The sequence below is a fragment of the Bufo gargarizans genome, chromosome 9 (genome assembly GCF_014858855.1).
Source record: "Bufo gargarizans isolate SCDJY-AF-19 chromosome 9, ASM1485885v1, whole genome shotgun sequence".
In the NCBI taxonomy this organism is placed as follows: domain Eukaryota; kingdom Metazoa; phylum Chordata; class Amphibia; order Anura; family Bufonidae; genus Bufo; species Bufo gargarizans.
The window spans coordinates 158,932,462-159,076,640 of NC_058088.1; the positions used below are offsets into that span (position 1 = coordinate 158,932,462).

At 43.2% G+C, this 144,179-nt stretch overlaps 2 protein-coding genes across 2 annotated transcripts in view; one reads left to right on the forward strand and one right to left on the reverse strand.

Moving 5' to 3' along the window:
* The first annotated feature begins 23,397 nt into the window (after positions 1 to 23,397).
* On the forward strand, positions 23,398 to 107,768 carry PTGS1 (prostaglandin-endoperoxide synthase 1). Its single transcript, XM_044268555.1, has 11 exons — positions 23,398 to 23,496; positions 23,582 to 23,650; positions 72,935 to 73,051; positions 75,140 to 75,280; positions 75,918 to 76,061; positions 90,470 to 90,651; positions 93,298 to 93,381; positions 95,632 to 95,878; positions 96,263 to 96,549; positions 103,379 to 103,526; positions 107,118 to 107,768. The coding sequence occupies exons 1-11, from the start codon at positions 23,490 to 23,492 to the stop codon at positions 107,474 to 107,476; spliced, it is 1,785 nt and encodes a 594-aa protein (XP_044124490.1). The 5' UTR covers positions 23,398 to 23,489; the 3' UTR covers positions 107,477 to 107,768.
* A 24,524-nt stretch (positions 107,769 to 132,292) lies between these two features.
* PDCL (phosducin like) overlaps positions 132,293 to 144,179 on the reverse strand; it is a 14,972-nt gene continuing 3,085 nt past the window's right edge. The window contains exons 2-4 of the mRNA XM_044306530.1: positions 140,971 to 141,159; positions 134,643 to 134,824; positions 132,293 to 132,990 (exon numbers count right to left, since the gene is read on the reverse strand). Of these exons, the coding sequence (XP_044162465.1) occupies positions 132,442 to 132,990; positions 134,643 to 134,824; positions 140,971 to 141,124 (885 nt within the window). The 5' untranslated portion in view covers positions 141,125 to 141,159 and the 3' untranslated portion in view covers positions 132,293 to 132,441. The remainder of the gene's footprint in view (positions 132,991 to 134,642; positions 134,825 to 140,970; positions 141,160 to 144,179) is intronic.

Consider the following 144,179-nt stretch of genomic DNA (forward strand, 5'->3'; position numbering starts at 1 on the left):
CCAAGAACTCTGCTTCAGCTATGGCGGCTGCCGTTTCTTTCTCTACGGCGAGTTTCTCTAGCTTTGCATCTAAGAGGACCTTTTGCATGTCTATTGAAGCCTGTTGCTTTGCTTTCTCAGCCTCTAGCTGTGCCTTTTCTTCTTTCATCTTCATTTCTTGTTCGGCAAAGGCTGCTTTGACCTTCGCGGCTTCTGCCTTTGCGCGGGCAATGGCAGCCGCATTGCTAACGGAAGACGACTTAGTGGAACCATCCTTCCCTGATCTTGTCTTGTAGCTTGATACTGTGCTACGCGACATGGTGTTGATGAAGACACTTAACCGCGTGGAGACTACTGTGCGGTGGAATGCTGGTCGCTGTGCTTAGCGAGCGGTCACAGTATGCAATCAAATGTGTCTACATTGCTTGAAGCGGCTATCTCCTTGCAGCACTGGACTGTATAGAAGTCGCTGTGGTGTCCGTTTGCAGATATTGCGTGGACCGTAACAGACTTCTGTGTAGTCAGGTGTGCTTCTCTTGCTAGAAGTCGTCGTTTACTGTCCTGTTCTCACAACATGTACCCCCGGGGTCTGTATGCAGTTCAACAGGCAGATATCACCATTCTACTAGTTAATAATATGAGACTTTTTTCTGTAGTCTGTGGTTTTTATTAACCGGCAGTAGATAAGGTAAACTATAGGAAAATGAACATACAATAACTGAGTATACAACACAATGTACACAAAACCAATACAAAAACATAAATAAATCCCTTACCGACGATGCTTTAGTAAGAGACACACAATGTGCAGCTGCTCCTTCCATGAGGTGAGGAGAAAAGGAAGCAGGAGCTTGTCTCTTTCCCAGAAAGCACTGTGAGCAGGAAGTCAGGTGACCTAATGAATATGCATAACTTAAAAAGGCAGAAGATGCACTTACAGCTAAAGGTCACTAGATGGTGCTGAAGGCACACACATGAGCGCTCATATTAACAAACTATGCAGAGAAGACAGTACAGTCAGCTCGACAGCAGGCCCACACCCACAACATTTTTTAGATGGTCAGCTTGGCAGCAGGCCCTCGTCCACAAAATATTTTAGATGGTCAGCTCGGCAGCAGGCCCTCGCCCACAAAATTCTTTAGATCGTCAGCTTTGCAGCAGGGCCCTTGGCCATAACATTTTTAACATGGTCAGCTCGACAGCAGGCCCACACCCACAAAAATTTTTAGATGGTCAGCTCGGCAGCAGGCCCTCGCCCACAAAATTCTTTAGATGGTCAGCTCGGCAGCAGGCCCTCGCCCACAAAATATTTTAGATGGTCAGCTCAGCAGCAGGCCCTCGTCCACAAAATTCTTTAGATGGTCAGCTGAGCAGCAGGCCCTCGCCCATAAAATTATTTAGATGGTCAGCTCAGCAGCAGGCCCTCGCCCACAAAATTTTTTAGATGGTCAGTTTGGCAGCAGGCCCTCGTCCACAAAAGTCTTTAGATGGTCAGCTCAGCAGCAGGCCCTCGCCCACAAAATTCTTTAGATGGTCAGCTCAGCAGCAGGCCCTCGCCCACAAAATTCGTTAGATGCTCAGCTCAGCAGCAGGCACTCGTCCACAAAATATTTTAGATGGTCAGCCAGGCAGCAGAATTCTTTAGATGGTCAGATCAGCAGCAGGCCCTCGCCCCTAATGTTTTAGAGGGTCACCAGCAGGCTCTTGCTCCTAATATTTTTGAGGGTCAACAGCAGGCCATCAATTGTAATTTTTCAAGGGTGTGTATGATGCCCTCATTTATGTGTAATAAAGGGTGTATTGGAGTGCCGTTTCTTTGTAATTTTTGGCAGCCCTTTCTCTTAGTGCATAGGCTTTATGAGTGTAGGAGTCCCACTACCTGAACAATTGTACCACAACGTGAATGATGCCCTCCTTTATGTGATATACAGGTTGCATCGGAGTGCCTTTTCCTTGTAATTTTGGGCAGCATTTGCACTTTATAAGTAAATATACAGGAAAGAATGTTTCCTAATAGTTTTTCCTCTAAAATCGATTTTATCTTCAGTTTTGTGCGTATTATTGTCAGTCTGTAAAAGTGGCGTACTCGGACAACATCGTTCCCAGCAGCGACCTGGGAGTCCAAGATGCATCCAGACATCCTCCCCATGCTGTTCCCGAACCATTTCAGTGGTGTTTCCATCAATTTCTGACCTTTTCCTATGTACTAGACACCCTCCCCTTTTCAGAGCAGGGGGTGCCTGGTTTAATACTCGGGTTCTCTCATTGACTCCCATTGTGCTCGGGTGCTCGTTAAAGCACCCGAGGTGTTCTACTCGTGCACCTCAGCACTTTGGTGCTCGACCAACACTATTAAACATGTTAAATGTAGTAGGAGAAAAAGTGAATGAATTCTGCTCTTTGAGGTTTTCTTACATGCTAAAATTTAGCATTAATAACCATGTGTCAAATGTTTGAGGCTGGTCATACGAAAATAATACCTACAAAATGACAAAGTGAGAAATATACATGCACACATCTGACACTGAATCCTAAAAGGCAAAGCTACCCATAAGTACCATGTTTAATGGGAGGAAGCAATAACCGTCACCTTGCTTCTTGTTTTACTTACTATTCTTTAAACAGGAAATCCTTTCTAACAGAAGAACCAGCCGGAAATCACTGAGATGATAGATCTGATGGGAGGTGCAGTAAAATGTCACAAATCCACTGAAAAAGTACTGCCATACAACTTTAAAAAGCAAGAAGTACAAAGAAGATATATGAAGCATTCTTGAAAATTGGTCCAAATACCAGAAAGATTCTCATGATAGGATGCGGTGGCATACACATACACTACCTGAAAATGAAAAAAGAACACCTGGAAAATGTAATGCAATTGATGTGAGATCGACAGCCATAATTAGTACCAAGGCAGAACCTGCTTTCATCACTGAACACTATTGTTTTTCCATTGTTGGCCACATCAGATTTTGCAGGAGGGCTCGATATCGCCTACTGCCTTTATGCATAGTGCAGCGACACAAGACCAACACCAGGTGTCATGGTGTGCGGCTGTCACGGTGGGGAGTGGGGAAAACTCCCCACCATATATCGTAGAAAAATGGGGATGCAGCTAGGCCTAGACACAAGGAAAAGGGAGCAGGTCACCTCCAATGCCGCCCTAATCGTGGCCCTGACTCCTAACTGTATATGAAGAGAAGTACGCTGAACCTTAAATGGAGCGTGTGGACTGCTGGGGGCGCACGAAACAACCGATCAAAGACAGTGTTTTAGTTTCAGTAATGTTCCATTTATTCGTAAGACAACGCGTTTCGGGGTGCTAAAGTCCCCTTTATCAAGTCTGAGCCAGGAAGGCTAGGAGAGTTCCACTGCTCGTCTGGAGAGGTGCGTGTGAGACGCTGACAGACGAGCAGTGGAACTCTCCTAGCCTTCCTGGCTCAGACTTGATAAAGGGGACTTTAGCACCCCGAAACGCGTTGTCTTACGAATAAATGGAACATTACTGAAACTAAAACACTGTCTTTGATCGGTTGTTTCGTGCGCCCCCAGCAGTCCACACGCTCCATTTAAGGTTCAGCGTACTTCTCTTCATTTCCATTACCCTAGTGGTAAGGTGGCTCTTGCCCAAGGTGTTAGGACGAATCTTGGCTGCACCAACCATCTCTTATTTACACTCGATCTCCATTGCAATTGCATCCAATTGATGCAACCGCAATAGGTGAGCAAACTATTTATTTTATTAGAGATTTGTTTTGTTGAATTTACTTACCCTATGAGCGCCTTCTCTATCCCATTGGCCATTATCTCCTAACTGTATAAGCAGACCCAGATGGTAGGTGGGCTCATACACAGGAATGTCGGACCCTGAGTCGCCCTAAATATATCCCTGCAATGAGGTTTGGAGCAGGAGACTACCTATTCATCCAAGACGCAGATGAACAGGAGTCTTCACTGACCTAGCTACAAGGAAAGAGACAGCCAGTGAACAGCCATTGGATCAGCAGGTAAGAGCCCAGAAACAACATGCACTTACCTGCCGCGGCCACAACAACCACCGGACCCCCATGCAGAATGGAAGCATGGCGGCCCCAAGCATAGCTGCTCCCCGACTTGTGAAACCCCCTTCCGGAGAGTATGCGACTCAGAGGAGAAAATGTCTAGCAAACATGCTGGAAGACAGACATCACATGCCAGACATGTAATGACAACTATACATACAACAGACCCCCCACATAATCCACACCAAACATAGATACAAGGGAAGGTAAAGAAATAGGGAACATAAGGGAGACATCAAGGTGACATTGATGTCTAGCTAGGAGGCCCTCCCACTGGACAGATGGTATATCCAGGATAGGTGCAGCACTCCAGCTCTCCCAAAGGCTGAAGGGCCACTGACCTGCAGCTCACAACACAACATATAAAGAGCCAAGAGGTCACACCCAAGACACACCCAAATCCACACCAGCCAGAAAATTAACCCCTCCGGCACCAGACAGGGAAGGACCCAGGGGAAAGAAGTAGCCACCTACATGCTGCAACGACAACACGTTGCCGCAGGCAACAGCATGCATGGCAGTCGTTTCACGGCGCACACAACAGAGGCCGTGACAGTGTCACCATTAGCTACCATAGCTATTCCCATCTGTTATTGACCAGCCTTTGGTATGTATAATGCCCTGAAGTAAGGGTACTTTGAACTATGAACATTTGTGGACATTTGCTCCTATTTCTACTACACAAAGCCATCAACTTGCTACTTTAGTTACTATGTGGCATTGCCACGATCCATCAGCGCTACTATGTGTCAGCAATGCAGCAGTGTCCCAGGCAGCTCCGTATCTCCGCTGCAACAGTGAGTAAAAAAAACCTTCAAATTGGGTATGGGGGCACCGCGCACATATATAAATTTAGTAAGAGGAGAATGATTGGGGTGGATAAGAATTCAGATGTTTTTACCTTGTTATATGGATATTCTTTATAGGTCCTCCTTGCAGCTAAGGATAGCTCAGCTAATGGAGTGGTTCGAGGTACGGCAGTTGAACACTTGCTTGGCGGGCTTCAGGGGTTCTCTCCGCTATTGATAACATGCAGAATTCTACTGAAGTTTGTTTCCAAAAAAGTGATTTCCAAGGCTGGCCCCGGCTTCCCAGACGAAGAGCACCGTAGTGCTAGAAACGCGTTGGATGAACTCCCTCTCTTTTGGTGTCTGTGAGGAATTGTAGCTCAGGTGACGTCACCCACTCTCCTCAGTGAGCACGAGAAAAAATTCCAATTTGAAAGTACAGCCGTGCCACCGGCCAGGGCCAGCCTTGGAAATCACTTTTTTGGAAACAAACTTCAGTAGAATTCTGCATGTTATCAATAGCGGAGAGAACCCCTGAAGCCCGCCAAGCAAGTGTTCAACTGCCGTACCTCGAACCACTCCATTAGCTGAGCTATCCTTAGCTGCAAGGAGGACCTATAAAGAATATCCATATAACAAGGTAAAAACATCTGAATTCTTATCCACCCCAATCATTCTCCTCTTACTAAATTTATATATGTGCGCGGTGCCCCCATACCCAATTTGAAACTTGCTACTTTAGTGCACTTGGAAGGGTTAACTTGCACTGCAATTTATGCTGTTGTTTGCATTTATATTGTTTCTTATTGTTGAACTACATTTATATGTTAAATGTAATATATCCTGTTCATTTGCACAGTTTTTGCACTATTTCTGCACTGCACTGTGGAAAGGGTTAGTTCACAGCCAGCTAATACTGAGAGACTTTGAGATTTTTGTATCTATGCACTGATAAGTTAGAAATCTTCCAAAGTTACTATAAGGGTCTAGGCAAAGTTTTGGAGGGAAAAAGACACACTGACCTTTGGACTGTTTGGTTTGGCTCTATTGTTTACATTTGAAGATTTCTTTCTGTCGGAGAAAAGTTTTTCACATAGACTTGTATTGAAGTCCTATGGCAGACTGAAATTGCAACAATGTTTCTGTTTAGGCTGTGCTTCTCCACTTCACCTCTCCTACTAGAAGATTCTAATTTAGCTAGAAACTGTATATTATGGTAAGCAGTTAGAGCCCCTAATCTGAAGATAGGCACCAGTGTTTAGTAGAAGAGACACTGCCAGACTGCACAAGTGACCAAAAGAAGACACTGCGATGGGGATACTCTGCCACAGTCAATGGGTCACTAGCCCTTTGACCAGAGGGTCAGCCGGATCAAAAAGCCACAGGCCACAGGGTACCAGCCTTCTAAAAGAGAGGGACAGCTAGCTCAGGCCTTTCCTCAGCACAGGACCTTCTACCTGGAAGGAGACTGAAGAAGTCATCTCAGTTTCTTGCCTGTATTGTTCTGCGCCTGAGTTCCTCTAGTAAAGAAGCAAACTGATTTACTGCAAATCCTAACTCTCTGGATTGAGGTGTACCATGCCTTACCTTCCCCTCTGGAGAGCAGCAACACATGGTGGTACCTCAAAGGTGTTTGGGGGGACCCAGCATAGAATTTGGACCATCCCAAACCTGGCCACTGCAATTCTCCAAGATTTCGTGAAACCAGTCCTACAGCCTTTGATTAACTCAGTTAGGAGACGTGGTGTTCCAATAAGGTAAGTCTGCCCACACACTGTCTACGCTACACAACATGCTTTTCAGGGTATCCAGAAATTCCCATTGCCAGCTCAACAGCCAGATATCTCCCCTTGAAGAATGTCTGGGACTGGATGGGGCTAGGGATCTCCCATTCACAGCCACCAAAACCACCTTGGCTGGACTATGGGTCCAAGTGGAGGATATCCAGCATCTGTATGACCATTACCATGCCAGAGTGACAGCCTACATTGGAGCAGGGGGAAATAACACTCAGTATTAATGTGCCCCTGCCTCAACACAACCCCAAAAATAAAGGGTAGAGCACCTTGGTTGTGTGATCATTGACCAAGCACCACTAACAGGTTATACTTTGCCAATCTTAGCTCAGTCGCATTACGTTTTCCAGGTATTCTTTTTTTTATTTTCCGGTAGTGTACTTTGCAACTTTTTCTATGAGGGCTGCATCACAGGTTTTGGACACACCACCTCACCTCTCCCATGGTCCCCATTTACAAGCTACTCCCCTTTGAAGGAAAGGTGCCGTCCCCGCTCTGTGTATTTAGTCTCTGAGTCTGATGAAACAGCCTCCAGGTTAGGGCTGATTCACAGGAGGTGTCAGAAGTCACAGGATAGGAGGGGGCTCCTAAAGCCTAATTAAAGTTTTTTTTTTAACTGCCTCGCTGCCGTTTGCCTATAAAAACTCAGACAACCCCTTTAGGGCTAAGACTTAAGACATAGTAAAATCATTACCAAGGAGAAACTGCAACTTCTTAGACATGACTTAGAAGCTGTATGGTGGCACATGTGCTGATCTTCATACATTTAGCATCTAATGAATCATGCCAAATTATTGTCCGTCACCTTTATATGTAATCCAACATATATACAACAAAAAACTCTGCATGCCTCTGTATGAAATCTGAATACAGAAAAGGTCCTATGCACTTTATAGCTTGCTATAAAACAGAACCATAGTATGGCCATGTGCATCAGGCACAAGGGTAAGAATGTTGCACATAAAGTCCAACAGTCAGAAGCATCAATACAAGTTCTAATTATCCACTATAGAAGCGTATTACTATAAAACTGTTGCAAAATGTAACTGTACAGGACCCATGGCTCCCATGGGTAACAAGGGAAATTCAGAAATTACCATTTTACAGCTAGTGCTGTGTGCAGTAAAATACTTTAGGGAATTTCTTTGGGAGCAATTCCCTAGGTCCCTAATCTAGGATTATTATTGCATCACTTGATGACATTAGTACCAGGAGAACTACGGTCATTACACATACATGGTTTGTTCCTGGGGCTGTGGGCACCTTACTACAGTCCATGGACTCCGGCTTTTAGTACAGTTGACATGTCTACATTGCAGCTGCAGGTAAATCTGACATTCCCCAGGCAGTTCTGTATCTTATTACCAAGACGTACCACTGTTGGCTGGGTTTCCATAATAACAATATCTACGATTAGATAGGGAATTGTATAAATTAAGTAGATAAATCTCTAAAGGGTGAAGAAATGCATAGAGAAGCTGACCCTGTAGAGCTCACAGTCCTGACTCAGCCCTTGTATAAAGAATTTATATTTACAGCGCTCCAACACCAAAACTATCAGTTATCTGGTAAAGTCACTGGGAGTGCAGGGCTTATTACAGACAAAGGGGGGAATTTATGAAGTTCTATATAGTGGTTTGCTGGCGCCATTAAAGTCTGAAATATTTGCACACACCATTTTGGTGAAAAAGTGTGATTTTTTTTAGTGATTTGCCATGGCTCTTGCCACTTCTAAAAAGAATACGCCAGATTTATCTAATGTAACTTTTTAAAAAGTTGCAAAAAATTTGCTAAACTTCACTTCATTATAGTATAATACTGGGTATAATACTTGAGGCACAGGCAGGAGCCCACTCCGCTCAGCTAATCTTGCATAGCACATGCTTAAATGGCACTGATGTGCTATGCCAGCATTTAGTAAACCTCCGGGGGGCACAAGCAGGAGCAGCAATGTGTGCTCCTGCCCATACTCCATGTACTGCGGCCACATTGAGAAACTGTCAACTCCGATTTTAAACGCACAGGGAAACTGCCATATTTGTGTCATCCACAGATCCCCCTCATAACAGTGTCCCCCAATACACCGGCCCTCTGCTCACCGCAGTATTTCTAGACATTAATCCTTAACCTGTCTATAAGTTTAACTAAAGCTGCGCTCTCCCCAGTTCCCCTGTATCAGTACAGCACTTACTAACAAGCTTCCATAGCAGGCAGAATGGACGGCAGCAGTAACGTCACTCACTGACGTCGCGCGCCTGCTCCGCCTGCTTCATTCATAAAGTGGGAGGAGCAGGTGCGCGACGTTAGTGAGTGACGTTACTGCTGCCGTCCACTCTGCCTGCTATGCAAGCTTGTTAGTAAGTGCGGTACTGATACAGGGGAACAGGAGAGCGCAGCTTTAGTTAAACTTATTAACAGGTTAAGGTTATTGTCTATAAATACTGCGGTGAGCAGCGGGGCCGGTGTAAGAGTACAGTGACTGCATCGGGCCCCACCCCTAGTTCCGGACTCCAGCCCCTCCTCTCTCCCCGCTCATACATCGCAGACTGCAATGTAAAATGGAAGCATTCGCCCCATAAGACGCAGGGGCATTTTCCCCCCACTTTTGGGGGGAAAAAAGTGTGTCTTATGGGGCAAAAAATACAAAAAGTATTATTACGGCATTAGGGACATTTTAACAAAAATGTACTCAAAAGTTTAGTTACTCTTTAATGGCTAGAGCACTACAAGGGGGGAGAATTATAGGCTAGAACACTAGAGGGGGATTAAGGGGTGGAGCACTACTGAGGGGAGTTAGAGACTGGAGCATAAGATGGGGGGCATTAGTGGCTGGAGCTCTACAGGGTGAGCACTGAGCACTGCAGGCTGGAGCAATACGGGGAGGCATTACGGGCTTAAGCACTACAGGGAGAATTACAGGTTGGAGATCTACAATGGGGGGCATTACAGGCTGGAGCACTACAAGGGCTCATTACAGGCTGGAGCACTACAGAGAGGGCGTTACAGGGTGTACCACTATGGGAGGAGCATTATAGACTGGAGCACTGCATGAGTGGGTACATTATAGGCAGAAACACGACAAGGGGGTATTGCAGGCTGGAGAATTATAGGGGAGCAGTACACGCTGGAGAAGTGCAGGGGGGTGGGCATTACCCGGCGGTCGTTTCGCAGTGAACTTTGCTCATTCGCGGTTCGCCGAACGGGCGAACATATGGTGATGTCCGCTGGCGCCATATTCTTTTACATTGTGAAGAACTTTGACCCATGAGACATCCATCAGGTGGTACAGGACAGCCAATTGAGAAGTTTCAGCACATGGACAAACCCCTACCTTATAAATAAACCTGATCTGGCCGCCATTTTACATTCATTCTTTTGCCAGTGTAGGGAGAGGTTGCTGTGTGGAGCACGAACAGACTGTTAGGGACACAAATCGCTTGCTAATAGGGCCACAAAAGTCCTTTTAAGGACTGGTATAGGCTTTCTATCGATAGAACAAAAATGAAATCATTGTGTAAAACTAACATAAATAAAAAAAAAGTATACATATCAGGTATCGTGTCTGTAATAATTTGCTCTAAAAAAATATCACCCCTCAGGTGAATACCGTAAAAAAATAAAAATAAAAATGGTGTAAACATTTTTTGGGTCACCTTACATCACAAAAAGTGAAATAGCAAGCGATCAAAAAGTCATTCGCACCCTAAAATAGTGCCAATCAAACCGTCATCTCATCTTGCAAAAATCATACCCTAATCACCAAAAAACGGAAAAAACTATGGCTCTCAGACTATGGAAACTTACATAAATAAAAAAAGTATACATATTAGGTATCGCCGTGTCCGTGACAACCTGGTCTATAAAAATACCACATGATCTAACCTGTCAGATGAATGTTGTAAATAACAAAAAATAACAGCTATTTCTTGTTACCTTGCCTCACATAAAGTGTAATATAGAGCAACCAAAAATCATATGTACCCTAAACTAGTACCAACAATACTGCCACCATATCCTGTAGTTTCTAATGGGGTCACTTTTTTGGAGTTCCTACTCTAGTGGTGCATCAGGGGGGCTTCAAATGGGACATGGTGTCAAAAAACCAGTCCAGCAAAATCTGCCTTCCAAAAACCGTATGGCATTCCTTTCCTTCTGCGCCCTGCCGTGTGCCCGTACAGCAGTTTACGACCACATATGGGGTGTTTCTGTAAACTACAGAATCAGGGCCATAAATATTGAGTTTTGTTTGGCTGTTAACCCTTGCTTTGTAACTGGAAAAAAAATATTAAAATGGAAAATTTTGTGAAAGTGAAATTTTGAAATTGTATCTCTATTTTCCATTAATTCTTGTGGAACACCTAAAGGGTTAACAAAGTTTGTAAAATCAGTTTTGAATACCCTAAGGGGTGTAGTTTCTAAAATGGGTTAACTTTTTTGGAGTTTCTACTCTAGGGGTGCATCAGGGGGGCTTCAAATGGGACATGGTGTCAAAAAACCAGTCCCGCAAAAATCTGCCTTCCAAATCAGTTTTAAATACCTTGAGGGGTGAAGTTTCTAGAATGGGGTAATTTTTGGGTGGTTTCTATTATGTAAGCCTCACAATCACAAAGTGACTTCAGACCTGAACTGGTCCTTGAAAAGTGGGTTTTTGAAAATTTCCTAAAAATTTCAAGATTTGATTCTAAACTTCTAAGCCTTGTTACATCCCCCAAAAATAAAATGTCATTCCCAAAATGATCCAAACACGAAGTTGACATTTTTACCGTTTTTTTTTTACAATTTTTACAGTTTTATTACCTAAAATTTAGACAAAATTCCCACCTTGTTCAGTTCTCAGTATGACTCCCAATCCCTTATCTTCACTGACCATGTCCACTTGTTGTTCGGCTTTATCTTTATTATGCCTCCTCCCATATACATGTTTTGCTTTAACATCCTATAAGTGTTTCTCAGTCTTTGTAATCTGGCCTGAAGAAGGAGCCTTTGAGCTCTGAAAGCTTGCAGTATGTTGACTTTCTGGTTAGCCTATAAAGGTATTATTCCCTTAACCCCTTTAGGACCTAACCATTTTACACTTTCGTGGCAAAGCCTAATTTTGCAAATCACTTTTACTTATCCAGGCAATTCTGAGACTGTTTTCTCATGACAGTACTTCATGTTTGAGGTAAATTTAACCCTTTAAGGACCAGGCTCATTTTCACCTTCGGAACCAGGCAATTTTTTTGCAAATCTGACCAGTGTCACTTTATGTGGTGATAACTTTAAAACGCTTTGAAATATCCAGGCCATTCTGAGATTGTTTTTTCGTCACATATTGTACTTCATGACACTGGTAAAATGGAGTAAAAAAAATAATCATTTTTATTTATAAAAAAATACCAAATTTGCCCAAAATTTGGAAAATTTTGCAAATTTCCAAGTTTCAATTTCTCTACTTCTATAATATATATTAAAACCTACAAAAATTGTTATTACTTTACATTTCCCATATGTCTACTTCATGTTAGTATCATTTTGGGAATGACTTTTTATTTTTGGGGGACGTTACAAGGCTTAGAAGTAAATCTTGAAATTTCAGGTCTGAAGTCACTTTGTGAAGCTTACATAATAGAAACCATCCAAAAATGACCCAATTCTAGAAACTACACCCCTCAAGGTATTTAACACCACATATGTGGTCGTAAACAGCTGTACGGGCACACGGCAGGGCGCAGAAGGAAAGGAATGCCATACGATTTTTTAAAGGCAGATTTCACTTTTTTGGCAGATTTTCCATTTTAATATTTTTTTTCCAGTTACAAAGCAAGGGTTAACAGCCAAACAAAACTCAATATTTATGGCCCTGATTCTGTAGTTTACAGAAACACCCCATATGTGGTCGTAAACTGCTGTACGGGCACACGGCAGGGTGCAGAAGGAAAGGAATGCCATACGGTTTTTGGAAGGCAGATTTTGCTGGACTGTTTTTTTTTACACCATGTCCCATTTGAAGCCCCCCTGATGCACCCCTAGAGTAGAAACTCCATAAAAGTGACCCCATCTAAGAAACTACACCACTCAAGGTATTCAAAACTGATTTTACAAACGTTGTTAACCCTTTAGGTGTTCCACAAGAATTAATGGAAAATAGAGATACAATTTCAAAATTTCACATTTTGGCAGATTTTCCATTAAAACATTTTTTTTCCAGTTACAAAGCAAGGGTTACCAGCCAAACAAAACTCAATATTTATGGCCCTAATTCTGTAGTTTACAGAAACACCCCATATGTGGTCGTAAACTGCTGTACGGGCACACGGCAGGGCGCAGAAGGAAAGAAATGCCATACGGTTTCTGGAAGGCAGATTTTGCTAGACATTTTTTTTTTTTTACACCATGTCCCATTTGAAGCTCCCCTGATGCACCCCTAGAGTAGAAACTCCCAAAAAGTGACCCCATTTTAGAAACTATTGGATAGGTTAGAAGTTTTTTTGGTACTAGTTTAGGGTACATATGATTTTTGGTTGCTCTATATTACACTTTTTGTGAGGCAAGGTAACAAGAAATAGCTGTTTTGGCACAGTTTTTTTTTGTTATTTGCAACATTCATCTGACAGGTTAGATCATGTGGTATTTTATTAGAGCAGGTTGTCACAGACGCAGCGATACCTAATATGTATACAATTTTTTTTATTTATGTAAGTTTTACATAATGATTTCATTTTCGAAACAAAAGAAAATATGTTTTAGTGTCTCCATAGTCTGAGAGCCATAGTTTTTTTAGTTTTTGGGAGATTATCTTAGGTAGGGTCTCATTTTTTTGCAGGATGAGATGACGGTTTGATTCGCACTATTTTGGGGTGCATATGATTTTTTTGATCGCTTGCTATTACACTTTTTGTGATGTAAGATGACCAAAAATTGCTTTTTTTACACAGTTTTTTTTTTTTTACGGAGTTCACCAAAGGTGATATTTTTATAGAGCCGGTTGATACGGACGCGGCGATACCTAATATGTATACTTTTTATTTATTTATGTAAGGTTTACACAATGATTTCATTTTTGAAACAAAAAAAATCATGTTTTAGTGTTTCCTTAATTTAAGAGCCATTGTTTTTTCAGTTTTTGGGCGATTATCTTGGGTAAGGTATGATTTTTGCGGGATGAGATGACGGTTTGATTGAAACTATTTTGTGGTGCATATGACTTTTTGATCGCTTGCTATTACACTTTTTGTGATGTAAGGTGACCAAATTTTTTTATTTAGCACAGTTTTTATTTTTTATTTTTTACGGTGTTCATCTGAGGGTGATATTTTTTGATAGAGATGGTCGATACGGATGCGGCGATACTTAATATGTAAACTTTTTTTTATTTATGTGAGTTTTACAGAATAATATCATTTTTGAAAAAAATAAAATCATGTTTTAGTGTCTCCATATTCTGAGATACATAGTTTTTTCAGTTTTTGGGCGATTATCTTGGGTAGGGTATGATTTTTGCGGGATGAGATAACGGTTTGATTGGAACTATTTTGGGGTGCATATGACATTTTCTGATCGCTTGCTATTACACTTTTTGTGATTTAAGGTGACAAAAAATGGTTTATTTAGCACAGTTTTTTTTTTTTTTTTATGGTGTTCACCTAAGGGGGTAGGTCATGTAATATTTTTATAGAGCCGGTCGATATGGACGCGGCGATACCTAATATGTATACTTTTTTTTATTTAAGTTTTACAGAATAATATCATTTTTGAAAAAAAATAATAATCATGTTTTAGTGTCTCCATATTCTGAGCCATAGTCTCAGGTAGGGGCTAATTTTTTGCGAGATGAGGTGACGGTTAGATTGGTACTATTTTGGTGGGCTTAAGCCTTTTTGATCGCTTGCTGCTGTACTTTTTGTGATGTAAGGTGACAAAAAAATTGAGAAGGACGCTTTGTTTTTTTTTTTACTTGAAAAAGTTTAATTTTTTTGTAAAACTTTATTAACTTTTTTTTTTTCACTTTATTATTTGTCCCACTCTGGGACTTCAACATTACAGGGTCTGATCCCTGTTTCAATGCAGCACAATACATCTAAGACGCTAACAGTTAACTAGGAGACCCAGCCTGGGGGCTGGGCCTTTTAGGCCTCCGTACATGCCAGGCCCAAAGCCTTGGAATGGCTTGGGGCTGCCATGGCAACCATCAAGTCCCCGCCACAGCAGCGCGGGGACCGATGGATGAGGTGAGGGAGCGAAAAACCTCCCATATGCCGCGGTCAGCGCTGACCGTGGCATATGAGGGGTTAATCCACCAACATCATTACCGATGCTGGTGGATGCAGCAGGGATCCGGCTGTCAGTAACGGGGGGGTGCTAAGTGCCGGCGATTTATGACGAGCATTCTCGTCCTGGGTCATTTAGGGGTTAAGTCAATAAGCTTGACCTTTATTTTATAAAAAAAAAAATCTAAATTGACAGAAAATGTGGAAAAAATTTACATTTTCTAAATTTGAATTTGTACGCATTAAAGACAGATAGTGACTGACACCTCATAAAATAGTTTTAATTAACATTCACTATATGTCTACTTTATGTTGGCATCATTTTGTAAAAGCCATTTTATTTTTTAGGAAGTTAGAAAGTTTAGAATTTTAGAAGAAATTTTTTAATTTTTCTATAACATTTTCAAAACTGACTTTTTTAAGGACCAGTTCAGTTCTGAAGTCACTTTGAAGGCCTTACATTATAGAAACCAGCCATAAATGACCCCATTTTAGAAACGACATCCCTTAATTTATTAAAAACTTTTTTTGTTAAGATTTTTTTGCATTTTTTTCCTATAACACAGCAAGGGTTAACAGCAAAATAAACCTCAATATTTATTACCCTGATTCTGCTGTTTACAGAAACACCCCATATGTGGTCATAAACCTCTACATAGGCACACGGCAGGGTTCAGAAGGGAAAGAGCGCCATGTGATTTTTGGATGGCAGATTTTGCTGTAATGGTTGTCGGGAGCCATGTCACATTTGAAGCGACCCGAGGTACCCCTAGAAAGGAAACCAACAAAAAGTGATCCCATTTTGGAAACTACACCCCCTAAAGGAATTTATCGAGGGGTGCAGTAATCGCTTTGACCCAACAAGCGTTTCATGGAAGTTAGAAACACTTGGCTGTGAAAGTGAAAACTTTAATTTTTACAAGAAAATGTTGCTTTAGCCCCAAGTTTTTCATTTTCACAAGGGGTAACCGGAGAAAATGCACACCCCAGTTTGTTTAAAAGGAATGGAGCGGAATCTACATTTTCTAACATCTGTGTGTCGATACAGTTATGGTGATACCAATTATTTTTTCATGTTTTACCACTTTCAGATTATTAAATCACTTATTAAAAATCAGTTTTTTTTGCATCGCCATATCTAAGACCCATAACTTTTTTATTTTTCCATCAACATATCTGTGTGAGGACGTTTTTTTGTGGGACTAGCTGTAGTTTTTATTCAAACCATTTTGTGGTACATGTGACTTTTGATTGCATTTTATTCAAATCCCAAAAGGGACATTTTTGAATGAGAGGGTAATTAGACTTAAATACACAGGGTGTCCCCAAGCATACTGACAATACTTGGGGATACCCCCTTCATGGTCATAGCACTGATTCCATATACAGTATGGACATATCCATATATGGAGTCAAAGCAGGGACTCCTAAGCCAGGAAGAGTCCCGACTCTTCGATTGGGTGTGCTGGTATGTATCTGCACAATCTTATTAACAGTCTGGTAAACAACAGTACACCCTAGTCACCACTAGATGGTGCAGGTACATCCATATAAAAAAGGGACAGGCTGTGAGTTGGAGTTGGAGTCTAGACAAGTTATGAAGAGAGTCAAATATGTCCACCATGTAGCTGTCATTTTAGCCCCCTTGGCTCTGACCAGGCTGAAGGAGTTTGGAGGAGAAGATATCAGAAGCTAGACCAGAGTGACCGTGAATCTAGAGTAAGTCTAGTGGAGAGATCAGCAGTCTTAGCTTATGGACTCCACAGCACAAGTGACTGGGAGAAGCCTCCAGCACTTGGACACAGCCTGACAACTAGGTGCAAAGTTGTGTGTCACCACATACCTTTATGGACCGTGTGGATCTATTTCTGATGGCAACCAGTACAAACAGGGGCGGACTGGGAACTTAAAGTGGCCCTGGAAAAAATCTGAAAAGTGGCCCGTTTTGTAGTTGGGTCCAAATTGATGGAAGGCAGGGCCAACACAAGTAGGCAGGGCCATCAGAACCATATTGTGGCACATTATACCACCCAACAGAGCCAAATACCACAGTCCATCCTAAAATACTGCCAGCAGCACAAAATGCATCCCCAAAAACTTCCATTGGCCAGCCCCCTGGGCATCGGCCCACCTGGAAATTTCCGTGTAAGGTCTATGGCCGATCCTCCTCTGAGTACAAAGAATGGAGCAGATGATGGATGCCTGCCACTAGGGAGGACCGCCCTGTAGGTTGCAGAAAACAAGTAAGAATTATATTATATCCAGTACCGGGCTGTTAGCAGTGGATCAGTGACCCAGTGAGCACAGACAGAGGACTCTGATCCCAGCATGCCTGAGCGTGTTAGTACCACAACTGAGCCTGTTACCAGGAATTACAGCAAAAGTAAGATCTGAAGTGTAATGTGCTTTATATAGATTACAGCCACCTCTGCCATGTCCATGAACCTGTACATCTACCTCAAGGCAAGTAATTAACATTTATATGAAATCTATATGGTTCTGAATATTTTTAGATCATGAGAATCTATTTGAGAATAGGTATGCTATCTGACGTTATAACTTAGAGAGTTAGGGTGGCGGCTCGTGCACCCTGCATGCGCCGATTTGGCTATGAATCCATCCTTGCAGATCACATACACTAATACATGCTGATTGTCTTCCATGGGGCCAATAGGATCTTCCAGCAAGACAGTGTGACACAAAATGTCCATCATTGGTTATAAGAGCATCGCCAAGACTTACAAGTACTACCCTGGCCCCCTATTTCCTCAGACTTGAACCCAATTGAGCATCTGTAGGACCACCTTGATTGTCAGGTTTGCTCTATGGATCTCCCCCCACGCACCCTCCAGCAGCTGTGGGATGCTCTACAGTCAGTATGGCTCCAGGCACCTGTGACAACCTACCAGGACCTTTTGGAGTCACTCCCAGCCCGTCTACCTCCGGTCCATGCTACACACGATGGTTACTCTGGATATTAGCTGGTGGACGTAATAATATGACTCAAGAGTGTATTTTGAGCCATATACCTGTCCATAGAGGCTCTGGAGGAGCTTTTAACAGCAAGTGAGTCACTGGAAAATTACAAGTCAAATATGAATAAAAATGTCAAATAATCAGTAAGTAAATGCAATACATAAAAGATGAAGCTTGGCTCCCCTCAGGGCAACATTCAGTTTCGTGCTCTTCTCCCACAAGACAAGGTATTTTTCTTTGAATGACCCTGCAATACCAAGAGCCCAGCAGGCCTGGCAGTTACCAGTCACATAGTCCTGCTGCCCCACCACGTAAACCCATCTGGTGCCAAGATAGTTTGTAACCCTATTATTATGTATTATCATTTACTATTGCTGCTGGTGCCAGTTGTGCCCTCCCACTCAGATGAGACATGCCCTGCCACCTTATCCTGCATTCAGAATCATATTTTGTGTAAATTATGGAGATGAATGTGGGGGCAGTGCCCATTTTTTGCATGGATTCCATATAAAATCAAAGGCACGCAGAGGTATAGTACAGGCCTATAGCTGTGATGATGTTATCCAGACAAACAATAGGAAACTTGTCCGGATGGAAAATTTGGATAAGGGCTCATTCACACGACTGTATGAATAGGTACACATCCATTCCGCAAGTTTCTGCAATGGCTGTGGACCTATACATTTCAATAGAGCCACAAAAGATGCGAGCAGCACACCGTCCGTATCTGTTACTCCATTCCGTGGACTCGCAAAAAAAGATAGAACATGTCCTATTTTTATCCGTTTTTCAGACACGATTACGCATTTCTATAATGGGCCACTGTTCCGCAAATTGTGAAACGCACACGGCGACATCGGTATTTTACGGATCCGCAATTTGCGGACTGCAAAGCAGGGCGCGGTCATCTGAATGAGACCTAAAGGCGGGCATTTATTATTAGTTTTACGCCACTTTGTGGCATATTAAGGAAGCAGATTTTGTTGCATAGGTGTTTTGCAACAAAATCTCTGCCTTTACCCTGCTCACATGGCGTCAGCGGGCAAGGCATTCATCATTTTCCTTGCCAGTGTATGGTGTGGAAAATGGCCTTAAACTACGCCAGCAAAGGAGCTGGAGTAGTTTATATCATGTTACATGGCCGGCAGCAGTAGGATCTGAAGTCAGCGGCGCTGAGAGATTAAGACCGACGTGTAAATCGCCGGTCTTAATAAATGTCCCCCACAGTTTTCAAATGGACCCCACATGAATGGCTTTTATGTCCTGTCTGTTTCACCTAGGAGAATGAGTCTTGTGGGGAAATTGGAGCTGAATGGTGTATGCTGCCATTTTTTTTCTCTCAGATGAATTGACCCACTGGGAGAGATTTATCAAACTGATGTAAAGTAGAACTGGCTGGGTTGCCCATAGCAACCAATCAGATTCCACCTTTCATTTTCCAAAAGAGCTCTGAAAAAAGAAAGGTGGAATCTGATTGGTTACTATGGGCAACTAAGCCAATTTCCTTTACACCCATTTTTTTTTAAAACCTACCCCGTTGAGTTTACTGAATCAGTGTTCAGTCCAGGTGCTGTCCGTTCTATGCTGAGACAGACAACGGATCCCCATAATACGGATAGCTTCTGTGTGCTTTCTGACATTTTCTCACTGGGCTATTCATAACAGCCATGCAGATCTGCAAAAAACCCAGATGTGTGCATGGCCTCCTAGTAATGAATGGGTAAATATAAAAAATACGGCCATGTGTACGAGTCTTTAATGAGGTGGATTTATGTCTGATATTACTAAGGCCTCTTTTATACTACAGTAAATCACAGACCTGCTCTGTCTGTGGTCTCCAGGGAGAACACCAGGGGCGTAGCTACCGGGGAAGCAGGGGAAGTGGCTACTTTGGGGCCCGAACAGTATAATAAAATGACTTTATATACAGAGACACTGTAGGAAACGAATGAAGCAACTGTCGGACCTCGTCTGAGAGGACGATCTTGACTAGCTACAGGAGTGGGGGTTGCATAGAAGTGTCTGGGAATTTTTATTCAAGAGCCGGCTTAGGCTACTTTCACACTAGTGTTCGGGGGTCCGCTTGTGAGCTCCGTTTGAAGGGGCTCACAAGCAGACCCGAACGCATCCGTACTGCCCTAATGCATTCTGAGTGGATGCGGATCCGCTCAGAATGCATCAGTCTGGCAGCGTTCAGCCACCGCTCCGCTCAGCAGGCGGACACCTGAACGCTGCTTGCAGCGTTCGGGTGTCCGCCTGGCCATGCGGAGGCGTGCGGATCCGTCCAGACTTACAATGTAAGTCAATGGGGACGGATCCGTTTGAAGATGACACACTATGGCTCAATCTTCAAACGGATCCGTCCCCCATTGACTTTACATTGAAAGTCTGGACGGATCCGTCTGAGGCTACTTTCACACTTAGAACTTTTTTAAAGCAAGTGTGAAAGTAGCCTTATTTGCAACTTTTTGCATTAAAAGTAGCACTTTCCAGGAGACATGCGACTTTTCTCCGCACAGATGCAACTATTTTTTATGTGCAAATGAATTAGTCTAAGTAAATATGAACCTGTGTAAAATCTCATTCACACGTGTTCTCCACGGATAGCACACATCCCTATTCATTTTAATGGGTGTATTCACACATCAGTGTTTTAGTGCGGTCTGTGGGTCCGTTTTTTTAGCTCGGATGCATGCTCTATTTTGTCCGCTTTCAGGGATCCATCACGCCCATTATAGTCTGAGGGCTTTCACGTCATCCGTGTTGCATCCGTGTTTCATTGATCATAAAGAAGACATTCTTTGAAAAAAAAATTTCAGCTGTTTAGTGTCAGTGAAACACAGATGCAACATGGACAGCAAAAAACGGACACACGGATGCAACACAGATCCTTCACGGACAGCTTCACGGATGAATCACTGACCACCTGCTCACAGATTTGAGTACGGACACGGACGTGTGAATGAGGCTTAACTGAAAAACAACCACCAGAGGTCAGACTAAGGCCTCTTTCACACAACCGTATGTATTTTGCAGTCCACAAAAAACGGACCATCGAAAAATACGGATGCCGTCCGGGTACATTCTGTATTTTGCGGAACGGAACAGCTGGCCCCTAATAGAATATTGTCCGTTATGCGGACAATAATAAGGCGTTCTATTTTTTTTGCGGAACGGATATACAGAAATACGGAAACGGAATGCACACGGAGTACCTTCTGTTTTGATTTGCGGACCCATTGAAATGAATGGTTCTGCATACGGTCCGCAAAAAACCCCGGAACTGACACGGAAAGAAAATATGTTCGTGTGTTTTCTTCCATTTCCATTTTGTTTTATGTTTTACAGGTCCGTATACGGAACCATTTATTTCAATGGAGCTTGAAAAAAAACTAAAATTACTCTGTGTGCATTCCGTGACCGTATGTCTGCTTGTCCGTTCCGCACAAAAAATAGAACGTTCTTAGAACTTGTTCATTTTGCGGACAAGGCATTGTTACAATGGATCCGCAAAATACACACGGTCGTTTGTATGATCCCTAAGAACAATACACCTAATCTAATTCATCAACTGCTGTGCAACTTTTAATAAATACTTGGCAAAAGACTAATTTTACACCTAAAAACAGGCAAGCTTGATAAATGTGCCCCACTGACTTTAATGTGTGTATTCACGTATCAGTGGTTTTCCACGAACCATGGGTCAGTGGTGACAACATGGAAACATGCCCTATTTTGTCCATATTTATGGATCCCTCAGGTACATTCAAGTCTTGGGTCTGTGAAAACCACAGACACAACACGTATGCCATCTAGGGTTGCCACCTTTCCCAACAAAATATACCAGCCAAGTTAAGTCACACCCCAAAGAGGGTGTGGTTATGGGGGCTGGCTTAACACAGGGTGTCAAGTTGCTGTGATACTGTGGCTCCCAATAATATTAATGCCTCCATTAATGCCCCCCAGAAATATTAATGCCTTCATTAGTGTCCCCCAGTAATATTAATGCCCCCATTAGTGTTCCCAGTGATAAAAATGCCCCCATTAGCTCCCCCAGAATTAATATTGCCCCCATTAGTGCCCCCCAGTCAGAATAATGCCCCCATTAGTGCCCCCCAGTAAGATTAATGTCCCCATTAGTGCCCCGCAAAATTAATACTGCCCCCAGTAGTGCCCCCAGTAAGAATAATGCCCCCATTAGTACCCCACAAAATTAATACTGCCCCCAGTAATAGTAATGCCCCCATTAGTGTGCCCCAGAATTAATGCCCCCCATTAGTTACCCCTCAGTAAGAGTAATGGCCTTATTAGTGCGCCCCAGAATGAATAATGGCACATTAATGCACCACAGAATGAATGCCCCCATTAGTGCGCCCCAGAATTAATGCCCCCCATTAGTGCGCCCCAGAATTAATGCCCCCATTAGTGCGCCCTAGAATTAATGCCCCCCATTTGTGTGCCCCAGAATTAATGCCCCCCCAAGTAATAGTAATGCCCCCATTAGTGCCCCCCAGTCAGAATAATGCCTACATTAGTGCCCCCAGTAGGAATAATGCTCCATTAGTACCCCCCAGTAATAGTAATGCCCCCATTAGTGCACCACAGTAGGAATAATGCCCTAATTAGTGCCTCCTTCTATGCTTCTGCAAAAAAAAAAAAAAAAAACTCACCTCCTCCATTTGATTGCGCCGCTGTGAACACTCTCTGGTGACTGGAAGCTGAGGACAGGACCTGCGCTCCACTGTGATGATGTCAGCAGCGAGTGTTCCCCGCAGTGCAAGCAAATGGAGGACGTGAGATCTTTAGTTTTTTTCTTAACACAAGTGTGGGAGGTAAAGGCTGCACTAATGAGCAGTGATGGCCAGTTCGCATTGTTCGCCCGTGAACACATGCGGGCTGCTATCTTTTCTCACAAGTCCAGCGATGCACAGGTAAGTCCTTACCTGTGCCTGTGTGCGAGCCGATCTGAAATCAAATGCGGTCACCGGGAGCAGGCAGTTCCGAGAACAGCCGCCGGGGGCCTTCATCGGGCTGTTCTGTGAACTGCCTGCTCCCGCTGACCGCACTTGTTTCAGACCGGCTCGCGGCACAGGCACAGGTAAGGGCTTACCTGTGCCTCGCCGGACTTGTGAGAAAAGATGGCAGCCCGCATGTGTTCGCGGGCGAACAATGTGAACTGGCCATCACTGCTAATGAGTGCTCCACAGTAATAGTCCTTGTAGGAAAATAGCGGCATTATACTGCCGGTAGAAAAAAAACTACCAGCACCGGCAGGGCCACCAAAATACCATCTGTGTTGAGTCCATTGTTTTCATGGACCATAGGTAGGAGATACTCTGGAAATTAATTTTCAGCTTAGCAATGTCTGTAGAATATGGATGACACACAGAAGGCAAAAAAATTGACACACGGACCAAACACGGATTCTTCATGAACTGATCCCAACATAAAAATATGTGTCATTTAACCAGCAGTCCAGACGGCAGTGCAGGAGATCATTTCACTATGCCAGTCCTACTCATTGCAGGAGGAAGGTCTGGGAGCTGGGTGGAGGAGGGGTTAAACCAGTTTGCTGCTGCCTTAAGTGGGAAGCCTTCCCCAGTACATGTTCTTTATGAAGGATATAACATAACTGTGGAGATGGCTGGTAGGTCTCTCCAGCTTCGCTGTACAGCTGGCTATACTGGAGACACGTGTAAAACTGCTTCATGTGGACTCTTTCTGTATTCTAGGAGGATGGTGGTTTCTGCTGGTGGTGATCATTCTGAATATCTCCTCTTCTTTCCAAACTTCTGACACAGGTTAGTAAAGTTTCTTCTCTTCTCTGGATTCTGGAAGGTTAATTGGCTTCTCTAGGAATTGGCCCCTGGCTGGGTAAATGCTTGATTAGATTATAGGGGTGCGTACTCTGTCCATGGCTGAGGAATAGGTTGGTGCTATCTAAATATCAGGTAATAACACCTCCACACAGTGCATTCCATAGGGGGGTAGAAGCGTTCTAACTTGCACAGTACTGCAATCAGCTCTCACTGAGATGAACTGGTCGTAAGCGGAATTTTTAAAGTCCATTTTTCTTCATTCTGCATTGCTGTAATGTTCACCAAATGTATTAAACGTTTCACATTATTCGATAAATTTGTCGTATTTTTAAACCTAATAATTTTGTCTAGAGGTATTTTTTTTACACCACCCTCTACTGCAGTAAGACTGTGGCTTATTTTGCAACTTCGCAGTTGATAAATCTGGCATACGCCTAATTAAACCTAGCTAACCGTACTCTGTTTTCAAAAGTGTTGAAAATGTAAAAAATTCTAAAAAAGTTGCACATTTTTGTTCAAAAATTGATGTGCTGCACAGATTGCGATATTTGTTTTTCTGCAATTATTTTCTGATGCAAATGGAATGATAAATCGCCGTCAAAGTCTGTAATAGGTCACGGTGCATGTTACGTAACTTCATTATGGCTTGGGTCTTTATGATAACTGGATTATGAGCACCACATAATGAGTTTCCCGTTATGTAACTGCACATTCCTTCAATGTGTTCCCATAGTTTGTCTCATGGGAAAAATAACGTATATTATGCAGTAGATTTTTATTTATTTTTTTGTATTGGCTATGCTACATTTTTCCATACAGTTGAGACAAAGGTACTGTATATTGATGTACGCGTGCCATACTTTTGACTAATGGTATTCTGTGGATACATTAGACATGTTGGTAAAAATTTTCCGGTGTACACAAAGTGTGGTCTTTGCCTTATTTGCATGCATGTGTTGGTGCTTTGCACATATAACCACAGTGCTGCAACTCGTTAAAGGGGCTTTCCCATCTCAGACGTTGGGGGAATATTGCTAGGATATGCCCCCATTGTCTGATAGGTGCGGGTCCCCCCACTGGGACCCACACCTACACTGAGAACGGAGGCCTGAAAGTTGCGGAGGACGCACTGTGCATGCGCAGCCACCGTCCATTCATTTCTATAAGGCCACCGAGAATAGCTCGGCTATTTCCGTCGACCCCCATAGAAATTAATGGGAGCCATGGCCGTGCAAGCGCAGTGTGCTCCCATTCAGTACTATGCGGAGAGCGCTTGGTGGTGGCCAGACCCCAGGAAACTCAAGCCACCACCTTCCTGGCTCCATTCTCGGTGCAGGTGCGGTCCCAGAGGTGGGGGTCCTATCGATATGCCGCCATTATCGCAGATGGGAATATCCCTTTAAGACCCCCTTTCACACAAGTGATTTTTCCGCGCGGGTGCAATGTGTGACGTGAACGCATAGCACCCGCACTGAATCCTGACTCAATGGGTCTGTGCACATCACTTCTGCGTTGTGTGAGAATCGCAGCATGTTCTATATTCTGAGTTTTTTTTCGCAGCCCTGGCCCCATAGAAGTGATTGGGGCTTCAGTGAAAAATGCATTGTATCCAGATGCAATGCGTTTTTTTTTACTGATGGTTGCTAGGAAATGTTTGTAAATCTTCTGTGTTTTTTTTTTTTTTTTTCACACGCGTGAAAAACTCATCAAAAAACGAATTGTACCCCTTTTGGAAAAAACTGAAACACTGAACGCAATTATAGACAAAACTGACTGAACTTGCTTGCGAAATTTGCGTGCGAGTTTCACTGAATGTATCCGGACACAATTCGTAAAGTTTGTGTGAAGAGTGTTGTTCCATTACAACAGCTTATCCTCTATCCTGCAGGGATATCTGATCGGGGAGTCCAACAACTGGGGCCCTTGCCAATCACTAGAATTGAGCCCTGTCTTCCCTCTTTTGAATGGAACAACAGATACGCACGTGTGCCTGCTGCTCCATTCAACTCCATGGTATTGCAGGGGATAGCCGAGTACAAGCGCTTGGGTATCTCTGGCAGCCCCAAAGAGCTGAATGGAGCAGCAGCGCGCATGCATGTCCACTTGACGTCGGACCCCCACCGATCAGGCACCTCTACCCTATGTGAATGCATTGTTGTTGTAATGGGACACCCTCTTTTACAACACCGAACCCACAATACATCAGTTTTTGGTGAATCAATAATTTTTACCTATTTGTATAGCCATCCATATGACATTTACTACTACTATTGTGATTTTAATTTTTTTGCATTATTTATAAATTGGTAATTATGGCTGGGACTTACTAATTAGAATGAAATTGTAAATTGCATGAAAGTGTAATTCTTATATGTGTTTGTTCTTATTTATTTCTTCATCATATATATGGAGTGGACAGTTATTTGCCACTAGTGTTGTTCACTTTACTTTATTTGTACAGAGTTAGTACATGATTACACAAGTTATGGATGACACAAAATGTTGACATGCTGTCACAAGAAAGTGAATGTGGTTTTCAAACAATTACCCAATATATCATCAATGGGATTTGCAACTAAAGGAGGAATTATGGCCCATGTGCACAGCAATATTACACATCCCTGCGCTGGATCTCTTACTGTTCTAGGTGGAGCCAAGACCAAGGTGTGCTGTATTAGGGTGTATACAAACGCAGCACATAAACATTTCTGTAGCTGAAAAGAATCTGAATGGGATGTAATCGCCAAATACCACACCTAGATCACATATAACTCCCAAAAAGACCAAGATTACCATTAATACCACCATAGTGACCATAACATGCTCTCATACCAGAACAATACAATACAATCCAGTGACTCAAAGCGATGTCTCTTCTGATCAGTATTTGCCTTTCTTTTTCTATCTATCCAACCCAGTCCACCATGACAAATTATCCTGGCCACAACTTGCCTGTGTAGAGTTTGCTGTCCACAAGTCTTTGACTCTTCATTTTTCCAGCACTCTCCCAACTCTTTACACAAACTTTCCATACTGCTGCCTTCTTTAAAGGTGTCCTTCTGCTGCAAATTATAGGTATTGCCCCCACAATAACAGTGGCAAGCAGATAGTGCCCCAAACAGTAAAAGGGTCATAAACGGTACTACTGTCCCTACAATGTAATACTACCCCTTAGGCAGACCTCCCAAGTGTCCCTCTTTTGGAAGGATGGTCCCTACTTTTGATCCATGTCCTTGTCCCTCTTTGAGCCTTAAAGGGGTTGTCCAGGTTCAGAGCTGAACCTGGACATCCCTCCATTTTCACCCCGGCAGCCCCCCTGACATGAGCATCGGAGCAGTTCATGCTCCGATGCTCTCCTTTGCCCTGCGCTAAATCGCGCAGGGCAAAGGCATTTTTCTGAGTTCCGGTGACGTACCGGGGCTCTCTATGGGGCTGACAGGAACCCCGGTGAAGTCATCGGCACTGATGGGCGGGATTTGGCTCTGCCCTAGCCAGTAAAACGGCTAGGGCAGAGCTAAAGCCCGCCCCTCAGAGCCGGGGACGTCACCGAACACACTGCTGGGCGGAAGTTACCGCCCGGCAGTGTGTTATTGTAAACACAAGAGCCCGTGCCCTGCGCGATCTAGCGCAGGGCACGGGAGCGCATCGGAGCATGAGATGCTCCGATGCCAGGCTCAGGAGGGCTGCCGGGGTGAAAATAAGGGTATGTCCGGGTTCAGCTCTGAACCCGGACAACCCCTTTAAATGTCCCTCTTTTTGATCTGAGGTATAGATTTAAATTATTACATTTATAATATTGACCCAGAAAGTGTTTGTCCTGTTCCAATTCTGTATATTAGAGCTTGGCATGTATATTATTTCTTCTTTTTTTTTTTTTTTTTTCTATTTTGCAGAAAATGTTTGCACTATTGTGTAAAAGAAAACGATTGAAGTGTATAGATATTAAGGAAAAATGGATCTTTCACACAATGAACTATAAATGTCCCTCTTTGACCGTCCAAAAAGTTGGGAGGTATGAGGCACTCTAACAATGATGCTCCTTTAGTGCCTTCCCACACTTTTTCCTCTTATCCTCCTCTTCATATCATTTTTGGGGAAACTGGAGCTATGATTTTGTCACATACAGTAGTCTCACAAGCTTCTTAGAAATGAATAGTCCTTTCTCTCTCAATATGACCTCTCCAGGTAGTGCATTGAATTCCATGTAATAAAACAACAGTATTTGGGCTCGTTCACACGTCCGTTGCCGTATTGCGGCCCGCATAAGGAGGGTCCGCAATACACGGGGCACAGGCCGTATGCATTCCGCATCACGGATGCGGACCCATTGACTTGAATGGGTCCGCAAATCTAGAGATGCGGTATGGAACCCCACGGAAGCACTACGGAGTGCTTCCTGGGGTTCCGTTCCGTGCCTCCTCACCGCAAAAAGATAGAACTTTCTCTATCTTTTTGCGGAACGGACGAATCGCGGACCCATTCAAGTGAATGGGACCGCGATCCGCATGCGGCTGGCCCACAGTCGGTGCCCGTGCATTGCGGACCTCAATTTGCGGTCCACAGCACGGGCACGGAGGGGCAACGGTCGTGTGAACGAGCCATTTTGTAAACTCATCCTGAAGGCAAATTCACATTTTAACATTACCATTTTATAGGATAAAATTAGAGGTCAACTTTAGGCCAGAGACAAATTCACACAGGAAGCATAATAAAATATTATAAGTGAGCATAAAAAATAAAAAATCATGGAAGGCGTTCTGTCCCTCTGCATCTAAAGAGTTCCAGATAAACAATGCTGCAAGGCACGGTTTAATTACGACTCTTGAGTTAATTGAGTTACGGGATGCTTGAGGCCTCAGGCGTTGCAATTCCATTGAATTGTCTGGCTTCTGTCCTGTTTACATACAGGTTCCCCCTCCAAGGCTTGTAAACAGATTCCAAAAAGATTTTGTGTATCAGCCACAGAAGTCTGAATCAAAAGTCTGACACAGAAGCAGTCAACCATCACTAGAAGATAAGGAGAGAAGAATGTCCCTTTTTCAATGAATAATAAGAGGAGTGTTGTGGCCCTCACAAATCAGCATGAAAAAAGCCCAATACTGGTCTTAAAAATTTGAGAAGATTCAGGGACTGAAGACTTAGCAAGCCCTCTGAATTTACGCTATGAACTGTGCAACAAAATCTGCACCATTTGGTAAAAGTCCAGTAGATACACTATGGAAAATACAGAGTATACTGTATATCAAGATGTACCCTTAGGCCCCTTTCACACGGGCGAGTATTCCGCGCGGATGCGATGCGCGAGTTGAACGCATTGCACCCGCACTGAATTCGGACCCGTTCATTTCTATGGGGCTGTTCACATGAGCGGTGATTTTCACGCATCACTTGTGCGTTGCGTGAAAATCGCAGCATGCTCTATTTTGTGCGTTTTTCACGTAACGCAGGCCCCATAGAAATAAATAGGGTTGCGTGAAAATCGCAAGCATCCGCAAGCAAGTGCAGATGCGGTGCGATTTTCACGCACGGTTGCTAGGAGACGATCGGGATGGAGACCCGATCATTATTATTTTCCCTTATAACATAGTTATAAGGGAAAATAATAGCATTCTGAATACAGAATGCATAGTAAAATAGCGCTGGAGGGGTTAAAAAAAAATAATAATAATAATTTAACTCTCCTTAATCCACTTGATCACGCAGCCGGCATCTCTTCTGTCTGTCTTCTGTGCTGTGTGCAGGAACAGGACCTGTGGTGACGTCACTCCAGTCATCACATGATCCATCACACGATCTTTTACCATGGTAATGGATCATGTGATGGACCATGTGATGACTGGAGTGACGTCACCAAAGGTCCTGTTCAGCAAAGGAGACAGAAGAGATGCCGGCTGCGCGATCAAGTGGATTAAGGTGAGTTAAATTATCTTTTATTTTTTTTAACCCCTCCAGCGCTATTTTACTAGGCATTCTATATTCAGAATGCAATTTTTTTCCCCCTTATAACCATGTTCTAAGGGAGAATAATACAATCTACAGAACACCGATCCCAAGCCCAAACGGGTTTGGGTACCAAACATGCAGATTTTTCTCACGCGAGTGCAAAACGCATTACAATGTTTTGCACTTGCGCGGAAAATCGCACATGTTCCCTCTATGCACCCGCACATTTTCCAGCAACGCCCATGTGAAAGAGGCCTTAGGCTCCATTCAGATGGACAATAGGAAACTAGGTGCTCTCCATTTGTCCGCAGACCCATTTATTTGAGTGAATGAGTCTTGTGGCAAAACCGGACCAAGAAAGAAGATGTTGTTATACTCTCTGCACGGGCTGATGGTTTGTGAGGAAAATAGTCCATGTGAGTTATTCCCACTGTACCCCACGCCCATAGCGGCAGACCATGCAGTTGCTATGGGGCCCGGGAGTTTGAGGGGCCCGGGCAGGCTGATTGTCCCCGCCCCCTTTCCAATCGAAATACGTCTCCCTTCCTCCTTGGCCCTGCAGCCAGCCACCAAATCCTTTTGTCTGCTGTGCTCTGCTGCTTCCCCTGCCTAGTATCCTTACAGCAGCAGAGCACTGTGTGAGAGAGAGGGCCCGGCAAGGTGCTTCACTGCTCTAACCTCCTGACCACGGACCTGCAAGGTAGTACAAACTCCATGAGCTGTTGGTATTCCCATATCCCACAGGGACACAAGCAGCAGACTGCACACTCTATATGACCGTTATCTAATCGCTCATACGTAGAGGGGGAGGGGACACACTAGGGTGCTGACGGCTGGTTAAACCTATGTGTATTAGGCCGAATGCACACGGCCGTGTTCCGCCGGCCGAGAGCGGTCCGTGGTATGCCGGGCTGGATTTCTGTTCAGAGCAGGAGCGCACGGCGTCATTGGTTGCTATGACACCGTGCGCTTCATGCTGCCACTGCACTACAGTATTACACTATTCGAGTGTATTACTGTAGTGCAGCGGCGGCATGAAGCGCACGGCGTCTTAGCAACCAATGACGCCGTGCGCTCCTGCTCTGAACAGGAATCCAGCCCGGCATACCACGGACCGCTCTCGGCCGCGGAACACGGCCGTGTGTATTCGGCCTTATGTAGGTGTAGTTAGTAGGGACTTAGCAGTTGTGCTGGTCTATGTGTGTGAATGTATACATACACACAGACCTGTTCACAGCTTATTCACCTCACAGCAGCTTCCCATAGACTTCAGACCCCATAAGTTATGGTCTGTGGTAGCGGAATCCATAACAGAATTCTTAGATAACCCGAACCTTGTACGCCGAACTTCAAAACTCAAGTTCGCTCATCCCTAATTATTATGTGTGTGTATATATAATATAGACACACACACATAGTACTAATGACAACATCTGCATGTATTTGTTATGGGGGGGGGGCAATTTGGAGTTTTGCTATGGGGCCCCATGATTTCTATGTACACTCCTGGTTATTCCCATTGAATGTAATGGGTCAGAGTTGAGTCTGAGTACTGTCCGTTCTAGACTTGGGAAGCATCTGGACAGATAAATCTCTCATGTGAAACCAGACTTGCGGTGCAGAAACACCCAGGCTCTTGAGACTGAGGCAGCCCGAAAGGTAGAGAGGGCTTAAAGGCAGGAGACTAGATGTATGGTATTATGTGTCCCCAACTGAATGGAGCAGGCTGCTGCGGTGAGCACTCTATCTACCACGGGTGCGGGTTGTTTAACACAGCAGAGATCACACCAAACCCCTTCATTTAACCCCTTAGATGCTGCGATCAACAGCGATTGCGTCCTCTGTGAAGTAAGGCAGAGGATGCAGCTCCCTAAGCCTTCCAATCGGAGCCAATGTGCAGTACGTGGCCCTGCAGGGTGAGGCGTATGATGAAGTCACAGGGGTAGTTACTAACCAAGGGGGGTTATAGTACTCAGTCTTTTATATACCCTGGGCAGACGTACAGCAGTGATGGAGAGGCTGGCACAGGGGTCCTCTGGGGCACTCTCTGTGTATAGGGACCAGGCCTGATGGTAGGTGAGGTGCCCTGGATGTTGCAGGTTTTTAATGTGCCAGTGGCAAGATCCCTTTAAGTTCGTGACGCCAGTGCCGGTAATGGTGGCACACCGATTTATGGTAGGAATAATTGAGGAACACGATGTTGTGGTGAACCAAAACTTCTGTTTACTGAAACAGTTAACTATATACAGTCTTTGGTCAAAGTTCCATATGTAAGAGGTAGTATCATGCAGGCTTTACATCAATTGGCAGGCACAATGTTCTTGCAAGATACTCAGAGGGTTAAACATTTACAGATCAGGCTGCACTTTCCTCAGAATCCTGTCTGGCTTTATCCCAAGACACGTATGCCCTATTGCTGGCTTTATCCTTGGTTAGGGAAAACTTCCTCAGGTATATGTCTCCTTGCTTTAAATAGATCCTTCTGCCCTTCAGCTCTCTGGAATCACTTTTGCTCTGCACTGTACTTTGTAGGAACTTAGTTTCTCTCAGGACTCTTCCCCTGGATGCAACTTCTGAGCTTCTCCTGCTCAGGAACCTCAGGCAGGCTAGACTGCACTCACTAGCCTCCTGGATTGAACTGCCCCCCCCCCCCTTCCTGTCTGGGGCTAACTATATATACTAGGGGTTCCCTAGCTCCCTCTACTGTCTAGGAGGAGGAACTACTCCTAACAGGCCTGATACAGGGAAAAATCACATACAACATCATATAAAATACAATGACCATGTTCTACAGGAGGTGGAGAATAACGTGGCCATATTGACCCTTGTGCAGTGCCCACATTAACCTAGTGGGACACTACAAATGCAGTGAAATCGTGGACCACCGATCAGTTACCATGACAGCCTGGGGCCTGCTGAGGCTTCCCAGGGCTGTCATAACCTACCTGTTAAGCTGTGCAGGGAGCGAATCAAAATCCTATTCACCCTAATAGATCTCTATTAGGGTGAATAAGACAAGGGATCAAAAGATCCCATGTACTAGCCCCCTGAGGGGGCTAATAGTTACTAAGTAAAGTAAGAAAAGTTTAAAAAAAAATAAAAAATAAAAATTGATAGTTAAGATCACCCCCTTTTCCCAATTTTATATATAAAAGATATCAGGTATCACTGTGTTCAAAAATATCTGAACTATTAAAATATTTTAAAAATTTGCTGTGTGGTGAATGCCAGAACAGAAAAAAAAATTAAAAACAATTCGCCATCTTCTTTCCTGTTTTCCAATTCTATGGTGCCATTAAAAAATACATCTTGTCCCGCACAAAATGGAAAAATAAAAAAAGTTATGGCTATTGGAACGTGGGGAGGAAAAATTTTAAAATGCTAAAATGAAAATAGGGGTAAAAAAGATGCCAGATGATACAGGACATTGAGGGTTATAAATAGTTTAGCACTGAATGATGTATAATTTATCTGAAAAAGGTTAAAGGGGTATTCTCATCACAGACAATGGGGGTATACCGCTAGGATATGCCCCCATTGTATGATATGTGCGGGTCCCCCCGCTGGGACCCCCACCTACACTGAGAACGGAGGCCCAAAATTTGCGGAGGGCGCACTGCGTATGCGCAGCCACCGTCCATTGCTGGCTCGGCTATTTCCGTTGACCCAGTAGAAATGAATGGGAGCCGCACCTACAACAAGAACGGAGCGGGGAGAGCTGTGGCTGGAGGACTCTGGATTTTCCAGGGTCTGTCCACCACCAAGCGCTGCTCCTATAGAAGTGAATGGGAGCGCACCGCGCACGAGCGGCCCCTGCTCCCATTCATTTCTATGGGGCAGACGGAAATAGCCAGCACTCGGCTATTTTCGGCGGCCCCATAGAAAAGAATGGAGGGTGGCTGTGCATGGGCAGTGCGCCCTCCATTCATTTCCCTGCTCCATTCTCATTGTAGGTGGGACCCGCACCTATTAGACAATGGGGGCATATCCTAGCGATATGCCCCATTGTCTGTAATGGGAATACACCTTTAATACACGTTTACCCTGCATGGCGGCACACTTATTTACCTTAGAAACCTTGCTACTAGGCGAATTGGAATCTCTAGATGTTATATGGATGCACAGGCTTTTATGAAGCACACAGATGTACGGCATGGGCTGATGGTGTGGGATGGTTGGGTATGATATAGGCTGATAGTGTGCCATGTTATTTACCCATACAACACAGTATTTGAGGCCTTAAGCTGAAAAAACATAGGATTAGTAGAGTGTTGTTCAATGCTTAGATCCTTTCATTCTCTGTATTGTATTTTAACTGCTAGACAAACAGTCAGGAACTAAAAGTCAAAACAATGCACTAAACAATGACTTGTAAACCTTCATTTCTCTACGGAAGTTACTTCTACCATACATAATCTATATCATGAGACAGTTGTCATATCTCAAGCATTTTTGATACCTGCAGAACTATTATTTTGTGACTGTAGATTGCGCAGAAAGTATGATCTGAAACAGCTTTTGTGGTGGCCAAATATTATCTCTGTGGGTAGTCCAGATGAGTTTGACCACCCATATCTTTAAGGGACAATAAAAGCAGATACTACTCTCAAACACATGCCTCTTCTGTCCTGTAAGTGGATAACTGTACCACATAAAAGTTATTAGCACACACAGAGTTTGGTCAGAAAAGGTAAAAAAATGTCATGCATCGACGCAGGGGCCTAGTAGTCACAACTGGTTTCTATAAGGGTAAATACACATGCTGCTGATTTTTTGCAGAAATTGCCGTCCCATTCATCTAACTAGGTCTTTCAGAAAATCTCTTTTCAGATGAACGTGCAAAGGGGCATCTCCAAGAGAAAGAGAAATGTCTCTGTAGTGGACAGGTGTGTAGCTAAGGGCTCATGGGCCCTGGTGCAAGAGTTCAGCCTGGGCCCCACTTTCCTTGTGCTTTGTGGCCAGGGGCAGGGATTGTGAAGTAATTACAATTGACTGGGCCCCACAGTATATTTTTGAACAGCTTCCCCCCAGCAATGTCTTCGCAACCCCCAACTCATTTGCAACCTCCACTCCTTTGGCTAGTCACGATCACTCTCTCAGACGAGTCCTGGCAGCCACTCTGTCAAGTTCCTACATTGTCACTGTATATAATGTCATTGTATAATACTGTTGAGGGGGCCCCAAAAATAAAATATTTGTCTTCCTCTTGAGGGGGCCCCTTGTAGGTCAGGTACCCAAAGCAACCGTTTCCCCTGCTTCTGTTTATAGCTTTTGTCAACAAATCTGCTACATGGAAATATACCCTAAATGCTACATAGTAGGTGAAGGACCCTGCTGCAGATTTTGCACTGGAACAAAAGAACTTGAAATTATGCATCTGCATCCAGGCTGCTATTCAGAGTCACACTTATAAATAGGAAATCCACCGGTGCTTCTTGTATTGGTCATCAAAGGGATTGGTTGGAAGTTCTACTCCTATTGCGTCTGACTGACTCAAAGTCTGCTTTGTTCTTGAGAACACATACTTTTTTAGTAAAAGTGAAGAAGATCCTACTTTAGAACTGTAAAAGTCAGCCGAATATTCCAGGAAACTATTTCAACAGAGGGAATTCAGAAAGCAGAATATGAGGAGCCCAAAGCAGCTGGGGCAACATAAACAAGTGGAGTTGTGGAATGACCATACATTCATGAACACAGAAGATTCCTTCTCTACTCTCTTGACTGTAATGAAAAATACAGTCTGATCATCTTCTGCTCTATTGATAAGGTACTCTCTAGGACAGGGACCATCAGTATTTCATCCATTGACTGGAATCTGTCATGATTGGATCCAGTGAGCTCTATAAGATTTATTTTTCGGTGCTCATACATTGGAATTTTGGGGTACCGTGGTTATCAGTCCATTCCATGGTAACGCACGTTCTATCATCGGGCATTAACCAAAACCAATAGAAACATTAATAAATAACGACAAACACTTATATGGATGAATAATGGCCACAATATTTATTAAGGGGTTACACAATGATTATAATAAAACATTTTATTCAATAAATAAATACCAAAACGGTTAAAATTGAAACCATTAATAAACCATCAAGCTGAACCATGTCCACCCAGATTGAGCTGGGAGACTAAACCCCCACTAATAAACACCATGATGGTTCCAAAAGTTAAAGCAAAAGGGTGGGAGGGCGGAGCGCTGGTCTTCTTTCTTCTCAGACTGGCACCGAACCTCAGATGGTGCAGTCTTATAAAGGGCAAATCTTCCCGCCACAAGCTTAAATAACCAAATAGCTGTTGTCCAAGATGTCCCAGCTGAAGTGACCAGAACCAGCTCATACCAGATGTACAGCTTGACCTAAAAATAGACACTCGGTAAGTCCACTGTAAAACAAGAGGGAAAGCAGGGGGAGAGCAAGTGGATCGTACCAATAACATGTACGGAGACAGCATTAAAACTGAAGTTTTTGAATCAATCGACTTCGGATCAATTCGCTCAACCTTAATTGTGAGTCACAACGGTGACAGGTACTGATGTGAGTCATGGATGTCTGTGCCATCTAAATGAATGAAAATAAATTCTGCTAATCCGTGAGTGTCTCTGGAGGGGATCTCCACTAATCAAGCATTACTAGCTTATCCTAAGGGTAGATTATCAGTTTAAAATGTCTTTCCTAGAGACCGAGATAATGGGGCACATTTACTAAAGTGTTTGCGCCTGTTCTAAAAAAAAAATGCTGATTTAGACAGTCATATTTACTACTGATATTGCACCTGTTTTTGAGGTTTTTGCGCCTTGTTCACCTATTTTGATTTTTGAGTTTTTATTTATCTTTTGCACCTGAATTTTTCGCAAAACCATTCTAATTTCTACTCCACTCCAGGACTAGCATACATTTCTTTGTCTGTTTTGAGTGTTGAAGTGCGACCCTTTTTTGCATTGCACTTTCAGGGAGACATCTGACTGTTCTCCGCAAAGATGCACATTTTCTTTCAAATAAATTAGACCAGTGGAAGTGAAAATGAACCCGTCTAACTAAAAAACAACCACCAGAGGTCAGACTAATAACAATACGCGTAGTCTAATTCATCAACAGCTCTACAACCTTTAACCCCTTGAGGACACAGCCATTTTTCACCCTAAGGACCAGGCCATTTTTTTCAAATCTGACATGTCACATATGGTGATAACTTTAAAACGCTTTTACTTATCCAAGCTATTCTGAGAATGTTTTCTTAACACATATTGTGCTTCATGACGGTGGTAAATTCGAGTCAAAATATTTCATTTTTATTTATAAAAAAATACAGAATTTAACAAAAGTTTGGAAAAATTTAAATTTCTCTACTTTTAAAATAGATAGTTATACTTCCTAAAATAGTTATTACTTTACATTTATATATGTCTACTTCATGTTTAGATCATTTTGTAAATTAAATTTTATTTTTTTGGGACGTTAGAAGGCTTAGAAGTTTAGAAGCAAATCTTTCAATTTTTAAGAACATTTCCAAAACCCAATTTTTTATAAGGACCAGTTCAGTTATGAAGTCACTTTCTGGGGCTTACATATTAGAAACCACCCATAAATCACCCCATTTTAGAAACTACACCCCTTAAGCTATTCAAAACTCATTTTACAAATGTCGTTAACCCTTTAGGTGTCCCACAAGAATTAAAGGAAAATGGGGGATGAAATTTAAAAATTTCACCTTTTTTTTTTTTTTTTTTTTTTAGCAGATTTTCCATTTTTCCTGCAACACATCAAGGGTTAACAGCCAAACAAACTTCAATGTTTATTATCCTGATTCTGTAGTTTACATAAACACCCCATATGTGGTCAGAAATTGATGTATAGGCGCACTGCAGGGTTCAGAATGGAAGGAGCACCATATGGCTTTTGGAGAGCTGATTTATCTGGAATGGTAATTGGGAGCTATGTCGCATATTAAGATACCCTGAGGTGTCCCTACAGTGGAAACCCCCCAAAAAGTGACCATTCCGGAAACTACACCCCTCAAGGAATCTTTCAAGATGTGTAGTGAGCACTTTGACCTCAAAGGTGTTAGGAAAACACTTGGCAGTGAAAATGAAAAATTTCAATTTTCAATTTTGCAGGCCTGAATTGGCAGACATGGATTTTAGGTGCCATGTCGCATTTAAAAAATTCCTGAGGTACCCAGAAATTAAAAACCCCAAGAAGTGACCCCATTTTGGAAAGTGCACCCCCGTACGAACATTTTAAGGAGCGTAAAGGGCACTTTTGACCTAACAGGTGTTTCACAGAAATGAATATGTAGTGGTTGGTAAAAAGTGGATATGTAAGCTATTCTGACTAAATCGGAGATATAAGGTGGTAAAACTACAGAGTACATAAAGGATGAAATTAAATTAATACTCCATAGATGTGTGGTACATTTTGAAACAATCCTGCATGCACAGGCCGGGTTTTTCAAGGCAGGTTTCACAGTGGTAAATGGTGTCTTTCCTTATACCCCTTTTGGAACACACCATGCATCATTTTTTGGGTCCTTCCCTTCCTTGCTGTCTGGGGTACTTGACCTGGAAAATGTTGCATCGGTAAAACACGGGCACCATGACTTCCTGAAGTACTGGGGCTCTCCCTAGCCTGGCTTTGAAAAATTAGGGCCTTGATAACCACCTCTTGGAGCTGAAGGAAAGTTCCTGTGTGGCCTGCAGATTGAAATGGCACATACGCATTGTACATTGCCGTCTGTACAATGTGTACGGCCAGCTTTTTGTACCACACTTTTGTTTTTTATGTGGCGCTGTAGGGCTTCAGAACTTGATCTGAAAGATCCACCCTTCCCATGTACCTGTTGTAATCAAGGATGCAAACTGGTTTGGGGACAGTGATAGTGGTACCTTGTACAGCGGCAGGGGAGCTGGCATTAGTGTGAATGGTGGTCAGTACAAGGACATCCCTCTTGTTCTTGTACTTAAGCTCCAGCATGTTCTCATGGAGGAGAGTCCTATTTTCACCCATTCTCAGTGGTTACCCTACCAGGGATCTAGGGAGACCTCTCAGATTTTTGTGCACTGTGCCGCAAGTCACAGTACCTCCGGCCGTTAGGGACAGGAATAAGGGTATGCTGGTATAATAGTTATTCACATAGAGGTGGTAACCCTTATCCAGCAGTGGGTGCAGTAAGTCTCACACCATCTTCCCACTAGCTCCTAGGATGGGGGGGGGAGGGCATTCTGGGGGTTCTATCTGGGAATCTTTTACTTCATAAATGCGGAACTGGGTGTACCCAGAGCTACACTCACAAAGTTTGTAAATCTTAATGCCATACCTTGCCTCTTTGCTAGGCAGGTACTGGCAGAATCTAACCCTCCCTTTAAAAAGTAATAGGGACTCATCAACACAGACCTATTTATCAGGGGTGTACACCATATACCTAAAAAAACAGGTGAAATAATTATCTAGACAGGTAATCTCCCAAATGTGTTGTTAGTTGATTATTTTTCCCTACCCCGGTATCTATATGCTTACTGCAACCAGTGTAGCTATTGTTTTAATTTCTAAAAACAGGTGAGCTTTATAAATGTGCCCCACTATGTGTAGCTCATCTCTGCTCTGATAAATAGAGGAGGGTCCTGAACCAGGGAGCCCCCCAATACCCACACACTCCATCAACTCAGTGTTCCCTAAGGACAGACAAGCGAGTTCAATGAAAAAAACATATTGGGTGTGGCAGTATGATTTCCCGTTCTGATCTCCGCTCTTCTGACAAAGAATCGTGCAGCATTATAATGATTTATAATGCTGTGTGTTCCTGCCAAACCTGTATCTACTGAATTACACTGATGGCATTATGTCTGAACAATTCAGTAGGTTCGAGGTCTGGCAGGACACACCACATTATAAATAATTCTGTCAGAGAAGCCAAGGTCAAGACGGAAAATCACACTTAGGCCGCATGCACACATCGTTACCCGGCAGTGCCTGGATTGCAGCTCGCAAACAGCAGGTTCGCAATATACAGGCACTAGCTGTGTTCACACAATATCGCAGAAGCAGACCCATTCAAGTGAATCCAGAAGGAGCTGTGTGGAGTGGAGGCACGGAATCCCACACAAAGTGCTTCCTTGGGGTTTCTCTCCGCGCCTCTGCACCTCAATAGAATATGTTCTATTTTTTTGCGGTGTGGACGGATTACGGACCCATTCAAGTTGAATGGGTCTGCATCCATATGCGGCAGCCACACGGATGGTGCCCGTGCATTAAGGACCGCAAATCGTCATCCCCAATACACGGAATGGCCGGCACAAACAGTGGGGGAGATTTATCAAACTGGTGTAAAGTAAAACTGTCTTAGTTTCCCACAGCAACCAATCAGATTCCACCTTTCATTCTTCACAGCTCCTTTGAAAAATGAAAGGTGGAATCTGATTGGTTGCTTTGGGCAACTAGACCAGTTCTACTTTACACCACTTTGATAAATCTCCCGCATCTGGCCTTTTATATGTTCTTGAAACCAGACAACCCTGTTGTGTCTATATGCAATGATCAGATGTAATGCATGGTAAAACAGCAAGATTATCATCCGCGTCCGTTTTTTTTTTCCTATCATTTGCATGGCAAACCTGTCTTAGACTAATTTTTACATTCCTTTATGTCTGGTTGTCCTCCAAAAATAAAGGAAGACACATGGAAACAAAAACGGAAACTGATCAAGGAACAACGGAACCCCATTTTGCGGACCGGAACACAACAACGGTCGTGTGCATGAGGCCTAAGACTGTTAAATCTAAAGTTTTACAGTATGGCTGGGAATTGGCTGTGTGTGTTCCTCAATGGGATTAATGACGGTACAAAAACATCCCTGCCCCCATGATCACTACTCCATCTAACTTTTCTCCAGTTCTGAGAACCTCCAGATACCTCTGTAGAAATAATGTCCACAGCAGTCTGGACATGTCTATTATAGAAAGCAATGCACTTACTGCCATCAGATTAGTTGTATTTTCTGCCTCCTGACGCCTTCCATCTGCACTTTCTTCATTTTTTTTTCTATTGCTTCCATATAAATATCCTATTTGACCATGTGCAGAAATATGGGGTCATATAGAAGACATATTCGCCCCCCCATGGATAGTAATTTGAGTACTGTAAAATGTATGGTTTTCAAGGAAGCAGTAGAAATGGCAATAAAATCTTGAGTAAGTGTAAAATATCAGAAAAGTATAAAACATCCAATTCTACAAACACCATAAGGAAACCACAAACGTCAAGGCATGACCGGCCAGAATGTGTTGAGCAGCCTGTCTCAGCTTGTGAAACATTTACACAAGGAGGAGTTCCTATGAGGGCAAAAAAAGGAACATGGATAAACATAGCCCCATTAACAAACATAAGGGAGGTATACAAATGTATATATACTGTCTAGTGAACAAAGGAAGTGACCGCAGAAGTAAGGTCAAAGGGGTAGTTCTTGAATTCAATATTCATAGAAAGCAATAAAAAAAATTGTTTTTTACATTTTATTTTTCATTTCAGCAGCACAATTTGATTGAAAATGAAATGAAAATGATTGTCCTTCTCTAGCAGTCAGCACAGAGAGATAAAATTCCTGCATAGATAAGCAACCCATTGTTTAGTTGACTGCTGCAGTGATGGGAAGATGTTATCTGTTAGTATAATAGTAGATTGTAGATTAGTAGATCAGAATGACAGCTCTATTGTTCTCTCGATGAGCCTCGATGAAGAACCCCAGGCAAGAGCATTATCCGTGTAATGTGTGATGCTCTAATTGGGTCATTCATCCCCTTTCTATGGCTGCAGTGAATGATCTGAGACGGGTAAGCGAGACTGTTTGCCAGGTTAAAAGTCCAAGCAAAGGGTGAGGACAGGAAGCTGAATACATGGAGGGACTTTAAAAATTATATTACATAGAATGTATAATATTAGATTCTATATTACATAGAATATTTACAGATAGGCGGTTAATATGAAATAAAACATTTTAATGGCAGTGTCCCTTTACGGTTGTGCAGTGTATTGGATATAAGACTCTTTGTCACAGTGTGGTGGCTTTATTTGATTGGAACGTAACTGTCCCCAGCAACAACAAAAAAAACTCCCTTTGACCTGACCAGAAAAATGTATTTTCCTTATAAAGTATCAAATATTGGGTTAGTAATTGTAAGGCTTCGTGAGGCCTAGGCCTTTCATACACAATAGATGGTCGCCTGGTCCCGCTGAAATCACTGGGTTTGACAAAATAATTTTTTTTTGTATTCAGCTCCTATTATTCAACTAAATCATGTATTACCTGGAGTGTACTCGCCATTATAAACCGCCACTAGCATACTGGCCTGACTGCCATGCTCAAACTGGAGAGTAAATGGGTAGGAAAAAAGCATCAGATCATCATGTAGACGAGCAAACAATTTTGAACCCTGACCTTATCATAAACCCTTGGGTGTGCTCAAATGCCACCAAAATTCAGACCAATTCTACCAGATCTGGTAAATAATAGTAAGCTGTTTGATGAAGCCGCCCCACTCACTGGAGCTTCTGTATGCGCCGCGGCCTCCTCACAGCTTACCGCGCATGACACCGTACTTTGTGTAGTTGTTGTCCTTGGTATCACACCTCAGCCAGTCCCATATGCCTAGGCCATGTGACTGATGAACTCAACAGGGTCTTCTGCGTGAAGACCGTGGTGCTCAAAGGAGCGCCACTGCCTCCTCAAACAGCTGATCAGCGTTGGTTCGGATGTCGGACCCCCAACAATCAGATACTATGACTAGAGAGAGGCCACTAAATGCTTTTTGTAGAAATAAATGCACCAGTGAAGTGCGTATATATTTTACTTTCTGTACTGAAGTAGGCCAATAAAATTTCAACACATATAGCTGCAGAAGTGAACAGAGAATATATTTTTCTTTTTGTACTGAAATAGGCCACTACACTCTTTTAGCTGAAATAAATGCACCAGTGAAGTGCGTATATTTGTTTCCTTTTTATACTGAAATAGGACACTTAATGCTTTTACCACATATAACTGCATTAGTGAAATGCGTATATATTTTTTCCTTTTTGTACTGAAATAGGCCACTAAACTCTTTCAACACAAATAACTGCAGAAGTAAAATGTGCATATATTTTTCTTTTTTGGCAGATATAAGCCACTGAAGGCTTTTCAACATAGCACTTTCATCCCAATAACCAGAACAAATTGCTGGAATGCCAGAGCTGTATAATGGCTATTTGGATCCCCAAATAATGTTTCCCTGCACTTGTAAATCGCCTTTTTTTTCACAATGAGGTTTTTCCTATTGCTGTCCCTAGAGCCTTCTCACGTCTGTCCCTGCAGTCAGAACGCTGGAAAATGTCTGACTCTAAGATGGCCGCCGTATTTATAGGGCTGTGACATCACAGGACTGGCTGGCTGCTGACTGGCCGCATGCATGGCATTATGGGTCAGCCCTCCTTCCCAGAATTCCTTGCCCCATGTCCTCACACATGTAGCTGCCATTTTAGGGAAAATTGTGATTCGTTACCACGAAGCACGAGGAAATTTGCTGTCCACATCTGCATTTCCGGTCCGCGGCAGCTGCGGACAAGAATAGACATTTCTATTGAGGTGCCGGCCCGGTGTTTTGCAGGTCCGCAAAACACTGTGGATGTGTGAATGGACCCTAAAGGGAATGTTGTTTTTGTTTTTTGTTTTGTTTTTTTCCATATCATAAACTATACAGTTGCAAGAAAAAGTATGTGAACCCTTTGGAATGATATGGATTTCTGTGAAAATTGGTCATAAAATGTGATCTGATCTTCATCTAAGTCACAACAATAGAAAATCACAGTCTGCTTAAACTAATAACACACAAAGAATTAAATGTTACCATGTTTTTATTGAACACACCATGTAAACATTCACAGTGCAGGTGGAAAAAGTATGTGAACCCTTGGATTTAATAACTGGTTGAACCTCCTTTGGCAGCCATAACTTCAACCAAACGTTTCCTGTAGTATCAGATCAGACGCGCAATATGGTCAGGAGTAATTCTCGACCATTCCTCTTTACAGAACTGTTTCAGTTCAGCAATATTCTTTGGATGTCTGGTGTGAATCGCTGTCTTGAGGTCATGCCACAGCATCTCAATCAGGTTGAGGTCAGGACTCTGACTGGGCCACTCCAGAAGGCGTATTTTCTTCTGTTTAAGCCATTCTGTTGTTGATTTACTTCTATGCTTTGGGTCGTTGTCCTGTTGCAACACTCATCTTCTGTTGACCTTCAGCTGGTGGACAGATGGCCTTAAGTTCTCCTGCAAAATGTCTTGATAAACTTGGGAATTCATATTTTTTCCTTTGATGATAGCAATCCGTCCAGGCCCTGACGCAGCAAAGCAGCCCCAAACCATGATGCCCCCACCGCCATACTTCACAGTTGGGATAAGGTTTTGATGTTGGTGTGCTTTGCCACTTTTTTTCCACATATAGTATTGTGTGTTTCTTCCAAACAACTCAACTTTGGTTTCATCTGTCCACAGAATATTTTGCCAGTACTGCTGTGGAGCATCCAGGTGCTCTTGTGCAAACTATAAATGTGCAGAAATGTTTTGTTTTTTTTGGACCGTGGTGGCTTCCTCTGTGGTATCCTCCCATGAAATCCATTCTTGTTTAGTGTTTTACATATCGTAGATTCGCTAACAGGGATGTTAGCATATGCCAGGGACTTTTGTAAGTCTTTAGCTGACAGTCTGCGCTGTGCTCTTGCAGTCATCTTTACAGGACGGCCACTCCCAGGGAGAGTAGCAGCAGTGCTGAACTTTCTCCATTTGTCTTACCGTGGACTGATGAACAGCAAGGCTTTTGGAGATACTTTTATAACCCTTTCCAGCTTTATGCAAGTCAACAATTCTTAATTGTAGGTCTTCTGAGAGCTCTTTTGTGTGAGGCATCATTCACATCAGGCAATGCTTCTTGTGAAAAGCAAACCCAGAACTGGTGTGTGTTTTTTATAGGGCAGGGCAGCTGTAACCAACACCTCCAATCTCATCTCATTGATTGGACTCCAGTTGGCTGACACCTCACTCCAATTAGCTCTTGGAGATGTCATCAGTCTAGGGGTTCACATACTTTTTCCACCTGCAGTGTGAATGTTTACATGGTGTGTTCAATAACAACATGGTAACATTTAATTCTTTGCGTGTTATTAGTTTAAGCAGACTGTGATTGTCTATTGTGACTTAGATGAAGATCAGATCACATTTTATGACCAATTTGTGCAGAAATCATTCCAAAGGGTTCACATACTTTTTCTTGCAACTGTATTTATTTAAAAAAAATCCTAAAATCACTTTAGTTTTAGCACTGGCCAGTAGGCCTATAATGTGTTAAGACTTCCTGTCCTTGGAGAGCAGCCACCATGGGCCATAGACACAATGGACAGGAGATGACCTAATTGATTTCTATTTGAGACTTTTCTAGGCATGCTCTGTGACCTGTGCAGAGGTCAAGCGGGAGTTAGTAAGCTATCGCCTATCGTGAATGTCGAATCCAGTGTTTATCATTAGATAGATATCTGTCATTGTAATCCTGTCTGTGATGATAATGAGATGGCTACCCAAAAGTTACTTGTACAGAACAAGAAATCATGACCTATTATTAGGCTTAGTGGCCAGTACAAAAATTGCAGGATTATATAAATTTTATTTAAATATAGGTAGCATTTTTAATTTTTATTTTTTTTATTATTCTACATGTTACGTTATTTTCTGATGACACATTCCCTTTAACCGCCATACAGTGTTTTTACAATGGCCGGTCAGGCGGTGCTTCTGAAGAAGATGGCCGTGCTCTGCTGTAGAATCTTTTTGTCCAGGCCATTGCTACCACCTTGATCATCAGGCACTGATGGAAGATCAATATAATTGGCTTTTGATTGTTTGACCCGCAGATGCGGCAGTCAATAGTAACTGGGGCATCTAAGTTGTCGGACAGTGGGAGGGGGCTTTCTTTGTCAGTCTATCGCCACCCTGTCATGCAGTTATAGGGGGCTAATGCTTTACTATTTCAGTCAGTGGTCTCTGCCAGAAGCATGGTCCAATAGCTCATCTGTCAGCGTACTACTATGGGGGGAATTTATCATGAGGGTAAAATCTGAAGTCCGTTTTGCTTGAGTCTGCGTTGTCATACTTTATGCCACATTTATCAGATGTCTCATGTTACTTGATACATTTTTCTCATCCTTAGACCTAACACTCTCTTGTCTAGAGAAGCTCCTCCACCCTCCTCCTGGACTGAGATTCCGACTTTTAAAAAAAAAAGTCTTAATGATAAATCTGCACCTATATTACAAAACTGGAGTGAGTGATGTACAAATGCAAAAGTTGAAAAGTTTTTGCGCAAAGGAGTCCAAAAAAGTCGCACAATTTTTCTGTGAGTGCAAAAAGTCACAAAAGCCCTATTTTTGTGACTTTTTTTAAGCCAGAATTCTGAAGTGAAGGTATGATAAATCAGGGCCTATGTATGTCAAAGGATTACAGAAACGAATATACAGTAGATTGGTCAGACGATGATGCAGGAAACTGGCCCTGACAAAAAAGAGGGTGAGGGGCTGGGAGAGGAAGCAGAAGAAATAAGGGGGCACAGAGTCACTTGAGCCCACCCTCGGTGCCCCAAGCTACTCATTTGCATATATAGATTAAAAGTACTTTTTCTCCTGAATGAAGCTATGGATTGCTAAATGAAAGGTATCCTTACATTCATATGAGCTAGATCTACAAGGCATTGTGCATGGTAGAATTCCTTCTAAGGGGTTAATAAGGCAACTATATTAACAGTGATCTTAAAGATCTTAATGAGTTTGCAAGTTCACAATGGGAAACAGACATCCTATAGGATTTCTGCCATAAGGAGAAGACAAATGTGAAAACTTCACTGTTTATTGAACAATGGTTCCACTGATAAATCATCACTATGTGGCGGTGTACTGTAAAGCTCTCTTGCTGTCTCCTGTGTGCAGTACCAGGCAGTTACAGGTACTCAAGGCAATGTATGGAATGCATGCTGGCGGTGATCTATCTTCATGGTTAATGCTTGTAGACTGTTGGCAGGTGTCTAAAAGGGGTACATTTACACGCAGTAACTTTGTTGCACAAATTTCTGCAGCTGAAAATCAGTTCCATTCATCTGAGTGGGGTTGTTTCAGCCGAAATTACACGGATCTGCTAGGATGGTATAATTAGGAGTGCACTTAGGCCTCTTTCACACGAGCGTGGCGTGTGAGGGCCCGATAAGATGCGGGTGCGTTGCGGTAAAATGCACGATTTTTCTGCGCGAGTGCAAAGCGTTTTAATGCGCTTTGCACACGCATGAGAAAAATCGCCATGTTTGGTACCCAGACCCAAACCCAGACTTCATCACTGAAGTTCGGGTTTGGGTTAGGTGTTGTGCAGATTTTATTATTTTCCCTTATAACATGGTTATAAGGGAAAATAATAGCATTCTTAATACAGAATGCAAAGTAAATTAGGGATGGAGGGGTTAAAAAAAAAAAGTTTACTTACCTACTCCATAGCTGCCGGTCTATGTTCTATCTTCAGGACCTGGCAAAAGACCTGTGGTGACGTCACTATGGTCCAATCACATGGTTCATCACCATGGTGAGGGATCATGTGATGTGACGTCACCACAGGTCCTTAGCCGGCAGCTCAACATTACAGAAGAAGACAGAGATCCGCAACTACGCGAGCAAGTGGACTTGGTGAGTTAATATTTTTTTTAATTTTTAACCCCTCCATCACTAATTTACTATGCATTCTGTATTAGGAATGCTATTATTTTTCCTTATGACCATGTTATAAGGGAAAATAATACAGATCGGGTCCCCAGCCCGATCGTCACCTAGCAACCATGCGTGAAAATTGCACCGCATCCGCACTTGCTTGCGATTTTCACGTGGCCCCATTCACTTCTATGGGGCCTGCGTTGCGTGAAAAACGCTGAATGTAGAGCATGCTGCGATTTTCATGCAACACACAAGTGATGCGTGAAAATCACCGCTCATGTGCACAGCCCCATAGAAATGAACGGGTCAGGATTCAGTGCGGGTGCAATGCATTCACCTCACGCATCCGCGCGGAATACTCGCCCGTGTGAAAGGGGCCTTAGCCTTTCTGCTGCCTGGGGTGAAAATTGAAATTGCGTCCCCCTCAGGCCCCACTGTTAAAGGCATACTGTGATACAGTTGACTACAGAGAGATGAGCATTTCCACAATGGAAGCGCTAATTTCCAATGGCCCCGCCACCGCCCCCACTTGTCTCCAGTCCCCAGCTGGCCTCATTGGAGGTGCACCCCTGGGTATAATTTACTACATTATGGTATTGCTGGCCCCGCTTGTGTTGGTCCTGCCTTCTGTCAATTTGGACCAGACTACGAAATGGGGCCACTTTCATTTTTTTCCCAGGGCCACTTTAGGTTTCCAGTCTGCCCCTGGACAGGAGCCATACCAAGACTTTTATCGGGTTAGTGGTGTTTTTTTGTTTAGTTTTTTACACATTCCTGCCCTGTAAGGCCTCTTTCACATGACCGATACGGATTGTTTCAGGATGCGTTCAGTGAAACTCGCACCATTTCGCAAGCAAGTTTGGTCAGTTTTAACTGCAATTGCGTTCAGCGTTTGTTATTTTTCTGCGTAGGTGCAATCTGTTTTGATGCTTTTTTCATGCACGTGAAAACAAACCGACGAATTACAAACAACATCTCCTAGCCACCATCATTAAAAAAAAAGCATTGCATCCGGGTGCAATGCGTTTTTCACTGAAGCCCCCTTCATTTCTATGGGGCCAGGGCTGCGTGAGTAACGCAGAATATGGAACATGCTGCGATTCTCACACAACGTAGAAATTATGTCATGTGCACAAACACATTGAAATGAATGGGTCAGGAATCAGTGCATTCACTTCGCACATTGCACCCGCGCGGGAAATTCGCTGGTGTGAAAGAGGCCTAAGGCTCCTTTCACACGGGCGAGTTTTCTGCTGCGCGGGTGCAATGCATGTGGTGCACGCATTGCACCCACACTGAATCCAGACCCATTCACTTCAATGAGGCTGTGCAGATGAGCGGTGATTTTCACGGATCACTTGTTCGTTGCGTGAAAATCGCAGCAGGTTCTATATTCTGCGTTTTTCACACAACGCAGGCCCCATAGAAATAAATGGGGCTGCGTGAAAGTGCAAGCAAGTGCGGATGCGGTGCGATTTTCACTCATGGTTGCTAGGAGATGATAGGGATGAGCAACCCCGGACCCCATTAAAGTAAAAATTCAATGTATTATTTTCCCTTATAACATGGTTATAAGGGAAAATAATAGCATTCTTAATACAGATTGCGTACTAAAATGTCAATTTGAGGGGTTAAGAAAAAAATATATATATATATTTAACTCGCCTCATCCACTTGTTCGCGCAGCCGGCATCATCTTCTTTCTTCTTTCAGGACCTGCAAAAGGACCTTTGATGACGTAATCACGCTCACCACGTCAGCGCAGGTCCTGCTGAATGAAGATAATAGATCCTCCTGTCTTCATTCAGCAGGGAAAATAATAAAATCTACAGAACACCTAACCCAAACCCGAACTTCAGTGAAGAAGTCCGGGTTCGGGTCTGGGTACAACATTTAGTTTTTTTGCACGCGCGTGCAAAACGCATTGCACCCACGCAATAAAAACGGAACAACGCAATTGCAGTCAAAATTGCGCGTGCACTCCCGCGGGTTTCCCGCAATGCATACGCGACACATCCGGATCAAATCCGGGATGCCTGTGTGAAAGAGGCCTAACAGTCCCATTCAAATTGGAAAAACCCTCCCCAAATTTTTTTTATTTAATTGAAGATTTTGTTATGTGTGTCTGCAGTAAATCTTGTTGGCGCACAACTCGGGGACACGATTGCATTTTTAACCCCTCAGTGACATAATTAACTTTAGCCTTAAGCACCAATAATATTTTCCCCCTTTGTGTTCCAGCAGTCATAACTTTTACATTTTTTACTAAATTTTTTTTTTTTTTTGCGGGATTAGTTGTAGGTTTAGGAACCATAGTAGAGTCGTTTTATTATTTTATTTTTAGGGGGATAAATGTGTCTGGACCGATTTCCCCTGCCACACCACCTTTTGGACAGTGGCGAGGGTGGCGTAGAAACATCATTCACATCTAAATTTAGGTGCAATGGCATTTAAAGTCTGTGGTTTGTCTCATCTACAAACTGGGAGTTCATCTAAATTTGTCGTACAGACCTTGGCGTGCTTTTCCTTCTGTAAAATTACCATCTCTTTCCATTTAGAAATGTAAAATGCCAAATATTTGATGATTTGTTAACATTGGTAGTAGTCAGATATATTTATATTATCCTGGGCGGCAGTCCCAGTCTTCTGAAATTCCGAATACCTGCCAAAAAATTAATTTGTTTTAATTGTTCATCTAGGAAACAAAATAATCTTTTTATTTATAAAGCTACGTCTGTATTCTTTCTACGTAATTCAAGAGATCAAGAGAAGATTACAATTTCCATAAAAGTAAAGTAGCCAAAGTGGTGCTTTTACCAGCTGGATCCCACCAGTGGTAGAACTCCACATCAGGATTCAGATGACTGTCCAGATGTTTACAGATGTATAGGCTCCATTATTATCCCAAACTCTTCCATTAACCATGGGAGCTTTCAACAATTATTTCCTAATTCCCTGCTTTTAACCTTACAACCTGTCTGCAGGGGGCAGCATCCAGACTATGGAACCTAGGCTACAGGATGTTCTAAAACAGCCTATGCCTGCTGCACCATCTGTAATTGGCACACTGATGCCCACCTAGGAGACCAAGATTAGTACCTATGTAGGAAGGTAACCTAAAACAGGTAGTGCCAATAGGGGCAAAGCTTGTTTTAAAGAGTAAATCTGGTCATATACTGAAACTGTGCATGCCGAAATTTCACTTCTATGAATGGTGCTGTTCAAGAGTCCCCGGCCTCATCGCGTTCCTCCAGGCCACAAGTATAGGACAGGGAAGTATGTGTTATTGTGGGAAAAAAATGTGTGTGTAGGGGCTCTAAGGTTTAAATTTTTAATGTGTTTGGGGTTACACTTTACATTATGAACAAGGAGCAATTACAATACTTACAATATTCTATTATCAGTCCACAAAATATAGTCATAGCAATGTTCCTCATCCATAATCTGACTTCTATGTTCATGCTATGGTGCCTAATACAAATTAAATGTCTTCATAATACTAACAGATGCCATGACATAGGCAGTATTAACGTGTAACTGTTGTTTCCCTTTCGCCCATGACAGCACCCTTGAGAGACCGCCTCCATCCAGGACAGGAAACAGGAACTTTCGTGGAGAGCTCATAAGGAGGAGCATGGCCCCGAGACCACCAGTTCCTGTTTCCTGTCCTAGACAGAGGACGGTTCGTGGAGAGAAGAAAAGAAAAAGCTAGGCTGCAGGGCCCCGGAGGAATTGTGTTAAGAGTGGGGTTACCTGTTCCGGCATAAGTCTCCTCTTGGAGCCGCCGGCCGGAGTCTGGTGCTGCTGCTGGGGTCTGGCTTACGCTCCGCTGGCGATACTCTGCAGTCCCGGGCTCACCGAGAGGTGCGTTCGGCACGCCGGTCCTGCCCGACAGTGCTCAGGCGGGCCGGGGCCTTCTCCTTTGCCGCGCGCAGGGGGAACTAAAAATCTCGCGATGCGGCGAGATCCGGGTCTCGGTAGAGACTTCCGGTTTTTGGAACGCACGCAGCGTGCGTTCCGGAAGTAGGAAGAGCCTTCTCCTACTTAGGCCGCAGAAAGTTTCCAGCAGGACCCGACCGAGGACTTCGGACCCACAGGCGCACGGTCAGCAGCAGCCCAGCCAGCCAGCCTTACAGGAAGCCACATTTCCTTGGATCCGGGGAGTCACTCTCTATCCCACAGCAGTATGGAGGAGGAGAGTGCCTTACGCGCCGATCAACAGGAGGGTCATGAGATCAGACCGGTACTCCTGGTGGGGTAAGGGGGATCATTCCCCACCATTTATTTCAACATCCACTGCTAGGTCTCTGAAATTATGGCTAGAGGAGTTAGAATCTCACATTCAGAACAAGACCCCGAGAGATCAATTGTTAACCGTTTTCCCCACTCTACTTAAAGCAGTAGACTTTATTTCTGATGCATCAGCCGATGCTTTAAAATTAAATGCTAGATCAGCCGCTCTTTCAAATTCAGCCAGACGAGCTATTTGGCTAAAAGGTTGGTCGGGAGACACGGGATCTAAAAATAAGCTGTGTGCAATTCCTTGTCAGGGCGATTATCTTTTTGGATCCGTCTTAGACGACCTTTTGGATAAAGCCTCGGACAATAAAAAAGGATTCCCTGTCTCCAGACCCCCGAAAAAAACAACGTTTTTTTCGCAAAAACAAGAAAGATTTTTTTAGGGGGCAGAGGAAAGACTTCAGAGCTGACAACAAGAATAGGAAAAGCAAGGGGTTTCTCTTCAGTTCCCAATCCTCCTCAACCTCTAAACCATCACAGCAATGACGGTTTCTCTCCTGTGGGGGGCAGACTTTCTCTCTTCCTCTACGCCTGGGAGAAAATCTCCTCAAGTCTCTGGATTTTAGGCGTTATAAAGGAAGGGTTTTGTCTAGAGTTTGTCTCCCGCCCACCGGACAGATTCAAAATCACAAATTTTCTAGGAAACCCGAGGAAAAATCTAGCCTTACAACAAGAGATTGTATCCCTACTTCGGAAGAATGTTCTAATCCCGGTGCCGGAGGCAGAGAAGGGCGAGGGTTTTTACTCCTCCCTTTTTCTGGTCCCCAAACCGGATGGAACATTCAGAACTATTATAAATCTAAAGGATTTAAATCAATTCCTCTCTTACAAAAAATTCAGAATGGAGTCGATCCAATCAGTCATAAAACATCTGTTCAGGGGCTGCTTCATGGCTACGATAGACGTAAGAGATGCGTACTACCACATTCCCATTCGGCTAGACTGTCAAAAATTCCTCAGAGTCGCGGTTTCTATAGGAGGTCACATCCAGCACTTACAATACACAGCCCTTCCCTTTGGGATTTCTCAAGCTCCCAGACTTTTCACGAAAGTCATGGCAGAAGTCATGGCTCATGTAAGGGAAAAAGACATTTTATTAATACCTTACTTAGACGACCTCCTGGTGGTAGCAGAGTCAAGATCCATTCTAGAAGCGCACCTCAAAAAAGTAGTGCAGATCCTAGAAGACCTCGGCTGGCAAATAAACGGAGAAAAATCCCATTTAATTCCTTCCCAAGTTTGCATTTTTTTAGGGATGATGCTGGACTCAAAAAAACTACTCTGTATTCTACCCCAGGACAAGATTCAGAGATTAATACAACAGGTTCAGTCCCTGATATCGGCAGAGAACCCTACTATCAGACAAGCAATGGCGGTCTTGGGCAGAATGACCTCAACTATACCAGCGGTCAGTTGGAGCCATCTTCACTCCAGACCCCTACAGTGGCAAATTCTGAAGGAGTGGCAGGGTTCCCTCCGCCCATTAGATACACCTTTCACACTCACCCCCCAAGTGATCCAGTCCCTTCACTGGTGGCTGAACCCCGTAAACCTGTCCCAGGGGCTCCCTTGGTTCCAACAAGACTTTGTTACCCTTACCACCGACGCAAGTCCTTCCGGGTGGGGGGCCTGTTGCCAAGGGGACTTAAGACAAGGTGTTTGGGAAAGAGAGCAGAGTCTAGACTCCCAAAACATGAGGGAACTGAGGGCGGTCTTTTTCGCCTTAAAAGAGTTCCTTCCTTTACTACAGGGAAAGTCTATAAAAGTTTTTTCAGACAACGCCACAGTGGTCTCCTATCTGAACAAACAAGGAGGAACCAGATCAGAAAATCTGATGCGGTTAACAACGGATATCTTTTCCCTTATAATTCCTTCTGTGCCGTCCCTTATGGCAATACATCTAAAAGGTTCAGAAAACAAAGTGGCAGATTTCTTAAGTCGAAATACACTAGACCAGGGGGAATGGTGTCTGAACCAAAGGGTGTTCGATCAAATAATTCGACTTTGGGGTCGTCCTCATCTGGACTTGTTCGCCACCAGAGAAAACAGAAAGTGTCATCGTTTCTTTTCCCTCAGCACGAGAGATTCACCAACAGGGATAGATGCCTTCTCCCTTCCCTGGCCGAACCAGCTCCTCTACGCCTTTCCTCCGTTAAGGCTTCTTCCAAGATGTTTACAGAAGCTGAGACAGGAAAGAACAACAGTGATCTTAATTGCTCCTTTCTGGCCCAGAAGAACCTGGTTCACCTGGTTGAGGAAGCTATCCTTGACGGACCCTTGGATTCTCCCGGAGTGGCAAGATCTTCTATCCCAAGGACCAGTCAATCATCCGAGTGTGAAGCAGCTACACCTAACAGCATGGCTCTTGAGGGGGAAATCCTAGAAAGTAGAGGACTCTCCAAGAGCGTAGTTTCCACTTTACTATCTTGCAGAAAGGATGTCACCTCCTCTATTTATCTCAGGATTTGGAACACCTTCCAGAAGTTTGCCAAGGATCCAGTGAATCCTTTGAATCCCCCACCTATGTGTAGGATTTTAGATTTTTTGCAAGCTGGACATGAAAAAAATTTGAGGCCAAGTACTCTGAAAGTACAGGTATCCGCTTTGAGTGCGTTCTTTGATTCTTCCATCGCTAGCCACCCGTGGGTCCGAAGATTCTTTAAAGCCATCAGCAGGCTTAGGCCTATACCTGGACCTTCAATTCCCCCCTGGGACCTCAACTTGGTCCTTACTAGCCTCACAGAACCTCCCTTTGAGCCACTTAAACAGTTACCTATAAAGATCTTGTCTTTCAAAATAGCGTTTCTTGTCGCAATTACCTCAGCAAGGAGGGTTGGTGAGATTTCGGCCTTCTCTACCTCGCCTCCGTACACTAACATCTTAGATGATAGGGTTCTCATTAAACCAGACCCTTCCTTCTTACCGAAAGTGGTTTCTATGTTTCATAGAACGCAGGACATTATCCTTCCTTCCCTGTGCCAAGATCCGAGAAATGAAAAAGAGGAAAAACTGCACTGTTTAGATGTAAAAAGATGCCTATCTCATTATCTGGAGGTTACTAGTCAGTGGAGGAAAACCTCAAAACTCTTCATTCAGTTTAGTGGGAAAAATAAGGGCCTCCCAGCCTCTTCTAAAACCCTTTCCAGATGGATCGTAAGAGCCATTAATTTGGCCTATTCTTCAGCTGGAAAGGCGCCCCCGGGGGGCTTTGGTGCTCATTCTACAAGATCAGTCTCCACCACTTGGGCAGAAAGGGCTGACGCTACCCTAGAACAAATTTGTAGAGCAGCCACATGGCAGTCGCCTAGCACCTTCTTCCGTCACTACAGATTGGACCTAGGCAATAGAGAACAGCTAGCCTTCGGTAGGAAAGTCCTCCAGGCGGTAGTCCCACCCTAAGAAATAAAGGGATTTCTATTCTAATCGTCTCTCAAGGGTGCTGTCATGGGCGAAAGGGAAATTTAAGATTACACTTACCGGTAATCACTTTTCCATAAGCCCATGACAGCACCCGGGTTTATTCCCACCCTGATATTCATATAAAAAAAAAAAAAAAAAAAAAAAAAAAGATATAGAGAAAAAAAAAATAAATATATATATAAAAAATATATATATACATATACAAAAAAAAAAAAAAAAGATATAGAGAAAAAAAAATAAATAAAAATATATAAAAAATATATATATACATATACAAAAAAAAAAAAAAAAAAAAGAAGAGTGTGGTCTAGGACAAGTTCTTGCGATTAACTGGTGGTCTCGGGGCCATGCTCCTCCTTATGAGCTCTCCACGAAAGTTCCTGTTTCCTGTCCTGGATGGAGGCGGTCTCTCAAGGGTGCTGTCATGGGCTTATGGAAAAGTGATTACCGGTAAGTGTAATCTTAAATTTCAGGTAATTTTACACAAGAAATAAAACTATATCTGGCCGCTATATGATTTCTCACATTTGTTTCCTGTGCAATATGTCTGTAATAATTATTTTTTTTTTTTCTGACTTGGTGGGAAGAGTCTAGTTAGTTTCATGTCCTACCAGACATAGGACATGGAGAGATTAGGCTTCCTAACATTCTGTAGATCACCATCAGGAGCAGCAGCAGTAGTAGAAGAATTGAACAGTTTACATTTAAATCCAGCAGTCTAATAGGACAGTAGATCACATACAAACAAACTGCAGTCTTGCTGACTGTCTCTCTGCCTCTATTTGTCTGCAGCAGCCCCACCCTTCTCCTCACCCCCCCACCCTTTCTATAAACTTCTATGTAATCTGATCCTTCAGTAAGCCGCAGCCCATCTTCACTGAAGATGGATCTGAGCAGAGAGTTAGTGGAGAGGAGCCTGATAAGAGGACAAGGAAACATCTTTCTCTGAAAGATACCAATTCGTTTCTAAAAAAAAAAAAAATATATAGAACAGTTAATCTTTAAATATATAGACATAGAAGTGTTCACAACAGGGACATCAACTCAGACTATTTTCTCATGGTGTGATAAGAGTTGAACAGGAAGCCAGGATCGTGTGTTTTTTGGCATAGGTTCCTACAACTTCTGTCCTTCATGCATATGTATCAAAGTATGGCAAGTGAATTACACACTTTATTAAAGGGCCAACGTACAGCACTAGGTGTTCAATCGCTAGAGTTGTGCAGTAATCTGGTTCATGATGAACATGAACTTCAAGCTGAGAAAATAAGAACTTGCTCATAATTGAAGTGCCTAATCTAGTGATTACATTTTCCTGACGCCATATTAATTTCCTGCTGCTGTCTGAGATCTTTAATGTACTATGAATTCCAGGAACAGGGCAGAGGTCCACTCCATTCACTTTGAGTCAGTAAATTTGCTCTACAAACAGGCTGAATCATCTAGGAATTGTCTAGCTGCTAAGAGGCCAGTCATGCAAGATGTACTCAGACACTCCAATGGACTAGAAAGTCTCCGACAAGTAATTTTGATTACCATCCACCAGCCACATTATCAGTAAAATGTCACTATGATCAGGGGCGTTCTGGCTATAGACTCTACAGGAAAATGTTCCGGTGGGCTGGTGCCCAGGGAGCTGCCTGAGCCCTTCTCACTACGGCTAGCCATAATTTACTGAGGTTCTGGGATAAGTAATGCTGGTAGCACCAACTACTTAGGTATCTACTACCTAGCCGGCAGCTTCTGGTTTCCTCCTAAATTGAGTTGTATCACTGACCTCAGGCCATGGACCTCTGAACCGCCATTCCGCCTCATAGGCCACAGGCTACTATGTGGGGCAGTGTACAAGTGGCTCAGGGACACAGGCATCTCAGGCCGCAGACTGGAAGATGGCAGCTTGGAACGGGGCTCAGGTTTTAATATTTTTTTCTTTACTTGGTCACTTGGGGAGCATACTACAGGGGGACACTATAGGGATCATTACTCCAGGCAGCATGCTGAAGGTAGGGCTGATTTATTGCTGTGGCTCCCATACTCACCTACCTCACCTACTTGTGTTGATCCCATCTACTTGTGTTGGACCTACCTTCTGTCATTTTGGACCTGCCTACAACAAGGGGGAAACTTTTTTTTTTTTTTTTTCCTCAGGGCTACTTTACGTTCTCAGTTCATCCATCACTATGATGCAGTAAATCGTCATTGAAACGACCACCAAAAATTTGATCGGAAAATTGCCTTCTAGAGGGGTGGTCCTGACAAAGAAGATGGCCACTCTGCATAATAAAGGATGGGACTGAAATTGTATAACAGGGATCTGGTCTAAAGGGGTATTGGCATTTCAGGGAGGTTTAGCTATAGTTGGTTATTTAAAAAAGTTATTATGGAACTCAGAGCATTAAAAAAAAAAATTTTTTTTTGTCAATTTATAATTTTTTCTGATCTCAGCGCACTCTTCCCATCGGTGATCTCGCTGTGCGACCCAGTGAGCCTAACCCACCTTCTTACGGCGACGGCTGTATCTAACTCAGGACTCCAATCCACAGGCTTACTGGCATGCTTCCTTTTTACTAACACTTGTTTAAAGGCATTTAACCCTTAGGCTAAACAGAGGTTTTTTTGGTTTTGCATTTAAATTTTTCTTCCCTATTTTCCTTGAGCCATAACTTTTTTTTATATTTCCGGTCACATTGCTGTATGAGGGCTTATTTTTTTGCGGGACAGGTTGTAATTTCTAATGCCAGCATTTATGGCATAAAATGTAGTGGGAAGCGGTAAAAAAAATCCTAATGGGGTGGAATTGGAAAAAAAAAGCAATTCCTCCACCGTTTTACGGGTTTTGTTCCCACAGCGTTTTTATTTACGGCCAAACGGACCCCTGCCCTTCATTCTCTGGGTCAGTACAATTAAAACGATACTGATATGTGTAGGTTTTTTATGTCTAAATAGTGTAAAAAAAAATTAATTTTTTTTTATCAAAGTTTATTTTATTTTTTACATCACCATATTCTGACCCCCATAACTTTTTTACACTTTTATGTCTACTGAGCTGTATAGGGGCTTATTTTTTGCGGAACAATCTGTAGTTTTTATTGATACCGTTTTAGAGTGTGCTTGACTTTTTGATCACATTTTATTAAAAAAATTTGGGTAAGAGAAGCAATGAAAAAATGGCAAATTGGCCATTTCGACCCTTTTTTCCGTTACGAAATTCATCGTATTGGAATGTTTTTTTTATATATTTTAATAGTTTGGGCGTTTTTGGTCATGATGATACCCATGATGTTTATATTTATTATTATTTATTTTTTTGCTTTTTTTATTATTATACGGAAAGGGGAGTGATTTTAAACTTCTTTTTTTTATTTTTTTATTTTTTTACTTTTATTGTTTTTGATGATTTTGAAGCTCCTTTATTTCATTTTGTTCTATCAGGAATTTTTAAAATGACATTTAAACTAGAAGTTGCTCATTTCTTATCCTGGCCTGCCATCTGGTGGCCAAAATAAGAATTGCGGCATGAACACTTAAAGCCTTGTCAGCGAGGCTTACAGTGTTCAGCGCAACTACCGATGCCCACATTGGCCGCACGGGACATCTTTTTTTGTCATTTTAGATGCCGCGATCTTGCTTGATCACAGCATCTAAAGTCTTTCATTACCGCGATTGGCACTATTGCCGCTCGCGGTAATTATCTGCAGGTGAATATGAAATATGAGTATGAAACGGCAGAAACCTGCCGGCTATGGCGCCCGCCACATCGCTTCAGCGCCGTACATGTACGGCACTGGTAGCAAACGAGTTAATAAGACATGGTTGTCGTATGAAATGCTTTTAAACAAGTGTTTATATTGTGAGTACAATATAAACACTTGGACAGGAAGTGTGGCGGTGCCACTTGGATTTTACACAGGGCGTCTGCTTCTGTTGTTTCCTGGTTACTGACCTAGGACAATCGGCCGAGGAGATTAACAGGTGTGAGTTTGAAGGTGGAGTGAAGGAAAGTGGTGAAGCATCCTGACAGTGTAAGGCTTTCTCCACGTTTCAAGTGTCACATCAGTGTGAAAAAGCGTACGTGTATCATCCGTGAAGATGTCCATGATGTCTGTTTTTACCCTCAGTGTGCCATCCGTAATCCACGGATGTTGCTCAGCTGAAAATTAATTAAATCCGTGTTGTGTCTGATTTTTCACGGACCCATAGACTTCAATGGGCGTGCTTGATCCGCATCACGGATTAAAGTAGTGCATGTCTCCGTGATTTTTTTTTTTACTGACCTCAGTTCCATTCACCTGAATGGGGCTAGTGGAAATCCATGTGCTTGCCGCCCCATTTAAATGAATGGAACTGATTTTCAATTGCCGAAAACTCTGCAACAAAATCCGCAGCGTGTGACGGCGTCCTAACAGCTCTTCTCCTGAGAAGAGAAATTAACCTCCTGGGGGTCCTGAGTTGGATACCGTGTGAAGGTGGATTAGGCTCAACGGGTCACACAGTGAGATCGTTGATGGTTAGTGTGGTGAGATCAGAAAAAATCATAAAGTGACAAAAAAAAAATCTTTTAATGCTCTGAATTCAACAAGAATTTGATATTTTATCTAGGTCATAGGCGATTAGAGGTATTTGTTGAGATTGTGGACATTCAGCTCTGTGTCTGAAAAGTAGTTTTTATTTATAGTTGGTTATTTGCCACCATTATGGCCATCATAATTAATAAAGAACAGCTGCAATGATAACTGGATAATATCTTTACCTTATGCACCTTCCAGTGTTAGAATATTTGTTGATGATCGGCAAATGAGGTGTTAAAATGTACAGAGGGTAAGACAAATGTAAAAACACCAGGGGCACCATGAGCAAAGTCTAGAGCCATGTGCCCCAAACTTCTTGCTTGGCACCATTACAAACCCTTAGATACAGACGTGGACAAAATTGTTGGTACCCTTTGGTCAATGAAAGAAAAAGTCACAATGGTCACAGAAATAACTTTAATCTGACAAAAGTAATAATAAATTAAAATTCTATAAATGTTAACCAATGAAAGTCAGACATTGTTTTTCAACCATGCTTCAACAGAATTATGTAAAAAAATAAACTCATGAAACAGGCATGGACAAAAATGATGGTACCCCTAGAAAACACAGAACATAATGTGACCAAAGGGACACGTTAATTCAAGGTGTGTCCACTAATTAGCATCACAGGTGTCTACAACCTTGTAATCAGCCATTGGGCCTATATATATGGCTCCAGGTAATCACTGTGTTGTTTGGTGATATGGTGTGTACCACACTCGACATGGACCAGAGGAAGCAAAGGAAAGAGCTGTCTCAAGAGATCAGAAAGAAAATTATAGACAAGCATGTTAAAGGTAAAGGCTATAAGACCATCTCCAAGCAACTAGATGTTCCTGTGAGTACAGTTGCACATATTATTCATAAGTTTAAGATCCATGGGACTGTAGCCAACCTCCCTGGACGTGGCCGCAGGAGGAAAATTGATGACAAATCTAAGAGACGGATAATCCGAATGGTAACAAAAGAGCCTAGAAAGACTTCTAAAGAGATTCAAGGTGAACTTCATGCTCAAGGAACATCAGTGTCAGATCGCACCATCCGTCGTTGTTTGAGCCAAAGTGGACTACATGGGAGACGACCAAGGAGGACACCATTGTTGAAAACGAATCATAAAAAAGCAAGACTGGAATATGCCAAACTACATGTTGACAAGCCACAAAGCTTCTGGGAGAATGTCCTGTGGACAGATGAGACAAAAATCGAAGTTTTTGCCAAGGCACATCAGCTGTATGTTCACAGACGAAAAAATGAAGCATATCAAGAAAAGAACACTGTCCCTACTGTGAAACATGGAGGAGGCTCTGTTATGTTCTGGGGCTGCTTTGCTGCGTCTGGCACAGGGTGTCTTGAATCTGTGCAGGGTACAATGAAATCTCAAGACTATCAAGGAATTCTAGAGAGAAATGTACTAGCCAGTGTCAGAAAGCTTGGTCTCAGTCGCAGGTCATGGGTCTTGCAACAGGACAATGACCCAAAACACACCGCTAAAAACACCCAAGAATGGCTAAGAGGAAAAAATTGGACTATTCTAAAGTGGCCTTCTATGAGCCCTGACCTCAATCCTATTGAGCATCTTTGGAAGGAGCTGAAACATGCAGTCTGGAAAAGGCACCCTTCAAACCGGACACAACTGGAGCAGTTTGCTCATGAGGAGTGGGCCAAAATACCTGCTGAGAGGTGCAGATGTCTCATTGACAGTTACAGGAAGCGTTTGATTGCAGTGATTGCCTCAAAAGGTTGCGCAACAAAATATTAAGTTAGGGGTACCATCATTTTTGTCCATGCCTGTTTCATGAGTTTATTTTTTTACATAATTCTGTTGAAGCATGGTTGAAAAACAATGTCTGACTTTCATTGGTTAACATTTATAGAATTTTAATTTATTATTACTTTTGTCAGATTAAAGTTATTTCTGTGACCATTGTGACTTTTTCTTTCATTGACCAAAGGGTACCAACAATTTTGTCCACGTCTGTATGTGTTCATCATATGTAGAAATGCTGCATACAATGACTAAATAAAGCTGCTATAATACAGTCAGGGACAGGCTGGTGCAGAGTACAAAGTACTTAGAGTACTGACACTATAACGAGCCTCGAACGTCTTGCAGAAGAGGACTTCATAGAAGGGATATTTTCGAGTCAATCACTGATCATTGGAGTCTTAATTCTTAAGGCAATAGCTGGTTCGCTAGCGGAGTAGATCGCTGCTATTACATTTATCATCTGGAGGAGCAATTGCTATGCCATATGCTGTATACATGGTGGACGAGCTCATTCATCGGGCAATCGGCGTACATCGGGCAACCTTATATGTGTGAATGTAATGAGATATGTAAGTGATTACAATATTAAAGCAAAAGGTTATGTTTTTTGGGGAAACTCAAGTGGCTGCAGAATGTCCTGCACATATCGCTGAGCTGTTAGTGTCCCCTAGATCATACTAGGGGTGACTGTGGTATGTGATGGCTCCCCAAATCATCACACCAGCAGTTGGGACTGTCCGTTGTTCCACAGCAAAGGAAGGATTGGAGCACTCACCTCCATACACTAACCCAACCACTGTGGGATCCCAAACAGAACCCGAATTTGTGGCTTCAAGGTTTCTCGTTCACGACACTACTGCAAACAAAGGTGACGGTGGCTGGCTGTCAGTGGAAGGACAAGTAATGGGCGCTGTGACACCAAATTCTTTCTGCTGGAAATGGTGTGTAAGGAAGGTGCCACCTCTGTCTGAATGATGGACAATGAAACTGAGAGCTTTTTGTGCTTGTTAGTGGATCAAACGAACCTCCCGACCTTTTGGACTCCCAGTGATCACAAGAATATGGGCTTGAGCTCCCCGTTCGAATAGAGTTGCAGACATGTAAGCGTTGCCACTGCTCCATTCAACTATATAGGACTTGCAAAGATAATACAAGCACTTGGCTATCTACAGCGGTCCCGTAGAGCTGAGTTAAGCAGCAGCGTGCGTGTGACCACTGCTCCATTCAAATGGGGAGAACAGCCCCCACTGTTATGATCAACAGGGACCCAGCAGTTGGACCCCCACCGATCCAACACTTGTCCCATGTCCAGAGGATAGGGGATAACCCCTTTAAGTGCTTACAATAGCTTAGACCTAGTATCTTGGGAAGTCAGTTAAACTTAAAGGGGTTGGCCCATCTGGGACATTGATGGCATATCCTAGTAATATGCCGTCAATGTCTCAGATGGGCCAACCCTTTTAAGCAAGTTCTTAAAGTACATACTGTAAGGAAACTAGAGTAACTAAAGTATCTCAAGAGTGCAGAGGACATAAAAACTCAGTGCAGATGTTTCTCTAATTAGTATAGAAGAGGTTCATTGTCTACAGTTACAGATGAATGTCATATACATACCAGCTGAGGCAGGATTTATTTATCTAAGGGCTCACTCAGACAGCCGTAAGTGTTTTGCGGTCTGCAAATTGTGGAGCCTCAAAACACGGATACCGCATTTTGCGGACCGCAGCTGTCTGGCCCAATTATAGAAATGCCTATTCTTGTCCGAAGGAAAGGGCTGCGGAACGGAGATGCGGAGAGCACACGGTGTGCTATCCGAATCTATTGCAGCCTCATTTAAATTAATGGGTCCGCATTAATGGTCGTCTGAATGAGCCCTAAGGCTCATAGAAAGGTTACCAAAGCAGCTATGCATGAGTGTGAGGTAGAGGAATAGACTCCTAGCATAATATATCAGTTAATTTGAAAAAAAAAATATACACGCATGGGATTAGTTGGGGCCGCCCTATAAGGTAATACCATAATTAGCCTATGTCAAAACTGATAACAGGTCCTCTTTAAATGGTGGTATCAGGGGGGGTGGGGCGTGTAGCAATAGTTTCTCATAGTTTTTCTAGATCTGTAGTTACCAGTGATACAATTTTGGAATGTGTACGCTTTTTTTTTTTTTATTACTTTTTATTCCATTTTGTTTGGGGGAGATGACAGAAAAATTGCAAATTAGCCATTTTGATTTTTTTTTCCCCTTTACAGCATTAACCGTATAGAATATTTTCATCGTATGGGCGTTTTGGGACATGGCAGTACAAAGTTTTAATTATTTTTACTATGGAAAAAGGGGATGATTTTGTATTTTGATTAATTTTTATATGTGAAAGCAGGAGAAACCCGGCAGCTATGGTGTAGGTGTCATCTTTAAAGACCCGACTTTCGATGTACGTGGGTAAGGGGCTTTGGTAGTCCAGAGCCACGTCCATAGTCCAGGTTTCAGATATGAATTTTCAGAGTGTTTTCTGCTGATTTTCTGATGTCTGCTGCTTGCTCTTATAATTTTCATTCTGCATAAAACTTTGAGGGGTATTCCTATCTGGACATTCATGCCATAATGGTAGGATATACCATAAATGTCCAAGAGTCCCACAGTTTTGCCAGCTGTCCAGAAATTCCTGGAGAGTCTATACAAAATAGACAATTTTTGTCCATGATTTTTTGTTGGAGGCTGGTAATTCTTGGGCAGGTCATATTAACATAGTAACATAGTATATAAGGCCGAAAAAGAAATTTCTCCATCCAGTTTGGCCTGTTATCCTGCAAGTTGATCCAGAGGAAGGCAAAAAAAACTGTGAGGTAGAAGCCAATTTTCCCCACTTAAGGGGGAAAAAAATTCCTTCCCGACTCCAATCAGGCAATCGGAATAACTCCCTGGATCAATGACCCCTCTCTAGTAGCTATAGCCTGTAATATTATTACACTCCAGAAATACATCCAGGCCCCTCTTGAACTCTTTTAGTGAACTCACCATCACCACCTCCTCAGGCAGAGAGTTCCATAGTCTCACTGCTCTTACTGTAAAGAATCCTCTTCTATGTTTGTGTACAAACCTTCTTTCCTCCAGACGCAGAGGATGTCCCCTCGTCACAGTCACCGTCCTGGGGATAAATAGATGATGGGAGAGATCTCTGTACTGTCCCCTGATATATTTCTACATAGTAATTAGAGCTCCCCTCAGTCGTCTTTTTTTTCTAAAGTGAATAACCCTAATGTTGATAATCTTTCAGGGTACTGTAGTTGCCCCATTCCAGTTATTACTGTAGTTGCCCTCCTCTGGACCCTCTCCAGCTCTGCTATGTCTGCCTTATTTACAGGAGCCCAGAACTGTACACAGTACTCCATGTGTGGTCTGACTAGTGATTTGGAAAGTGGTAGGACTATATTCTCATCACAGGCATCTATGCCCCTTTTGATGCAACCCATTATCTTATTGGCCTTGGCAGCATTTGCCTGACACTGGTTTTTGCAGCTTAGTTTGCTGTTTATTAAAATTCCTAGGTCCTTTTCCATGTCAGTGTTACCCAGTGTTTTACCATTTAGTATGTACGGGTGACTTGCATTATTCCTTCCCATGTGCATAACCTTACATTTGTCAGTGTTAAACCTCATCTGCCACTTCTCTGCCCAAGCCTCCAATCTATCCAGATCCCTCTGTAGTAGTATACTGTCCTCTTCAGTGTTAATTACTTTACACAGTTTAGTGTCATCTGCAAAAATTGATATTTTACTGTGCAAGCCTTCTACAAGATCATTAATAAATATATTGAAGAGAATAGGGCCCAATACAGACCCCTGAGGTACCCCACTAGTGAGTGTGTACCATTAATAACCACCCTCTGTTTTCTATCACTGAGCCAGTTACTTACCCACTTACAGACGTTTTCTCCCAGTCCGAGCATTCTCATTTTATATACTAACCTTTTATGTGGTACGTTGTTTTCATTGAAATCCTCCAAGTTAGCGTCTCTTAGAAAACCTTCAAACAGTTTACCCACAACAGATGTTAAACTTACTGGCCTATAGTTTCCGGGGTCTGTTTTTGCACCCTTTTTTAATACTGGCACCACGTTTGCTATGCAAACCAATCCGCGATGTGTCGAACTCTAGCACCAGGAAGACAACACACAGTTCGCGATCACTGTCTTTGTGACATATTGCCCTTTCTGTACCCCTAATAGAGTCTCCCACTACCAGCACCTGTCTGGCCTGCCCTGCTCTCCTGGTTCCCGTCTTACTGGAGCTGACATTCCCCTGACTGGCAGAGGAAGTGTCCGGCTGCAGCAGTGCTGTCTCTGAACCGACATCCCCCTCGTCTGCCAACTGTGCAAACTTGTTGGGGTGTATCAGATTAGAGCTAGCCTCCCTGGCACTCTTCCCTCTACCCCGCTTTCTAACTGTTACCCAGCTAGCTACCTCACTTTCCTCAGCCTCCTCGCTTTAACCTCCCCCTCATCTACCCCATAGAGTGCTTGCTCAGTGAGAAGCAAACTCTTTTCCAAATTGTTAACGCCTCTCAGTGTTGACTCGCCCGTTTAGATACTCAATTTGTGATTCCAAACGGGTAATTTGCTCACATTCTGAACAATGATATACAGCCTCGAACGGCTGTTCCAGGACTGCATGCATCAGACAAGATGTGCACTGGACTGTGCTGTCAATTATGGAACACATACTAATGGGGATTACACAAGGAAAGCGAAAAATACAATATAATGCAGTAATAAGAAACTGATTTACTGAAGTCCCTGAATCTGAAGTCGAACACTTATACAAACATGCAACGCACAAACTCGCGTTATATGCTTGCTTATATAAATGGAGCTCTCAAAATCAGCCTGTTTTGTTTCCTTTGGATTCAAGAAAGGTCATTGTGATCATCAGGGGCATAGCTAAAGGCTCATGGGCCCTGGTGCAAGAGTTCAACTTGGGCCCCCCTTCTCTCAGTGCTTTGTGGCCAGTGGCAGGGAAGCACATTGCCTTCTTGCTGCCTGAGGCAAAAATTGAAACTGCACCCCCCATCATGCCAAATTCTTGACCTAACCCCTTCCCTCCAGCCAGAGGTGTAACTTGACCAACATGCCCTTTCTATAAAACAGGTGTCTTCTTATGTGGTACTAGGGTCTTTGGGGCACCTCAGGCTCCTGGGCCCGGTAGCGACTGCTACCTCTGCACCCCCTATAGCTACGCCCCTGGTAATCATTCTATGGCTCATACTAAAGACTCCTAATACACACATATCAGTATATTGAGCTATCAACCTATTCATTGTGGTTTTCCAATCTGTCTGCACATAATGTTGGCGGTCTGGAATTTTTGTATCTGTTGTCCAGAAAAAATCATGTCCGCAACACTAGAGTACCACCTCTAGAATTTGCTCCGATCTCAAGAAAGTGTCTTTATCGTAAATGGAATAAACTCCACACATGCGCAACTTTCTCCTTTCATGGCTATGTGACTTCTAAAAATAGCTGAGGTAATGGGCTTTGATATTTTTGGAAGCTCCATCGCAGTGAATGGAGAAAGCTGCACATGCACAGCATCCTCTAAATTCATAGTAGAACTCTGCTCTTGAGATAGGTGGAACTCGCATCTATCAGACGTTTATGGCATGTCAATAGGATTTACCTTAAATGTCCAGATGGGACAAACCCTTTAAAGGTCCGTTTACATGGGAAAATCTTTGATGGTACTTGATTGGTAGCTTGAAGATTTTTTTTTTTTTTATTTTTTTTTAGAATCAAACAAATACAAGTATTTCCATTCTAGGGAAGCTCCCGATTGGTTTTAAGTGGTATAAGTGGTTTTAACAATTACAAGTGGTGCCACTGATAACTGATTTTTGGGGATGGCACAATAAAGATAAAAAATTGGGTAATCTATGATTGATCTGTTTAGTTGTGTACAGTGTAAATTGTTGATAAGATTGTGGAAACAAACTTATTGTTATGATAATTGCTATTGTCAAATGTACTTACTAACCGAACCCTGTACAGTAATCTAACAAGAGTAAAGACACTCAAGCCGGGTTTACACCACATGATGTTACAGCCGATTGTCGGAAAGGAAGCCATCCTTTTTCGACAGTCGGCTGCTCGTTCAGTGAAGGAGAAAGTTGTATTTACATGCAGCAATCTCCTTCACAGTATGAGAACGAGGGATCACTATTGCGATCACTCATCCCCATACAGCTGCATTGTTTCTGGGCAGTAGATAGCTGTTTAGACCAGCCCAAAAATGATGATAGGTGGTGCCTGCATGAACGGCAGCATCACCCAATGAACAAGTGTTTCGGGTGATCGGCGGCACAATTTAGATGGGCAGATTGTTGGGAACGAATGTTCACACAAATGGTCGTTCACAATAATCATGCCCGAAAATCGGGCAGTCTAAATCCACCTTCACACTACTATTAATATGTTTTGGATAGGAAACTTCTTATTTGTTTCTACATTGCAGAATTGTGACTGCAGCTCTGGGCCAAATTACAGATCGCAACAACAGATGAGTGGAGTGCAAAATAAGTAATTATATGGGATGGATGGTCTCAAAGGCCTCATTCACACCATTGTAGTACGGCTCTGTCCGTGTTGTGGACCGCAAAGCACAGCTGCACAAAACATGGACATAGTCCATGTGAACTCCTCATCAGAGTGCGGACCTATTGACTTCAATTGCGTGATCCGCAAGTTGCAGTGAAAGATGGGACATGTTCTAGCTTTTGATGTGCAGAGGCACAGACCCGGAAGCCCAAGAAATGGTATTCATGTGTTTCCGTGGGCTTCCAGGTCCATGTTTTGCAGGCCCACAGATTGTGATCCACAACACGGGCATAGTGACACCACAGTTGCATGAATGGGGCCAAAATGAGTGGCTTAAAAAATTTGGCTTGTTCAACCTGGAAAAAAGACACCTTAGAGGTGATCTTATTTACAAAATGTATAAATTTGCGATCAATACAAAGAACTACCACAGGATTTACTCATTTCAAGGACTCTAAATAAAACCAGGGGACATTTATTACATATCAATAAAAGGCGGCAATTCAGATACAAAACAGGAAAGGATTCTTTGAAGTAAGACAAAATACTGTGGAATGCCCTACCATAAGAGGTAGTACTACCAAAGGGTGAGATGCTTAGCTAATAGCAAACGGAATTGAGAGTTAGCTAACAATTAAGGTTGTGTAATTGGTCTGTAGAAGGTTGACCGTTTTCAACCCATGTAATTACTGTATATGTAATACATACACTTACATTGGATGAAATGTGTGTGTGTGTGTGTGTGTGTGTATATCACAAAAATTAGGGATATTTGGCTTTCGGGTGAAATTTATGGAAAACTTAAAAGGTTCACGCTACAGTGATATTATGTCATGAAAGTAGGGCATTAAAGTAGAAGCAGCAATTTATTGAAAAAAAGCCAACAACAGTGGTGGGTATACCCCACAAAAATGTCAATGTCTCAACAACTTGTCATGTGGTGCATCAGTTGAGCTTCAATCACAGCTTGACAATGACGTCTCATGCTGTACACAAGTTGACTTATTGTCTGCTGAGGCATGGCATCCCACTCTTCTTGAAGGACGGCCCTCAGGTTATTGAGGTTCTTGGGTACAGAGACTACGAGCCTCTACACAGCAACTCAGCTGTTCCCATAGGTTTTCAATGTGATTCAGGTCTGGAGAAAGTGCAGGCCACTCCATTTGAGGTACCTCAGTCTCTAGCAGCCGTTCCTTAATGATGTGACCTCATTGTCGATAAAGATGAAATTAGGCCTGTGTTGCTCATGCAGAGGCACAATGACTGGATTAATCAGGTTATTCAAGTAGTATGGGCTTGTCACTGGATCATCCACAAAGTCTAGGGCAGTTCTTTTTGTACTAGACACACATGCCCACACTAATACCACCACCAACAAAGGCTCAGCTGGCTAATGCACACTATCTCCTTGACATCTCCAACATCGTTGGTGGCCATTATTTCTGCTCAACGCAAATCAGCTTTCATCAGTGAACAGCACTGAGGCCGACTGGCTGTACTATGATGCCTGTGATCAGGTAAACTGTTTTGAATGGTCTGATGTGACACTTGGGTGCCTCTCACCTCCCATAAATGTGCCTGGAGTTGTGTGGTATTCATCCGGTTTTGCAGGGCATTGTTCACAATGAAGCGGTCATCAATGTGGGATGTCCACTTCTATGCCTTTCTGTGACTCTCTTCCAGTTTCTCTGTATCTCTTTTGCAACCTGCTGATGACTCTAATACTCTAAGCTTAGTGGCTACTTCCATCTGAGAACATCCTGCTTGAAGCCTCACAATGGCAAGGTTGATCAATTGTTAGGTGTCGTCTTGGTTTCATGATGTCAAAATGTGAACAGCATGATGAGGAGGACTGTTTAAATCCTAATTCTAATTGCACCAGGAAATTCATTGGGCGATTCACAGATCATGCCATTAAGCTCCTTGTTAGAGAACAGCAAGTTGTGCCAAAAATACTGAAACATTGAACAGTTGGACATTCAGTAGTTTAGAGAAGGTCACGTTAAGTTCACCTGTAAAGGTTAGAGTACATTATAGATTAATCCTGAAATTTCACCCACAAGCCAAATATCCCTAACTTTTAGTGAGTAGTGTGTGTATATAATCTCCTTTACCTCTTATGTCTCCTTCCTGCTTCTTTTATGGACCACAAAACCTTAAAATTTGATAGTCTCAAATAACTGTGTTTCAGATGTAGATGGATTATGGTCCGCTACGTGGATTTTTATTTTTTGCAAAGTATTTTATTAGATTTGTCCTGTAAACCAATTGTACTTTGCGGATGATTAGATCACATTATTAATTATCTTAATTGGTCTAGTGCCCGGGTGTTGTGTCGCTCACAGCTGATAAATAACAAATTGTAGAACTTGCCTCCAAAACTGCAGGGCTTCAGACTAGATTAGCTAAAAATGGTCAGAATTGTACATCTGGGTGTAAGCCTACTAGTTTAACAGCTGCGTCTAGCATCTGTTGTAACAGGAAATGTCGCTAGTTTGACAATTTGCTTGTCTTAGAATACACATTTGTAATGAATTACAAAATTGGACATGTGGTTTTAATGTTATACCTACTATAATAAAACATATGCATCTTGTAATTATTGTTCTCTATTATTAGCTGAAATATGACCTCATACGTCACCAAATACACAGTCTGTACTACTTTACAGATCCATGACGAAGTTCACATTACAATAGTATATAAACGGAAACGAATTTGTCATCGTGTCTGACCTCTTATTACAATAATATACAATACCTTATATTATTTTTATTTAAAAATGCTAAGTTTTAGTGTTGTGTGCTTTTACTATCCATATATAAAAAGCTACAATATTCGTGTCATACTAGCCACTGATTATGTCACATTTCGCTGTGTAGACTGGATCAGCTTAAGCAGAGTAATGTCATTATAATTAGAAATTGTGGAGGTAATGTATGATAGTTTTATTATACTCCTAGACACCTGGACAAGGCAGGATGGTAATATCATATACTATTTAGATATGGATATGTAAGCAATCTCTCTACAAATCACAGGTCACCTGGGAAGGGACTGTACTTAGTCTGGAGACTTCATTAGCCTATGGGCATATTTTAGTTAATTTACTCCCATTTATTGCATTATATGTAATGTAACTATTTAAAGGGGTTGGGCAGCCAGTTTACATTGATCACCTATCTTCAGGGTAGGTCATTAATATCTGATCAGTGGTGGTCTGACATGCAGCACCCCTGCCGATCAGCTGTTTGAAGAAGAGAGGGTGCATCTCTTGGAACCACAATGTAACCACAAGTACTCGCTCCATTCAGTTACTTGTAATTGCACTATGCTGCCACTGCAAGGAAGACAGCACATAGTGTAATGATGAGAAGTCAGCGCTCGAATGAAGCACTGCCTCCTCTTCAAACAGCTGATCAGTGGGTATGCCGGGTTTTAGACTCCTGCCAATCAGATATTGATGACCGATCCTGACGATAGGCCATCAATATAAACTGCCTGAACAACCCCCTTAATCACATGTGCCGCTGGTGATTGCTCAACGATGGTGGGGAGATGTTTTTGGGTAGCTATTTGACTAAATTTGCACTGAGGGTCCTTTCACTGTTTTCATTTTTAATCTAGCCTACAAAGGCTAGATTTCAATCATACAGATACCTTTCTTTGATAGACAGTGTGTATGGTTACACTTTATTGGGGATTAGAGTAACATTGTAAACGCTATGGGATAACAAAAATGTAGTCCAAAGGTCTCAATAGCCATTAAAAAGGACCTGTAGCCTCTGCTGACATGTCTGCTTTAGAATACTTGTATTCCCAACATAGTAACAATTCTGGAATATTTTTGTATAGAACTCTATATTATTCCTTCTAGAAGAAAATGAATTGCCAACAATCTTCAATAAACTTCCTGCTGGGTATTACCAGTTTGGGGGTGTGCTCCTGCACAGTCTGACACTGGAAACACTGATCGGAGAGTTGCAGACTGTGCAGGTAACACCCAGTTGCCATGCAGACTGTTGGCAATTACTTCATAAAAGTCTAGTAGAAATAACAGAGGAATGGCACAACAGAAGAAATGATACTCCACAGTTATTACATGTAAATATTCATGCAAATAGTTCTTAAAACAGACATGTCAAAGAGGTTCAGGTCCACTTTAAGGATGCTCATAACCTCAGCCCTCATAACCAGGGTGTCTGGTATGGTGTCTGTATTTTAAGGGATTTTTCCTGGGTCCATATTTTTAGGCATTCTTTAGGGCATCTAGTCTGGGTTCTCTTAAAGGGCTTTTCCCATCACTAATGTAAAAAATGAAAATCAGACATCATATAGTACATGACCATCTCTTTCTAACAAAGCTAGAACCAGCCCTGTACCTCACATGGATCCAGAGATCTCCACATTCATTGCTCTGCCTTTTAGACGCTGGTCTTAATAAAGGCCATGTGCGCCGGCCTCTCCTTAACTTCAGCTCATCCAGCTCCAGTTCAAAATTTAAGACCGCTTTCTTGCTGTTTTACATTTAGACCATTTTCTACATCTAAAACAGGCGTAGAAAATGAAGAATGAGGGGGAGGCCTGCCGGCCCATCCCCTTTCCTGCCCACGCCACACCCACAATTTTAGACCTGGCAGGAGCGGGGCGAAGTCGTGAATGGCGGCGCAACTAATCGTTGCGTCGTCCTCTGTGCTTGAAGTACGCCTCATTTAGGTGTATTTCAGTATAGTAAATGACCCCCTATGTGTCTATGTAGTTCATTGTGGAGAATTCGGGGGCACATGGGATTTCAGATGTAGGTCTTGGCTCTGCTGTGGTAGTGAAATGATCACGTACTTATATAAGACAGTAAACTCCTTTTAACCCTGTGATGACTTATATATGTGTCCTATCTTTTTAATTCTAGTGAATCCATGCTGCTACTACCCATGTCAGCACAAAGGTGTGTGCGTGAGGTACGAACCGTACCAGTATGAATGTGACTGCACTCGGACTGGCTATTATGGGAGAAACTGCACAATCCGTAAGTCTTTATCATATCCAACACTTGTTTCCTGTAATGAAACAGAAGCTCTTAAGAAATTCTGCAGCTTTGGATATTGCACAGTAAAAACAAGCCTATCAAGGAGTGTACGTGAGTCTATAAGGCCTTTCCAGATATAATAGTAAGCCTTCAGCCCTGCCAGTTCTCCCTCTCAATAATATTTTTAGCATTTTTTGTACCGTCCTGAGGAATAATCAAAAAAAAAATTTTATTGTAAAATGTTTGATTCCCTACATTTTTAAACCACTTAATAAAAACCCGCTGTCAAATAGGCTTCACTTGATCTCTCAATCATTCGGAAACTTTCTTAAAGGCACTTATCTGATATTTAATATCTAAACATTTAGTAAGAAGGGAGAAAGTTCCTCAGAAATATCTGATTGAGGAGCGTAATTCCAGTATGTGAAAGAGTCGCTGTGTTTTTTGTTTCTTTGAATGTCTATGTTGTGTGTACTAGGAGTCTCAGGGGTGCACATAGAGGTGAAATGGGCCCTTTTCTAGTACTGTTTAATACAACTACAACCCTAACCAGGAAGACTTTGTGCACGTTTGACGGCCATCTCCACACCAGAAACGATGTCACAAGTTAGGAAAACAGTGTAGCACAGCCCCCCCTTGGCTTCTTCTGTAGTTCCGACCACCTCTGGCTGTTGTACCAAGGTGGGATGAAGTCCCATTTTGAGATGGGAATACCACTTTAAAAGGAATTATGCAATGTAACGATATTGAAGACCTCTCCTCAGGCTCAATATCGAATCAGTGGTGGTCTGACTCCCTCCAATCAGCTTTTCATGTGAGGGCCGCATCCCCTTCAATGTTTACCTGCCCTCTGCCTAGATTGTAGCTGCGCCGCCACTAAAATCTAGATGGTGTTGAGTGCTGTGGCCTCTTAAGAATGATCGGCGGGGGTGCTGGGAGTCAGATCTTCGCCAGTCTGATCCTGAGAATAGGTCATCAATATCATTTACACTGACAACCCATTTAAATATGAATTTCTCATGTACATTAATAAAAAAAAATATTTTAAAAAGAGGTGAGGGATTTATATTACTTTCTGGCTAGACCATACACAAGGAGGTACCTGAACGGTCTCGCTAGTGCCACCATCTTTAAAAGGTTCCTTATGGCTTACTGTCAGAGACTGGCTCATAGGACGCAACTTCCACAACATGGCTCTAATGAGACAGTTCTCTTTCTCTGGGACATGCCTGTTTGCATATTATTTTCCCATGGGTCATTGCTACTAAGTCTCCATACACAGCTGGTCTCCTTAAGAAAAGCCAGTGCCCACCCTAATATGGCTAGACAATGCAAAGACGTCTCCATGGATACATTCCTTCTGCTGTCTTAAAGAAGTTTTAAGAGACTTTTTAACTGATGACCTATCCTTTGAATAAGTCATTAGTATCTGATTGGTGGGGGTATGACACCTGGGACCTCCGCCAACCAGCTGTTTTAGGAGGCACTTGCAGTAGCACAGCGGCCTCCTCTCTGCTTTGCCTAGGCGATGTGACCTTACGTTCCTCGGTCATGTGGCCTAGGCACATCTTATCCCCATTGAAGTGAATGGGGCTGAGTTGCAATACCAAGCACAACCACTAGAGAATGGACGGCGCTGTGCTTGATGAGCTGAGAGAAGATTGGAGCGCTACTGCAAGCGCTTGCGCCTTCTGAAACTGCTAATGGGCGGTGGTCCCGGGTGTCGGACCCCCACTGATCACCTACTGATGATCTAACCTCTGGGTAAAAGTCTTGGAGAACCCCTTTAAAGGATATCTGGCAGCGGGCTCACACTAAAAGGGGTGGGATCTACAAGGATCATTTATCCTATGGGACAACCCCTTTTACTACTGACATTTCAATAGCTTATAAGTCTGCATTTTAATTGTGTGTCTGCTAAAGCTAAGGCTTTCTCCATAGTGCCCGTCACATGCCTCCCGTATTTTCTGCTTCCCCCAAAAGCCATAACACCAGTGTGAGTGATCACCCCAATGTTCCACCCATGGAAATCAATGGCATATGCATAGCTGTTGTCATGGCATTAACTCCTTTTCATTTCACTTGCAGCTGAATTATTGACAAGAATCCGAGATTTTGTGCGCCCGAGCCCTTCCTTTTACCACTACATCCTGACCCGCTTTAAATGGTTTTGGGATATAATAAATAATACATTTATCCGAGATACAATAGTAAAGCTTGTTCTGACAGGTAAGATCTTACTCATCATTGCATACTAGGAGTGTCTGACAATGGACCCTTGGGGCTCAGACTGCGAAGAATAATCTTGTTAGGCTACTTTCACACTAGCGTTTTAGTTTTCCGGTATTGAGATACGTCATAGGGGCTCAATACCGGGAAAAAACGCTTCAGTTTTGTCCCCATTCATTGTCAATGGGGACAAAACTGAACTGAGCAGAACAGCTCCAAAATGCATTCCACTCCGTTTAGTTGCGTTCCCATACCAGAGAGCAAACCGCAACATGTTGTAGTTTGCTTTCCGTCCTGGGATGCGGAGCAAGACGGATCCGGCACGAACCCCAACGCAAGTCAATGGGGACGGATCCTTTTTCTCTGCCACAATCTGCCACAAAAGAAAACGATCCATTAAAGATAATACAACTGGATCCGTTCGTAACGGATGCAGTTTGTTACATTATCAGTAACGGAAGTGTATTTGCTGAACCCTGCAGGATCCAGTAAAAACGCTAGTGTGAAAGTAGCCTTACTGGTTTAATTGGTAAATGTTTGTGCGGAAACTGGTAGTCAAATGAATATTTTGGATTCAAACCTTTACATTACTGAATTACTCTTTGTAATTTGAGTTAACAAAATGAATATCTTTTAGTGAGATCCAATCTGATACCAAGTCCTCCGACGTATAATTCAGCATATGGTTACATCAGCTGGGAAGCCTATGCCAATGTCAGCTATTTCACAAGAGTGCTCCCGCCTGTGCCAGACGATTGCCCTACACCAATGGGCACAAAAGGTAAGACAAAAAGCCTTTCTACAATCCACTCCTTTTTATATACATCTGCTGTATTGTATTGTATTACTTTGGAATGTCACTTTAAGGTTGGAAAACATGTAGCTTTATAACAGACACTTTCATTCCCTATGAGTCAAATAACTGGTAGAAAGAGAAATACACATGTCTGTACAAACATTGCTAGCTGCATCATGAGTCACCCCACATCACGGTATTAACAGGGTAGTAGTCATCATCAAGAGGCAATATGAGATGTTCTGTAGTACATATCTAATATATAAAGCTGAGTGTATGTATGTGTGTGTATATATGTATGTTGCCTAATGGAATCCGCACCATCGCAATTACAATCACAAAATTTGGCACACGGGTACATCAGGTGTCCGGGAAGGTTTTAGACCGAGTCTCAGCTCTCTAGCACGTACCGTTCCTGATATATTCTCCAAAAAATGCATTAGCCAATAGAAGCTTGGTCACATGGCCCTTATCAGCCAATAGAAGCTCGCAGGCCCTTAGTCTCCACATACACACAGTTTTACACCAGGTTTCCATAACAACCCAGCCATTTTTCTTCACTGCTGTAGGTCAGCTTTAACCACTTCAGATCTGCCCGTTGACTATAAACTTCCGGGTAGTGGTTGTTTATCTCTGAATGGACGTTCTGAAACATCCATTCAGAGATGGCAGCTGCACGCTAATCGTGCAGCTGCTGTGTCAGGGGCCCGCTGTCAGTGATAGCAGGGCACCCCAGGGAGAAGGCAGGGACAGTTCCCAGGTGTTCCTGCCTTCTAAATCGCTGCATACACCGTGCTCAACAAGCGCTGTGTATACAGATCAGGAAGCGCTATGCAACCGCAGGGGCCGGGAGAATGCAGGAGCTGTCGGATCTTTCACAGACCTCGATCATCCCTGCACTGAGGCTGTACAGCGCAGTATACTGCTGTACACCCTCTATAGGGGCTGTATTTCCCCTGTAACTGGGCTACTATGTCAGCCCCAGTTACAGGAGAAATCAATAGTGGAAAAAAATAAGTGATGTTAAATGTCTTGTATGACCTTATGGGGGACGCAAAGTGAAAATAAAAAATTAAAAACAATGAAGTGTTTTATAAAAAAAGGTTTCACATGTAAAAAAAAAAATCCCCAATTTAGTAATAACATTATATATTTTTTTAAATAGAAAAAAATAAATAAAATAGACAAATTTGGTATTGCTGCATCCATGAAGGCCGACTTTATAAACATATCTATCACATGATCCACCCTGTCTGATAAACACCATAACATTTTTTAAATAAAAACTGTGTCAAAAAAGCAATTTATGCCACCTTACATGACAAAAAGTCTAACACCAAGTGGTCAAAAAGGCGTATGTCCCACAAAATGGTACCAATAAAACCGTCACCTCATCCTGCAAAAAATGAGCCCCTACATAAGAAAATCGCTTAAAAATATATATATATATATATATATATATATATATATATATGACTCAGACAATGGAGATACTAAAATATGATTTGTTTTGCTTCAAAACTACTACAATTGTGTTAAAGTGAAATAAATAAAATATACATATTGGGTATCGCCGCATCTGTTAAAACCAGCTCTATAAAAATATCACATGACCTAACCCCTCAGTTGAACACCGTAAAAAAAATATATACAGTACAGACCAAAAGTTTGGACACACCTTCTCATTCAAAGAGTTTTCTTTATTTTAATGACTATGAAAATTGTAGATTCACACTGAAGGCATCAAAACTATGAATTAACACGTGTGGAATTATATACATAACAAAAAAGTGTGAAACAACTGAAAATATGTCATATTCTAGGTTCTTCAAAGTAGCCACCTTTTGCTTTGATTACTGCTTTGCACACTCTTGGCATTTGCTTGATGAGCTTCAAGAGGTAGTCACCTGAAATGGTTTTTCACTTCACAGGTGTGCCCTGTCAGGTTTAATAAGTGGGATTTCTTGACTTATAAATGGGGTTGGGACCATCAGTTGCCTTGTGGAGCAGTCCGGTGGATACACAGCTGATAGTCCTACTGAATAGACTGTTAGAATTTGTATTATGGCAAGAAAAAAGCAGCTAAGTAAAGAAAAACGAGTGGCCATCATTACTTTAAGAAATGAAGGTCAGTCAGTCCGAAAAATTGGGAAAACTTTGAAAGTGTCCCCAAGTGCAGTCACAAAAACCATCAAGCGCTACAAAGAAACTGGCTCACATGCGGACCGCCCCAGGAAAGGAAGACCAAGAGTCACCTCTGCTGCGGAGGATAAGTTCATCCGAGTCACCAGCCTCAGAAATCGCAGGTTAACAGCAGCTCAGATTAGAGACCAGGTCAATGCCACACAGAGTTCTAGCAGCAGACACATCTCTAGAACAACTGTTAAGAGGAGACTGTGTGAATCAGGCCTTCATGGTAGAATATCTGCTAGGAAACCACTGCTAAGGACAGGCAACAAGCAGAAGAGACTTGTTTGGGCTAAAGAACACAAGGAATGGACATTAGACCAGTGGAAATCTGTGCTTTGGTCTGATGAGTCCAAATTTGAGATCTTTGGTTCCAACCACCGTGTCTTTGTGCGACGCAGAAAAGGTGAACGGATGGACTCTACATGCCTGGTTACCACCGTGAAGCATGGAGGAGGAGGTGTGATGGTGTGGGGGTGCTTTGCTGGTGACACTGTTGTGGATTTATTCAAAATTGAAGGCATACTGAACCAGCATGGCTACCACAGCATCTTGCAGTGGCATGCTATTCCATCCGGTTTGCGTTTAGTTGGACCATCATTTATTTTTCAACAGGACAATGACCCCAAACATACCTCCAGGCTGTGTAAGGGCTATTTGACCATGAAGGAGAGTGATGGGGTGCTGCGCCAGATGACCTGGCCTCCACAGTCACCGGACCTGAACCCAATCGAGATGGTTTGGGGTGAGCTGGACCGCAGAGTGATGGCAAAAGGGCCAACAAGTGCTAAGCATCTCTGGGAACTCCTTCAAGACTGTTGGAAGACCATTTCAGGTGACTACCTCTTGAAGCTAATCAAGAGAATGCCAAGAGTGTGCAAAGCAGTAATCAAAGCAAAAGGTGGCTACTTTGAAGAACCTAGAATATGACACATTGTCAGTTGTTTCACACTTTTTTGTTATGTATATAATTCCACATGTGTTAATTCATAGTTTTGATGCCTTCAGTGTGAATCTACAATTTTCATAGTCATTAAAATAAAGAAAACTCTTTGAATGAGAAGGTGTGTCCAAATGTTTGGTCTGTACTGTATATATAAAAACCGTGCCAAAAAAAGCCATTTGAAACACCAAGCGATCAAAAAGGCGTATGCCCCCCAAAAACCGGCACCTTATCCCGCAAAAAATTAGACACTACCTAAGACAAAAAAATGACCTAACCCCTCAGGTGAACGCTGTTAAAATAAATAAATAAAAACTGTTCTAAAACAACCAATTTTTTTGGTCACCTTGCCCCATAAAGTGTTATAATGAATGATCAAAAAATCATATGTACCCAAAAATGTTACCAATAAAAAAGTCAACTATTTCTGCAAAAAACAAGCCCCTGCACAAGACTATCGGCAGAAAAAGAAAAAAAAAATATGGTGTTCAGAAAATGGAGACACAAAAACATAATATTTTTTTTTTTATGCTTTATTTTGTAAAACTGAAACAAACAAAAAAAGTAAACATATTTGATATCATTGCGTCCGTAACAACCTGCTCTATAAAAATAGCACTTGATCTACTCTTTCAGATGAATGTTGTAAAAAATAAAAACTGTGCCAAAATGGTTACCGTGCCTCACAAAAAATGTAATATCGAGCAATTAAAAATCATATGTACCCCAAAATAGTACCGATAAAACTGGCACCTTATCCCCTAGTTTCCAAAATGGGGTCACTTTTTGGGGGAGTTTCAACTGTAAGGCCCCTTTTACACGGGCGAGTATTCCGCGCGGATGCGATGCGTGAGTTGAACGCATTGCACCCGCACTGAATACCGACCTATTCATTTCTATGGGGCTGTGCACATGAGCGGTGATTTTCACGCATCACTTATGCGTTGCGTGAAAATCGCAGCATGTTCTATATTCTGCGTTTTTCACGTAACGCAGGCCCCATAGAAATGAATGGGGTTGCGTGAAAATCGCAAGCATCCGCAAGCAAGTGCGGATGCGGTGCGATTTTCACGCACGGTTGCTAGGAGACGATCGGGATGGAGACCCGATCATTATTATTTTCCCTTATAACATGGTTATAAGGGAAAATAATAGCATTCTGAATACAGAATATATAGTAAAACAGCGCTGGAGGGGTTAAAAAATAAATAAAAATAATTTAACTCACCTTAGTCCACTTGATCGCGAAGCCCGGCATCTCCTTCTGTCTCCTTTGTTGAATAGGACCTGTGGTGAGCATTAAATACAGGTAAAGGACCTTTGATGACGTCACTCCGGTCATCACATGGTACGTCACATGATCTTTTACCATGGTGGTTCACTATACATTCTGTATTCAGAATGCTATTATTTTCCCTTATAACCATGTTATAAGGGAAAATAATACAATCTACAGAACACTGATCCCAAACCCGAACTTCTGTGAAGAAGTACGGGTTTGGGTACCAAACATGCGCAATTTTTTTCACGCGAGTGCAAAACGCAATACAATGTTTTGCACTCGCGCAGAAAAATCGGGGGTGTTCCCGTAACGCACCCGCACATTTTCCCGCAACGCCCTTGTAAAAGGGGCCTAAGGGTGCATCAGGAGGGCTTCAAATGGGACATGGCATCTAAAAATCAGTTCAGCAAAATCTTCCTTCCAAAAACTATATGGTGCACCTTTTCTTCTGTGCCGTGCCGTGTGCCTTTACATCAGTTTACTACCACATGTGGGGTGTTTATGTAAACCGCAGAACCAGGGTAATAAATATTAATTTTGTTTGGCTGTGAACCATCGATGTGTTGAAGGAAAAAATTGATTAAAGGGCTTCTGTCACCCCCCAAAAGTCATATTTTTTTTTGGGGCTAATTAAAATGCTTATACTGCGATTTTTCTATATATAGTGCTCTTACCCTTTTCTGTTGGCTAGTTTCTTTAAAAACCACACTTTTATAATATGTAAATTACCTCTCTACCAGCAAGTAGGGCGGTTACTTGCTGGTAGCCGCCGCATCCTCCTTTCAAAAAACGCCCCCTCCTCCTGCTGATTGACAGGGCCAGCGAGTGCTCTCCTCCTCCGGCTGGCCCTGTCTGCAATTTAAATCCCGTGCCTGCACCTCATTCGGCGCAGGCGCTCTGAGAGAAGGACGCTCGCTTCCTCAGCACTTCCTCAGTGCGCCTGCGCCGATGACGTCTTCTCTTTCGGGTTTATCAAAGTAAATAGCATTCTGAATACAGAATGTATAGTAAAATAGCGCTGGAGGGGTTAAAAAAATAATAAATAATTTAACTCACCTTAGTCCACTTGATCGCGAAGCCGGCATCTCCTTTGTTGAATAGGACCTGTGGTGAGCATTAAATACAGGTAAAGGACCTTCGATGACGTCACCTTTGATGACGTCACTCCGCCGATGACGTCTTCTCTTTCGGGTTTATCAAGGTAAAAAAAAAAAAACATGCTCACCTTAATCATTCGCCTAGAGGCTGTTGCGGTCATTGTGATTGAAGACACCATGCAAAATCTCGCATGGTGACTTGATGACATCATCACTCTGGCCGGGCATGGTGATGCAGATTTTGCGCAGTTTCTGCAATCAATATGGCCGTGAAGTGCGCAAATGGATGAGGTGAGTATGTATATATTTTTTTTTCATCGCCGTTTTGGGAAAAATGTATATTTTACAATGAAGCATGAGGAACTTTAGGCTCAACACTAAGGGTACTTTCACACTAGCGGTTTTCTTTTCCGGCGCTGAGTTCCGTCCTAGGGGCTCAAATCTGGAAAAGAACTGATCAGTTTTATCCTAATGCATTCTGAATGGAGAGCATTCCGTTCAGGATGCATCAGGATGTCTTCAGTTCAGTCTTTTTGACTGATCATGCTTTTCAGAAAACCGTAGCATGTTGTATTTTTACCTCCGGCCAAAAATCCGGAACACTTTGACTGAACGCCGGATCCGGCGCCGTCTGTTCCGTCAAAACGGATCTGACTTTTGCATGTTAAACCCGAAAAATGTGAAAAAGAAGTCCATAAATGGCGGATCCGTTTTTTCCAATGCATTTTTTCATTGTGATCAAAATCCGGATCAGGATTCAAATGTAATCAGTTTTCACACGTTTTTCTGAAAGTAGCTTAATGGCATGCATGCGCTGTAAATCTCAATACTATATCTAATGTAATAATGTAAATTTTTAAAGGGGTTTTCCCACAAAAAAACAGCACCTGGATCTGAATACTCTTGTAACTGCATTTAATTAAAAATGTATTATAGCCACTGAGTTATTCACTGAAATCTATCTATATAGCGCCACCTGCTGTTTGTTCTTTTTCTAATTTCTTTGTCCTACTCATTGAGATGGAAGCACATGCTCGTTTTTATCATTCAACTGCCACTAGCTTCAGTAGAAAGGACATGCCCCCTGAGAACTTGCACGCCCCCTAAGCTGCCAGCTTGAAATAAATTCTAGTAGAGCAATTGGAGCAATGAATGGGGAGATCTCTGGATCCATGCGAGGTGCAGGACTGGTTCTATGTTTATGAGAAAGAGATTACCAAGTCCTATATGATGTCTTTTTTTTTTTTTTTTTTTTTTTACATTAATCATGGAAAATCCTCTCTTAAATATTATGTACACCTTCGAAGACATTTTTTTTACTTTTTTTAAATGATTGCATGTTACTCATTTTTTCCTGAAAATCTTTTTTTCAATTGGTCTTTATTAAAAATATTGAGCTGTCCTGTCACGGGGTGACTGTTACTTTCACTTTCTCTTTTGTGCGGTCATCTAATAACCCTTATCTCTAGTTTACTAAGAGGTCATAAACACTTATTTAAGCCACATTCTTATCAGTGAGATAAGAACTGAGCTATAATTAGTGTTTATATAAGGTCAGAGAGCAGAGATAAGGAGTCCATCTGCTCCTGGTCTGATGGAAAAGACAGAAAATCCAAAGGGCGCTACTAGAGCAAGTCAGCGCTGTACAGAAAAAAGGACGCCATATTTTTAATAAAGACCAATTTAAAAAAATATTTTTAACTTAGAATGCAATAATAAAAAAAAATGCCCCCAAAGGTGTACATAGCCTTTAAACCTGTGCTAAATGGAGTCTCCCATAAAAATAAGCTGTGGCAGGGTGCCCGGATATTTCATGACGAAGATCCATCAAGTATAACCCCCACAAGAATAAGGTGGTCCTAGTTATGGTAAACTCACTGCAATAGTTTGCTTCACAGTACATGGCAAATTGTGACATGCTGTAAAACAGGATCAGACACAGTTCTGCCATTGTATGTGCTCTATGCATACCGCTGTGTCATGTGCACACGCCTACACGTGTAGGTGGTATAATAAGACTGAAGTGCAGCTTCTCCCTTAGAAATAGCTAGTTTTCACATAGTTGGGGGAGTTTAATGCCTACAGTTCATCTGTTGGCAGGACGCTGTACTCTTGACCTCCCAATTAAAATCCTCACAGTATTTTAAGTCTTCCTCATACGCTCAGACGGCCATATGTGCGGCACCACATGCACTAGACAGAACACTAATAGGGAGGGTTTGGGGCATCATTAACAGACCCCCTCCTCCTTCCTTCTTCTGGCCTGGTATACACAGTACGGCACTGTATATTTTATTTGTAATGATATACCAAACCTTGAATTGGGTCTAAAAGACAATATGGTACAGCAAGGAATGGGCGGTGTTGAGGGCTTGATGTTTGTTTGTTTCCTCCTTCGCACTCATTTTGTGACCTTATCCCCTGTTTGCTAACAGTGCACTTCCACCAGAAGGGAAGTCCTACACAGGGTCTCACCACCCATAAGCAAAGGGACTGGGCAATGAATCTAAGGGTGGCCCCCTCTTTCCAAGAGTCTTATAGTAGCTGCACGGACGTGCAACATATCCACTTATCAAAGCTTACTAGATACCCTCTAGAATTCCTATGCTGTTTCATGTCTACATGGTGCATGGTTTTGGAAGAAATGGACATTTTTCTCATTTTTGCTCTACCTTTCAACTTGGCTATGGTATTATACTTGACCCTCCCTGTGCCACCTATCCATAACTCAAAATTACTTCATGGATGTGCTGCATAAGGATGGAGATATTTTGGCCACAGCAGCCTCTTTATTAATAAAAACACAATGACATGTCCAGTTATCCATATAAAAATATAATTGCAACCTCACAAACATTAACGTACACCATATAAGTACACTATCCCTAAGGCCTATTTCAGACGGCAGTCATTTCTGGTTTTGTGCTACTCAAACTGCACCTACAGATGTAGCAGGGGTAACACACACTCCTAACTCATCTCGTTATCTTGAAACAAACCGTTGAAAAGCAATTGCTTAACGCATTTAGTTGCATTTAGTTTAGATAACATGTTTCATAAAGCATGTGTGTGCACCCTGCTACATCCGTAAATAGCACATAAACCAATTAAAGAAATTGGTGTAATGCATACTTCGGTCTTTTTTCGTCATTGACTGCTGGTCTGTGCACAGAAACTCACAGCATGAACCATTCTTACCCATTTTCCATCTGAGGCTCATTCAATCAAATGAATGGGTCCTGAAAAAAAAATAACAGATTCATCCAGACACCATACAGAAATCCAGATAATCCATGATTTGCAGATGGAAATTGGAACAGCAGTGTACTGTAACTCGGGCCTTAAGAAGTGATGCTTGGAAGACCTTATTTAGAGGCACTAAAGAAAATCCCCAGTTGCACCATGTCAACTAGAGTTTGACGAACATGTCAAGGCCCCACAACTACTCAATCATATTGAACCTGTTCCCTGAGACTGCTCCCTGTGGGAACAACCAACAAATGGGCCCTGCACCCCCTACCAAGTAATGCAAACTCCTCCCAGTTCTCCACCTAATGAAGGTACTCCTCTAGCAAATGACCCTCTGACAGTTAATGTCCCCTCCCTGGCTTTTCCTAGAGGCTACCTAGTTATTCCTTATGTCTCCAGGTGCTCCCTACAGACCAAGTCAAGTATGTGCCTACACCAAAGGTGCTATAGCTGAAGGCACTACTTGCACCTTAAACGCGTGAGCAGAAGTTTTCCTGTCTATTGGATCTTACTGAAGTTCTATAATAAAGCCTGAAATAATTTTAATGGTATGGATGCTGGAGATTTTGTTTGTTCCTCTCTTTAGAACTCGTTTGATAGATACAGTATATAAATTATTTAGGTTAACTTATTAGCTATGGATACATAAAGCAGCATGCAGAGGTAGGGGACTTTTTGCATAGTTATTTTGCTGGAGGCTTTTACTGGATAAAAATTAAGAAGAAATACAAATCTATTAATAAATTAGATATTGGTTAGAGCAGCATCTACAAATGACTAAATGATGTGTGAGCATCCAGATAGAAGCTGAAGATATTGCCCACTGCTGTTTATACCTCATACCGCTCACTTCTGTGGGCTGTTAATTTTTTTCTGCTTATGAAGAGAACATTTCCTGACTATTCACACATGATGTAATGAGAGAAAAATGTTCATTCTAATTGTGAGGTTTCTTCTCCACCATTTATTATCCTGGCTATCATATAACAGTTTGTTGATCTTGCTACAGCCCAGGAATCTGCAGATACTTGTGCTCTGCATTCCCTCGAAACTCTGCAAGGTGTGGGAGTATTCAATTAGGAGATGACTTCAGATCTCCTATAAAAAAGAACTAGAGGTGCACAGAACTGCTTTGGAAAATATTGCTCAGTAATCAAACACTTAAACCATAAAAAGAGTTTTTAAGTCAAATAGTTATGGATCCCTTATCAATGAAAATTACATCTCAGATCAGGTACCTGCACTGTACCACTTCTCTGTCTAGGAAGGGCTTACAGGTCCATCATAGCCACAGAGCTATCAGAACTATACACAGAATATTAGGGGAAAAGAAGGGAGTCATATGGAGAAACCAGGAGTGACAACCTCATGGAACCGTAACATGGTTGTAGTTGTAGCACCCAAAGATATACAATACTAGAAAAAGTACCCGGCACTGTCCAAGTATGAAGTGTAGGTCTGTCTGTTTGTTTGTTTATTGGATTTGTTCCTTAGGTGCCCAGGAGGCCAATCAATGTCCTGTTTATTTTTCTACGGGGGAAGTGGCTAGTAGCCCTATACAGTGGTCCTTCAAGATACAGTATTAATTGGTTCCAGGACAACCATTGTATGTTGAAAACATTGTAAGTTGAGTAATTGGTTCCAAAGCCCCAAAATGTCATCAAAGATAAGAGAAAATGAAGATTTTAGAAAAATAAGCAAATAATGAAGACCGATAAAACAAGTCCTTAGATATAACAGTCAGGAATAGCTGCTAATTAACAACTAATACAACTACTTTACCAGAGAACTGTCCTTGATTGGTTGGATCTGAGTCTGAGACATTGTATGTTGAGTCTAGTTTCAACTTACGATGGGTCAGAAAAGACTATTGTATGTTGAAAATATTGTATCCTGAGGCCATTGTAACTTGAGGGATCACTGTATACCCCAGAAGTTGCACACTGTTGTTATGGAAACCTGATGTAAAACTGTGTGAATGTCAAGACTGAGACTTCTGAAGCTTCTATTGGCTAATAAGGGTCATGTGACCGTGTGTACATCAGTTAGGATATGAGTGAAGGACCTGCGAGCTTCTATTGGCTGATACGTTTTTTGGTAATATCTCAGGATCGGTATGTCCTAGAGAACTGAGACCTGAGGGGTTAATTGCTGCGGTTTGGCTAATAGCGTGCCCTGTTATTGAGGCCGGGTGCCGGGTATGTGATACAGCCAACACCCATAGCCTATATTTGCATTTAGGAGTAAATTATCTTCATTGTTGGCGCAGTGGCCACAGCCCCTCCCATCCCCCTCACTGCACTTGTCCATTGGAGGCAGAGGTAGCACAGTGGGGAGGGAGGGACTCCCTCCTTCTCCACTGTGTTGGCTGAGGAGAACATGGTGCGCACTGAGAGCGGCACATGCCATGCTCTCTAGTGCAGCCTAGGATCGGTAAATAGCAAATCCTAGTATCAAATCGATCCGGGTCTAAAAGTATCGACAGTTCGATACCCGGTGCAACCCTACTTCAGACATAACATAGCTAAACCGCACATCCAAAAGGTCAGTCTGTCTGGTTTTGGTCGTAAACAAGTCTGTCTTTTTTCCTCCAAAACATGCACTTCTTTAGACCTTATGGTAACTGTGAAAAATTACCAGCTTCTTATTATTAGCTAGAAAGTCCCAAATGTCTCTCAGTATTCATTAACCCTTTCCACAGTGCTGTGCAAACACAGTGCAAATTAACAGAACATATATCACAACAAACATATAAAATGCAGCTATGCAGTATTAAACAGTATAAATCCGTGCAAGTTAACCTTTTAAATTAAAATAAAGCAAGGAGTTGCAGACTTTTGCATAGGGGAAACAAGGACAAATGTCCAGACTTCAAAGTACCCCTGCTACAGGGTATTACGCAGAGAGACCTTACTGCTGTGAGAGAGAACATTACTAATGCACCCTTCCACGCTTTGAAGTAGTTTGACCTACTGTACCTTTAATCTTCACCCCTCAGCCTGGAAATTAGGGCTTTTTATCAAGTATCTCATTGCAGGCCTAAAGTTCGGCAGAGATAGACTGACTAAGAGAGACTGAGGGAAGGGGAACTTCACTTCAACCTCCATCATTGCTGCTGTCTATATGTTCACAATAGGGAAGAGTCATACTGTGATCTACTTGAAACTGTGCCTTGTTACTGTTGCATGTACTACTCTTCCTATCCTGCATGTTAGTTTAAGAGAGACACATTTATTGATATCAACTGACTCCTTCACCACGTGCTGGCCACTTCATCCACACCCCTGCGTAACACCCTGCCAAAAGACCTAATATCAAGCGCACCTTATTTATCACTAGGCTGGAGCCCCAATACCAGGGTGTGCCCCGTGGTATTAAAGCATGCACTCTAATGTCACTGCACAGCCTAAGGTAGAGCCAGGGTAAGGATTGCCAGGGTGGACTGTGACTACTGCAGCCACCTTCAGGGCCAAAACTATCACTTCCATCCTCCCACTCTCCTGTAGCTATAATACCTTGCATTGCCTCTTCAAAAAGTACAGGATTTGGAAGTGCAAACTAGCCTAAAAGCGATGTAAGCCTTGATAAGTATGGTAGGTAAAACATGCCAAAATTAAAATGAAATTGGAATTTAAACTTGATCCTGTCTTAGCTGTTGGAAATGCGGAGAAGCACAGCGCCCTCTAGTAGACATACAGAGTCACTGTCTGTTCCTGTTCAATCAGGAATTAAATAAGAACATTTTGCATGCTGCACCACGCCCACTACTGCTAATTTAAATGAATCTGAATGTTAGTACAACGTTAAAATGAAAATTCAAATGGGCTTTCTTTTTCATTTGACTTTTGGCAGGGAAAATGCCTGCAAGAGATGAAATTGAAATCTCAATCTACCATTTTCAGCTTCTACATGGTGTTTTCATGAAAAACACACTATAGGAAGAGGGTAATTAATTGACAAAGTGGAAATTTTAAATGAAAAAGGCTATTTATTTTTACATTTATTTTTGGCACTTATGACCCACAGTGGAGTTGGGAAAAGAAAATTCTAATGGATAAATAGAATTTTCTTTTTAATTTTGGCATGCATTTTGCAGACACTAGATTAAATTAACATGTTAAAACGTTATTTTAATTATAATTTTGGCAGGTTTTAACTCCCAAAGATGAGCCTGGATGAGCACTGCACCCCATTCATATAGCTGATCGGAAGGTGTGCTGGGTAACCTCTTTAATAAACATACTTGTCCACCTTTCAAAGTTGTGAGGATTGCATGAGCAGTATCAATTGCAGAGAAAATGTTCCTGCCTGTAGAAATACTTGTCGGTGCCTGAACGATAATGATTTATTCAATCCACCCATTCTCATGATCATTGCATAGTCTCAGCAAGGAAACAGGGACATGATTTATTCAGTTTTTATGCAATTAAAGTGTATGATGCTTGTAAACAAATTAGGATCATAACTAAATCACAATGAGCTTACTTAAAAGAACAAATTTTGCCATGTTCCCATTGTAGCTGTGTAACCATCTGATGCCACTGGTTCCAGGACAAAACATACAACTTGATGTAAAGATATGCATCTAGGTACTAAGACTACATTCTAGAGGCATGGACTGGACTTGTGGGACAAGGATGTAAAATTACCACTTTGCAAAGCTTTGATGTGGCCGCATTGGGAATATGCAGTTCAGTTCTGGGCACCAGTGCATAGAAAGAATGACCTGGAGCTGGAAAAAGTACAAAGAAGAGCAACTAAACTGATTAGCGGCAGCAAAGATTTTAAAGTGGCATTTCTCTATTATAATAATAATAATAATAATAATAAAAAAAAAAGATTGTTCATTAGATGCAAATGCTTAAAAAAAAACAGAGCCTCTACTCGCTTCACCAATTCCCTGCTGTTGCTGTTTCGATGGTGCTCGGGTTCCCTCTGCACACCATTTCCTGCTCCTGTTTGAATATGGCAGTAAATGACTGTCCCACTCAAACAATCACTGACTGAGGCAGGTCATTCATAAACATTTCCTATTTTGTCAGAACAGGAGCAGGAAGTGGAGCACAGTGAGGACCCCAGCATTGTCAGAACGGCAGTGGTGGGGATACGATGAGGGGAGTAAAAGCTCTGTTATTTTTTTTTAAACTTTTTTAAGTTTCTATTGTGAAACTTTCTTTATTCTGCTGGAATAGCCCTTTAAGCCATTTTCCATGGGAAAAGGTTCAAGGAAATTGTTGGGGATGAGCGTTAATACAATCACTCATTCCTTATAATTGCCCAGTTTAAATGTACCACCTACCACTAATTATATCTGATATCCGTGGAGGCTCCAATCCTGGTTTTGGCCCACAATCACTGATGGAAATCACTGACCAAAATACTCACATGTGATCGGCAAACAGTGTGGATTTTAAAAAGTACAGAATATTTATTTATTACGCGACTTGTCATTGCAGATTTCACTCCTTTTGTAAGTGAGGTGTGAAATATGGACCAAATCTGCCAGCAAATTTTCAACTTTCTGCAAGCTCCTTCAAATGAATAGGACAATTGCACAAATTTTGTCAACAAATCTTCATGTAGGAATTCCTGAATTCACCCTAATATCATATTGATTTTATATCTTTATATCCAGGAAAACTCCAACTGCCTGATGCTACCATGCTGGTTGAGACTTTTCTAAAAAGGGAGGCCTTCATCCCCGACCCGCAGAACACAAATTTAATGTTCGCATTCTTCGCTCAACATTTTACTCATCAGTTTTTCAAGACTTTTGGGAGGATGGGAAAAGGCTTCACTAAAGGATTAGGTCATGGGGTAAGTTATGCAATTTATTTGCCATGTTAATTATAACAGTTGAAGGTTGAGAATCAGAATTTAAGATTAGGATTCATTAATAATGAGAGGAGTCTTGACACCACTTATACCTCTGAGTTCCTGGAGTATCCTGTTACACTAACATCCTGCTTTTAAGTGTGTGGTAAGTGTGGCAATATAAGCCAGCGGTAATTACAAGTTAAAAGTCTGGCATGTTCTACTTGGATTACCATCAGATAAGATATAAATACCTAGCTGTGAGGCATAGAATTCTCTCACTCTTTGTTTTCTGAAGACAATTTGTACAAATTGCCACAAGACCCTATTTAAAGATATATAAAGGTTGAGCATGTGAGAATCTGATCCACCCTTCTAATCACCTCCTCACACTTCAGCATACAGAACTTCTCTTCGGTTTCCTTTCTCCTCTGGAAGTTCCTCATTTCATCAGGAAAAATCTCACCGGAAGTGTACCTTTCTCAACAAGCATATACCTGGCCTAAGCATCTCCTTCAGCTGATATTCCAACACTGCTTCAAGTCCTTTTATCTCCTGTATCGCCTATAAAAAGTGAGCCTGTATGAGCAGGGCTATCTAGCGCTTTACATAGCAACGGATACATTTGTGTCCAGGTAATGAAAAAGACAGTTATCCAGAAACATAAACTCGACATGTATGGTAGAAGTACAGTAAGACTTGTTTGACTAAGACCTCTTTAATAAACGATATAGGTGCCCCCAAGACATACAAAGCATATAGTGATAACAAAGAACTGTACCCATACAACATCAATAGATGTCGATTGTATCTCTCTCCAATCCCCCATAAACATACTCTATACTTGGCTATCCACACCCATGCCCAACCACCGTCTCATTCAACATGGGCAGTATTGTTTTGGCCACTGATGACCTCTACTTGGCATGGTGATGACCACACTAAGAGGCTGAAGTGAGGTTAGGCAAATAAAAACTCTCGCATAGATTATTATTTGCTCGTTTAGAGATAAGGTACATCCTGTGTAACAAGGGCAAATAATTAATCTTGCAAGGCCCATACACAATGCACCCACGTCCTTTTGGCTAGTATTGACCTACTGTTATATTTGGGATGTGTATCCCTGCATATTAGTTACATGAGCTGATGATCTCAGCTATTTTCTTGACTACCGGACTACTAGAATGCACATGGGCATGATCTTTCACAAAAACTAAGACAAACAAAAACAATGGCTTAAATTGGGTTGTCAGTTTTCCTATAGGGGGTTGTCTTTTTCTATATTGATGACCTACCCTACCCTCTACAACTGCTCCTTTCCATTCAAGTGAATAGGGCAGAGGAACTATAATTGCATCTGATGATCAATATAATCCATTGGTTAGAGTCACAATTCGACCCAAAATTTTAGAAATTTTTAAATTCCATAGAGAGAGAGAACTTCTCTCTATGGAGAGAGCAAATTTTTTTTTTTTCATCCAAGATTTCTTGATGTCAAGAAATCTTGGATGAATACCCCGTTTTCCGACCTAACCGAGTGCACTACAAAGAAAAGGAATCCATCGATCATATGTTAGAAGACTCCGACACGTCATCTAACAGCTCCGGCAAAGACAGGATCTGACACAATTCATGAGGTCTGGGGACACCAACAATATCTAATACATATGATAGCCTAACTGGGCATGGAGTTTGTATGCTTGCCCATGTTTATGTGGGTTTCCTCCGACACTCCAAAAGACATACTGATAGGGACCTTTAATGAGCCCCATTGGGGACAGCTTGATGCTAATGTCTGTATAGCGCGGCAGAATAAATAAATAATGGCTTCACATACAAACCAACAATAACACAATCTAGACAGAAGCCAGCAAATATGCAAAAATTGCCAATCCTACTATGTACAAAAAAAAGGGTCAGCAACCCCAATAATGCACTGTTACCACCTATCTGAGAATAAGTACAAATGGTAAGAAGCAATGTTGGAAGCAGATTTGAAGGAGCCCAAAATTGATGTGGGGAGAAGGAACCCCACATTTATCACCTTGACTCACGCCAGTCTCATATAGATGTTATCTTTCTTACAGGCAATACTCTTTGGGAAAAAGTGTGCAAAATAGTTTTCTTCTTTCTGGAGGAGAGCTCGCTCTCTAGTGCCACCTATATGTAGCTATCCTGTAAGCCAATGTCCCACACAAATTATAGAACCTTGAGAGATATTGGCTTACAAGGTAAACTACCTGTAGGTGGCACTTCAGATAGTTTTCTTCCTGCCAGAGGAGAGATATTTTGCATACTTTTCCCAGAGATCATTGCCAGAAAGATAACATCTACAAGAGACTACGCTATATTGCTGGAATCAAGACGTTCTGGCTGTTGCAGACCACATCATGGAGGCCACACACGTTTCATAGTTTAAAGATAAATATTTCATAGTCAGTGATGCTGAAAGTTCATCTGTTCTTTTTGTGATCACTCTTCTGAGTAGATATTTCACCTTGACTTGGTATATGTATTAACATGATATATTTGGCTGTTTCATCCTCATTAATAGTTCATTGTGGCGGCATGTCTGATGGAGCATAATGTGATGTTTTCCTTTCTAATTAGTAGCTGCAGTATGATGAAACGCTTGCCAATCTTTTCTAGGTTGACCTCAGCCATGTATATGGAGATAATTTGGAGCGCCAACACGCTCTGCGCCTTTTCAAAGACGGAAAATTGAAGTATCAGGTTTGTATAATAACAGTATGTTTGTTCATGGAGATATATTCCTAATTATGAGCTTCCGGTTGATCACTCTAGAAATTCCCCCAATTTATTTTTACGAGTATGAGTTCAGTTTTCTGATGACTTTCAAATATATTTTTTTTTTTATCATTCCTGTAAGCGAGTATGCACAAGTAGCTGTTAGTCACGAATGATTGGTTGCAAAGAATAAAGCCTAGGTGAATAAAAAATATACATGTACACATAATAGAACCTGTGTCCATTCAGTAGCAATAAAACTAGTAATTAGATGTGTACTATTGTAAGTCGTGTACCGGGGTGGGCTCCCCAGAATACAGTGAAGTCACAGACAAGGAAAGCGACACTGACACCAGCTTAATATGCACGAACAGAAGCTTTACTTAGGCAAAAGGTAATAATACAAGCATAACCAAAACAATTCAAACATGCATAGAAAACTCTATATCCCGGACCCACAGTCAATGTCCCTGCCCACTGGACAGGCCTAGCCGATGGCAGACACAGCAGAGCCTGCAAGTCGTGCTGTGCCGCTACAGAGAACACCCCTAGCCAGTGGCAGATGCAGCAGAGACTGCAAGTCAATAACTGCGCTGCAGTCCACTACAGTAAAGCCTAGCAAACGATAAAATCCTAACTCACTAACTAATGCGAGGCCTAGGGTAGTCTCTGTTACTTCAGGCGCCACACAATATATTACAATCAGCAACTAGGTGTACTGACCTGCGTCCGTTCTGGGCCTGAGGATGCAGCCTACCAGAGATGGCCACCAACCTCTCAGCAACCATGCAGCCTTGCTTGATGATGACTTCTGTCCACACCCTGAACTGGTTTTCCTGGGACAACCTCTCTTTCAAAAGAGCTGGATTCAGTAATGGTATAACGGCTAATCTCCTTCTTTTGAGTGTCCATTAACTTCCGGACATCTGCAATCCAGGATGAAATCGGATTCAGTCCCTCACAGCACAATCCTTCCACCATGTCAGATCAACACTTCCTGGTTCACTCACCAGCAGCAGCATGAGTCATCACCTACTTTACATGTGCAAATCCCAGAGTGTGCAGGTTGTAGCTGCAAAACAGTGGCCTCTAGTGCCCGGAATGCCAAATGACAGTTTAAGTACAAACATTATGCAGAAATAGCGGTTTCCCAATCTCGCACTATATCTAGCTGTACAGACAATGGGGAAGACTTGGCAATTGTTTTTAATAAGAACACTTGCTGCCTTACAGCATCCTTGGTTATAGTGAAGAAAACCCACTTGCCATCTTATGGCAACCTCTTATGGAAGTAAAATATTGATGACCTAGCCGCAGAATAAGTAATTTGAAAACAGCTGACCTCTGCCTAGGCCACGTTTATCAGTCATGTGGCCTACATGTAGATTAGTCCCATTGAAGTGAATGGGCCTTAGTTTCAATACCAAGCATTGGCACTATATGCTGTGAAGATGAAACAGAACTCATTGAAGGGGTATTCCGATTGTGACAGGAGATAACTACTAGATAAGTGGGGAACCCATACTCCTCGGGGCCCCATAAATGAACTGAGCAGCAGGTCAGCATGCGCACCACCCATCCATTCAGCTCTAAGCGACAGCAGGAGCAGTAGTGCAATCTAATATGTATCCCTCTCCTGTGGATAGGCAGGGGTGTAGCTATAGGGGGTGCAGTAGCAGTCGCTACTGGGCCCAGGAGCCTGAGGGGGGGCCCCAAAGACCCTTGTGCATAAGAGGACACCAGTATTATAGAAAGTGCATGCAGGTCAGGTTACACCTCTGGCTAGAGGGAAGGGGTTGGGTCAAGAATTTGGGATGGGGGTGCCGTTAAAATTTTTGCCTCAGGCTGCAAAAGTGCTATGTGCTTTCCTGCCTCTGGCCACAAAGCACTAAGGGAAGAGGACCCAACCTGAACTCTTTCACCAGGGCCCGTGAGCCTTTAGCTACACCCCTGCTGATAGGGGACAACTTGTCACAACTAGAATACCCCTTAATGGTCTCCTCCTATCTCGGGTAGCACATTAAATGTGAGTTTACGCTGCAAATCCTATGGTAATGCATAAATTACTTGCATTGAATTGCAGCAGAGCCCCGATAGCCTAAGCTGTACTGCTATGAAAGCGCTTGTTTTAATGAGTACCGTATTGCAGTGCATTTCTTCAGTTTTTTTGTCACCAGTTTCAATCTGACATACACCTAAAGAAAATTTTTCTTCATGGGTCTGTTTGTACTTCAGATAATAAATGGAGATATGTATCCACCAACAGTGGTCGATGCTCCAGTTTACATGATTTACCCTGAGAATGTCCCCAATGAAAAGAGGTTCGCTATGGGACAGGAGGTTTTTGGTCTCCTCCCTGGACTGATGATGTATGCGACCATATGGCTTCGTGAACACAATCGGGTGTGTGAAGTCCTAAAAAAAGAGCATCCTGTTTGGGATGATGAACAGCTATTTCAAACTGCAAGACTTATCCTCATAGGTAAGTTAGTACCATTATTGTATATATTGTGTATATTATTGTATATCATTGATATATAATGGCCTGTCCAATATCACTTTGGCTGGGGTCTGGCTTAGAGCACTCCCTCCAATGAGATGAAGAAAAACGCCTCTGGCCACTACAGCTCTGGCCTATTCCTAGCGCCAGAGCTACCCCAGAATGGCTGACCAGCGAGGGTTCTGGGAGTTGCATCCCTACTGGACTAATATTGATAGTCTATCCTGAAAAGAAAAAACGTTAAGAAATGAATCGCCACAAAAGTTTGTACCTACTTACATATTTGGACATTCATTTTATGTGTAGCTGAAATGAACTGCATCCCCCTGGTGCTCTAAACCTGTGTTTTTTTTTTTCTTGTTGTAGGAGAGACCATTAAGATTGTAATAGAAGACTACGTTCAGCACCTCAGCGGATATTTCTTAAAGTTAAAGTTTGATCCGGAATTACTGTTTGGGGTCCAGTTCCAGTATCGTAACCGCATTGCTGTGGAGTTTAACCAGCTGTATCATTGGCATCCTCTCATGCCGGACAACTTCAACATTTTAGGTCAGGCTTACAACTACAGCAACTTCATCTACAACACGTCAATGCTCACAGATTACGGGGTGGAGGCTCTGGTGGAATCCTTCACAAAGCAGATAGCGGGAAAGGTAAAATGGTCAACTTCTACATGACATCACCTCATATACAGGTGAAACTCAAAAAATTTGAATATCGTGCAAAGTTAATTTATTTCACTAATGCAACTTAAAAGGTGAAACTAACATATGAGAGAGACTCATTACATGCAAAGCGAGATATTTCAAGCCTTTATTTGGTATAATTTGGATGATTATGGCTTACAGCTTATAAAACCCCAAAGTCACAATTTTTGCGGGTACCCTTTGCTCAGGGGGTATGGATTAATTAGTTGACTAGAGTCTGACACTTTGAGCCTAGAATATTGAACCTTTTCACAAAATTCTAATTTTAAGCTGCATTAATGGAATTCCTTTTAATTTGCATTACTGAAATAAGTGGACTTTTGCACAATATTCAAATTTTTCGCGTTTCACCTGTATTGTATCGCCGTCTGTAACATGTACTGTCAGGATCATGGAGTTAGATTCAGGATGGGAGCCTGCTGGAACTCCCTCTTTCAGCTCTCCGTCATCCGAAACGAATCAGTCTTAGCTGCCACCACTCGTCATATCAGGCTGACGAGACACCTTACATTACATAACACCCAAGTATACTCTACAACTGCTAGCACTCACAGGTTAATATATCAATATAGGTTACACTTCTTCTAGGGTCATGGAATTGTTAAAACACAAGAAGGCTCTTATTAAAGTGAAGTTTTAATACAAAAAAAGGACAGTGCGTACAAACAATGGGGTTATCATAGAACATAAAATATACATACAGTGCAAAATAACAGTTTGTAAAATAAAAGGGATAAAAACTGAACTTAATATGTTACACAATGGTTAAGTCTGGTTGCCTGGGGAAGCAGAAATATTGGTCAGTCCATCAAGCTAGTGATCCCCAAAGAAATGAGGGTTTGCTTTTCTCCATACCGGTGTTAAAAAAAGGTCTGTAGATTCCTCCATAACCCCCCGGCCTGTTATGTAAGAGTAGGCCAGCGAGTATGGTAATGATCTTTTATGACCGTTTTGTATGACCACTGTAAACCAAGCCTACCTTAAAATCTTTGTATTGAAATATCTTTTCGGGCATTCAGCATAGCAACTTCAAATTACCTCCATTCACTCCGTCCTAATGTCCTGCACACCTACCAAATATGGCGGAGGTGATGGCTGGAGTTATCTAATTGCTCCCTGTTACTGAGCTGGGATCTATTTGATTTTGATACCTTGTATCAGTATATACCTTGTGAAGTATATACATGGCCTGAAGCACATGGACCAAATATGGATTAGACCAGGTATTTCTTTCTCGTATTGCAAGATAGGGGCTTCATGTGTGACCTCGGCTGGAAAGGACACTAGGACCTTCCTGACCCCTCTTAAGGTTCTGATTTGTATGATTGTATGGCTACAATCTACAGACCTGGCTTTGGAAAAGAAACATGGACGAGGTTATTACCCAATCCTGGAATGTAAAGGGATGGGTTGCCTACTCCTAACAATCATTTTGATATCTGGATACTTCCTCCATCACCGCATGTACCTTTCAATGTTCTGACAAAATGGTGGAAAGTTAGCATTAGTGACTCTAGTGAGCTAGATATTAATTCTCTCAGCCAGGGCTAGCTACTAAACCAATCTAATAGACAACCCTCCACTTCAAAGAAAAAAAGAGAAAAACGCGTTCAGTGAAAAATGTGCGATTTCGCAAGCAAGTTAAGTCAGTTTTGTCTGCAATTGCGTTCAGTTGTTTTTGAGCGGGTGCAATGCGCATTGATGCGTTTTTCACACGTGTGATAAAAAACTGAAGGTTTACAAACAACATCTCTTGGCAACCATCAGTAAAAAACTTGCTTGCGGATGCAATGCGATTTTCATGCAGCCCCATTGACGTCTATGGGGCCAGCATTGTGTGAAAAACGCAGAATATAGAACATGCTGCGATTTTCACGCAACGCACAAGTGATGTGTGAAAAACAACACTCATGTACACAGCCCCATTGAAATGAATGGGTCTGGATTCAGTGCGAGCACAATGCGTTCACATCACGCATTGCACCCGTGCGGAAATCTTGCTCGTGTGAAAGGGGCCTTACCGTCTCAAAATGCAGGAAAGGACCGCTGGGCAAATCCAGGACATGGTGACGACCCACAATGGTTGTCATGTATATCAAGATGGAACCAGGAAGTGGAGAGCAGCATGGACCGGAGTCGTGTCAGAAGAGCAATGGCAGGGGATGGGTGAGTATGATTTTATTTTTTAATTTTTAACTCCTTCAAACAGAAAATCTGTACTGTAAACCTAGTTAATAAAACCAACCCTGCAGGAGAATGATAGATTCCCCCCCCTTCCCCCTTATCTCACCATCAGATGTATCTAGAAGTCATCTTGTATAGCAGGAGCTCTTCTTATATTCCTTTTAGACCTGATGTACTTTTCCACCCAGCAAATACATACACGTGCCATACTATTTATAACCTGTACACTGCTAGGGTGGAAACCTCTTCTTTCATCATCATCTCCTTGGATGTTTTTCCTTGCCTCTGGCAGTAAATCTTCCAACACCTGGATGTAAATTACATCCCAATGTCACATGTATGCAGCGAATGCTAAAGGTTGTTCAAGCAACAGACTGACAGTATGGCGTTTAAGGCAGTTCTGATTTCTTCTCTACAGACTGAACCAGTTTTTAATAATATGGCAACCAGTGATGGCCAGCCCGCGAACACATGCGGGCTGCCATCTTAACTCACAAGTCCGGCGATGCACAGGTAAGCCCTTACCTGTGCCACGAGCCGTTCTGAAACAAATGCGGTCACCGGGAGCAGGCAGTTCCGAGAACAGCCAGATGAAGGCCCCCGGCGGCTGTTCTCGGAACTGCCTGCTCCCGGTGACCGCATTTGTTTCAGACCGGCTCGCGGCACAGGCACAGGTAAGGGCTTACCTGTGCATCGCCGGACTTGTGAGTTAAGATGGCAGCCCGCATGTGCTCGCGGGCGAACACTGCGAATTGCCCATCACTGATGGCAACAGCCTGACTGAATTCATGCCGACAGAGTCCAGCCAGATAGAGTCCAGCCCCATTGAGGCCTCAGAATTGATTCTACTGCAAATGTTTATAAATCCTCCATTGATTCTTCATATTTTAAAAAGACAATGTAAAAAAAATATAACAAATGACCAATTGATATTCAGCACAATTATAAATCTGGCTAAAAATATAGCCCCACCCATAAGAAATATGGCCGCCCCCTTAGTAAATGTAAACTTTTGGAAATGGTGCAAGCCACCCTAAACAAGGTGCAAATACCTCATAGATTTAGCACAAATGCCTACTCCACCTACAAAACTGACAAAAATCACTCCACTTATCTGGTGCAGAACTAAATAACACTGTCTTACTTTTAGACAGCATTAGTAAATCTGCCCCATGTCTACGAACATCACTATTCTTCTGAAAAGTAGTTTATAATGAGAAATGAGCAAATCTATAAAACCTATAGAATCTATAAAAGAGATGAATCATCCTAATCTACTTGATTCTGCCATCTTCTATATTTGAGCGAATGCTTTCTAAATCTTCCATTTTGATTCTACAAGACATGAATCCTCCCAATTCTATCATAATGTTTTTATTACATTTTTCATGTTAAGACTAAAAGAACATAAAATATGAAAAAGAGAAGCATCTCTGGAAAACATAATTGCACCCCTGAGTCCATAATACTAATATGAATTAGAAAGTCCTTGACCGTCAGGGTTTAGGCAATCCTGAAACAATAGTCCCGTTTAGCTTTCCCAAGAATAGGACTTTGTTGCTGTATTGTAAGGGTATTTTTTAAGTACTGATTGGTTCTGTCCCTTTAGTTCTGTCCTCTTTTATATTATGTTTAATACTCTGTGTAATGTAGTGGGTTAGAGATAGTATCCATCCTCCATTGTGCTGATAAGACCACATTCCTGAGTGATCTCAGAGACATGCTTGATGCACGCTGGAGAAGGGGCTGATGGGAATAAGCATGGTCTGCACCAACAATTAATTGGGATTCCACCTGGAACTTTATCCTAGGTAGGATGTAAGTATTGATTTGCCCTGATTTGCCCTGTCTCTTGTACGCCCTGGGATGTTGATCATGTGTTATAACGTGGTAGACAGCCATGTGTTATAGCATGATCAACGGAGTCTCTTCTCCACATATTGCATGTTGCATATTTAGGCTAGTGATGTATTTACCTTTTAATATTCAGTATGTGATTGACCTGTGGTATCTTATACTTAATCACACATAGTAAATATATTCATTCTCAAATCTTTAGAATTCATGTAACGTTACACTTCACGTTGCGTTACAGTTGCTTAGCATTATTCTGTTCTTATTTGTTCTATTCGGTTGGGATAATTGTGCATACCTAGTAAAAAGGCATTAGCTAAACCTAGGACAAAAATCAGGAGGGGGAAGGGCTGACAGAGGAAAAATGGGACCGAATGGGGAACCCAGAGAGGTCCCCATGCCACGCGGGAGTCTCCACCTAGGGCCCGATGACCTTTTAATACTATGTTAGGCCTCTTGCACATGAACACGTGCTACCCGTGCTCTTGCTGCGGCCCGCAAACTGCAATGCAGTGGCACCAACCGTGGGCCAGCTGCATGTGGATCGCGACCCCATTCGCTTGAATGGGGTCACACGATCCATCCATTCCGCAAAAAGATAGGACAAGTTCTATATTTTTGCGGAACTGAAGCATGGAACGGAACCCCACAAGAGCACTCCATAGTGCTTCCGTTCCATGGTTCCGCACCACATCTCTGGATTTGCGGACCCATTCAAGTGAATGGGTCTGCATCCATGATGCAGAATGCACACGACCGGTGTCCCGTGTATTGCGGACCCGCCGTATGCAGGCCGCAATACAGCCACGGAGGACACACAGTAATGTGCAAGAGGCCTTAGGTTAATAAGCCTAGGAGATAGGAGGATCACCTCGTAAGAGACGGATTTGGAACCATGTGAGTTGAAAGCAGTCTTTTATGTCAACTTGTATGGGGGGAAAGGGAGTAGAGTAATGAAGCTTTCCCATACTTCAAAAAAAGCATTCTCTGTAAGGCCCCTTTCACACGAGCGAGTATCCCGCACGGGTGTAATGTGTGATGCGAACGCATTGCGCCCGCACGGAATCCAGACCCATTCATTTCAATAGGTCTGTGTACATGAGCGTTGGTTTTCACGCATCACTTATGCGTTGCGTGAAAATTGCAGCATGTTCTATATTCTGCGATTTTCACGCAACGCAGGTCCCATAGAAATGAATGGAGCAAGCAAGTGTGGATGCGATGCTTTTTTCAAGGATGGTTGCTAAGAGATGTTGTTGTCTACATTCATTTTTTTTTATCTCGCGCGTGCAAAACGCATTAAATTGCATTGCAACCGGGCGATAAAAACTGAACGCAATCGCAAACAAAACTGAATGGACTTGCTTGTGAAATCGTGCAGGTTTCACTGAACGCATCTGCAACGCATCCGGATCTAATCCGGACACACTCGTCTGCAAGGGGCCTAAAGCTCCTTCTTAGAGGCTGCTTCTGCCCAATGCATATTGGAATCTGGGTGTATCCAGGTGTGCAGAATAGATTTAAGCCCTGCTGTTGCTATCATGTGAAGGAGTTTGCTACTACCTGGGGTACAGGGGAAATATGGGTGATCTGTGTAGCTGAATATGGCCCGAATCCTTCCAATTCTATGACTTCTTTGAAGCTAATTAAACTCTACTTCTAGCTGTGTGCAGAAGAACATCAGATGTAGAAAGTTTTGGTAACTCTTTGACTCTCCTGGTGCGTTGTACGGTATATGAATGGGGGCAAGCAATATGGCTTAAATAACAGCAGGTCTGAAATGATTTACTTTTTTGAAATGCCCCTAGTTTTGAAAGAGATGCACATCACACATACTTCTAAGGTGTAACTGAGGTATAACTAATAACCCATAGCAATAGTGCTGCCTAACTAGTCACTGCTAATTTAGACACATAAGATGGTCCGCTGATCCAGCCAAAATCATTGGGTCAGTCTGACGTGTATCTAGTATGTATGGCCAGCTTCAGTTATTGTCCAATATGGAAAGCAGAGGTCAGGCACTTTGATATGTGATAGACTCAGTGTGGGAAATCCTTGTGTGCCAGAACTGGCATAAGTCATACATTTTGGTGCAATTGGTGTTTTTCTACTACCTTCTTTTCTTTTACAAAAAGTGTGTGGACCGTGGGCAGGTCACCAGTGGCCCGGCACATTTACTACTCCATTCTTTAATATATTTCACCCGACTCCCAAGCAATAAGAATCAAAGCAAAGAACAAGTAATAAAGACACAGAACACTTTATTTTGGTGATAAATGGTGAAAGCATACCTCCCAACTTTAAAAAAGGCCAAAGAGGGACAGAAATTGAAATCTTTGCCAGTAAGGGACCTCCCGCAGATTTTAGGAGTAATGCATGTCAGTCTATAAATGTGTCAGGCTGTAGGTGAACCACCCCCATTTTTTGTGGCAGAAGATTGCAAAAAGTTCTTAATTTTGCGTTGCAATGTGTGACTTCTGTGTGCCAATTCTGGCCTACAAGAATGATACATTCTCCCCATATGGTCTATCACATATCAAAATGCCAGCCGACCAGCTAATACGTATAGACAGTAGCATTCTGGTTGGTTCTATGTTGTGCTAGTTATTAGTTTGTTTTAGTTGTTAATGTATTCATTTTTAGATATCCCACATATCATATATGTCTAAATATAGAGATACTATCAAGTCATGAAAATGCACAGAAATGATAACTTATTAAAAACTTTTTTTTGTAGATTGGTGGTGGAAAAACCCTGCATCCACGTCTCTTGCACATAGCTGTAGGAGTTATTGAAGAATCCCGTAAACTGAGAGTGCAGCCTTTCAATGAATATCGTAAAAGATTTGGCTTGAAAGCATATAAGTCTTTCCAGGATTTAACAGGTAAAATTCTTCTTAGAAAAGATTTGGACCCCATTTATAAAAACAGGTGTAAAGGAAAACTGGCTCCACCTTTCATTTTCAAGGAGCTCTGAAAATTAAAATGTAAAATCTGATTGTTTGCTATAGCCATAAGCCAGTTTTCCCTCACACCCGTTTTCATAAATCGGGGCCTAAGTCCCTCCATACACAGAGTTGTTTTAGGTGGATCATATTGACAACTGGGAAAATAATTTTCAAAAAGTACTGTATCTGTGAAGGGATTATTTTTATTTTGATCTTTCAAGCATGAAGTTGGTGTGTATCTAAAAGCTTCACCCCCAGTGACCAATCAGATCGTTGATTTTAAAGGGGAAATCCAGTTTTAGATTAATAAAGCTTAAAAGGTTATTTCTATACACAGGATATTCCATAAGGCCTCTTTCACACGACCGTATGGCTTTTTCAGTGTTTTGCGGTCCATTTTCTACGGATCCGTTGTTCCGTTTTTTGTTTCTGTTGTGTTTCCATTTCGTTTTTCCGTATGGCATATACAGTATACAGTAATTACATAGAAAAAATTGGGCTGGGCACAACATTTTCAATAGATGGCTCTGCAAAAAACGGAACGGATACGGAAGACATACGGATGCATTTCCGTATGTGTTCCGTTTTTTTTGCGGACCCTTTGGCTTAAATGGAGCCACGGAACGTGATTTGCGGGCAATAATAGGACATGTTCTATCTTTTAACGGAATGGAAAAACGGAAATACGGAAACGGAATGCATACGGAGTACAATCCGTTTTTTTTGCGGAACAATTGAAATGAATGGTTCTGTATACGGACCGCAAAAAACGGCCCGCAAAATGGGAAAAAAAAAACAAAAAACGGTTGTGTGAAAGAGGCCTAAATGTTCAATGAATGTTAAACCGCTGCTCTATTCAAATGCCTCCACACCATGGCTGTGAACTTGGAGGACATGGAGAAGTCATCGATGTTCTTAGATCACTGTATAATGAAAAGTTCTTCAACTCTCTCTATACTTGTGCATGTGCATGACTAAGGGCTTTCTTTCCGTGCCCGTTCATTTTTTTTGTTTTTTTTGCAGAACCATTTAATTCAACAGGTCCTCCAAAAAAAAAAAATATGAGGTTACTCCGTGTGCATTCGGTTTCCGTATGTCTGTTCCGCAAAAAACATAAAACATGTCCTATTATTATCGCATTACGGACAATAATAGGACTGTTCTATTAGGTTGTGTTCTATATGGTTGTGTGCATAAGCCCTATGGGGATGTTCAACTTCTAATTAGGTTTTAAATAACCCCCCTAACAGCAAGACCTGTAAAGTGAAGCATACTTATCTGCTCCCCGATCCACAACTATCTTCACTGCATTTTTGTCCCTATGTTAACCTATGGCGCAGCTGTGGTGAAATGGCCCGAGGGTCTAGTTTTCTATAATGTAGCAAGAAACAGACTAGAGTAGAGTTACACCAGGGGCAAAACAATATAAAACACAGCAACATTATAAAATACAAACACATGCATTAGGATAGACTGGAACTCAGCCCTTTTTTTTATTGTTCCAGAAAATGTAGCAACAAATTATCGAAATAAAAATAAAATATTCTACTCTGGTGTTTCCACGGTAACAGACTACTGACAACTCTGCGTAGTGAAGTCTAATCCTTCAGTCATATTCTCTTCCATCTGTCCCCTGATTTCAAATTTATATAAGTTTTACTATGTTTAAAGGGGTTATCCTGGAATTTATTCTCTGGATAGGTCATCAATATCAGATTGGAGGGTGTCCAACACCCGGGACCCCTGCCGATCTGTTGTTAGAAGAGGCCTGTGCTCTGTGGGGTCATGTAATGTTACTGTACATCAGTCACGTGGCCTAGTTGCAGCTCAGCCCCATTCAAGTCAAGGGGGCTAAGCTGCAATACCCAGCACAGCCGCTATAGAATGTACGGCGCTGTGCTTGGAAAGCTGCCAGGAGCTCCAGTGAGCATAGCGACTCCCTGAAACAGCTGATCAGCAGGGGTGCCGGGACTTGGACCCCTGAAGATATGATAATGATGACCTATCACTTTTTATTCAGCTTTTTTTTTTTTTTTTTTGGGGGGTGAGGTGACCAACAAACAGCAAATTGGCATTTTATTTTATTTTTTTCCATTACAGCGTACATCGTGCAGGATAATTTTTTTTTCATGCTTTAATATTTTTGGACGCAGCAATACCCATTATGTTTTTTGTTTATTTTTATATATAAAATTTGGAAAGGAGGATGACTTGAATTTTTAATACGTGTACTTTTAAAAACCTTTTTATTGCAATTTTTAGTACCGTAAAGGCACTTGAGCATGCAGTCTGATCACTTGTACTATAGACTGCAAAAGAAAACCATTGCAGTTTATGGGGTTTCTGCCTGTTTATCGATTCTGACCCTCCGCTGCCTGACCTTTATCCTGTTTACCGTATTCACCCTTTGCTGTCTGCCCTGACCTTGGACTAGTTTCACGGATTTGCACAAACTCCGCCTGTACTGACCTCTGCCTGCTTCCTGACGAGTATTGCCTTACTTCTGGGTGATTTGCACTGATGTGCCAAACACACAGGGAATATTCCAGGAAGTGGTGGCCTGGTTGCTCCCCTGCAGAGTAGTCCAGATCCTTGTAAAGGGGTTAAATATTAGGGGACTGCCAGGATAATGCCTTTAGGTCTAGCCCTAAGTCAAACTGCTTGGTTTGCACAGTTGTTCCACATCCACGCAGAGTTTTTTTTATGCAGTTTTGGAGCCAAAACCAGGAATGACTTCAAAAAAGACAAATAGTATTTGTCCTTAATACTTTTATTATCCACAGCTCATTATGGCTTAAAAAACTGCATTAAAAAGCCTGCACGTGTGACGGTATCCTCAATGCATTGGAGCAGTAAGACAATTAGTTGCTTAGGTTACTTTCACACTTGCGGCAGCGTGATCCGGCGGGCAGTTCCGTCGTCGGAACTGGCCGCCGGATCCGCCGATCTGCCGCTGACTGAAAGCATTTGTGAGACGGATCCGGATGCGGATCCGTCTCGCAAATGCATTGCAAGGACGGATCCGTCTCTCCGCTTGTCATGCGGACCGACGGATCCGTCTTGTACATTTTTCTCATTTTTACTGATCTGCGCATGCCGGAACAACGGATCCGGTATTCCGGCGTTCAGGCAAGTCTTCCGTTTTTTTCGCCGGAGAGAAAACCGTAGCATGCTACGGTTTTCTCTTTTGCCTGATCAGTCAAAACGACTGAACTGAAGACATCCTGATGCAAACTGAACGGATTACTCTCCATTCAGAATGCATGGGGATAAAACTGATCAGTTCTTTTCCGGTATAGAGCCCCTGTGACAGAACTCAGCGCCGGAAAAGAAAAACACTAGTGTGAAAGTGCCCTTAGGTGGGCAAGTTTTACTTAAGGTAAAAATGACAGAATAAATGTGAACTGTTGTCAGCTTCTATGATGGTCTTGGCTCTAGGGTTACAGGAAACCATCTGCCACCGATTTTATTTTTTCATCTCTAAAGTGTCTAGGTATAATAGGCATTTTTATTTTCTTTTTTCCACAGGAGAAATGGAAATCTCATCACAACTTGAATCCTTGTATGGTGATATAGACGCACTGGAATTTTACACTGGTATTCTCTTGGAAAAAACTCACCCAAATTCTATTTTTGGAGAAAGTATGATAGAAATTGGAGCACCATTTTCACTCAAAGGACTTATGGGGAATCCTATATGTTCTCCAGAATACTGGAAACCCAGCACATTTGGTGGAGAGAAAGGATTCAATATTGTAAAGACTGCTTCAATTGAGAAACTGGTGTGTCTTAATGTCAAGAAGTGCCCCCTTGTTACCTTTCATGTGCCAAAGGCAGGAGATGAAAGTTCTATATCTTCAGGGGCAAAGACAAGTGATGAGCTTTAGCAAATGTTGTATTGTGTAAAAAAAACAAGCAAAAAAAAAAAAAAAAAAAAACGCTAGGTATTTTTCATACATTGTTTCAGGAATCCGACATTAAAGTTAGTTTTTACATTTAAACACTGTTTTATGAAGTTATCCTCAGGATAGGTAATCAATATCAGATTACAGTTGTCCACAGGATAGGTAAATAATATCAGATTACAGTTGTCCACAGGATAGGTAATCAATATCAGATTACAGTTGTCCACAGGATAGGTAATCAATATCAGATTACAGTTGTCCACAGGATAGGTAATCAATATCAGATTACAGTTGTCCACAGGATAGGTAATCAATATCAGATTACAGTTGTCCACAGGATAGGTAATCAATATCAGATTACAGTTGTCCACAGGATAGGTAATCAATATCAGATTACAGTTGTCCACAGGATAGGTCATCAATATCAGTTTGGTTAGCGGCGCGAGTGCTGTGTTCTCCGTTTACCACTGCCCCCATTCACTTGAACGGGAAGGAGCCATTTCATTGAAGTGAATGGGAAATTTGGAGTTGTAATTATACCTGCTTGCTGCTGCAATTGGCGAGTGGGTAAACAGTGAAGAGAAGGCAGCGCTCATACGATGATCAGCAGATAGGTCATCAATACAAAAAAAAAAGCAGACAACCCCTTTAAAGAGGTAATCCCATCTGAGTCATTTCTGACATATTGATAAGATATGCCATAAACGTCAGATAGGTGTCGGTCCCGCCTCTGCGATCTACCCTTATCTCCTAAACTTTTTGGCCTAAACTTACAGATTGTGAGAACCTGTTTGGTGTATGAAGGCCACTTTATACATACATAAAGCATTGGACTATAACTATGCACAACACATACATGTGCATCAGCCATTCATGGTCAAGAACAGGGATGGACTGGGAACTAAAAGTGATCCTGAGAAAAAATAAATAAAAGTGGTCCCATGTCTTAGGTGGTATCATCAATACCATAGTGCAGCACATAATACCTTACTAGAATCAGCCCGTTTAGTGGCAAGGCAGATAGCCATCTGCGAACACCTGCAGCCATCGGCCAGGTACATAAGTAATTGAAGGTCCCAGTGTTAATTACCGCTTGAAGTGTTAGATTGTTATGTACTGGTGGCCATGAGGCTCAGGTGCCATCGGCCCACTGGTAGTCTGTCCGTCCCTGGCCAAATAGGTCTACATTTTCTTAATTCCAAGCCTTTAAATTTACCTCGGAGAATGCCCAGTCATTGTTGGTCCCACCTCTGTTGCTGTTGGGTGATGAGCACCAGTCCAGGGTTGTGAAAAGGGAACTGAGGGATAAGCATCAGGCCCATTGGTCCAGAGTGGAATAACCACCATTAGGGATGCATAGTGATCTTTCCTCTGGCACCCTCTCATCTATGTACTCCACTGAACAGATGGCCAAATATATAATTGGGTATATTTACTAATTCAAATTTTTAAACAGCTAAAATTTAAGACTGACAATCTAAAGAACTGTTGGTTGCTAATTTGGTGCCAAAATTTAGCATTCTTCCCAGTAAACTCCACAGTTACATAAACTGTACAGGAGACTAGTCTGAATAGGCCAAACACATTATTTAATTACCTACATGAGTTTTGGAAGCCTAAAAGAGAATGCCCAGGGGGAACATTTTGATTTATCTTTTTAATATTTATGGAGAATTCTCCACGATAGCTGTATGTATTGTTTTAGGCATTTAGGATATCATACCCACATTTCACTAATGCCATGTATCTGAGGATCCACATTGGTTAAGTTGCTGTTGCATTATTCCAATGTCTATGTTGCATACAATATTTTACTGCTATAAAAAAATCTGAGACCTTGGCATACTCGACAAAGACCTTAAAGGGAACTGGTCACCAGGTTTTTAGCATATTAAGCGGTTACCATTGCCATGTACAATAAACTACCTTCTTTCCTGCTGTGGTCTTTTTTTCATTTCATGGTGTCATTTTGGCTTTTTGTGTTATGCAAATGAACCTCCAAGGTGCCCAGAGGGGCGTTATTATTATTCTTCTCTTGAGCCCAGTAACACCCCCCTGCAGTGCCCAGCCCGCCCTAATTTCCCGCCCAAGCACGCCTCTTTAAGACATATCCTCCCACAGCCGAGGTGAACGGCGCCGCCCCCTCCGCTACATCATCTAATACATTCCAGCTACACCCCTGGCTTCTTCCTTTCAGCCGCCGGAAATCTCGCGCTGGCACAGTACCACCGACTGCCTGCGCCTGTGCGATCATAAAGCTCCTGAGGGCAACAGCTTCAAAAGTGTCACTAGGCATCTGCCGACGCTGGTACTGTGTCTGCACAAGATTTCCGGCGGCCAAAAGGAAGCAGCCAGGGGTGTAGCTGGAATGTATTCGATGACGTAGCGGAGGGGGCGGCGCCGTTCTTCACCTCGGCTGTGGGAGGATATTTCTTGATGAGGCGTGCTTGGGCTGGAAATTAAGGCGGGCTGGGCACTGCAGGGGGGTCTTACTGGGCTCCAGAGAAGAACAACAACAACCGCCCCTCTGGGCACCTTGGAGGTCCATTTGCATAACATAAAAAGTGCTTTTTTTTTAATCAAAATGACACCATAAAAAAGGGAAAAAAGACCACCACAGCAGGAAAGTAGGTAGTTTATTGTACATGGCAATGGTGACAGCTTAATATGCTAAAACCTGGTGACAGATTCCCTTTAACTTCCCTTTTCCAGTGACTGTAATAAAAGCCCTTTTCATGGATGTTTTAATAAACTGGAAACAATTATGCAAAGTCTTTTTATTAAGATAATCTTTCTGACAGTGCTCATGGTCGATCACCTGATTATTACAACCCCAAGTGAATAAATATATAGAATTGTATTGAAGATCAGTCTCTATAAATAGCAAGTAAAGTCCATTTTGTGACCTTCAACCATCACCTTTAGTCTAGCCAGCTTGACCTTACATGTTAAACTAGGCCAATTTGTGTTGAGCAGAACTCGGCCATACTGTACACATTAGGCAGCTGATGGCCAAACATTTGTTTGTCCGACAACTATTGTTTCCAACTCCCTCATAAACAAAGACACTTGGCTTGGCCGAGCATTCATGTTCTCAATAAGCAGAGGGTAGAAAGCTGCTTCCAGGCATCTTAAAGGGAGTCTTTCACCTAATCTGAGCGTTTTAGACCGCTCAGATCAAATTATAGACTCTTTAACCCTCATTACGATCATACCTTTGTCTTATGTGTCCCTCGCCCAGATAATGAAAATAATACTTTTTAAACTTATGCAAATTACCTTCTGAAGGTGCCCAGGGGCGGCGTTACTGGGCGATGTGCCCAGAAAAACACACCTCCAGCCGGCGGACGTCACGAGCGGCACCAGAGGACGGCGGGCTGGGAACTGGCCCGCACCTGCGCACTGCTCTGCCCATTATGGGCAGAGGAACATCCTTTAATATTGCGCATGCGCCGGCCGGCTGTCTTTAGTTGGCCGGCGCATGCGCAATATGAAAAGCTGTTCCTCTGACCATAATGGGCAGAGCAGTGCGCAGGTGCGGGCCAGTTCCCAGCCCGCCGTCCTCTGGTGCCGCTCGTGACGTCCGCCGGCTGGAGGTGTGTTTTTCTGGGCACATCGCCCAGTAACGCCGCCCCTGGGCACCTTCAGAAGGTAATTTGCATAAGTTTAAAAAGTATTATTTTCATTATCTGGGCGAGGGACACATAAGACAAAGGTATGATCGTAATGAGGGTTAAAGAGTCTATAACCTGATCTGAGCCGTCTAAAACGCTCAGATTAGGTGAAAGACTCCCTTTAAAGAACAAAAAGGATTGTGCATGTTGAAATCCAACATGCATGACCCTTCTTTCCCCCCAACATCTACTGGACCAGCCCCATTAGTTGGCAAGTTTGGCTGGCATTCATCGAATGTGTACGGTTAACTTTCTACTAAAGCAGGTGGTAGTGGAAGGATGGAACTGAACATGTATGCCAAACTCGGTGAGCTGGACAGAGAATTTAGAAAACAGGCAAACAGGAGATGGCACTATACTAAAAAATTTTTATTACATGCAGTTACAAAAGTATTCAGATCCATGTGCTGGTTTGAAAACTGTAGAATATTTTTTTGTTTACTCCTTCAACAAATTTTAGGCCTAGTGGCCAGTGTGAAAACTGGAGGATTTTAGTTTCTTAGCTAGATAGTGACATGGAACAAAACAATAAAAATAAGTTTACATGTGACGTGAATGCATAGCACCCACACTGAATCCTGGCCTATTCATTTCAGTGGGTCTGTGTACATGAGCGTTTTTTTTTTTAATGCTTCAGTTCTTCGTTGCGTGCAAAACGCAGCATGTTCTATATTCTGCGTTTTTCGCGCAGCCCTGGCCCTATAGAAGTGAATGGGGCTTGAGTGAAAAACGCATTTGATCCGGAAGTGAGGATGCAATGCGTTTTTCACTGATGGTTACAAGATGTTGTTTGTAAACCTTCAGTTATTTATCACACGTGTGCAAAACACATCAAAACGCATTGCACCCGTGCGGAAACAGCTGAACGCAATCGCAGACAAAACTGACTGAACTTGCTTGCAAAATAGTGCGAGTTTCACTGAAGGCATCTGAACCTAATCCGTCACGCTTGTGTGAAAGGGGCCTAACTCTTTCTCGACCTCCCCCTGTAAACTATGGCGGAAATTGGGTCTTTAAAGATGGTGCCCGCTGCACTTTCGAGTCGCCAGGTTTCTGCTGTTTCATATAACCGATACCCAGGGACAATGTCTACGATTAGCGATTAATGCCGATTTGCAGGCATTTAACCCCTCAGATGTCATCGTCAAATGTAGCTACAGCATCTGAGAGCCAAAATCTCTGAAGCGGTGTTCTTCTGGACCTGGAATGGCTTCCCCATGTGGCGATCGAGGAGTTGCAGGTGGCAGCACTACATTGCAACATACCGAATCTTCTTTATTTATTTCCATTGATATATAGAAGCGTCAATCTAACAATTGCATGATGTTAGGCCCTTGGCGGGCAAAAATAAGTACAAAAAAATTTAAACAAAATTTCTAATCACCCTCTTTCCCCAGAATAAAAATAAACAATGAAAAAATGTAAACATCATAGGCATCACCACGTCACAAAAAATGCCTTACTATTAAAATATCTCATACAGTGAATGGCATAACGGGGGAAAAATAAAAATGTCCAATTCAGTATTTTTTTGGCCCTTTCGGCATTTAACGACTTAGATGTCATTGTCAAATGCCAAAAGCTCCGAAGCACTGCTCCTCTGGACCTGGAATGGCTCCCCCATGTGGCGATCGGGGAGCCATTTGTGGTCTGTGAAAGACCAGAGACTGCTGAGACTCTGATGCCTTTTCAAATCATCCCCCTTTCCCCAGAATAAAAATAAACGATAAAAAATATAAAAATATCCCATACGGTGAATGGCATAATGGGGAAAAAAATATCAAAATGTCCGACTCAGTATTTTTTCAGCCCTTCACCTCCCCCCCCCCCCCCCCCCCAAAAAAAACTGATTAATTAATTATTTAATAACTACAGATTGGCCTACTGTGTAGAGCAGCATGTCTGTTATGGGGTTCAGAATATGGCGCTGAAAAAAGAAAAAAAAAAAATTCCATTTTTTTTATTTATTTTTTTAAAGTATTAAAACAAGAAAAACTATGCAAATGTTATATTACCGTAATTGTTCTTCCCTAGAGAATAAAGGTAACCGGTCTGTTTTACCCCATGGGAAAAGCCATAAACATGTGTCAAAATGTATTTATTTATTTTTTCCAATTTCACTCTATTTTTTTTTCCAGCTTCCCTTTACGTTTTATGAAATAGTAAGGCCTCTTTTAGACGGGCGTTGCAGGAAAAGGTGCGGGTGCGTTGCGGGAACATGTGCGATTTTTCCGCGCGAGTGCAAAACATTGTAATGCGTTTTGCACTCGCGTGAGAAAAATCGTCATGTTTGGTACCCAGACCCGAACTTCTTCACAGAAGTTCGGGCTTGGGATCGGTGTTCTGTAGATTGTATTATTTTCCCTTTTAACATGGTTATAAGGGAAAATAATAGCATTCTGAATACAGAATGCATAGTACAATAGTGCTGGAGGGGGTTAAAAAATAAATAATTATTTAACTAACCTTAATCCACTTGATCACGCAGCCGGCATCTCCTTCTGTCTTTCTTTGCTGTGTGCAGGAACAGGACCTGTGGTGACGTCACTCCGGTCATCACATGGTCCATCACCATGATAAAAGATCATGTGATGACTGGAGCGACGTCCAGGGCCGGTTCTAGGTGAAATGGGGCCCTGGGGCGGAAAACAATAAGGGGCCCTCCCCCACATGACACTTCCTGACTTTAACATCCCGTATTGTAAAGAAATGCAAGTGGCAAAGCAACATGTACAAGTAAAAATCCCCCCAAATGCACATTTCTCCATTCCAACTGACTCCAAACAGAACCAGGGCGGGCTAGTACACTGGCACGGGTGAGATGGTGCCTGGGATGGATCCGATCCAGTTTATTCAACCAACCTACCAGACTGGGATGGATCCCGATCCAGTTTAATCAACCAACCAGTTACTGGTAGGTTGGTTGATTAAACTGGATCGGATCCATCCCAGGCACCATCTCACCCATCCCAGTGCCAGTGTACTAGCCCGCCCTGGTTCTGTTTGGACAGTTGGACTGGAGAAATGTGCATTTGGGGGGAGGGGGCCAGTTACTGGAAGGTTGGTTGATTAAACTGGGTCGGATCCATCCCAGGCACCATCTCACCCATCCCAGTGCCAGTGTACTAGCCTGCCCTGGTTCTGTTTGGACAGTTGGACTGGAGAAATGTGCATTTGGGGGGGGGGGGGGGGGGTTACTGGTAGTACCAGTAACTGCCCCCCCCCCCCCCCCAAATGCACATTTCTCCAGTCCAACTGACTCCAAACACAAACAGAACCAGGGCCGCAGGGCGGGCTAGTAGTACACTGGGACGGCCCAGACGGGTGAGATGGTGCCTGGGACTAAGTCAGTGAGTGGGAAACTGGGAATGGATGGATGGATGGATCATGGATCCGATCCAGTTTAATTAACAACAAAACAATATAACCAATGAACCTACCAGACAGAGACTGTAACTGGTCTGTGATGACGGACTTCTGTAGACTGGACTTGGATTCTTGGAAGAAGTTGGAACTTCAGTGGAAGTTTGGAACTTGGCTGGGGGCTGGCTGCCTTCTGACTGTGGGCGGCGGGCCTTCCCTGGCGCTGCTGGCAGAGTCAGACTGGGCTGTGGCTGGCTGGCTGCCAATGGCGCTTTCTTTGCTTCAGGGGCATACACTCATGCCGGAACCCAACAGTCCCATTATAGTGAATGGGATCTGGTAGGTCCCAGCGGTGTCCAGCATATATTGACAAGAATCTGGGGCATTACATGATGTAATAGCACCCAACTTTCCTGCCGTCCAGCATGGCACATGCACAGAGACATGAGAAAAGTTTGATGAAGTGAGTGCCCCCCCTTCCCCATCCTCTGTGTCATGCAGGACAGCTGGGAGACACTGACATTACTCGCTATCCTGCATGACACATGTGCAGAGACAGGAGTCTCTGGGAAAGCTGGGTGCCCCCCTGCCTTTCCTTGTTCTTATTATTTATGCCTTGCAGGATAGCAGGAAATCTGAGTGACATCACATGATGTAATAGCACCCAGCTTTTCTGCTGTCCTGCATGGCACATGTGGAGAGACATGAGAGTAGTCTGAGAAAGCTGAGTGACACAGCTCCCACCTACCCTCATATCTTCTCCTGCCTCTGCACTCACATCAGGAAAGCTGAGTCACATTACATAATAGCACCCAGCTTTCCTCCTGTTCTGAAGGGCATATGTGCAGAGGAATAGCCTGGGAAAGCTGAGTGACACACACCTCTGCACTGTCCTCACCTACAAGTCGTCACTTCATGGTGGGCAATTCAGAGGAATCAGGCGTGATGAAGCTAACAGACGGGAGGCGGAGCTAGCAGGCGGGAGGCAGTTAGGAAGATAGATGGGGGCAGGGACTCTCCTCCACGGGCCCCATAGCAGCTGCGTGGTCTGCCTAATACCTATATGGTAGGTACGCCACTGCTTTGCTTGCTCCTTCAATCCAAGTTCTCTGCTCTGGGCGGGGGGCGGAGCCTGTGGCAACGTACGACAGCCAGACGCTAGACGTACCAGCCTTGCCTGTGCCGTGCATGCCGCTGCTCCAGTCTCGAATCTCTTAAAGAGACCAGCAGCGGCAGCGCAGCGGCGGGGGCCCCTCCACTCCATACTCCAGCACAGTTTTAATTACATTACTGAAGTGCGGCGCCGTCTCCAGGGGGGGCCACAGGCACACAATAGAATTATACATTGCCCCCCTTGCCTCTATGGTAGCGCCGGCCCTGGCGACGTCACTGGGTTTCCATCCCGATCGTCTCCTAGCAACAGTGCGTGAAAATCGCACCGCATCTGCACTTGCTTGCGGATTCTTGCGATTTTCACGCAACCCCATTCACTTCTATGGGGCCTGCATTACGTGAAAAACACACAAAATAGAGCATGCTGCGATTTTCACGCAACGCATAAGTGATGCGTGAAAATCACCGCTCGTGTGCACAGCCCCATAGAAATGAATGGGTCGGGATTCAGTGCGGGTGCAATGCGTTTAATCCGCGCGGAATACTCGCCCGTGTGAAAGGGGCCTATATGGTTCTATTAGAAAGTATAACTGGTCTTGCAAAAAAACAAGCCCTCATATGGCTATGTGAACAGAAAAAGAAAAATTTATGGCCATGGAAAGGCAAGAAGTGAAAAACGAAAATGGAAACCGCAGGGTCTGGAAAGGGTTAATGCCAAATATTATATGAAAATGCACACATACATATAGAAAAATTGTGGCTCTGGAAAGGCAAGAGGTGAAAGACGAAAAAGCAAAAATGGAAAATCGCATAGCCTGAAAAGGGTTAAAGGGGTATTCCCATCTTAGACAATGGGGGCATATCGCTAGGATATGCCCCCATTGTCTGATAGGTGCGGGTCTCATCTCTGGGACCCGCACTGACACTGAGAACTCAGCCGCCTTCCATTCATTGCTATGAACGCTGGCTCGGCTATTTCCGTCGGCCTCATAGAATTGAATGGGAGCGGTGGCCGTGCAAGCTCCCATTCAGTACTATGGGGAGAGAGCTTGGTGGTGGCCGGACTTGGTGAGACCCGGGGTCCAGCCACCACCGTCCCACTCTGTTCTCTGTGTGTGACCCGCACCTATCAGAAAATGGGGGCAAATCCTAGCGATATGCCCCCATTGTCTCAGATGGGAATAACACTTTAATGCCAAATATTACATTATATGAAAATACATAGATATAGAAAAGTAATAAAGTTATGGCTCTAGAAAGACAAGAGATGAAAAACAAAAAAGGAAACTCGCAATGTTCGGAAAGGGGTAATGCCAAATATTACATTATGTGAAAATACAAACACACATACATATAGATCTGTCAGCATAGACACATATGAGCCTCACTACCGCTACGCTATGGCTGCAAGGTGAATGACAGCAGCGTTTGTTAGAAAACAATGGAGGATTTAGAATGCCCTGAGTGTTGATCACTATTTGCTTTATGTTCACATCAATCTATTCGTGAGTAACAGCTGGGAAGAGAACACTTTGCAAATCAGTGATAGTTTTACCGTCATTTGAATACAGAACGAGATGGATTTACTGCAAAAAAAATTTTTTTATTTTTTTTTTCAAAGGGTTTCTGTCACTAAAAATACCCAAATTAAACTGTCTGACATTAGCGATGTGCTAATGTCAGCTAAACCTAACTGGCCTATTCCTAGTTTTATCCATGCCCGTTACTCCATAGATGTGACTTTTATAATATTCAAATTAGCCTCGAGGAGCATTGCTCCTGCTCCTAGAGGCTGTGTTCTCCCACCTCTGTCACCTCCCTCCAAGGATGTGCCAGCGCAGGCGCAGTGAGGAAGTAGTCAGCCAGTGAGCGTCCTTCCTTCACTATGCTGAATACTAAACTGCACGGCGCAGGCGCGAGATTTACCATCCACTCAGGGCCAGCAGGATGGTGCGAACGCTGCCTGGCCCTGTCAATCAAGACTTGTATGTGGTGAGGATCTACTTTTTGGGTTGATTTTTGTCACAAAAAGAATTAATCATGCTGCATTAGTTTCTATTGATTTCTGAGAATAGCCAAGCAAGTGTGCATCTTGGGAGTTGTAGTTTTACCACAGCTGCAGTGCCGGAGGTTAACCATCACTGACAATTCTGCATGTATATAGCTAGTCTTAGATACTTCTAATGTTGTTCATGAATTGGAACATGATAATATGCATCTGCTAGATCTAATGTTACCATGTGACAGTCCCTTGTAAGCAGATTTATCACTGATCTGATGGTTTCCATCTTGAACTTCTTGTAGCGTACCTGTTTGTTCAAGTTACTTACAAAAAGACCACAAATCGTACACATGGGCAAGCACTTCTCTTCACCCTTAACACGAAACACTGGGGTACCGCAAGGCTGTGTGTTGAGCCCTCTCCTTTACTCCCTCTTCACAAATGACTGCAAACCTATTCACAATACCAATACCATTATAACATTTGCAGATGACACGACCGTGATAGGCCTAATCTCCAACAATGATGAAACCTATAGGAAAGAGGTTGAGAACTTAGAGAGATGGAGTAAGAACAACCACCTCATACTCAATACCAAGAAAACAAAGGAGCTGATTCTGGATTTTAGGAAGAAGAAACGAAAGGGACACTATCTCATTAGCATTAATAGTGGAAACGTGGAGATAGTTCAGTTTCAGATTTTGGGGAGTTTATATTAGTCAGGACCTGCTATGGGTAAAAAACACAACAGAAATTACCAAAAAAAGGTCTTCAGATGCTTCATTTTCTGAGGAGTCTGAAGAAAGCACAACTCCCAAAACAGCTGCTAGTCAATTTTTACAGATGCACCATAGAATCTGTTATCACATACTGCATTACAGTGTGGTACTCTGGCTGCTCTTCTGAGGACAAGAAGACCCTCAAGCGCATCATCAGAATGGCTGGCAGAATCACTGGTACTCAGTTACCATCACTGGATGACATCTTCACTGCTCGTTGCAGCAACAGGGCAAAGATTATCTGCGGGGATTGAACTCGCCCTGGCCACAGTCTTTTCACTCCCCTACCCTCTGGTAGGCGTCTTAGAGCCCTACATGCCCGCACCACTAGGCTGAAGAACAGCTTTTTTTCCCCCAAAGCAATCAGTCTCCTAAATGCTTAGAGACTATTGCCCCTTCCAAGGATAGAAACTACCTATTAGGCGTGGCCAAAACAACTGTTTGAAACATTCTTAAAAAGAAGGAACGCATCGGTGAGCTCAGCAACACCAAAAGACCCGAAAGACTACGGAAAACAACTGTGGTGGATGACCGAAGAATTCTTTCCCTGATGAAGAAAACGCCCTTCACAACAGTTGGCCAGATCAAGAACACTCTCCAGGAGGTAGGTGTATATGTGTCAAAGTTAACAATCAAGAGAAGACTTCACCAGAGTGAATACAGAGGGTTCACCACAAGATGTAAACCATTGGTGAGCCTCAAAAACAGGAAGGCCAGATTACAGTTTGCCAAACGACATCTAAAAAAGCCTTCACAGTTCTGGAGCAACATCCTATGAACAGATGAGACCAAGATCAACTTGTACCAGAGTGATGGGAAGAGAATAGTATGGAGAAGGAAAGGAACAGCTCATGATCCTAAGCATACCACCTCATCAGTGAAGCATGGTGGTGGTAGTGTCATGGCGTGGGCATGTATGGCTGCCAATGGAACTGCTTCTCTTGTATTTATTGATGTGACTGCTGACAGCAGGATGAATTCTGAAGTGTTTCGGGCAATATTTTCTGCTCATACTCAGCCAAATGCTTCAGAACTCATTGGACGGCGCTTCACAGTGCAGATTGACAATGACCCAAAGCATACTGCAAAAGTAACCAAAGAGTTTTTTAAGGGAAAAAAGTGGAATGTTATGCAATGGCCAAGTCAATCACCTGACCTGAACCCGACTGAGCATGCATTTCACTTACTGAAGACAAAACTAAAGGGAAAATGCCCCAAGAACAAGCAGGAACTGAAGACAGTTGCAGTAGAGGCCTGGCAGAGCATCACCAGGGATGAAACCCAGCGTCTGGTGATGTCTATGCGTTCCAGACTTCAGGCTGTAATTGACTGCAAAGGATTTGCAACCAAGTATTTTAAAGTGAAAGTTTGATTTATGATTATTATTAAGTCCCATTATTTTTGGTCCCTTAACAAGTGGGAGGCACATATACAAACTGTTGTAATTCCTGCACCGTTCACCTGATTTGGATGTAAATACCCTCAAATTAAAGCTGACAGTCTGCAGTTAAAGCACATTTTGTTCGTTTCATTTCAAATCCATTGTGGTGGTGTATAGAGCCAAAAATGTTAGAATTGTGTCAATGTCCTGACTGTATATTTATGGACCTGACTGTATATTCATGAGCACTTCCTACTTTGCTCTTGCTATATATATATATATATATATATATATATATATATATACATACACTGTATATGCTGTAAACTGTAATGCTTTTTAGTGCAATGTGTTTTTTTTCTTTCTATTGTAATACTTCAATTTAAGGCCTCATGCACACGACCGTTGTGCCGTTTTTTTTCGCTGACCTATTGACTTTCAATGGGTCAGTGGAAAAATCGAAAAATGCACTGTTTTGCAGCCGAGACCGTGATCCGTGTATCCTGTCCGTCAAAAAAATAAGACCTGTCCTATTTTTTTGACGGACAACGGTTCACGGACCCATTCAAGTCAATGGGTCCGTGAAAGAACACGGATGCACACAAGATTGGCATCCGTGTCCGTAGGTTACTTTCATACAGACGGATCCAAAGATCCGTCTGCATAAAAGCTTTTTCAGATCTAAGTTTTCACTTTGTGAAAACTCATATCCGACAGTATATTCTAACACAGAGGCGTTCCCATGGTGATGGGGACGCTTCTAGTTAGAATACACTACAAACTGTGTACAAGACAGCCCCCTGCTGCCTGGCAGCACCCGATCTCTTACAGGGGGCCGTGATCAGCACAATTAACCCCTCCAGGTGTGGCACCTGAAGGGGTTAATTGTACTATCATATCCCCCTGTTAGAGATCAGGGCTGCCAGGGGGCAGACCCCTCCCCAGTTTGAATATCATTGGTGGCCAGTGCGGCCCCCCCCTCCCCCTATTGTAATAATTCGTTGGTGGCACAGTGTGCGCCCCCCCCCCTTCCTCCCTGTATTGTAATAATTCGTTGGTGGCACAGTGTGCGCCCCCCATTGCCCCCCCCCCTTCCTCCCTGTATTGTAATAATTATTCGTTGGTGGCAGTGTGCGCCCCCCCTCCCTCTATAGCATTAACAACATTGGTGGCCAGTGTGCGGCCTCCTATCCCCCCCCCCCCCCCCGATCATTGGTGGCAGCGGAGTTCCGATCGGAGTCCCAGTTTAATCGCTGGGGCTCCGATCGGTAACTATGGCAACCAGGACGCTACTGCAGCCCTGGTTGCTTAGCAATAGTACAATAGTAAAAGATTCATACTTACCTGGGAGCTGCGATGTGTGTCCGGCCGGGAGCTCCACCTACTGGTAAGTGACAGCAATGCGCCGCACAGACCTGTCACTTACCAGTAGGAGGAGCTCCCGGCCGGACACAGACATCGCAGCTCGCAGGTAAGTATGAATCTTTTACTATTGTACTATTGCTAAGTAACCATGGCAACCAGGGCTGCAGTAGTGTCCTGGTTGCCATGGTTATCGATCGGAGCCCCAGCGATTAAACTGGGACTCCGATTGGAACTCCGCTGCCACCAATGATCGGGGGGGGGGGGAGATGGGAGGCCGCACATTGGCCACCAATGTTGTTAATGCTATAGAGGGAGGGGGGGGGCGCACACTGTGCCACCAACGGATAATTATTACAATACAGGGAGGAAGGGGGGGCGATGGGGGGCGCACACTGTGCCACCAACGAATTATTACAATAGAGGGAGGGAGGGGGGGGGCCGCACTGGCCACCAATGATATTCAAACTGGGGAGGGGGGGGGGGGTCTGCTGCCTGGCAGCCCTGATCTCTTACAGGGGGATATGATAGTACAATTAACCCCTTCAGGTGCAGCACCTGAGGGGTTAATTGTGCTGATCACGGCCCCCTGTAAGAGATCGGGTGCTGCCAGGCAGCAGGGGGCAGTCTTGTACACAGTTTGTAGTATATTCTAACTAGAAGCGTCCCCATCACCATGGGAACGCCTGTGTTAGAATATACTGTCGGAAATGAGTTTTCACAATCTAACTCATATCCGACAGTATATTCTAACATAGAGGCGATGGTGATGGGGACGCTTCAAGTTAAAATATACCATCGGATTGGAGAAAACTCAGATCAGATGGTATAAAAGGGACTCCAGACTTTACATTGAAAGTCAATGGGGACGGATCCGTTTGAAATGGCACCATATTGTGTCAATGTCAAACGGATCCGTCCCCATTGACTTGCATTGTAATTCAGGACGGATCCGTTTGGCTCCGCACGGCCAGGCGGACACCAAAACGACTTTTTTTCCATGTCCGTGGATCCTCCAAAAATCAAGGAAGACCCACGGACGAAAAAACGGTCACGGATCACGGACCTCGTTTTTGCGGACCGTGAAAAAATACTGTCGTGTGCATGAGGCCTAAATGTCAGTTCTTGTTCCTCTGTCTATGGCATCTAGGATTGCTCCAAACAACATTTCATTGTATTGTACAGTGACAATAAAGTCATCTTATCTTAAGTTGATTATTGCCCTGCAGGCTCCACTCGGCTTCTTCACCAGAAAGACAAGAGTGAAACCTTTTTCTCTCTTGTTATGCCGGAACCTGTTTCAGAACATTTTTCTGTAAAAGGAGCATAATCTGGGTTACCAGAAGTTGCCGTTTTCCTTGTTTACCATGAGTGTCTGGTGGAAAGGTGTCGAATTCTATTTTGTATCCAAACTGAATTGCTGCCAGAATCCAAGGGGAAAAAGATATATTTTCCCAGGCAGTGATGTACTTTTTTTTAATCTTCCTACCACCTGAAGTCATGGGTTAGGTTGTCTGGTCGACTTGTCCTGGTTAAATAGGAAACCTCTTTCTCTTCCTTTTGAATGTTGACAACCCAAAATACCTTCTTTTTAATTCCGGTTAAGTTTATTACATCTCTGCATATGAAAGGAACATTGTTGGTGAAAATATCTTGACTCAATAGGAAAACCTTTTTTTCTATCTGAAGCTTTCTCCAGAATGTCATCTAGTAGTGATTCAAATAGTCTATCACCTTCACAGGGAATGCTACACAACCTGTTTTTGGAAGTTGTGACGCTAGACCAGGATTTTAACCAGATCGTTCTCCGATCTGCATTGGATAGAGCTGCCGATCTTGCTGAGAGTCTCACTATATCTGCCAAAGCAACAGCAATAAAGTTTCAGGTTTGTTTCAATACTGGTAAGGATGCGAGAATGTCCTCTCTTGGGGTACCTGACGTTAAGTGCTCTTCTAGCTGAGACAACCAAAGAGATAGAGTCCTTGCTGTATAGGCCACAGCAATTCCTGGTCTCAATATAGCTGTATTTGACTCCCAGAACTTTTTAAGGAAGGATTCACACTAATCAATGGGTTCTCTCAGAAGCCCCACATCCACCGGCGCGCCCACTCAAGCTTTTATCCCATTAACTAGAATCTTGTTCATAAAATTGATATTTTCTTTTGAAGAACCTTGAAACCCCATCTCTTTTTTCAGGATCTTTCCATTAATTAGTGATAAATTTTTTTATACACAGGGAAGACTGCCCGTCTCCACAGGACTTAAGCCAAAGCATTGCTGCCCCCTAAGCCTCCTGTGCTCTGCTACAGACCTTTTGAGCCTGGCTCAGGGCATTCAAACCTACAGGCTGTGCGACTAGGAAATAAATAAATAAAAAAACGCATGAGATTCCCTTGCTGTTGTTGGTCTCCAGCTATCCAGGGAACAGGAAACAACTGGAGAAGGTAAAGAGGAGGGAGCTTTTAAATGAATTGGTCTTGAAGTTGTTTCCTGTCCCTGGAAGGCGTGAAAACCTCCATCTTGTGCTGTTGGGGAGACGTATGGAAAAAAATACATTTTAAGTCAGCTTTTTCTGCATTTAGTTGTACATAGGGGCTGTCTTATCTTTGTATACACTTATACAGCTTACTTGCGGTCTTACATTTAGACCATTTTCCATGCAGGCTCATTCCCTTACCCATCCCCTTTTGTAGACTGGTGTGAGCGAGGAGAAGTCGCAGATTGTGGCACAAAGGACCTTTGCGCTGCAATCTGTGCCAGAAATACGCCTAATTTAGGTCCTTAGGGCTTTATTACACTTTCCGATAGTCAGGCAGGACGAGTGATTAACTATCAATCAATTAAACACTTGTCACTCCTGATAAATGGCCCGAATATCATTTGCTGTAAGGGTCCTTACACAGACAATGCTATCAGACAACCCCCGTGTACAACTGAGCTCAGAAAAAGCCAATATTTAAATGTGTAAGTTACAAGTTTTTTTTTTTTTTTCCTCATTATTGTTGAGAGCAATGTAACCTTGGAGCCCTTTATGGTTGTCAATAGTGGTGGTCACATAATGGATTAAACCAACATGATAGGATTTAAAAAATTTGGCCTCTAAATATCCCACTTTAGTATAGGATTTTCTATTATGTCTGTATGAATGCAGCTGAATGTTCAAAACATAAGTTCATTTAAAGGAGTTTGCCCATCTCTCAGAATACCGGTATATCGTTAGGATATGCCACTAATGTCAGATCGGTGTGGGTCCCACATTTTGGACCTACGCCTATCTCTAGAAAGAGCCCTTAAAGTAAGGGAGAGAACATCGCACATGCTCTCCATTCACTTCTATGGGAGCTCTGAAAAGAGCCTAGACCAAGCATGGCCAACCTGCGGCTCTCCGGCTGTTGTAAAATTACAACTCCCACCATGCTCTGCTGTAGGCTGAAAGCTGTAGGCAGTGTGGACATGCTGGGAGTTGTAGTTTTGCAACACCTGAACAGCCTCAGGTTGGCTATCCCTGGCTTAGACTATTTCCAGAACTCCCTCTATGGGAGTTCTATATTGAAGCAAAACTTTGTGGCACTCTGCTTTAATTGGTATTGGAAGTCGGGTGCCCAGCTCGTTCACAGTAGAATCAGGTACTCCAGCAGTTCGGTTGCAGAATTGTGGATGTTTATTAGGCTACTTTCACACTAGCATTTTAGCGGATTCGTCATGAGTCTGCAAAAACGCTACAGTTACAATAATACAACAGTCATGAACGGATCTGGTTTTATTATGTCTTCTATAGCCATGACGGATCAGTCTTGAACACCATTAAAAGTCAATGGGGGACGGATCAGTTTTCTATTCTGCCAGAGAAAACGGATCCGTCCCCAATGACTTACATTGTGTGCCAGGATCCGTTTGGCTCCACTTCATCAGGCGGACAGCAAAACGCTACAGGTAGGGTTTTGGTGTCCGCCTCCAGAGCGGAATGGTGACTGAACGGAGGCAAACTGATGCATTCTGAGCGGATCCTTTTCAATTCATTATGCATAAAGGCAAAACTGATCCATTTTGGACCGCTTGTGAGAGCCCTGAACGGATCTCACAAACGAGAAGCAAAAATGCGAGTGTGAAAGTAGCCTTAGAAATACGGCTGTACAAAATCAAGTGACGTTTCGGCCACACTCGGCCTTTATCAAACTACAGCAATTAAAATAGACATAACGTAAATCAATAGGAATACACCAGGACAGCGGATATAAACATGTAGTCATAGTAGCAAAAATGACAGCAACGATAGCCCAGTGTCCAATATCCAAATGGCACGAATCCAGGAGATCAAGTTGGGTAGAGTCCAGTTGTGAGATCCATAGATAAAGTCCATATACATGTGATAAGGAAGATAATCCCAGACTATGTGAAAACAATAGTTTACAGTATTAGGGCTCATTCAGACGGCCGTATGCTGTCCGCAAAAATACTGAATGCTATCCGTTTTTTTGCGGATCCGCAAAAAAAAGGATAGCATTCAGTATTTTTGCTGACCCATAGACTTCAATAGGGCCATGTCCTGATTTTCACGGACAAGTATAGGACATGTTTCATTTATTTTGCGGAACCTTGGAATAGAAAAGGGCCCCATAGAAGTGAATAGGTCAGCATCTAATCCGCAAAAAAACAGATCCGCATTTTTGCGGATAGCATACGGCCGTCTGAATGAGCCCTTATACATAGGTTGAGCAACCAGTTGTGCCCCATGTCATGTAACATCGTCAAATCGTATTCACAATGCCCCCGGTTACTATGCAGTATATCACCAAATATAGTATTAACCAAGATCCTAAGGAAGCAATTACCTGGTGCCGCTGGAGAATCAGGAAAATGTGCGCTCAGGATAAGTGCAACAGCACTACAGGGAATGCACCACGTGTTGTACAGGACAGCGTGCCTTTTAATGGAGTGTTAGTTACATGTAATGTCTATGGAAGGACGGCAGACCCTAGCGATGGGAAGGAAAAGAATAAATAGAAAAGGAAATAAAAGTGGGGGACAGAAAGATGTAGGAATACTACATTATTTCTACATCTTTCTGTCCCCCACTTTTATTTCCTTTTCCTTCCCATCGTCATCTCTCTTCCGTTCCACAGCAGCTGCGCTAGGGTCTGCCGCCCTTCCATAGACTTTACATGTAACTAACACAGGAGCGCTCCAGCCCTCGCTCACTCCAGAACGAGGCTTGACACACGCTCCCTCTTGCGAATGCACAGCGCCCTCTGACGGCCGGCGCGCTGTCCTGCACAACACGTGGCGCATTCCCTGTAGTGCTGTTGCACTTATCCTGAGCGCACATTTTCCCGATTCTCCAGCGGCACCAGGTAATTGCTTCCTTAGGACCTTGGTTAATACTATATTTGGTGATAACCGGGGGCATTGTGAATACGATTTGACTATATGTTACATGACATGGGGCACAACTGGTTGCTCAACCTATGTATAATACTGTAAACTATTGTTTTCACATAGTCTGGGATTATCTTCCGTATCACATGTATATGGACTTTATGGATCTCACAACTGGACTCTACCCAACTTGATCTCCTGGATTCGTGCCATTTGGATATTGGACACTGGGCTATCGTTGCTGTCATTTTTGCTACTATGACTACATGTTTATATCCGCTGTCCTGGCGTATTCCTATTAATTTACGTTGTCAATTTTTCTTGCTGAAGTTTGATAAAGCCCTTAGTGCGGCCGAAACGTCACTTGATTTGTACAGCCGCATTTCTAATAAACATCCACGATTCTGCAACCAAACTGCTGGAGTACCTATTTGTTCTATGGGAGTTCTGTAACTCAGGCTATTTTCGGCTCTCCCATAGATGTGAATGGAAGAGTGCAGTTCTTCCTCGTTACTTTGGGGAACCGTTCTAGAAACAGGTGCCAACTCTGGGACCCGCACCGATCCAGCATTGGGCCAACATGAATGACTTGACATGCCATAGGAAGTATCATTATTGCAACCTGTTATTACAGCATAGTCTGTGGGGGTGCGTTCCAACACATTTCCCTACACTTCATGGAGAATGAGGAAGTCCTGGGTCAAACATTGCACAGAAACATGATGCACTCCCCAATATGCAAACCACATTGTCACAGCATTAAGGCCAAATGCAAAGCTTCTAATACAATTTGCATACCGGGTTTACAACTTTAGGATAACATTTTCTGAAAATTAACCAGGATAAGGGCAGACCGGTTGAATGCAAATACCTGGGGACACTACAACTTCATACTGGATATTAGATGTGTGGTGCAAAAGGTAGACACTTAACTGCCATGGATCCTATTAATTATTGCAAAAAAGTGTCATTTGAGACACCTTTGAGGGAAAACAATCTTTGGGCTAAAACTTTATTCATTCAGGCTCCCCGTGTTTAAAGTAAACCCCATGGTAGTGTAAGTTTGGTTGAATCTGTGCGTCGGAGCTTCAGGCCTTATTATAATATGAACACCAAAATAAAGTGTCATTTCTAAATGTGGCCTAAGAAAGTCACACATTAAGGAGGAAGTAAATAAAATGAAAAATAAAAATAGGGCAGAAAATAATAAATAAGCATTACTCACTTCCACAGATCCCCTATTGTCCCATCGCTGAACTGGTCTCCACTGCTCTTCACTTCCCATCCCGGCTCGCTGTGAAACATGCCAAGAGTCCATCACTAGCTGAGGACCGTCACTGCTAAGGCCTGTGATCCACTGCGCTGGCCTTTCCCGTCACTTCTGGAAGGACAGCAGTTGAAGAGCAGTGGGGACTGGAACAGTGTCGGAACGACCCGATTGCCAGAAAGGGTGGACATAGGAAAAAGAAAGCATAAAAGGTGACAAAGACCTGAAGTCTGGGAAAGAAAGACAGGATGTCGCTTGTTCTACATACTATAATGCAGGAGAAATGTGGAGCAAGAGGCTGAGCTTATAAAGAAAGACTGAACATGGTTACTAGCCAGAAGCTCTGAAGAAAGCAAGACTCTTGATGACAACCCCCGTCCATATGTCCCACATGACTGATGAGAGCTCCTCTGAAGCTATTTTTTGTGTGAGATGATGGAACAGTCCCGGCTCTACAGCTTAAACCTGAGGACATCAAACGGTTTCATCTGACATGCAAAACAATGTGCCTCATGCCACACATTCCTGCATAGCTTGTATTGCAACACTCCCTAGGAAAAAATGTCTACTGCAGACCCACATGTGGATTAAACTGAGGTTAAGGCTTCTTAAATTCAGTCCTGAGAGTGGACCTCAGGATCAAGTCTTGGGAGCTTCTGCTGTAGCTTAGAGCTTCAGACATAACTGGACATCTGTGCAAAGGCTAGCATTATTGTAAAGACATTGAGGAGATTTATCAAAACTGGTGTAACGGAAAACCGGCTTAGTTGCCCGTAGCAACCACTCAGATTTTTCAGTGCACCTTTGGAAAATGAAAGGCGAGTGTGGCAACTAATCCAGTTTACCCCTGCACCAGTTTTGATAAATCGACCCTATTGTCATGCCACAGACGTCTGTTCTTAGCAGGAGGACTTGTGGACCATGGAGAGCAATTTACTTAATAACACAACAGGAGATGGAAAAATGTATGATGCGCAGATTTCCCCTTCTATGTAGTCAGCAACATGTATGGTGAATTTCGGGTCTTTTAAAGATGGCGCTAGCCATAGCGAGTGGGGGGGCTGCTGTTTCATAAAGCAGACACCTGCAGCTAATGTCCGCGACCGGCGGCAATGCCAATCGCTGACATTTACCTTCTTAAATGCCGTGGTCAAATGTGACAACGGCATCTGGGAAGCCGGAAAACTGGAAGCGCACGCCTCACAGACCGCAATGCCCCCGGCCCGGCAGAGATTGGGTAAGGCGCTCATTCAAGGTAATGAGCCTGAGAACAGAAGAAAAATGGACGATTTCATCACTTTATTTCCCTCAAAAATTTCTATATAAAGTTATCAAAAAGTCGTACACACACCAAAATTGTATTATCAAAAACTACAGATCGTCCTGCAAAAAAAAAAAAAATCAGTGCTCACAAATCTCCGTAGACATAACTATAAAAAAGTTATGGTGCTTAGAGTATGGTGATGAAAAAAAAAATTAAATTACACTTACCGGTAATCGGATTTTCCAGACCCCACAGAGAGAGGATCCGTCCCTAGGGACAGGAAACCTGCAGAACAATAAGGTGGAGCCTCTCGCCAACCTCAGTGGTTTATAGAGCGTGAAAGGGACTCCGACCCAGGTTACTTTGTTTCTAAGCAGATATATAAATACAGAACTTCCACTATTTTTTTAATATATGCTACACCACATGCAAAAAAAACAAACAAACAAAAAAAATAACTATACATGTGTGGTATTGCCGTAATCTAACTGACCTGGAGAATGCAGAACACGAGTCGGTTTTACCTCATAGTGAACGCCGTAAAAACAAAATCCCTAAAACGGAGCCGGAATTGCATTTTATTTTCAAATTCCACCCCTTTAGAAAAAAAATTCCCGCAAAAAGTGGAAGAATAAAAAAGTTATGGCTCTGGGTAGACGCATCAGGAAGGGGTTAAATACCTGCTCATTCTAGGCTTTGAAGTCATGTTATAGAGCAGGAGGAGTGCTATATTCTTGCCTTACATGATCTTTGCTATGGATCCACATTGAGCTGCTTTACATTGATGTTTCCTCCCAGTTCTAGTGGGAATAATATAGTTTTTGTGTCCTCTAGTTACCTGAGAATTAGCAGAGTTTATACGATTTGTGACTCGCTGTCTCTACCGATTGGACCCCCCACGATCAGATACTGATGGCCTATTCTGTGGATAGGTCATCAGTATAAAACAGTCAGAAAACTCCTTTAACTGATTTAAGGCTACTTTCACACCTGCGTTCGGTGCGGATCCGTCTTGTATCTGCACCAATAATGCAAACGCTTGTATCCGTTAATAACGGATCAGTATGCATTATTCATTCCCAAAAAAGTCTAAGTCAAAACGGATCCGTCTTGACTTACATTGAAAGTCAATAGGGGACGGATCAGTTTTCAATTGCACCATTGGGGGACGGATCCGTCCCCTTTGACTTACATTGTAAGTGAGGACGGATCCGTTTGGCCTCGCATCGTCAGGCGGACACCAAAACGCCGCAAGCTGCATTTTAGTGTCCGCCTCAAAAGCGCAACGGAGACCAAACGCAGCCAAACGGATGCATTCTGAACGGATCCTTATCCATTCAGAATGCATTGGGGCTGAACTGATCCGTTTTGGGCCACTTGGGAGAGCCCTGAAACGGATCTCACAGGCGGACCCAGAAACGCCAGTGTGAAAGTAGCCTAACTAATGAGCTACAGCTGTAGTCCAAAGAAGTATATTGACTTGTTTCCGACTTGTATACAGTCTTGTGCACTGCAGCCATCACTTGGTCAATGAAAAGTTCCACAAAAGGTCCAGGTGTAGCTCCAGCCTTAAATCAGGAGACTAAAGTTTTTGCTTTTCTTGTTCTGGGCAAATTTTTATATCTTGAAAAACCCCTTTAAAATTATCATACTGGATTTCTTGCATCCATCACCATTTTTTTTTTTATATAGACAGATTTAGGTTGTGTTATTGTCGCCATTTCACCCCAAATCCCAGGCGGCCGAGCCCTAAGCCTTAGGCCTCATGCACACGGAAGTTTTTTTTTGCGGTCCGCAAAAACGGGTTCCGTAGTTCCGTGTCCGTTTTTTCTTCTGTGGGTCTTCCTTGATTTTTGGAGGATCCACGGACATGAAGGAAAAAGTCGTTTTGGTGTCCGCCTGGCCGTGCAGAGCCAAACGGATCCGTCCTGACTTACAATGCAAGTCAACAGGAACGGATCCGTTTGACGTTGACACAATTTGGTGCAATTGCAAATGGATCCGTCCCCATTGACTTTCAATGTAAAGTCTGGAGTTCTTTTATACCATCGGATCTGAGTTTTCTCCAATCCGATGGTATATTTTAACTTGAAGCGTCCCCATCACCATGGGAACGCCTCTATGTTAGAATATACCATCGGATTTGAGTTAGATCGTGGAAACTCAGATCCGACAGTATATTCTAACACAGAGGCGTTCCCATGGTGATGGGGACGCTTCAAGTTAGAATATACTACGAACTGTGTACATGACTGCTTTCTGCTGCCTGGCAGCCCCTGATCTCTTACAGGGGGCTATGATACGCACAATTAACCCCTCAGGTGCGGCACCTGAGGGGTTAATTGTGCGGATCACAGCCCCCTGTAAGAGATCGGGTGCTGCCAGGCAGCAGTCATGTCCACAGTTTGTAGTATATTCTAACTTGAAGCGTTCCCATCACCATGGGAACGCCTCTGTGTTAGAATATACTGTCGGATCTGAGTTTTCACAAAGTGAAAACTCAGCTCTGAAAAATCTTTTATTCAGACGGATCTTCGGGTCCGTCTGTATGAAAGTAGCCTACGGACACGGATGACAATCTTGTGTGCATCCATGTTTTTTCACTGACCCTTTGACTTGAATGGGTCCATGAACCGTTGTCCATCAAAAAAATAGGACAGGTCTTTTTTTGACGGACAGGAAACACAGATCACGGACGCGGATGAACAACGGTGCATTTTCCAAGTTTTCAACGGACCCGTTGAAAGTCAATGGGTCCGCAGAAAATCACGGAAAACGGAACAATGGACACGGATGCACACAACGGTCGTGTGCATGAGGCCTTAAAGGGACTTTAAGCTGGACAATCCCTGGGGTCCACTTGAAATGAAGAACAGGTAAGTATTTACCTAATAGATCCTGCATCGCTGCTTCGGTTCTCCCAGTTGAGCTCTATTTACCTGGCTGCAGCAGTGATGTGAAGTCGACCGCTGCAGCCAATCAAATGTGCGACCAACAAGGCGAGAGATTAGCTTCAGCAGTCACGTGTGGTTGACATGATGTCACTGCTACAGCCATTTACAAAAAGCCTGGACAGGAGAACCAAAGCAGCCATGAAGGCAGATTTCCTCCTGAAACTGGACAACCCCGATAATCTGCAAGCCCTAAGGCTTAATCTGCAGTACACCCTCCGCTTTCCTTGATTGAACATAGATAATCCAGAAAATGACCGGCACGTGAAATTGGAATGATGTATTTGAACTAGAAAAACTTTAAAACAATGCGCTAGAACGGGTTACGCTATATTTTAACCATGGTAATTATATAAACTATTATAAATTAACATATAAAGAAAGCAGCACCAATATACAATCCGGAAGGAGTCATCAGTCTATGTCTAGGTCGCTGTCATCACTGTAGCCCTGAATGGAAGGATTACACACAGAAGTGCGGACCAGATCCTTCTCTGGTAACAAGCTGCACTCCTGCAAAAATGCTTCCAGGTCGACAGCAAAGAAATCTTCCCCGAGTTGATCCGTTATCCGAACAAAATTGCCAATCAGCTCCCCGGTTTTGTAGACCAGCAGCGCTGGCAGAGCACTCTTGGTGAATTTACTGCTGGTTCCTAAAAGGGAACTTTTTACCCTGCAGAACTTCACCCCGGGGTACTCGGATGCCAGGCAGATTATGCTACCGCTGGCAGCTTCTGCACCCGAAACCTCGTCCTCGTAGATGAGGATTACCACCACGGTGTTCTTCTGTTCTTTATCGACAGAGTCCAGGAACTCCTCACCGCTGCTGATGTCAAACACTTGCTTGAAAACCTGCGAGTGGCAGAGCTGCTGCTTCATCTCATCAATTCTCTGCTTCCTGTATTGCTCCAAGAAGTCTTCATCGTCTTCCTCGTTCAGCATATTGTACTCTTGCATCGTCATCTACAAAAGAATGGACATCATCAATGGCTCAGTCCAGCAACCGTATAACGGACACCGGGGTAGGAACCCAATCTAATCATTGATTTGCAAAATGGTTCTTTACGGTTAGAGCAGTAAAACTTTAGAATATGGATGGTACACTGACAGATGCCGGAATTTCCACAGCAAAATGTAATCCTTCTGAATAAAATCTAAAAGTGAAGATTTTTTTCTCATTTTTTGTGGCTTTAAGAATGTAATTTTCAATGTTGTCGTTATATACAAGGAAAAATAGAAAAAAAAAAGGTGAAAATTCCTGCTTGTTTCATCACGTAAAACCCATTTTTCACACATGGATTTAAATTAACAATGTTCTTCATAGAGACATAAAACGTATCTGCATGTATTCAAATAGAATATAGACCTATGTATTTCCCTTTCATTGTAAAGGAAAGGGTTCTTTACAGTTAGGCCTCTTTCACACGGGCGAGATTTCAGCGCGGGTGCAATGCGTGAGGTGAACGCATTGCACCGCACTGAATCCGGACCCATTCATTTCTATGGGGCTGTTCACATGAGCTGTGATTTTAACGCATCGCTTTTGCATTACGTGAAAATCGCAGCATGTTCCTCTTGGTGCGTTTATCATGCAACGCAGACCCCATAGAAGTGAATGGGGCGGCGTGAAAATCGCAAGTATCCGCAAGCAAGTGCGGTTGCGGTGCGATTTTCACGCACGGTTGCTAGGAGACGATCGGGATGGGGACCCGATCTTTTTTATTTTCCTTTATAACATGGTTATAAGGGAAAATAATAGCATTCTTAATACAGAATGCATAGTACAATAGCGCTGGAGGGGTTAAAAAAATAATAATAATTTAACTCACCTTAATCCACTTGCTTGCGCAGCCGGCATCTCTTCTGTCTTCTTCTTTGAGGAATAGGACCTTTGATGACGTCACTACGCTCATCACATGGTCCGTCACATGATCCATCACCATGGTAAAAGATCATGTGACGGACCATGTGATGAGCGTAGTGACGTCCTCAAAGGTCCTATTCCTCAAAGAAGAAGACAGAAGAGATGCCGGCTGCGCGAACAAGTGGATTAAGGTGAGTTATATTATTTATTTAACCCCTCCAGCCCTATTGTACTATGCATTCTGTATTCAGAATGCTATTATTTTCCCTTATAACCATGTTATAAGGGGAAATAATACAATCTACACAATCTTGAACTCAAACCTGAACTTCTGTGAAGAAGTTCGGGTCTGGGTACCACATTCAGTTTTTTATCACGCGCGTGCAAAACACATTGCACCCGAAAAACTGAACAGCGGAACGCAATCGCAGTCAAAACTGACTGTAATTGGGTAACTACTTGCGCGGGTTTGCCGCAACGCATCCGGACACGCTCCTGTGAAAGAGGCCTAAGAGTAGTTAAACTCCATAATATTTGTATTTTTTTCATTGCTGCTATTCAAAAGTCTAAAAAGTTCTTTCACGACTTATGGTATTGAGATTTAATACACCCAAGTTTCAATCGGACAGGGGGCTTTGGTCTGTCATCCTCTGGATCAGCTAAGGTTGAGAATGGTAGAGCTTTACGGGCAAGTGTCTTTTTTTCCCATACTAACCACATAAAGAAAAAGCAACCCAAGCACTGATTTTACCTTTGAGTGTATTTTTTCGTCAAGCTCCTTCTGCTTCTGTTTGTCCTTCTCCTCATCATTGTGAGACTTACACGTCATAGACAACCTTTTCACCAGCTGCTCCAGTTCCTTCTTCTGCTCCTCACTCTGCTCCGTCTCCAGCTGCTTGTAGCGCCTCCAGTCATTAATGACGCCTTTTGGACCTAAACAAATCACAGTTTATTTTGTGAGACAATTGATGGAAGGGTAATGGTGCTCCTGTGGGATTCTAGCACTGCCTGCAGGATCCGTCAAAACGTATGCAAACTGATGGCATTTGTCATACGGATCAGGGTCCTGATCCATATGACAAATGCATTGAAATGCCGGATCTGTCTCTCCGGTGACATCCGGAAAAACGGATCCGGCATTTATTTTTAAAAAAATTGCGGTCTGAGTCTAAGGGTCCATTCACACGTCCGTTATAACACTCCGTTTCCTTTCCGATTTAAATTGGAACTTTTTTTCGGATCCATTAATTTCAATTGCTACTGCAAAAATGCGGACACCAATCATAGTGCTGTCAGATATCACGGAATCCGTTCCTTTTTCCTATTTTTGAGTATGCGGATCCTGAAAAAAAATTAAGCTTGTCCTACTTTCTGTCCATTTTTCGGGTCCGTTGTCCATTCAAGTCAATGGATCGGCATAAATGCGGATGACATGCACAAAACCATCCGAATGTCATCCGATTTTGCGGATCCATTGACAGGAAAATGGATGGAAACCCCCCCCCCCCAAAAAAAAATAACTGAATAACGGAAACATGGAACGGATTCGGAAGCACTTTAGTAAAAAAAAACGGAAGGTTGTACTGAAAAACGGATCCGCAAAAAAAAAAAAGAAAAAAAAAAAGGAACGTTTATCTGGAAAGGTAAAAATAATGACGTGTGAATGGACCCTAAGACTGCAATGCCGGATCGGTTTTGCCGGATCCGGACTTAGAGCCGGATCCGGCATTAATGCATGTCAATGGGAAAAAATGCTGGATCCGGCAAGTGTTCCGGAATTTTGGACGGAGATAAAACCGCAGCATGCTGCGGTATTATATCTGCTCTAAAAAGTCAAAAAGACTGAACTGAAGACATCCTGATCGGATTTCTCTCCATTCAGAACGCATTAGGATAAAACTGATCAGTTCCTTTCCGGTATAGAGCCCCTAGGACGGAACTCTGTGCCGGAAAAGAATAACGCTAGTGTGAAAGTACCCTTACATGGCAGAGACGCAGGGCTAATAACTGCAATCGACAATAACGGCATTACACCTAGCAGAGCCTCTAGGTGTAATGATAACGTCCCCATTGCCCTAGAGGCTCATTTGCATATGTTAAAACATCATTTTTCTCAGCATTGTGGGCACTTATGAACATGGGACCAACACAGATGCCGTCAGCTGCCAAGCGCACATGTAACAGGTCAGCCAGTGTCATAGGTACAAAACTGATGACAGATGCACCTTAAAGGGAATGGGTCATAAGAAAATGACCTGCTGTTTAAATCACTTTTTTAATGTTTAACATTTTTAAATAATTTTGATGATGTTACTTTTAATTTTCCATATCACTTTTTATATTTAAACTAAAACCAAAACTCCTGCAGTTTTTGCACTGACCACTATGTCTAATAATTGGCGCCACTTCTTGGTTTGTACAGGTCATTTTACTGCAGTTAAAGAGCTTCATCTCTGGGGGGGCATGTGGGCGGGCGCACGTAGCTCCCAGCCTGATGTAAAGCTGCTCCTGCCGCTGCTCTACCCTCCCCCCTATCTGCCGCACGTTACACCGCTGACCTGCCGCTTGTTCCACCATCTCGCTGCCCTGTTCTTCAGTGCCTACAGCAGTTGATCGCAAGGCTGAGATAGGAGGAGAACGGAAACCCCTCCCAGCTGTGATGACTAGCTGAGATGTATTGATGCCCCTTTCTTTTTCATCTGGAAATCTGCTATTCAGCAAGTCGTGACAACAGTGAAGAGAGGGCCCAGGCTGAGGGGTGTTGGAAGGGGGCCACGAGAAGTGGTTCTAAAAGTATATATGTGGGACCTGGGTGACAGAGGGGGAAATGTTACTAATTGTGGATAAAGGAGAGTGCTGTGGCTTAAGCTGGGAGGCAGCATTAGCTTGACCTATTCATTGTTTATTAAATTTGCGGTTTGGGGGAACGTGGCATGCGGCTTATGGTATAGCCTTAACATTAGGGTCCATTCACACGTCCGTTATTTCTTTCCTGATCTGTTCCATTTTTTGCGGAACAGATCTGGACCCATTCATTTTCAATGGGTCCTGAAAAAAAATCGGACAGCACAATGTCAGATTTTTTTTCAGGACGCATTGAAAATGAATGGGTACAGAACTGGTCCAGATCTGTTCCGCAAAAAACGGAACAGATCAGGAAAGAAACAACGGACGTGTGAATGGACCCTCATTGCCAGTGAATGTTGGTTTAGGAAAATTGGAAGTTACGGGTTATCTATAAAGAAAAACCCGTTAGTCTTTAAAAAAAAAAACTGGACAAAACTGAGTTAATTAAGAGGTATGTGAGGTGTAACAGCATGGGAGCCCTGTTACTGGTCCTATACTGCTTAATAAGGAAATGGCCGGAAGAACTGATGCTTTGCTATGAACCAACCCATTTAACTTAGCCAACTAACTAAGCGACTGCCACTGACTCTTATGTTATTAACTGTCTGAGCTGCGAGCCCTATAATCACGAAAGTTCTTTAATCAAATTAACCGTACTATAGCGTACGAAGGTGGAGAAGGCCTATTACTGGACGTATGAACTAGTGGAATCAGCGAACTATTTATATGAACAACTGTTTTGGGCCTGTATGTTGATTCTCCCTTTCTGATGGTTTATTTGGCAGAATATTGTGGGGTTGTAAAAAGAGGTGGGTGGAGGAAGGGGGGAAAGGGGGCTTGTGGATAGCAGGGAAACTTCTAGCGATGGCTAGACATGGGGTGGGAAAAAAGGGCAAGGGGCAGGTGGAGTTAAATACCTCAATCTCCCCAATGCTAAAAAAAAACCTGAAAGATCCAAGCAATTATTCCTGACCAATATGCGTGGACAGACTAGTCCTTAAAAAAAGCCTGCAAGATATATTCCAAGAAATTAAAAAATGTAGTCTGGCAATACAGGACCTCTCTCTCCAGACTGGAAATATTAGGTGGGGAGTCGGTGGGGCTCCTCAGAGCGGATGTTCAAAAATATAAAGAAAGGTTGATAGAAATAGAGAAAAGAGCATCTGACTCTGAGGATCTTTTGCAGATAACGATTAAAGAAAAAAAAATCCTTAAAGGAGGAAAATAGGGAATTGAAAAATAGACTATTGGATTTAGAAAATAGGTCCAGAAGGTCTAATCTGAGATGTCTGGGAATCCCAGAGGGCGTGGAGGGGCAAGACCCCTGCGCTTTTATACAATCTTGGTTGATGGAGCAACTGGGCAGGACATCTCTGATTATAAAAACTTTGTGGAACGGGCCTACAGACTTCCGTTAAAGTTGCCTCCACCTGGAACGAGACCGAGATCTATAACTCTTAATCTATTATCAGTTAAGGATAAGGAGGAGATATTGCGCAGGTCAAGGAAGAAAGGGAAGCTAGGATATTTGGGCGCAACAGTAATGTTATTTCCTGACTATGCAAAAGAAACAGTAAAGGAAAGAAGTCGGTATATTGATGTTAGGGGTGGACGATATAGGCGATATGCAATATAAATTTGTGCCACGATATGGATTTTGAGCATATCGCCGGACCGCGATATGATTGCGCTCTATGCGCGCACCATGTTCTCCTGAGCCGGCACAGTGGAGAAGGAGGGAGTCCCTCCCTCCCCACTGTGCGCGGCTGCCGCTGACCACCAATGAGAAAAGAGTAGGAGGAGGAGGGGAGGGACTGACAGTAAATCATTGAGTTTTCACGATCTCAGTGAGAGCGTGAAAACTCAAATCCGATGGTATATTCTAGCCCCCAGGCGTTCCCATGGTGACAGGGACGCTTGCCTGGGGGTTAGAATATACAGGGCCACGCCGCTCACAGGAGTACATTTATAAACTAATCAGTAACTTTAACTTTAATCAGCGACTCTTTACTTGGATACCTTACTCTGTCTTAGCTCCGGTAACAGCAGCCACTAGCAGTGCGGGCGGGCGGCGCTCACTCACTGACGTCACGCGCCTGCTCCTCCCACTAGGCGGCGCAGGCGCGTGACGTCAGTGAGAGAGTGCCGCCCACCCGCACTGCCTGCTGTTACCGGAGCTAAGACAGAGTAAGGTATACAAGTAAAGAGTCGCTGATTAAAGTTAAAGTTACTGATTAGTTTAGGGGAGGGGGATCTGTGGACGGCGCCGTTTAGGGGAGGGGGATCTGTGGACGGCGCCGTTTAGGGGAGGGGGATCTGTGGACGGCGCCGTTTAGGGGAGGGGGATCTGTGGACGGCGCCGTTTAGGGGAGGGGGATCTGTGGACGGCGCCGTTTAGGGGAGGGGGATCTGTGGACGGCGCCGTTTAGGGGAGGGGGATCTGTGGACGGCGCCGTTTAGGGGAGGGGGATCTGTGGACGGCGCCGTTTAGGGGAGGGGGATCTGTGGACGGCGCCGTTTAGGGGAGGGGGATCTGTGGACGGCGCCGTTTAGGGGAGGGGGATCTGTGGACGGCGCCGTTTAGGGGAGGGGGATCTGTGGACGGCGCCGTTTAGGGGAGGGGGATCTGTGGACGGCGCCGTTTAGGGGAGGGGGATCTGTGGACGGCGCCGTTTAGGGGAGGGGGATCTGTGGACGGCGCCGTTTAGGGGAGGGGGATCTGTGGACGGCACCGTTTAGGGGAGGGGGATCTGTGGACGGCACCGTTTAGGGGAGGGGGATCTGTGGACGGCACCGTTTAGGGGAGGGGGATCTGTGGACGGCACCGTTTAGGGGAGGGGACTCAGCTCCCTGCTGCTGTGTGTACTATGCACAGGGCAGCAGGGAGAGTGTAAAGTCCTATTCACCCTTATAGAGCTCTATTAGGGTGAATATGACAAGGGTTCTAGCCCTTAAGGAGGCTAATAAATAAAAAGTTTAAACACCCCCCCCAAATATAGAAAACAATATATCGCATGTGCTTAAAATTATATCGCAATATAGATTTTAGGCCATATCGCCTACCTCTAATTGATGTGAAAAAAAATATTGCATTCAAATAACGTGAAATACTCTATGTTCCCGGCTAAATTGAGGATTGAATGGGAAAGTAAGAATTGGGTTTTCGATACAGCGGAAGCGGTTGGAGCATGGATCAAAGAAAAGATAAGGAGTTGAGGGGCACTTGGGCTGGCTGGCAGGGGGAAATGCTAAGATAGAGAACCAGGACTGAAGCTAGCCTGGCTCATTCAGAAGGGGGTGGGTAGGGTAGGTACTTTGCTGACAGAGCTTCATCTCTGAACCCGGACATATCCCCATTTTCACCCCCCCAGCCCCTCTGACATGAGCATCGGGGTATTTCATGCTCTGATGCTCTCTTTTGCCCTTCACTGCATCACAAGGGCTGTTTATTTATATTGTTTACACTGCTAGGCGGAGTGTTCCCGGTTTACAGACTAGGGCAGCGCTAAAGCCTGCCCATTAGTGCCAGTGACGTCACCAGCACTAAAAGCAGGCCATGACGGGGACAAGCCTCCCTAGCATCGCAGGTGACGCTAGAGAGGCACATCACGTCGCGGTCTGCTATTGGCTGCTCCCTCCCGTCACCAGAAGTTTTGATCCGATGCAGCGGCGGCCGTGCAGGGATCAGGAGTGACACGGGTACGGAGGAGTGGGGTAAGTATAATCTATATGAGGTGCCTAGGTATTGGGGGGGTTATTACAGGGGTTGGAGAACACCTTTAAGAACAGCTCAGACCTCCAGCGGTCATGTGCTAATCACTGGCCACAGCGGTCACTCTCACATGTCCACTGACATGGCAGTGACAGGCTGCAGCGATCATCGAAACAATGAACGTCGCGTGACCACTGCAGCCCTACTGATTAGGCAGAGTTGTAGCAAAAGGCACATTTAAAGGGGTATTCCCATTTGGACATTCGTGGCATATCCAAAGGTCCGACATCACGGAAGTGAACACAGAGGCACATGCTTAAGACAGGGTGCAGGTCTCACCACCTATTAGGGATGTGCCAACCTTGGAACACCTCTTTAAAAGCATTTTGAAGCAGCATCATAATGAATTGCGCTACCAGGAGTCAGGACAACACCCTAAGGAATGAATCGCCCATGAAAAGCATAAAACGGCACTGAACATAGTGGGAGACCTTTCAAGAACGCTATAAGCCATACATACCTGTGTTGACTGCACTTCCCTCCTTCCCTCCATCGGATTCTCCCACGGTTCCCTGCCGTACCGCACGATCCTGCTCGCTGTCCTCGTCATCACTGCTACTGCTGTAGTAGTACTGACCCTTCTCCCCCAACAGCTTATCGTCCAGGGTGGTCATTATGGCGCTATCATATATGACGAGGAGTCTGCAGACTGGAATGATACAAATACACATACAGTCACCATGGCAGATCACGATGGGACAGGGAGACAGGGAATATGACGTAACAGAAGGTGGCACATGGGAGGGCGCTGCTCTAGAGCTTAGAATTCTGCTAATGACAGAGATAAATCCCAGATAAGTTACCATGGAGATGAAACAACGGCCCAGATGCTCAGATCTGTTGCCTCAAATATGAAAGTATATTTCCACATTCATTATTGATATTCCAGCGGGCGTCCATATTGGAAGCTGGCAGCACACAGCTGGCACTGTACTGCCCGCTCACAGCTCCCTGAAGATGACCAGATGATCCATATGATGAACACACATCCAAACATATCCTACGATACACCGGTCAGCCTAGGAATATGATCACATGGTGGACTTTTCCAACTGAAAAATCTGCTGCGGAAATCCTAGGCTGCCCTGGTAGATGATTAGCAGTAGGATAGGCCACGGACCTGCACGGAGAATTATGGGGTCATTTATCAAACTGGTCTAAAGTAGAACTGGCTGAGTTGCCCATAGCAACCAATCAGATCCCACCTTTCATTTGGGACAGCTCCTTTGTAAAATGAAAGGAGGAATCTGATTGGTTGCTATGGGCAACTCAGCCAGTTCTACTTTACACCAGTTTGATAAGTGACCCCCTTAGTCCTTTCAATGGAGCCAATCTACATGTAGCTACCTGCTGACAGTCCATGTGCCAAAAAACAACACCGCACAAGGGAAGACATGCTGTCTGCGGTAATAATCCACATGGTGGATATATTTCACCAGTGCTGCCAGAATAAAGGTGTAAAGGGGTTATCCAGGAAATAATATGGATGAGCTATCCACAGGCTGGGTCATCATTATCCCATCGGTTGGGGTCCGAGTCCCAGCACCCCCGCCGATCAGCTGTGGCACTTGTTGGAGCTCTGGTGAGCCTGGTGGCCTCTCGGGCGCTTACCAAGCACAGCGCAGTACATTGTATAGTGGCTTGGTTTCTGACTTGAATGGGACTGAGTTGCGCCTAGGCCATGTGACGTCGCTAGCCTAGGAAGAGACTAAGCGCTCACGCAGCACTGCGACCACGTCATACAGTTGATCGGCAGAGTTCCCGGGTGTTGAACCCTTGCTGATCTGATACTGATGGCCAGAGGGCGCAATAACGCCTGTACAAGCGTCATAGATGCCTGTTCAGGCCATTTTGCTCCCTGGAAAAAGTCTAAGGCCTACCAATACGCCTTAGACTGTTGCCTGCCATTCATCAGTGCGATGAGCGCTGTGAACGGCACAGGCAGCACAGCGATAATGTTACCGCTGCCTGAACCAATAACGAAGCTCTAGTCTTTACAGTGAGGAGCTTAGCGATTGGTCAGCTTGAGCTCCTTATGGCGCACCGCTCTGAAGTGAGGAAGGAGGCGCATGATCCTCACCGGTGGGGTAAGTGGCCTTGCTGTGAAATTTAGAGGGGGTTCCCGGATCTGAGCGCCTTGTTTTTCTCTATAATGATGAGTCTGAAGCGCTCAGCGGAGCGCCGTCTCTACTCCCTGCGGTACTGAGGGCGGCCTCAGCAGAAGGTCTAGGGGACCGGGCGCTCAGCAGTGAGGTAAAGTCGCTGAGCGCTTCAGACTCCTGCTTATAGAAGTCAGCGAGGCTTCATGCACAAGGGCGCGTCACAGCTCCATACAACCTCCACAACGGACAGACCTGTCACCTTTCCTATGAATCCATCAAGGATAATTCATTGCCGCATGTTCCATCAGACGCCGAACTAGAGATATTGTCTGCTATAAGGATATCTTCTGTAACGCGGCGCCGCATGGCGGCACGTGGTGCTACAAGGACTGCATGTGGCCATTTACAGCCTCCAGGACATACAGTCCCTCTGCCAAGCGCATTAAGTCTTCGCTGTATAATCCAATAACCAAAGCGGTGGTGGCAATTTTGTGGCTTTATCTGGTGGCATGAGATAGGGCAACGGGGTCATGGAAGACGAACTCCCCTTTATAGCGAGATCAAGCACAACACAAAATGACAGCCTCTAGATCAGGGACCAGCAACCTCCGGCACTTCAGCAGTTCTGAAACTACAACTCCCAGTATCCTCCTTTCACTTCTTTGGGAGTTACAAGAACAGCTGAGCAAGTGTGCATGCTGGGTGTTGTAGTTTCACAGCAGCTGGAGTGCCAAAGGTTGCTGCACCCTAGATCTACAGGCGAGCCTGGTGGTTATCACTGCGTGATGACGTCATCCAGATCATGCAACTGTGGCGGTGCGAGCACCTGGCACCAGAGGTATGTGCCCCGGGTCTTTCGCTTGTGCCCTTGGCACCAGCATGTACCACCATCCATTGTGCCTGTGTCCTGCTCCGCCAGTGCCTCAGGTCTCTTCAGAGTCTACCAACAGCCCCGATGCCACCGATGTACCCACCTGAGAGCTCATCTACAAGGACGTATTTCCCATGTAATAACAATTCTGGGGAATCAATTCTTGAGACTCTATATTGTACCATTACTCTATTAATCCTACTAGAACTTATGAACGAATTGCTAGTAGTCTGCAATAAAGGTCCAGCTGGGCGTTACCAGTTGACAGCACTGATTTAATAATGTCAGGCTGTACAGGTACACCCCCATCTGGACCTTTACTGCAAACTGCTAGCAAGTCATTCATAACTAGCAGGAATAACAGAGGAATGGTGCCACATAAGATCGAATAGATGCTCCAGGACTGTTATTACATGGGGGAAGGGGGTGCAAGTAGTTAACAAAACAGACAAATCCAGAGAGGTGAGGGGTCCTCGTTAATGACAGGTGATAAATATCGATATTAGGACAAACCCTTTAAACCTCATAAAATCACTGCAACAGTGACCTCAGTGGTGCCGACCCCTCAGTGCAACAGTGACCTCAGACATACTGTACATATCAGTATATACAGTACATTATCACACTATGTACACTATAATAGTATAACCGTACACAATCACACTACATCCCACTAGGTGCACTACATCATCGCAC

Excerpts from the sequence above, each read along its gene's own strand:
- PTGS1 (XM_044268555.1), top strand. Across the intron at positions 23,651-72,934 it reads TTTCCAAACTTCTGACACAG|TGAATCCATGCTGCTACTAC; the intron begins GTTAGTAAAGTT and ends TTTTAATTCTAG. Across the intron at positions 96,550-103,378 it reads CAAAGCAGATAGCGGGAAAG|ATTGGTGGTGGAAAAACCCT; the intron begins GTAAAATGGTCA and ends TTTTTTTTGTAG.